This window comes from Nipponia nippon, unplaced genomic scaffold, assembly GCF_047370975.1.
Source record: "Nipponia nippon isolate SJK-2023a ecotype South Korea unplaced genomic scaffold, ASM4737097v1 scaffold_1, whole genome shotgun sequence".
NCBI lineage: Eukaryota > Metazoa > Chordata > Aves > Pelecaniformes > Threskiornithidae > Nipponia > Nipponia nippon.
The window spans coordinates 26,533,945-26,678,123 of NW_028262290.1; the positions used below are offsets into that span (position 1 = coordinate 26,533,945).

At 40.6% G+C, this 144,179-nt stretch overlaps 3 protein-coding genes across 10 annotated transcripts; 1 reads left to right on the top strand and 2 right to left on the bottom strand.

Annotated features, from left to right (window-relative positions):
- Positions 1-14,549: 14,549 nt before the first annotated feature.
- On the bottom strand, positions 14,550-51,822 carry TMEM67 (transmembrane protein 67). 2 transcript variants are annotated; one of them, XM_087750001.1, is made up of 28 exons: positions 51,606-51,822; positions 49,503-49,591; positions 47,948-48,041; positions 46,386-46,485; positions 45,862-45,931; positions 45,672-45,746; positions 43,190-43,252; positions 40,836-40,990; positions 40,608-40,716; positions 38,902-38,988; positions 36,876-36,941; positions 34,520-34,676; positions 34,002-34,125; positions 32,724-32,829; positions 30,097-30,153; positions 29,904-30,002; positions 29,330-29,428; positions 28,872-28,958; positions 28,027-28,126; positions 27,786-27,925; positions 24,528-24,668; positions 23,990-24,070; positions 22,707-22,823; positions 21,566-21,682; positions 21,379-21,483; positions 20,919-21,021; positions 18,227-18,369; positions 14,550-17,780 (listed from the first exon to the last, which is right to left on the bottom strand). In XM_087750001.1, the coding sequence occupies exons 1-28, from the start codon at positions 51,820-51,822 to the stop codon at positions 17,700-17,702; spliced, it is 2,982 nt and encodes a 993-aa protein (XP_087606127.1). In that variant the 3' UTR covers positions 14,550-17,699. The 2 variants fall into 2 exon arrangements, with proteins under 2 accessions (XP_087606127.1, XP_087606133.1); XM_087750007.1 differs by lacking the exon at positions 29,904-30,002 and having other exon boundaries at positions 51,606-51,789.
- A 900-nt stretch (positions 51,823-52,722) lies between these two features.
- Positions 52,723-59,553, top strand: RBM12B (RNA binding motif protein 12B). Of its 6 annotated transcripts, XM_087750040.1 has the most exons (4): positions 52,724-53,084; positions 55,961-56,066; positions 56,193-56,238; positions 56,907-59,553. In XM_087750040.1, the coding sequence occupies exon 4, from the start codon at positions 56,935-56,937 to the stop codon at positions 59,032-59,034; it is 2,100 nt and encodes a 699-aa protein (XP_087606166.1). In that variant the 5' UTR covers positions 52,724-53,084; positions 55,961-56,066; positions 56,193-56,238; positions 56,907-56,934; the 3' UTR covers positions 59,035-59,553. The 6 variants fall into 6 exon arrangements, with proteins under 6 accessions (XP_087606173.1, XP_087606166.1, XP_087606160.1 ...); XM_087750034.1 differs by having other exon boundaries at positions 55,961-56,238; XM_087750014.1 differs by lacking the exon at positions 55,961-56,066.
- Positions 59,554-60,925: 1,372 nt separating this feature from the next.
- Positions 60,926-87,424, bottom strand: CIBAR1 (CBY1 interacting BAR domain containing 1). 2 transcript variants are annotated; one of them, XM_087750065.1, is made up of 8 exons: positions 87,274-87,424; positions 84,992-85,226; positions 82,418-82,486; positions 76,588-76,689; positions 72,812-72,916; positions 71,531-71,644; positions 69,791-69,910; positions 60,926-64,429 (listed from the first exon to the last, which is right to left on the bottom strand). In XM_087750065.1, the coding sequence occupies exons 1-8, from the start codon at positions 87,303-87,305 to the stop codon at positions 64,325-64,327; spliced, it is 882 nt and encodes a 293-aa protein (XP_087606191.1). In that variant the 5' UTR covers positions 87,306-87,424; the 3' UTR covers positions 60,926-64,324. The 2 variants fall into 2 exon arrangements, with proteins under 2 accessions (XP_087606191.1, XP_087606180.1); XM_087750054.1 differs by having other exon boundaries at positions 60,926-64,432.
- Between the last annotated feature and the right edge of the window lie 56,755 nt (positions 87,425-144,179).

Consider the following 144,179-nt stretch of genomic DNA (forward strand, 5'->3'; position numbering starts at 1 on the left):
GAGCTGGGAATAGAGAACTATTCAATTTTTTCTCATTGCGTTAGATACTGCTGGTTCGGTAAGTTGAATCCTGCCCAGAGAGGAGCAGAGGGCTGCCGGGCTGAGGTGAGGGGAGCCGCTGGCTCCTGGGGAGAAGCAAGGGGGAATGAGGGAAGCAGGTCTGCCTCTTCTCTTGGCTCCGCTCTATCATCAAGCTGTGCCTTTTGAGCTTAAAGGTGTGTGTTGCCACGCAATTTATTAAAGAATCAGCATCTCTTCCTTCATACAGTAGTGAGAATAAATATGCTTTATTCTCCTGAGATAGTGGGTGGGAGGGCACATCCGCAGCGCAAGAGGGGGCAGGGCCAACCTTCGTCCGGTGAACATTTTCCTGGGATTTTTTTTCCCAGACAGGAACGAGGCATGTGTGTGCCTTACAGAAGGGATCCACTGGCCATTTCGGACAAACCACCATAAACTGACATGAACAGGGCTTTGTTTTGAACATGATATTCGATGCAACACTGGTAGAACATTAAGGAAAACCAGCATTTACCATGCTTTAATATTAAAATGGAGCTCTCAGAGATGATATGCATGTCACATCTACATAGTGGACGTAATGAAATATGCATTTTGTACCTGTATTGAAATGAATCTTCAGTTTGCTTGCAGCCTGCGACCTGTGATGGCACATGCTTGACTGAGCATTGCTGCTGACGGATCGCTGTGCAAGGATGCCTTACGCTGGGGGCTGAGCCGCTTGGTGAGTCACTGGAGTAGAATGCATGGTGGAAAAGCTTATTTCCCCAGTTACTCAGAGGTAAAATATTTTTGGATCCATGCCTGGTTTGTGCTAGGAATATTAAGGACATTTCTGTTTTTCTGATAAAGTTCAGTTAAGAGAGAGAGAGAGATCGATCATTGCTGCAGTTAGCACTGAATTCTCCCAGCCTACAGCTGAGTTTTCCTTTCCAAATCAGTTTGCACGGCTCTGTCTGAAACACGCCTTGAAACAGTACGGTTGGCTTCTGCATTGAACGCAGAGGACTGCATTTACTCTTTCATCTTTGCTTTATTTTTAATCCTCTGTAGCAAACTAGCATTGAGCCCTCATCTGAAACATGGACCGTAGGAAATCTGTAATTTTTCAAGCCTTGATGGAGTAATTAGAAGATGAAAAGTCATATGATAAAAAAAAAGATTTTAAAGGAATAAATGCATGTTTAGCTCAGTTAAAGCTATCCAAGTTCTTCAAAATAATGAGTGGAATTAAGACCATGTTTTTAATTAAAACCAAAGCAGTGGAAGGAGTGCCCAAGTTTTCCCATAGTGAAAATCTGAGGAGGCTAAGAGTGAAATAGCGCTGGAGCTGGAGGCCGGCTGGTAAAGTGGGGCATGTTCTGTGCTCAGGCATCTGTGCACGGCGCTGATCGGCTCCCGTGACATCTGGATGTGAGCGGCTGAGTGCAGAACTTGCTCTGCCAGCAGCAAACAGAGCAAAAGCAGACGACCAAAGAGGCAGAGGTGAAGGACTGATCAGTTGTGTGTCTCCGAGTTCAGTAAGTCCATGTCCACCAGGGTGGGAAAAGGATGGGCCATTCCCCGAACCAAAGTGTTTGTCTCTCCATTTATTGAATCCTAACCTCTTCTAAACATGTTATTTCTTGTGCCCATTCTGTTTCTGAGGGGGTGGCCGCCTGGCTACAGAGGGCAGCAGGGACATCTGAGCTGCATACGGTTCTGATGGACCAAAAAAAGGCACCACACTGAACTCGATTAGGGTTTCTGCTGTTTCTGCCGTTTCTGCCGGAGGCACAATACTACAACCTTGTTGACAGATGCTTTTAATGCACTAAAGCAACAAGATCTGGTAATCAAGTAATGGTAGGGAAAATAGGGTGATACATCAAGCCTGGATATATTTGACATCAGAAGGCATCTCATAACCGCTGCTGTAGGCACCAGGCCTTAGCGGTGGCAAAGAGAAACCTTTTCTCCCCCTCAAGACCCTCATCTTTCCTCATATTCTCTTGTCAGTTGTTCCCCATGTCACTTACTCCATGTGCTTTCCACGAGCAAAAGAAATGAGATGTATTTGGTGCCTTTCCTCAGATTCTGCCGGGGCTATGGGGCACCTTCTCTGCTCTCAGCTCGGGGTCTGCCACCCTTTGCAGCTGGTGCTCCTTTGCTCACACCTGCATCAGACGATGCTAAACCAGACCTTTGGAAGAACGCGTGGGTGCCTGATATGGTTGCTAATGAGGAATTCAAGCCGGTGATTATAACTAAGCGGACTCTTAACCACAGGTAATCAACCAGGAACAGCAGCAGAAGCACTTTAGAGGGAGGTTATAAGTGTGCGCCTTGTCTCTTTGGGGGCTGGGAAGTGTGTTTGTCAGAGCTAGGTATCTGCAGTTCTGCAAAATGTCCCTGAATGTCACGTTTAGTGTGAGTCCTGCCGACTGGGTTTCTCTGAGCTGCGGGTGCTCTGTGCTGGTAAGGCATCTGAACAGCTCGGTGTGGGTAAGCAAATGAGGGCTGTGGGCTTCTCACCTGGTACGAAAAGCCCTTGGACTGTGCAGAGTAGCCTTTGCTCCCTCCAGCAGTTTTAAAAGACCTGCCCAGCTGGACATCTAGTCTTGCCCTGGGTGGTGGAAGGAAAGGTCTACCCAGAAGAAGAGGCTGTTGTAGCCGCAGCTAAAGCAGTATATCTCCTATTCCGCGCTATCTCTGGATCTCATACAAGCAATTTCACTCTGGCATACATAAGAGAAGCAACACCTATTATTATGCCACCTTGGAAATCATCGGCAAATAGCTCTTATAAACATCAAACACAGGAGAGATAAGCACCTGGGTAAAAAGACAAATTGTGTGCCCTCAATACAGTGAAGCCAGCACTGAGGGAAATATATTTTCCCATAAGAAATCCCATAAGAAAGGGATGGAGAGCTACAAACCCCAAGCACTCTCCTTTCCCAGTGGCGGGAGGACGAGTGGTGGGTTTGTTCCTCACAGACCACAAAGCGTATGTCCAATTTCAGAATGAAGTTTGGATAACTGTATGAGGTTCAACAAGGCTGAGTGCCAGGTCCTGCACTTGGGTCACAACAACCCCATGCAACGCTACAGGCTGGGGGAGGAGTGGCTGGAGAGCTGCCTGGCAGAAAAGGACCTGGGGGTGTTGGTTGACAGGCAGCTGAACATGAGCCAGCAGTGTGCTCAGGTGGCCAAGAGGGCCAATGGCATCCTGGCTTGTATCAGGAATAGTGTGGCCAGCAGGACCAGGGAGGTGGTCGTGCCCCTGTACTCGGCACTGGTGAGGCCGCACCTCGAGTACTGTGTTCAGTTTTGGGCCCCTCACTACCAGAAGGCCATCGAGGTGCTGGATTGTGTCCAGAGGAGGGCAACGAAGCTGGTGAAGGGTCTGGAGCACAAGTCTTATAAGGAGCAGCTGAGGGAGCTGGGCTTGTTTAGCCTGGAGAAGAGGAGGCTGAGGGGAGACCTGATTGCTCTCTACAGCTACCTGAAAGGAGGTTGTAGCGAGGTGGGGGTTCGTCTCTTCTCCCAAGTAACAAGCGATAGGATGAGAGGGAACGGCCTCAAGCTGTGCCAGGGGAAGTTTAGGTTGGATATTAGGAGAAACTTCTTCACCGAAAGGGTAGTCAGGCACTGGAACAGGCTGCCCAGGGAAGTGGTTGAGTCCCCATCCCTGGAGGTATTTAAAAGATGTGTAGGTTGTGGTGCTTGAGGACATGGTTTAGTGTTGGACTTGGCAGTGATAGGTTAATGGTTGGACTCGATGATCTTAAGGGTCTTTTCCAACCTTAACAATTCTATGATTCTATGATAAACATGTGGAGATGTGCGAGACCTGAATGGAAATCCTGGGGTTTAGGTTGGTTGTTTAGGGTTTGGTGTTCCTGTAAACCTCCTTTTTTTCCAGGAATTTCCTTTTGTGTTATCCAGTGCATCCAGACTCCTTGTTCCCCGAGCATGGGCATGGGAACCCTAATGTCCTTGGTGTGAGATGGTATCCTCCAGGATGCCAGACCCTGTCCTGTGCTGCGGGGAGCTAAGCCCTGTTTCTGCTAGGTGTTTCCAGGATTCCCAGCCCTGGAAAATAAAAAGTCTGAACGATTAGGAGCCCCCTGGAGCGGCAGATGCAGGAGTCCTGGGAGGCTGTGCAGCTCAAGAAACCAGCAAGGAATGAGGCAGGTCCTGAAAAAATCCGTTTCTTTTTTTCTCAGAAGTTCATTAAAAGCTGCTCTGCTGGTTCAAAGCGTGCTGATTTCGATCAACTGGCATTTTCTGATGAAAACCTGTTGTTTTGATTGTAAAACTCCCGCCAGCTGTCGGATGTACATTACAGCCTGGTGGAGCCTCAATGGCCAGCGTCAGCCGGGCAAGCGAGCCCTGAGCCCCCGCGCCCGGGCGGCGCGGTCAGGGTCCGTGAGCTGCCTTCAGACGAGGCCAGGACCGGAGCGGAGCAGGGTTACAGGCAGGCAGCTCCTTCTTCACATCTCCCACTGCCAGCTGCTGGAAGGGCCTGGCCCTCCCCTTCTTTGCCTGTTGACGCAATGGAGCTACCGGCGCTCGTGTATCTCCAGAGCAGTTTCTAATTTGTTTATTGACAATGACAAAAGCCCATTTTTACTTCTGTCAGCAGAGATGACGTGGCTGTAAATGAGCAGGCTGCTCTGCCTCCTGCGTTATCAGCAAAATTGCCAGCTAAGCACTCACTCCAGGACCCTTTTGTGGCTGATGCTTGGCACTGATGTATGGGGCAGAGCAGCAAAACAAGTTGCCTATTTACATTTTGCTATGCCGGGGGTGAGAAAAATGTGATTTTAACCACTGAATTGACTGAGTGCATAAACAGGGAATGTATGTGTTTGCAGGTGGGTGTATGGCCCCAGCATGCACTTTCGTGGAAGTATATTTCTTATCATAATTAATCTAAAATAACTGGGGTTTTGGTAATGTCTAGCTATTTTGCCTCAATTCATGCTTTCTGAGTAAATCTCATAAGATGTAGATGGCAGTGATAAGAAGCTGATAGGCTTGGAGTGATTTGCATGTTGTTCCATATAACAATACGTATATATAACATATACATATAACAATACAACAGCTTTAACTCAGACTATTGTAGGCATAACATTACAAAACCAACATTAACGTGAGGTGATTATAGGGAGATTGTTTTTAATTAGCTCCAGACTGTACTTTCTCCATTGGAAACACCAGTTTTGCTGTTTTGTCCCTTTAACCTTCTCACTTGGCATGGAAAGCAGGGAGAGGCCGGAGTGGAGTTACAGGCGGCACAGGAGGACAGAAGAATAAGACGCGCCAAAGACACAGCATGGAGCGGGCTGAAGCAAATATACATAAACAAGTTCATGATAACAAATAAAATACCAATTATTTAAGGTCACTTCCTGGCAGGGGGAAGTTTTTACAGCCAAGTATTTTGCAGCGTTTAATATATTTTTTCATCTGCCATTCTCTGGCCACACAGATAAATATCTGTGTAATCTTTCACATTTACCTCTCTCCCTCTGAGTGCCTCTTCCATGCTTGTTGTTTTGAAGACCCTTTAAGACACATTTTGTGCTTTTGTAGGACACTTTAAAAAGCCAACTTGAGTTCAACGCAGAGGCTGTCACAAGCAGAAGTAGAAGGCTCTTCCGTTGGCTTCTGCCTTGAAATCGGCAGCCAGCAGTGGCAGAGTCTGATATGCAGTCGATGGACGGGGTGAGCGGAGGAGATCACGGTTTTGTTGGCTTTGAAGAAGGCTCAGCACTGAAACCCAGCCGGCAGCGCTGGGGTCGCCGCTGGAAAGGTAGCGTTTGGGCCAGAGCTTGTCCCTGTGCAAGAGCAGGCTGCACAGGGCAGGCTTGGACCAGGGGTCTCCGAGTCCTCAACGGAGATTTGACGGCAAACAGGCGATATAATATTTTGCAAAGTATTTGGGGAGCTCGGGGTGTTTCAGCTGCCATTCTCAGCGGGTGTCCCCAACTCTCTATGCTGTGGTGGCATCAAGCGGGTTAAATTGCCACACCAGTGCTTTCAGCCTTCAGCCCAGGTATTTTTGCAAAACAACAGCAAACATCATCAAGAGGCATTTCTCCTGTGTTCCCAGATGTTTTTAGCCTCCTCCCCCCAGCCCCCTCTATCCCAGGAAACCGAACAAAATCCTGTATCGGTCCTGCATGCAGAATTTCCCCAGGCCAAAGGTGGTCCTGTAGTCGCTTTCTGTCCGAGACAGAGCCTGCCTTTGTCCGACCCGACTTCTGTCAGCAGCCGAGCGTTGGAGTAACCACACAGGCCGGTGGCAGCCAGAGCTGCCTGGCAGCACCCATGCCCGGTGGCAGCCCTGTCCCTGTGGAGAGGCTGCAGGGCTGGCGTCTGTCCTGCTGTGGGACGTGCGGACAGGGGGACACTCGGTGTTTTGCAGCAGGGATGTAATGTTTGGGATAGGCAGGTGCATAAGGTGGGGAAATGTCCTTAGAGAGGATGAAGGAATGGACTTGTGGGCTTAGGAGGGAAGAGGGGTTTGGGGTAACAGCCAAGCAACCCCCAGCGACGTGTCCAAAAGCAGTGTGACAACTCCTTATCCCTGGGGCACTGGGCCAACATGGCAGAGCCTCTCCAGCTCCTCTTCCTGCGGCGGTGAGGAGGAGTTTCCTGCTGAGCAGAGCTCGGCCTGGCAGCAGAGCTGCTGCGGCGCCGTGGGTTTGATCCTAACGCACCACCCCGATGCCAAAAGGGCCGTGTCGGAGGCGGGTGAGCGGCACAGGGGTGTGGGAGCGCTGCTGCGGCTGCGCTGGGAGCAGCAGCCGGAGAGAGGATGGGGTGCCAGAAAGCACCCTTCCTCCCTCAGCCCCCACAGCTCATAGAAGCGTCTTTTGTTCCGCTTTTTTACATGCTCCCAAGGATGCTGGCTGCGGTGAAATCTGCCCTGCCAGCTCTCTGCTGTGTTTTGGGAGTGCAGCCCTCTGACCCAGGAGCCAGCCCAACGCCAGCAGGGCTCCAGCACCAGCTCAGCCCGGGCATGGCCCTTCCAAAATCACTTCTCTGAAGCTGTATCTTGTTTAAACTTGCATGCTCAGGCATAGGCATAAGGGGAATTATCAGCTGTGTTGCTTCATGCTTTTCCAGAGCCCTCCTGTTTCACCTGTGATGGGCTGTTGCAGTCTTCCAGAAGAATTGCTGGGCACAGCTGCTGCCCGGGGAGCGCGGCTGCGGCGAGCCCAGCACAAACTCCTGCGACTGCCAGGAAAGGGCTTCACTGAGAGACCCCCCCTTTTCTCTCCAGGTTATGAAAGAAATTTAAACTTTTCTAACAGGTCACCGCCAAGACAATATTCTTAAGTCAATACTGCTCCGGGACTGAGCAAACAAGGGGGAGGTTGCTTAAAACATTTCTGTTCCAGGTTTGGCTCGAGTACAGCCTTCATTACGTGCATGCTACCCCAGAGAAAAATTACGTTTGATTAACAGCATAGTTCATGGGGAGCAGGCATACCTTCCTCTGCTCTGAAACTAACCCTGAAAATAAATATTTTGGGAGCAAACCATGCAAGAGGCTGTGCTATGAGGCAGCAGGGGGGAATGGGCCACTGGTGGGGTTTCAGCATGTGCTTGATTGCTTTTTTTGAGAAAAGCATTTCCAGGCACCAGCAGCACTGGCCAAAGCCAACAGGGCGATTTCCCCTTTCCTTTAGCTAAAATCAGCCCTTGGCAACAGGGGAGAGAGAGCTGCAGCATCACCAGACTTTGCCCAGAGATGTGAGCTTTGGGGCATTTTTATGATTGTTTACAACCTTCTTTGATACTCTTAAGCAATGCCTTGGGGCCAGGAGGGTAACCGGACCCTGCTGGCTCTTGGGCCAATGGTTACAAGCACACTGGGGTCCAGGGGAGATGACTTTTAAGCTGCCAGCATGGCCACCCCGCTGGGAGCCATCAGGTTTGTTTGCAGAGGTGGTTCGGGGGAGGAAAGTGCACTTTGGGGATACCCAGACCCGCTGTCCCGAGCCCTGCAGGAAAGTGCTCTCTACTCCCCCCCTTGCTGGTGGCATAGGTGCCCCTGCAGAGGGTTTAATTTGCACATGCCAGCGACTCCCAGTGCCCTTACTGGTCCCAGCTGCCTCCCAGGAGGGACTGTCAGGGAAGCAGGGGAGGGGGCAGCTCCCAGGGAGTCTCTGGGAGGGAAAAGGAGCTTTTCTCTTGCAGCAGACAGCCTGTCTTGAGGGATCAGGCTTTGTCCCCGGCCATCCCCAGAGTTTCTGACACTTCTGGGAAAATCCCGCAACAGCCGGCCATGTGGAGCGAGGACTTGGCTTGGCCTGAGGCTCCGAGGGCACGTGCTGGGGGGCTGCCTTCGGTCCCGAGGGGGGACCTGGGCTGAAGCCATGAGCCTGGGGTGGAAGAGGCAAGTCCTTGGGATGCCTCAGGATTGGGTTTTAGGCTTGTCAGTGACAAACCTACCCAGCAGGCTGGGCAGCGTTGTGTTATTGAGATGCATATCCTCTTCTGGCTTCTGTTTTTAAATAAAAATGACATCTTCTCCCAATCAATACGTGTTTCCTTAAACTCTGCTCCAGAGTGCATGTAACTAAGGAAATTTGGCCTGCTAAGATGTCCCATGGAGGGGCAGCTGAGTTTCCCTGTTTCTTAGCAGGCGGTCCAGATGGTTTCGCTGTTTATCAGGAGAGACCACAGATACACCGTCTTCCCCTCAACCCGACACATGCACACGCTTTCTCTTGCTGCTTACCACATCACGGGAGGCTTTTCAATCTGTGCAATTCCTGCTGGTTTCACCCCGAGTGAAAAATTCAGCCTAAATTGCTCTTGAAGCAGATGCTCTCCAGTGTAACCAGCGTTCAGCAGAGAGCAGCTTGACAGGAGCAACTCGTTCAGAAAAGTGTTGTTTCTCATGCAGGGATAAAACCAGGTGCAGAGTCACAAGCCAGAGTGTGAGACACTGGAACAGGTTGCCCAGAGAAGTTGTGGATCCCCCATCCCTGGAAGTGTTCAAGGCCAGGTTGGATGGGGCTTTGAGCAACCTGGTCCAGTGGAAGGTGTCCCTGCCCGTGGCAGGGGGTTGGACATGATGATCTTTGAAGGTCTCTTCCAACCCAAACCATTCTACGGTTCTATGATTGCTTACAAAATAGGAGGGTTGGTGGTTCACTGTGGGTCCCTCGTTCACTCTGGGGGTGGCTGCAGAGACCCCGGGGCTCCCTGGGGGAGCACACCAGGCTGCCTTGGCTGGGCACACACAGGTAGCCAAGCACATGGCCGCACACCCAGGAGGGAGCCCAGGGATCAAACAGGAGTATCAATGGGTCTGGTCTCCAGAAACCAGACCTGCAGGTCCCAGTCACGTATGCACTGTGGGCCTCCTGAGCCTTCGTCACACAGGGAAAAGCTTGAAGGTGGCAACGTCCAGGACTGTAGGCACCTTTCTCGAGAAATGCCATATTTGCTGGGACAAGGGACTCTGTCTGGTGATTCTTGGGTAAAGTCTGAATACAACACCGTGTGAGAAGGTGTCCTCATGTGGTGAGTGTCCCTGCTGCATCAGCTTTGGGTCCCTCACTCTCGTCCCAGCTCCGTGCACGTCAGGCGGGCAGACGGCAGACAGCCAGGGATCGCAGCAGGACCGTGCATTCAGCATTCACATTCGCTGCACGCTCTTCTCACAGCAAAGGGGCTGCAGAGAAGGAGCACATGAGAACGGCCTGCCTTGTATTTCCTGCGCGGTGCAAAAAACCAGCCAAAAGAGCTGGTGGGCCTGCTCCGCCGCCGCACTTCGCTCTGGTGCCTCCGGGCCAGGCTGGGCCCTGCTGCCGCCATTGCCCTGGGCACCTCTTCCCAGGCCGGGCTCCTCCGCGTGTTCCTCTCCTCACCTGGGGCCGCCAGCATCATCCTGGCCCTGCAGGACAGCAAACACTGCCAGGGCTCCTTGCTTACCAACAACCCCCAAGCCGCTTGCCCATTTAGATCCATTTCAGCGCCGTTGCACAGACGGTGTTAGTGGCCAGGGCTTGTTCCCAGCTGCAAGCTGATTTCTAGGGATGTTCATTATGGAGCACGTGCACCCGCAGAGCTGGCTCGCTCTCCTTTGCAGACTCCTATTATACCATCCATGAACTGAGAGACTGACAAGGGGTGTGAAAAGCAGCTAGGATTTTGCACTCCAGCATATACACAGGCACAGAATGTGAAAACATCCACCTCCTCTAATTATACACTGTTTTTTCCAGTACAGCTTTTATAACTACCGGTGGCATGAAAATGACTGGGGGGGGTTAAGCTTCCCGAATTCTCTAACTGCTGCTTTCACCTGCTGCACCCATTTCAAGCTCTCCCAGTTAAAGCAGCTGCAACTGAGCGGTGCTGGAGAGAAAGGGGAAGCTGAGAAAGCCAAAAACCTCAGGAAACAAAAGCCATTCCTCAGAGGGGATCAACTCCTTTCTGTTCATCCATCTAGATATGTTTAAATGCATCTGCTGCTTAATTGCATCTTTAAGAGTCCCAGCCTTTCCCCGGTAATGGTTGCTGAGGCTGCAGCATTGCCCTTGATGACAAATGATGGGGAATCGGGACAGCTGGGTTGGAGGAGCCAAGAGCACCGGGTGGCACCAGCAAGACAGGCTCCATTGCCTCAAGGTCTCTTCTGGCTTGACATCTGGTGAGTGCGGGCAATGAATATTATTATTTCCAAGAAGCGTGTCATCGAAACATCGTTCTGCATTTATTCACGCTGTCAGAAATAAGCCACTGGAGAGCAGTGCCAGCTCTAGACAGCAAAAGAGATATAAGAAATTGGGGTTTCCTGGCAGTATTTGGGGTGAGGAAGCAAAACTTCCCTGCTGACAGCAGCCGACCCTCCGTTACACCAACCTGTGTAGCAGGGGTGTCGCAGCTGCACATCTGCGCCTGCAACCCAAACAGCATGGCTGTAGGGTCCTCCGGTTTCTGTTGCCAGACCAGACGGTCCTGATCCACAGCTCTCTTCCTCGTCACCATGCTCACAAATCCCTGGGACCCATCACAGCATCTCCAGCCTTCAAAGGAATTCAGTGTTTTGCCTTCCAAACAGCATATTGCTGGGCGCTCTGCAAATGCAAAGGCAGGATGCCATCTAAAAGAAATAACATGCAATAAGATCGGCGGTCGTCAGGAATGAGAGCTGCAGCTGTCTGTGCAAATCATGCAGCCATATTCTCTCTCTTTCCTTTTTTTTTTTTTGAGAACTGTAATCATGTCCATGGGGAGGAATTTGTCAGGCTTTGTCTCCATCCCTATGGAGAGGGATGTCTCCCTGTCCCTGCGGGTTTGGGATGCTGCGGGGGGAACCTGGCGTCTCAGCAAGTTCTGCCTGTGTTTGGGTGTCCCATGACACAACTCACCTCTGCACAGCAATCTCGACAGAAAATACTGTCTGCATGTCCTATCATGTGTCTGACCACGCGGTAAGATTTTCCAGTGTTTGTAAAGAGAGCTACTGGATACAAGGCACAGACGAGTGACTCTGGCATTCCCAATGGTGCGGCTCAGATCTTTACATCCACCAAAAAAAAAAAAAAAAAAGAAAAAAGAAAAAAGCAAATGTTGAAAATGAGAAATGCAGCCTTTTCCTTTCCAGGAAAAAGTGCACTTTTTCTCAAACTGTGAAACAAACAGAAACGGATTTCTGGCCGCATGCTTTTAGGAGTAATGAACACCTGAAAAGTCCCTCTCCTGGCATCATCCCTGCTGCGACCTTCCAGTATAATGTAATAAATACTGAGCTTTCAGCACAGCTGTTATTAAATGTAAAGATATCGGCATTAGCTCCTGCACCCCCTTGCCAGGATTTTGGGGGCTGGCTCTCTGCAGGCCCAGGCGAACCTGGACATGGAGAGGTGAGGGCCGGGCCGGTGCCGGTGGGGCAGCAGCCGGGGGCTCTGCCCCAAAGCCAGCTCTTCGATCCATCCTCCAAGAGGCCAAGGAGGGAGGTGCTGGCCCCGACGGTGCCCCAGCAGCTCCACGGTGTGTGGAAAGGATTCAGGGGAAACCACGGGCACGTGAAAGAGCAAAATCCGTTTTGTCCAGCTGGGCTGCCTCTGGCGGGGCACGGATGGGAAGGGATTAGGTCGGGCTCCGGGAGATACCGAGCTGTTTGCTCAGGAGGGAGGTTGGTGCAACCCTTCTTGTGCCAGGGATCAGGCAAAGCCAAAAGCAAATATCTGTTCAGCATTTGCAGGAAGAACTGGAGACTTACGTTTTTGCATGATTTCAAGGGGATTATTTTCCCGCAGTTGTAAACCAGGGTGAAAAGGTCACGGAGACCATGGGGTTACAGGTCAGTTTTTTCATTTCATTTTTTTCCATACTGTGTGAGTCCTTTCTGACACCGTGACGTACGGAGCCGTAAAATGGAAATTCGATAACTGCTGTAATAGCAGGCATTTAATGGAAATAAAAAAAAAAAAAAGAAACCATCTAGATCTGTCTCTTAACTGTGGCGTGTTTTCTAGGCATAACTGCTTTTGTGCTATGACAAATATGTTTCCTTCTCTCTGCTTAGATATAGCCTCTGCTTTTCATACCATAACTGCCACAGGTTGTGAGGAGATTGTCTGGTGTGGGCCCAGCTTTCACAGATTAAAAAAGGAACAGTTCTGAACATTTAAAGGGAAATCCTCAATGTCAGCTAATGCGGTGCTGCCTCCTGATGTCTGCAGAGTCTCCGAGCCTCAGAGCTATTCCACAGGTGAGTTTCGAACATTGATTATTTCCTAATTAACCCCAAGGGCTGCCTCACCTCTCCCCAGCTGCCAGGCTTACAGCTGCTCCTGCTGAGATGGAGGTCACCGGGGAAAACTAAGGGGGTGACAAGTCTCGAGTAGCACCAGTAGGTTGGTAAAGCCACCTGGATCAGAGCGGGATACAGATAGTCAGGGCTCCGCGCCACCAAGGCTTACTGAAGCTCTACCAGGATAAGACGGAAGCGTTCATCTTACAGAGAGACAAATCCATCTCCCGTGGGATTTCCCGGGGAATGTCCCTCAGGCTCTGCGATCCCCAGCCCGAGCTGTGGATCCACGTCCTCCCCACAGGCAGCAGAGCGCAGAACGGCCCACGGGGGCTGGCAGCGGCTCGGCCCTCCTGCCCGCAGGGTGGCATCCGCGGCCCCGCTCCCTTTGGCAGCCAGTGGCGGGCCAGCGAGGGCGGTGGTTTTTTCAAGCCACCTGTGGCAGGTGGCATCTGTCTGCCGTGGCATGGCAAGAGTCACTCGAGGAAGCTGGGAGTGCTGGGGTGGAGATGGTATGTAGCCAACAAAGGAGGCAAAGCTGAAGGAAGGCAGTGCTCAAAGAGCAGTTTGGAGGTGTCTTGGTTTCATTTATTCTTCCTTTTAGACATACACGGAAGTCGGGACTCCACGCGTTTAAACTGATTTCTAATACTGTTTGGATTTTCATTCCCGTCACCAAAGAACCTGTGCTGCTACCCCGAAGCACACCTTGGCACGCAATTCATGGCTACCCAGCTCGGCAGCACTCTGCTGCAAAGGCCACCTGCTCTCAGCTCTGGCCAGCCAGACTGCGCTTCCCTCACTTGCCCAGGGCATCGGGGATAGGCAGCAACGCCTGGGCGCACGGCCCTGCTGCTGCCCGACCCGCGGGCAGGGGCAGGACCTGCAGGTGCTGGGGCGAAGCGGGAGTCTGGGGCAGGCACCACCTGGAGGCACTGGCGTCAGGCACAGGAGTGAGGGACAGGGCATTTGTGCTTGTGGGAAAAGGTACAGAAGAAAAGGGTGTGATACTGGGATCCCGGCTAGAGAAAAGAAGAGATGTAGGGGAAAGCAGCTGTTGCTGAGGGAGACCAGTTTTGAGATGTTTGATAGCCACCTCCTTCCACCATGCCAGTTTGCTCGTGATTTTCATAGGAGTGTACCACAACGCCACGCTCCCCGAGTCACCCACTGCTCATACGCTCCCTTTCTGACTGACAACAAACAGAAAGCCCCATGAGCTTGGCTTGGATGGCATCGCCGTGCTGCTTACGCCGCAGCAATCCCATGGGTGGGATGAAATTTTGAGCCTCGTGTCAGTTGTGCTTCTCACCTCTGGTACAATTTACCTCAATCACACACCTGCCCCTACCATTAAAAAGAATGCTGTAGTAAAATACTAATCAATTAAGTCCTCAATAGTAAATGAAACCTGTGAATTTTAAACATAGTCTTGAAATTACTGTGCCTTGTCTGTATATATGACTTATAATTATTTACAGAATTGACTATTTTGGCATCTAGCCCCTAAGATACTCAGCAACAAGCAACCACCTCATTTCATTAATTGTGATTATCCAAAACCGTATCCCTCCATTGCCACACTGACTGCAAAATCCCTTTCTTACGCTTGTCCTGACAGAGCTTCAGTGGGCTGCAGAGCCACCAGCAGCCTCCTGCCCTTATCTGAAACCTCTCACGTTCATGGAAGGAGTAGCGTGTTTCAGGCTTGGGTCAACTGATTTAACAAGTGCAAAAAAAAACTCTCCAGTCCTTAAAAAATTTTTTATTGCTCAGAGAGACAGATAGGAGAGTTTGAAATGCCATGTGATTAAATAAAACATTTAGAAACTTGAGAGACACTCATCACATGAAAGACACATTGTACCTGCATATTAATTTTTAAAAAAGGAAAAACATTAAGTTGGAAATACAATCACAAGAGCTATTTCTTGAACAAATATCAAGCAACAGAGGAACAAAGAGCAGTCAACCTGTTTCAAGTGCTCACTGGACAGCAAGAATGAAGAAAAGCTTCTATGAATTCCTGGAGCTTTTGACTCCTGTAATTATTTCCTAAATCATGTAGAGTGCCTATGTTAGCTATATTAACATTTTAGATAAATGACCTGGAAAAATAAACCACAACAGAGTAGTGTGTGCACTGAGGAGAAAGACGGGACCAAGCAACTGAACTGTTCTGACAGAACATTTTTAGATTAATTTATCATTTATCTGTAACGAGTTGCCGTTAGCAGTAGTTCTTGCAAATTGCAAGGTCATTAAAGCTTTCACATGCCCTTCTGAGCAGCAGATAATTAAGGGCATATCTAAAGCAAACTCAAAGCATGATTTTTGCATGGAAAGGTGTACCTGGTCAGCAAAAGCATTGAGAATAGGGTAGAGAGTGAGAGCCCACATGCTGAAACGTCTCCATTTCTGCTGGTACCGGACTAACTAAATTAAAACTACACACAGCTGTGTCTACAGATGGCACAATCATTTCACTTGCAGATATTCCTTGGATTAGCCAGGTCTGGTTACTACTTTTTGAGTTATTCTGACTGAAGTCGGTCATAAACCAGACCATTCTGGAGGAGGTATGTTTGAAGTGTGGTTCTGTTCCCTAGAATAACTTCGTGACTATGGACACATCATCAGAATCTGCACAGAGAAGAAGCCTATTACCGTTGACAACGATGCATACTTACATTGCTGGAAAGTGACAGTAAGAAATGTGTATTAGGGCAATTCATTAGGGCCATACTTGCTCACTGATGGATCACAGCAACTTTCTACGCCCCTTTAGTCACATCAGTCCTCTTGAATAAATATGGTCACATGAGAGAGATTGTATTTCCTCTTGTACATTGATATTTCAGTAGGACTTGCAAGATCTGGAAAGTTTAGTTGTTTAGTTAATCTAGGCTTGCATCATGCAAGCCTAACTTTGCCTTGCAAGTGTCCTACTGCAGACCATTTCTCAGAGGGCTCCTTAGCTTAGTTTACAGGTTTGGCACTTGGTACATCACTGACAGGCAATATGACAGAAACCTCACAACTAGTGAAGTCATACAGTCATGGTACTCAGCAGCAATAAGATTTTTGGCTGTTTTAACAGATACAGAACCTAATGGACACTTTAATTACTACATTCACTGTAAAGGTAACAACCTCAGTTTTATTTATACTGGACATTTCACTCTGTTGGAAGTTTTGTATTCACACCTTTTTTGAGGCATAGTGTGCACCAACAAACTAAGAATTGTGCACAGAAGTAGACCGAAGTAAGGAAAGCATGACATGGAAATATCCGTGCTAAACTGTATGTTAGTAAATGGATGTCCTGCTGAAAATCAACTCTTCAGTTATCTACCTTGTTATATAGCCTTAGTGGCAGGCACACATTCTATCAGTTAATAGCAACTATATTGGACGAGCAAGCTACAGAGGTTTTACAACACCAAAAGCAAATGCATTAGAGCAACAGTGACCCCGAGATTTATGTCCATGTTACCATAAGTTTAATATCATTGTATGATACGATATGATATGATATCAACATGAGAACATGTTCCTCTTTGTGAAGCCAAGAAACACCTGAAATGCAATGCTGCTTCAACCCAGGTAAGCATGTCTGCATTCAAAATCTGCTAGGTCCAACTAATCACGTCCTCAGTCTCTGTTTTGGAATAAGCACGCTAACCTTGACTTACATTTTTATGGTGTTTTTGCTGGTGAAAATCCCTTGTTGAATCATCTAAAGACAAGTAACAGCTATAAAACCAGAAAACACTATTCATGTTTAATCATTTACTGAAAAATGTAGTTTTAAAAAAGTAGGGAGACTTTTCAGGGATACAAATGGGAGGTAGAAGCCTCACTTTAAGGTGTTTTGAAGGCCATTCTTAATATCCCTTAATACTTAATAAGTGGCACTTGATTAATTATTAACCTGTCTAAATTCCAAAAATATGATGACAGTAAAATGATTATGGTCTCTGTGTTATATCTAAAGATAATAAAGCCAGAAAATTAGAGAGACAGAGGTACACAAGCATATATAGGCACCTGTGAAAACACTTCTAAAAAGATAAGAATAAGTGCTTCTATTTCACTTGTGCAGAAACAGCACAGAAGAATTACTGTATTTCCCTCCACATCTTGCATCAGATGACAGAAAATCAGGAACGAACACCAAATACCTATAACCTCTCCTCTGCCTGTTTTTCTGCATCACTGTAACACTACTGTATCTCAAACACAAGGAAACTCTGTCATGTATAGTCCACACCCAAGAAAAACAATGACAAACTTCAGGAGAAGAGACAAAAGCATACAATACTATGACACAATAAAGAAAAGTTAAAATTTCAAGTTGGAGTTGCTGTAAATAAGTGATCTTTAAATAGTCCTCTTGAAATATTAATTTAATTCAGAACAAGTCCTGTGCTGTGTAAAACTGGAAATATGTTTGCTAAACATTATAACTCAAAACAAATTGCCAAAAAAAAAGAGAAAAAGATTTAAGGGATTTTCAGAAAACTTAAGAGTCGAGAACCTCTCCTGCCAACTGGAATGCTCAAATTTTTGCCTCAAAGTGAGTAGTCCATATCTTAGCAAAAGCTACTAAACAATTTTTATCTTATTCTAATAATAACAACAGCAAGTTTACTTCTGTCTTATTTTCATGTACGTTTCCTTTTAAAGGCCTATGGCTTAGTGTTCACAAATTAAAAAATACTTGTAAATACATAAAAATAAAGCTTAATAGCACACAATATAAAAAATTATAAATTTCAAAACCATTACATTATTATTATTGAAAAGTGCACTACAATTAATCTGTAGGTCAGAGATGCTTTGATCACGGACATCATTTCCATGATTAACTACTGAACAAAGTTTTTCATCTTCTTAATTAAATGAGAAATCTTTCATCCACCAAGGTTTTGGATGCCAAATTCTTCTGCCCAAGTGTATTACGAATAAACCTAAATATCTAAGAACATTTTAGAAAAAATGTGTTAACAAACAAATACTTAAAACAGTATGTTTCAGTACCTAACATAAAATAATAACTTCATATTATCTTTAAATCATAAATAACATGAGTGAATTAGGTGCTTATCTCCCTTTAGCATTTTTGAAATCTTTTCTGATATCTTTCCACCATGAACTATCATGTGTGATTCATTTTAACTGATATTTGCGTTTTCTATTGAAAGTTATTTGTAGCCTCTTTATTCATGACAGGCATGTGAATAAAATTAATTTCTCACAAGCCTATTTGACAAAAAAATCAAAGAACTATTTTATAAGCTCTCAGTATAATCTTCTGTCACCACAAACTGCTAACTTACTGCTTTAATTATCTAGTTAACTATATAAACTTCCATACTGACCCACTTTTTTAAAATATTACTTTGTTCTTAAATTAAAATTTACCTCTTGTTGCAAATATGTTAGAATAGCAGCTAAAACAAAACTTTGGGAAGCCAGATCCACAATGGAGAAAAACAGGATATCAAAGATAAGCAGTGTTGTCTCATTGCCGTAATACAGAACATCACTGAAAGAGTGTCCTTCATCTACAGAAAGAAAATAATTTTTGAAAAATAAAGTGCAAGTTTGTGGAGTTCATCAGTCCACGCTGAGAAAGCTGATAAGAAAAAGGAAAGTCAGAGCAAGAGCTAGTTACGGCATTCTATGGCATCATAAGAGCTAGTTATGTCATTCTATTTAAGCAAAATAATACAAAACTTTTCACTTATAAATTGGCTTAACACCAATGGAACACAATAGAAAAAGCCCACGTGCCACACGCAACTTTATTCACTCTTGAAATCTCAATCGGATCATTTAAAAAAGGCTGCTTTGAACAAGAAGCAGATGTAACGCCCTTGTCACTGAAATTTTTAGCAAGTGTTAACTCTGGACCCAACTCAACAAAACAATAAAAACATATGCTTAAAGCGTTACTTAGGCGGAGGTTCGGGGCTTAACATTATCTTTGTTCATTGGTTAACAGTTTCCCAGAAAATGCATCCTTTAAGCTTAAAATACCTTTTTCATAGCCAAAGTAGTCTAGACCACTTATCCACTTCTTTATTTTATCAAAAAGCACCACTTTCAAAAGAGAAAAGAACATCTAAAATAAACATTTACAGAAAATAAATTCTTTTCCCTCTTTCTACTTTTTCAGAAAAATGTCTAATGCAAGTTTTATTAGAAACAGCATATTTTCATTACAAATTGTATATGTCCTACTGCCATGAAATCCTGATTTGTATCTAAACTTCTGGGAACCATGGCAGTCTAAACCATCAAACAATATATTTATATCAATGCTTACGATTATAAACTTTGAAACAATGGCAGCCAAAAGACCAAACCTTTGTTGAATACTGCACAATTTGGAGGCATCACATCATGCTTATACACTTAATTCTAACTCAGACATTGCATGCCTGACAATATTTATGGCTGAGTAGACCTGGGGTTTAGAATAGGGTTTTGGAATGACTGATATTGCAAGGTGTGGAATCACAGACTGAGGCTGAAGAAAGTCCTAGTTATAGTTTTAAGGCAGATACTGGCTATCTGGCAACGTTTATTACTAAAGATAGAGCTTCACCATGACAAGGGAGGAGAGCCCCAGCCTTTAATGAACTAGGTGTAGCTCAGACATCTAGACTGAGCAAAAATATCAGACTACAATCATGGCTAGTTTGAAAGCATGTGCTGCATTCCTGATTATATAGCAAGGTTTGAGATTCAAATTAGGCTTCAGCTTTTGCAGTCCTGGTGTCATAGAGCAGGAAAACTCTGCACAGCTCAGTGATGTAATTTGTGGATTGTTATTATAGAAGAATAATGACATGTTTAGAATGTGTTATGGTCATCTGGTAATATCCATGGATTGGATTATGGTTCTGATAAGGTTTAGAGTTTCTGAACAGTGAGGCTGGAGAGCCAAGTACTTGAGGGACTTAAAATGAGGGCTTGTGTCATCTGGGATCACTAGTTAATTTTTAGTTTTCATGCAGGTGATGGCTGTACTTATGGTGAGGGGTAGAATCAGGGTCTGAACTAAGGTTTTTCATAGATAATTTTTGGTGGATTCTGTACAGCTCAGGGACTGAGGAAGCAGACTGGTATCAGGCCTAAGTTCACAGCTCATATTTCATTGCAGTGTGGATACTGGTCCCCAGACCACATCTGATAATAGGAGGAGACCAGGACTCAGGGTTTCAGAACCTTGGAAGTGGAGGCAATGGAGGGCGTAACACTGGATGAGGATTCCAGTGATGCATTATGAATAGGTTAAGGTTTTTAGAGCATTGGTGTTTGACAGCGTCAAGCTTCCAGGGATTCCGTTTTAGGAACCTAGGTTGAAGGTTGAGATATGGTCAAGAACTTTCACTAAATCTATTTTTAACACATGTACTGGTCACTTGGAAATATTTATGGCTAGGTTTAGCATGGGCTTGGGATTCAGGACGATGCATTGGAGAACCCAAGTCTGACCAATTTTGCATAGCTCCAGGGACCAGAATCAGAACTGGTGTCATCCCTGTTTCTGCTGGAAAACTCATTTTTGCTGTAGGTATTGGCAATGCTTAAAAAGCTTCAAAATAAAATATTCAAGAACCCAAATTACTTAGTGGAGCCTCCAAAGATGAGTGGTGGATTAACATCAAGTATTCCACTAAAACGTCCTCACTGTGATCAATATCCTCTTTAAAGAAATTGTCTCTGTACTTTTAGTTGTTTCATAAGAAGTTTGGTTCTATATTGAAAAATAAAAAAAGGATGGAGCTATTTAAATATTGTGGGTCGTCTTTGCATTTACAAAGATCTATATAGCAAATCAAAGGAGCACTTCGTAAACACATGCACGTCTCTACACAGTATCCTTTCAGTTGCCTAAAAGAAAAAACATTGCAGTTGAGTGACAAATTATAAATAGGATTTCTGTAATCTGAAGAACATCCCTTAAATACCTCCCTCACAAGCAGTCATTTAATGACTTCTCCTGCTGTAAAGTCCAGTTTAGAGTGTAAATCCTGGGAAAGAAATCTACACAGAAACCTACATACTTATAATAGTACAAGTACCAAGTCACAAATCTTTTTACCATTGTAAAAAATACTTTTGTCTATTGGTTCCATGAACTCCATGCCAAGAATCCGTTCAAGCAGCAACTTATCTTTAACAATATAATCCATTTCTTTATGAACCTATAAGAAAAGGAAAAACAATACTTCCTGTTTTATGATTTCGAAGAAGTACTTGTTACAAAGTGAAGTACAGCTACTTAGACCTTTATGAATGAAAAAAAGCACTGGTCTATTCCAAGACAAAAATAAGTACATAACAAAAAAGGATTTGTCATTTTTAAGAGCAGGCTGCACTGTTGGACAGTACTCCAATTTTTTTTTTTAATGAAGCACTATTCCAGTTGCCATAAAGTCTTTAACAACAAGTCTTTAAGCACATATGCTTAAAGAGAAATTACAGTCTTTCAGATTTACAATTTTTAGTTTCTACTTACTATAGTTATATTTTCCTTAATATAGTAATGTCAATATACATACGTGATCAATGAAAGAACTGAGAAATTTGTTCATGGTGTTGTATGCCCTTGTGCTTTGTTCAAAAGTATTTGCAGATGAGTCCAAAAGCCTAGCAGGACCACGTTTCTGAAAGATAACATGACCATGACTTCAGCAGAAAAATTACATATTTTAAATAACATTTACAGAACACAAATATCTCACTTACTCTTGTTAGGGTTTCATGAATCCTGTCATAGTGCCGTCGCATTGTTCTTGAAATGGAAATCTGAAATGTCTGGCCATCAGTGTTCGGTAACAAACCTCTCTGACTACACAGATTTTCCTATACAATTAAAGCAATTGTAAATTAACATTATTAATGCCCAAAAGCTTTTCATTTACTCTCTTTCATGTTTACATAGTCCTTAATATCTGTAAATATTTGAATCCACTGCACTCTTGGTTCTATTATAGCAAGATTTTCTTAGGACATGAAATCCTGACCCCTGCTGTCACAAAGACATACTCCTCTTTTCACCTGTGTTCAGTTCATTACCTTCTAATACATCTTTTGACATTCATTCTGAAGCCCTTTCTTTTATGTTTATCATTTATTCTATACTTGTCCTGCTTTTTTCGTGCTTTGGATTCCTTACTTTTTCCATATGTTTTTCAGGTCACATTTAATAAACCTCAAAAACCCCAAGAAAATGGAAAATTCAGCATCTCCATAGGGAAAAAAACCTGCTTTTTCCAAAATTATATTAAAATAAACCATTAGGAAAAAATTACAGGAACACACAAGTCAAAAATATTACTAAAAAGAATCCTCTACGTTTCAATGTTTGAGATTTAATTTTCACATGGTTATGGTTTTTTCTGTCCAGTTATCATTGAAATAGCAATATCCTTTGTCTAAGGTACTGTCTTCCTACTTGTCCCTATAAAGACGCAAGATGTCATGAAATTTAGTGCAAAGTGCTCCAATCTTGTATTAGACATTTTACATTTGCCTGATCTTACAGCCAAGATATAACATATGACAAACTAGAAAAAATACTTACTCAAATTCATTTCTGTAAATAATAGGTTACATCACCAGAGAAGAAGAGATGGAATAAAAGAATTTATTGGAAGACCAGATGTCTCTTTATTAGGAGTTTTCCAGATTTGTCTCTTTATGAAAGCTTCTGGGTATGCATCTTTTTGAATGTGGCCATGAGCTTACCAACAGCTGGTATCTTTTCAGTATCATAACTTGGTGCAATGATGTAATGCACAAGTGCAGATCCATAATGCAAAGGTGTGGGTTTTTTTTTATAAAATAAATATTGAGAGCAGGTGTAAACTTTACTGCTTTTACTTACTGCTTCTCTCTTTAGGTTCATATTCATTTCTTCCATATTGGTATCTGCATGTCCATGCACAGAGCGACCATGGATATAATAACCAAAGCAGCTGTGTGACAAGAGAAACACTGAAATCTAGAAGAGATGGGAGAAGAGAAGAATGCTTTAATTAAACATTATCATTTTATTTTTGAACTTTTGAATTCACAGTGGAGATCAGCAAGACCAGCCCTTCTACAAATACAAAGTAGGCAGGTACCAAAATAAATATTGCAGAAAAATATTTAATAACTCAATTACTGATTAGTTTTATTTATGTTTAACTAAATACACACACCAGCTTCAAGTTTAGTTTATCAACAGCAAGGATCAATACTTAATTCCACAGAGCCAAAAAATTAAAGGAAAGTTATTAGCTTTCATTTTGATTCAAAAGTTATTTCTGTGATATATAACACGTATGCATGTTTCCAGTTGAGCTCCTAGGAGACTGTATTTAATAGAATTTCATTCAGCATGATACAATGCTTATATATCACATAAGAATCAAAAATAACTCACTCTACAATCCATGCACTACATGGGTTTTTCACAGAAGAGGAATAACCAAGGCTGGAAAGGCTGATAAAAGGGGTTCATCTCTATATTTTTAAAAAGTTCTGGCCAAATGAGCTAATCCAACCTGTTCTGACTGCACTCTTCTTTGGTTAAAAAGGAATTCCTGCAGTACAAAGCTTCAAGACCCATATTTAAACTAGAAAAAGGGAAGTAGTTCAGATGTAAGTGAAAAAGCATAAAAAAGGTGATGATTGTCCAGGAGGGACAACCATGAAGTTCAGCGGTTGAGGGACAACACAAGACAGGAGCAGAAACTGAACATAAACGTATTGAATAAAACCAAGACAGCTGTGTCTGTAAGACAAAGGTACTAAAATGCAAACCAGTAGAAAGAATGGCAGCAAATGGTTCCACACCTAATTTCTGTCACAATTTTTTACTTTTTAATTCTGTAGGAGCATGTGTAACCAATTTAACTTTAAAAAAAAACATCCTAAAAATCACACATCTAGAAGAACATATTGATACCTATGATTCCAGAATCTTTTTCCAATTAAAGTTTAACTGAAATCTTCTTGTAGATTGCACCAATAAAATGAGCTGAAAGAAACATTGACTTTGGCTGTTAGCTAGTAATCTCTGATTAAATTAAATGAATAAATATAATTTAATATTCTTAAAACTATCGTGCATATTATTCTATTAAAAATGCCACTGTACAAATGAGACAAAGAAATACTTACATTGCTCATGCAACACAAATCAACAAATTGGCTTATCTTATCTTCAACAAATCTTTCATAAAACACAGAAAAAAATATAATCTGAAATAGATCAACCAAATTTTCTTTTATTAGTTCATCAGATTTGACTTTATTAAGCAATTTACTTCACAGTCTAACACCCACAAATTACAGACTTCTGTGGTGGCCACCATTGCATTGGGCTCTATGAAATGGGATTGACGTCCTTCCTCTAAGAAGCAAATTGTAGCAATGACCTGCTTTTCATTTTCAGCTTGGAGATGCTTCAAAGTTGTGTAAAACAAAACAAAGTAGTTGCATAAATTCACATCTTTGAGAGGATTAAAATTCTGACTACAAAGTAAGATGTCTCATAGCTCAGAAGTTTCATTTTGAGTTCTAAAGGTGTACCATCAAGCAAAACAGTTAAGAATATACCCAGTGCTATGATACGTAGTATGGATGGCCTAGTGATGTATTCTAGCTTCCAAGAACCAGCCTGAAAATGATAATTCAGTATGTCATGTGTTTCACATACCTGTAAGAAGGCAATGGCTAGCCAGAGTGCAGCAGACACACCAAATCTTAAAATGCGGCTCCAAGGAGCTATGTAACTCTCACTGCTTCTTGTAAGACTGGAAGAAGAATCCATTAAAGCCAGGTTTGAAAATCCCACCACCTGAAGAGGTAAGAAGGTCAATATAACAACATGAGGCAATGAACAGTATCAATTATGACCCTGTTGTTTCCATCATAACAGGAAGTAAGAAGAAAAAATTAGGAGAAATGGACCTGGGAATAGTAGCATGTTCACTATGATAGAGCCCAATTGTGTGATTCAGTGTTATTACTGAGAAACATAATTAAAACCATAAACTGTACATATATGTGTTGATACATAAATTCAAAAATGTACGCACCTAAATCTCACAACAAGTCAACACTGATTTTTATTGAGAAATTCCAAAAGATTGTGCTGTTAGACTGCATAGGGATATTATTTCTGCCAAATTCCAGCTTTTTGGTCCTATATATTCCAGTGTTAAAACAAATTTTTTATCTGTTTTGCAACTGCAAGAAACTGGGGTGGTTTTTTTTGTTTTTATTGAACAGAAATGTATTTCCCTCCACTGTCTTCATGGCTGAATCTATTTTAAACAAACAACCTCGAAAAACTTCCCAAATAAAAAAGATGAGAGAAACACTATGTCTTGAAACACTTAAGAGGTGAAAATTTTGTGAACATCATTCAGAACTGAAGCTGCACCAGAAACATATTTGGGGTGGGTTGATGCCCACCAAAGCGGGATGGGGAACAAGAAAAAAAAAAGGAAAACGACTTGTGGGTTAAGATAAAGAGAGTTTAATAAGCAAAGAAAAGGGAAAAATAAGGTGAAAAAACCCTATGACAAGTGATGCAAAGGCAATCACTGCCTCCCTCCCACAAGCAGACCAATGCCCAGTGTCCTGGTTTCAGCTGGGATAGAGTTAATTTTCTTCTTAGTACTGGTATAGTGCTGTGTTTTGGATTGAGGATGAGAATAATGTTGATAACACACTGATGTTTTGGTTGTTGCTGAGCAGAGTTTACACGAGTCAAGGACTTTTCAGCTTCCCATGCTCTGCCAGGTGCACAAGAAGCTAGGAGGGAGCACAGCCAGGACAGCTGACCCAGACTGGCCAAGGGGCTATTCCATACCATATGACATCATGCTCAGTATATGAGCTGGGGGAAGAAGAACGAAAGGGGTTGGGACATTCGGAGTGATGGCGTTTGTCTTCCCAAGTAACCGTTACGCGTGATGGAGCCCTACTTTCCTGGGGATGACTGAACACCTGCCTGCTGATGGGAAGTAGTGAATGAATTCCTTGTTTTGCTCGTGCACACAGCTTTTGCTTTACCTATTAAACTGTCTTTATCTCAACCCATGAGTTTTCTCACTTTTACCCATCCAATTCTCTCCCCCATCCCACTGGTGGGCAGTGAGCGAGCGGCTGTGTGGGGCTCAGTTGCTGGCTGGGGTTAAACCACGACACCCAGCCAGTCCCCAGAAAATCCTTCCCCTCCATTTTTATTGCTGAGCATGATGGTATATGGTATGGAATATCCCTTTGGTCAGCTGGGGTCAGCTGTCCTGGTTGTGTTTTCCTCCCAGCTTCTTGCGCAGCCCCAGCCTACTCACTGGGGGCCTTGATGCTGTGCAAGCACTGTTCAGCAATGGCCAAATCATTGGTGTGTTATCAGCCCTGTTTTAGCCACAAATCCAAAACACAGCACCCTATGGGCTGAAGAAAGTTAACTCCATCCCAGTCAGACCCAGTACAATATTGAAAAGCTCACGTTTGCTGCCAGAGTGCTATTTGCACTAGCCACGTAGTAAACACTGCCACGGTGACCAGTGCCAACCAAGTGGCTGCTTTGGTACCAGACATGAGGGGAGCGAGATGCTTTCCAACTTCCTCCAACTATTACTTTTCCTGGCTTGTTTTCTACTACTGTACAGCCTCGCATCATGATTAATGAGAACTGAACAGTCACTTTATCAAAATTGGTAACCCAAGAAGACAGGTTCTGAGTAATACAGAAGTTCCCCCTTGTAGTGAGCAGCTGATTGCCATATCTACCCCGTGCGTAATACTTCTGGGGAAACGACATTCCAAACTCCAGCATGAGAATGAAAGTTATAAAGATTATCTGAGGTTTTCACAAACACCAGTTTCGGCCTATTTAGGTATCTTTCATGAGTTCCTCCACCATCAGTGGCAAGAAAGGGATTCTACAGAGGGAAATTCATAACAGGAATTATAGAGCAAGATGTTAATCACTCTCTACTAAGAGCAGCCTCTCTCTTCTAGTAATACCAGGAGCCTATGAAGAGGGGCCTGAGGAGACTAGTTAGTTTAGGGAATACGTGCTCTCTTTTCTCCCATTCCTTCCTTGTAACATGGCACAGAAATTGTTCCTGGCCAGTATTTACCAACAGCAAAAATACAGATGAAGTGAGTGAGGAAAGTTAGAGGGTTTTTACTGTATATAATTTAAAAGAAAACCATTAAATTTAAAAACAGAAATATAAAAATGAATAAAAGTATTAAAAATATGTAAAAGAACCTCACATAAACAACTGTATGCCACACGCTTTAAGAATACTTCCCAAAATAAAAGTCCTTCCCAAACTACAGAAGAAACAAACCAAAATGTTTTTGAAAAGCTAACGCACAATTTCTCACACAGCCTTAAGCTGTAACTGAAGGCATACTGCCTTGTCTTATGCCATCAGGAACAGAACTGGCACATTCCATTTCCTGCTTTCTAAAAGGTCACTGTAGCAAATTAGGAGGAAGGAAGCTCAGTTCAGACAAATATGAAATCAGAAATAAAGCTGTAGGCTATGGCAGGAGGGAGCCAGTAGGTAAATAAAGAATTGAGTGTGTACACAGATTTATCAGTCTCTTAAGCCATTTAGGGTAACTCATTACCTTAAAAAAACCAAGCAAAACTAACAAAGGTCTCTAAGGTAATTAAAGTTTGTGGTTTTTTTTTTTTTTTTTTTTTTTTTTTTTTTTATGTCTTCCTTAATGAAATATTGCAATGACCTATATATACATACATATAAATTAAAAAATGCATTAAAATAATTATTTTACTAAGTTACGTGTTTTCAAGTGAACTCAGAGGTCATCCGCTATTACCACAGAGAATGCAGGCATTAAAAACCAGACCCTTATGTTACACTCTGGATGTGAATCATAAAAAAATTAATAACAATAACAAAAATAATTGCAGTAATAATACCTCCAGAAAAAAAAGAACTGCAAGCACTTGAAAGAGGGGATTTATCTTCCTCACTGTCTGAATTTCATTCCATTCATTTGCTATAAAATATGTCCTCCATATGCTCACAGGTGCAGCAGCACTTTTAATAACACCTTCACCTAAAAAGAATACATACAATAAAGCTCTGAAATTTAATACTTGAGAGTAATATCTGAATTTAACCAAAGCTGTTTATACAAACAAGCATAGTTTGCGTTACCTTCAACTGCTTTAAGAACTTTGCCCTTAGGTCTTTCCCAGTCAATAAAGAAAATATCTATAGTAAGCTGTGAAACCAGCAATTGTAAGAATTGCAAAGCCTAAGAAAGAAAAAGGAGAAATATAACAAGTAAGGACAGCAACACCATATAGACAAAGATGAAGCAACAGTCATTGCACATGCCATTCATGAAACATAACAAGTAATATACTTGACTATACTTGAGAGTGCAACTTTGTTACCAACTTTTGATATTTTCTTTTTAAATTTAAAAGCTTGGAGTAATGGTAAGTCATGTGACAATGTCCAAAATAATGAAGAAAATACAGCAAAGTAACAAATTCCAAAAAAATTGACTAAGTATTTTCCTATAACATATTACCCTGTATTATGAATACCAATTCAATATAATACCCATAAGTAATAAAATACTTGTATGTCCCATGAAGACAGAATACCGATCTCTGACTTCTACAAGTATGCTTGAACATAATTATTATTTTAATCTGTCTTCTTTTTAATCAGGAACTGACAGCACTTAGATTCTGCTTTAAAAGAAAGCACTTGCTTTCTTGATATGGTGTTATTTTATTTGGGTTTCTTTACACCTTTATCCTTGAAAGAATAATTTTCCATAGATTATATTCCTTAGACATTTGTTTCCATATAAAGACTCCAAAAAATAAATGTCTATGGAAAAATGACTTAATTCTTCGAATAAAATAATTGTGTACATCTATACACTAATAAAATGAACTGTACAAGATGTTTAAAATCAAGCCTACTGAAAATATACAGAAGCATATCTTGAAACGTCTTTAATGCCTGAGGAAAAAAACATTTACCTTTAAACTAAACGCACATGCTATGTACGTAATAAAATCTTCTTCTTGAGATGGAAGTGGTAAAAGGACAGAGACAAACTTCTGAGCCTGTAATTGAGAAGTTAGATTGAAACAGTGTGGGCAGCATATGTAACAACATACTAAGTGCTTAAGAGTGAATAATGTTTTGCAGAAAAGGTCAATATTTAATGCGCAATCATTTTGAATTTGGAAAATATTTTAAGAGACTATTAAGCAGACTGCAAGTACAATGAATCCCAAGGAAAAGAAACAGGTGAACACAAAAATTTAAGCACACAAACCAGAGTGTGATATAGAACTTGCCTCAATAGTCTGACCAGAAAGGCAAAAAAAAAAAAAAAAGAAATAAAAAAGAAAGAATGAAAATGAATTTTTGTGTAAAAATATATGCAATATTAATAGGTTTTCATAACACCCAAATCTGGAAAAACACTTACTTTGAAGAACACAAGCCAATAAATCCCTGTGCCCACTGTGATGACAAAGAAAACGTTGGCAAGGTCTCCAGCATAAAACAGTAAGAACTTCAAAACAGTCTGCAATTATAAAAACACACTGTAGAGATCTGTAAAACTAATTAAGTAATGCATATGTACACTCATACAAAATGTTATGCAGCTCACACTACAGGAAACTCTAGTACCAAAAAGTAGCCTATACTATGGTCATATATTCATGGTATATTCAATACCTGAAACTTCTACATGCTGGTCTTTGTTCAAAGAAGAATTGATCTGAAAACTAAGGCCACTCAATTGCTCAGAATAGCTCTGTAAATACCTTTATTTTTAGCAAAAATATTACCTAAATGACAACATCAGAATCCAAAAAAAAGGCAAAACCCCTACTTCCTCAAGTGAGCCTAACTCCATGTCACAGTTCTATGCAGCTAGGCTAGAAATTATTTCAGCTACCTTAAGAAACATAATAGTTATATCACAGGGAAAGACGGCAAAGGTCTCCTTAAAGAGAGAAAGACGTGTCCCTTTTTAGGTTACCAGCTGTTTATACCTGCAAGTCAATTACAGAGCTTCCTGTACGCCTCTTCCAGCCTGCAGTCTTGAGAAGGGACCACAACACTGCAAGCCCACCCAACACACCCAACGTGATCTGAAGAGAATGAAAAATTATTTGCAGATATTTTTAAAAACCACAAAATAGAAGTAAATCATTATATTGACAAATTAAGGGCAACACAACTTACATCAGTCTGAATCTGAGCTTCTGACTGATTCATCTCATAATTGACTGAGAAGGAAACCTGAATATTAAGATACAGAAAGTAAATTTGCATAGAAATTCTGAAATGCTACAACCATTATAGACAGTGGTAGTTTTCACACTTTTGGTTGGTGGGAATTCCCATCTAAGGCTATTATACAACATATACCTTCTTTTACTGCATACATTTGACCTGGTGTGCCACAGTGCTAGGCTTAGTACTAGCATATGCTCTGCTACACTTACTGCAGATTTTACCAACAGTAATGCTGGGGATGGATGCCTGCTATCTGCAAGTTACTACCTGTACCTAATTATAATCCTTTCAAACGTGCATAATTTTTTTCCTTCTGAAAGGAGACATCAAAGGTATGATACTTTCCGTTTTGATTAAAAAGTGTTGATTAAAAGTAACTTTAATGTAATTACACCAATAGCAAAATCATAAAGTGAGCTCTCACATAGCTCAGACATCAATTTTTTTTTCCAGCTTGAATTAAATAAAAATTGTCATGCAGTATCAAAATTGCTCCCTCTAGCTTAAATATCTATCTAACCTAAGACCTATTTTGACTTCGGTTTAAAAGATTTGTACAAGGAAAAGAAAACATTTGTCTTGGTTTTATAGCATTCTGGCCTGAATCTTTGTCACTGCAAGACTAAAGTTAATGCAAGTATTATAACGAATAGTATTTTTAATTCAGTTTAAAAAAAAAAAAGGACAAAACCACCCAAAACCAATCCCTCCCTCTCCCCCCTCCTGGCTTCCCAAAACGTTTGTTCCTGTCAGCTCATTCTATCACCTCACTTGCCTTTAAGTCTAAATATGCTCAGTTACTAGAAGCTCAGTGTTTATAGAACTTGGAATGAAATTCATTGCATCTTTTTACTTGCATAAAATTTGTGAAATGCAACAAGACATCCAAAATTGACAAAACCTAAGTAGACCAGGTGTAGATGTAAGGGTGAAACAGAATCACAGAATGCTTTGGGATGGAAGGGACCTTTGAAGGTCATCTAGCCCAACCCCCCTGCAATGGGCAGGGACATCTTCAACTAGATCAGGTTGCTCAGAGCCCCGTCCAGCCTGACCTTGAATGTTTCCAAGGATGGGGCATCTACCACCTGTCTGGGCAACCTGTTCCAGTGTTTCACCACCCTCATCGTGAAAAATTTTTTCCTTGTGTTTAGTCTAAATCTACCCTCCTTTAGTTTAAAACCATTACCCCTTGTCCTGTCGCAGCAGGCCTTGCTAAAAAGACTATCCCCATCTTTCTTGTAGGCCCCCTTTAAGTATTGAATGGCTGGAATAAAGTCTCCCCGCAGCCTTCTCTTCTCCAGGCTGAACAACCCCAGCTCTTTCAGCCTTTCCTCATAGCAGAGGTGTTCCAGCCCTCTGATCATCTGGACCCTCTCCAACAGGTCCATGTCCTTCCTGTGCTGAGGACCCCAGAGCTGGATGCAGTGCTCCAGGCAGGGTCTCAGCAGAGCAGAGTACAGGGGCAGAATCACCTCCCTCGACCTGCTGGCCATGCTTCTTTTGATGCAGCCCAGGATACGTATAGTATATAGTATAACATAAACTAGAGAAACTGAAAACAATTGTTGCTGCCACCGCCATTTGAATGAATTATTTTCTAAAAACAGTGCTGTTTCTGTGGTTAAATAAAGACATCATTTAGGCAGGGAAGAAGTGTCTGACTAATTTTTCTATCTTTCTAATTCCCTGTCTCTTCTTTCCTTTCATGCAGCTAATATGGAACGCAAGGAATGGTTCTAGCACCAGAAATTTCTAGCTAGACGTCTATCCGTACTGGAAGCCTGAACTGTTGAAGGCTGACAAGCAGAAACTGTTAATACTATAATTTTTTTAATAGCAGAATGATTATTCTACTATATTAAGCTCAACATTTCCACTTTTTAAAGCAGTGTGATCTAACAAGCAAACAAGGCACAGGAATAGGACATCTGAGCTGCTGCCCGTCGTGGCAGGCAAAAGGGCAAGCAGGAAACGCCCCTTCTGCATCTGCTGCAGCAGAACGTGGTGTCTTTCACTAGACGAAGATCCCCCAAACTGGTCTCCAGCCCCTTTGGCTACAGATTTTTGGATTATTTTACTTTAATTCTTAGAGATGTGCTGTAAAATAATACACAGCAGACAAAACACTAAAGGGTGTTTTAGATACGTTACCGATATTTTAACTTAAACTACAGGTGACCTGAAATGTCTGTGTCATAACAACCTCCTCTTAATTTCTTGCGTAAGTTGCTGCTTTCGGTGCATTGCATGGAGTACTCTTCCTGTTATTTTCTGTGCGTATAATTTTATTTGAACTGTAGCCTAATTTAGCATTATACAACCAATTGTAAAATTCTAAGTATTTTAAGTTAAAAGAGACTCAAGATAAATTAGAAAGAAAATACTTGTAACTGCTTTGTTTTAAAAGCTTTACGTTTTAGCGAAAACTTGCAGCTTCAAAACTGAGCAGAACTAGAAACTGCTTATTAGATTTTTACAACCCCCTCAAAATGTTCACTCAGCTGGAATCCCCATAGAACTAAAAGTATGATTAACAAATCAGTTCAATTAAGACAGCACAAAGATCTCACCATCACACTCTGGGTTTCAGGGTTTTGGATAAGCACATCTGTGTAAGCAATAGTAAGCAGAGGAGGGTAGATAGTTCCTCTCTGAGTATGGGATACCAGACGAATACTGCAGAAATACAAACAGAGTATTATTTTTAATACAGAAAATGGATGAGTTGCTTGGAAAGTATTGATTGAAACTTGTACTAATAAGAAAATACTAAATGAACAGAACAACCTGATCAATAAAATGTGAGTTTCAAACCCAATGACATGGCAATTCACATTTTAAAAGTGACCAGTGTACAAAGGCACGTACACAAATACATAAAAATAAAAAGCTGGGAAGGATTGCTTATTTGTAAGAAAATGCCTGAATCAATCTTTACCTACTGCTTACATTATGATAGCTGCAATTGAAGTCAATTCCAAAAGGTAACTTTTCTCAAAACATTACAGAATGACCTTTTCTATATTTATTTTGAATTGCTGGCATTATCCTTATTTCCAAGGGGGGTGGAGGGGAGTTCTTCTAACATACATAAGGTAATCCTTATTTTTTGAAATAATGTAATATGTAGTTCTTAGCAAATGGAGTTAGTACATTAACTTAATCTTCAAGAAGACTTGTATGGATCAGTACTCAGTGCTACTCAGCAATCTTTTTAAATAATAAGTTGTGAACAAGAGCTGAAGGAAAAGGGAGATGTCAAATTTTAGACAGTCATTTCAGAGGAAGACATTACATAAAGAAGGAGAAAAAAAGGCTCTTCCAAAACATATTCCAGTTGAGATGAACTATCAGTAATGACCGTAACAGGTAGTCTCACAATTTCAATTAAATGACTACAAGCCTATTCTGGATTGTACAACAGAATAAGCAACAGTTTGTAAAAATACTGCAAAAAAGAATATGGAGTATGAAATAGCATCCTTGTATAGTCAGTAACATACACATTGAAAAAGAATTAACAGAGGAGTTTTTAGGCCTTTCCAGATGACACCTTTTTCTAAGAGGTGACTGAATGACTGCTAACTTGCATTATGCATACATAGTCTGATCCATCTTACCTGGAAAGTAATCACAGTACTTTTAACCCCCACAAGTCAATGTTATGTTTTCTCGCTCACTGATCAGAACAACCTATGGAAACTCTTGCTATTTCCAAGTCTGCTATGGAAAAAGCAGCACAGGACATAACAACGTAATAAAACAACTTTCTTTTAAGACAACAAAATGCAGACTGCACAAAACTAGCTTTATTTTCTATGGACGATATATTATATGCAATTAATCACCTTATTGTTATTTTGCTAGCAATTCGAATTACTCTTGGTAGTTTTCCCAAGTCATTCTCTTTTCCACTTAGCGTATCCACCAAAAAAAATCGGCGAGTCAAAAGCCAGTTGTTCATATTACTGCCTTTGAAAAAACATGAGAATCACATAATATTTAAAAAACTAATTCAACACACAAAAAGAATGAAATCTAGTAGAAAGGATACATATAGCTATGTGATACATATAACTGTATTCAGGATGCAAAATTATTTATTTTCAACTTAAAAAAATACATAATTAAATTAGAGTACTTTACTTGTACATATTATTGATTGGGCTGGTGTATGCAACCAAAGCTTGCATTTAACACTATCAGAACTTGCCCACAAAATATTAAATTCTTAAAACAGAAACAAGCTATGGTGGGTTGTGGCATCTTTAAAAACAGCTCAGTAACAGTAATTAATACAAATTCTTTCTATTTGAAGTTATTCAGGTTATTTAAAGTCACAGAAATGTTACTATGACAGTCTTACCTTGATTAACAAACATTTCACTGTATTGAAGATTCAAGTTTAAAACTGGCACAGCCCAAAGATATTGTTGTCCATTGTCACCATTATACTCAAGGAATAGGTCATAAAAGATTGGATTAGCAAAATCCAATAAAAGCTTGGAAACTGAAATTTTGCACTACAAGAAAAAAATGTTAAAATAAACAGATCACTTTAGCCATTCAATGATGTTATCAAGTTGTGGATTTTTCCCCTACAAAATTATTGTGGAATCTATCCCATTTCTTCGCAAAAGACAAGGCATTCCAGCTATTTGCAAGCAATTACAAAGTACTAATGATTTTATATAAACCTCTTGGAAATGACTGCAATTGACTAGAATGACTGATGTGGAGAATGAAGCTCTGCTAACATTTTTCAACAGATTAGGAAAAAAAATCTCAGCAAATTTCACAGACATAAAATTTAAAAAAGCATAAACACTAAAGTCAAGAAACATAAACGCTGAAGTTGTGGAGTACTGCGTCTGGTTCTGGGCTTGCCATACAAGAGAGAAATGGAGCTACTTGATATAGTCCAGCGCAGGCCTCTGAGATGATGAAGGGACTAGAGCATCTCTCTTATGAGGAAAGGCTGAGAGAGCTAGGACTGTTTTGCCTAGTGATGAGAAGGCTCAGGGGGGATCTTATCAATGTGTAGAAATATCTGAAGGGAGGGTGTACAAGACAGAGCCAGGCTCTTTTCAGTGGTGCCCAGTGACAGGACCAGAGGCAATGAGCACAAACCGAAATAGGAGGTTCCCTCTGAGCATCAGGAAACACTTTTTCACTGTGAGGGTGACCAAGCACTGGCACAGGTTGCCCAGAGAGGTTGTGGAGTCTTGTTGCTTGGAGATATTCAAAAGCTGTCTGGACACAGTCCTAGGCAACCTGCTCTAGGTGGCCCTGCTTGAGTAGGGGATTGGACAAGATGACCTCCAGAGGACCCTGCCTACCTCAATCACTCTGTGATTGTGTGAAGAAATTAAATGTGAAAGTAGCTAGTTTTTTGCATATGTGAACAACCATGAGGTCTTTAAATACTCATATAACATGACCACCATGTTTTCTCCAAAGCTGTAGGAAAAAAAAAGTGATGCATACAATCCATGAAAATAATTACATTAAAAAATACTCGGTAAGTTAATATTTATTGGTATTTGTATTTAAACCCAGTAATATTAACTGTTGTTAATACTTAACAACAGGTTCTACAGACTCAATATATCAAATACATAAGATTTTTAAAAGTACAAAAAAAAGAATAACCATACTCGACCACTTCAATGATCCTAAATAGGAAATAAGTTTCCATTCTACTGACATATGGATTAAACAACATTAAACAATATGGAAGAGTAAAAATATTTAACAAAGATTTGTCAAAATTCTTTGGTAAACACTTTAGATTTCAAGGACTAAAGCTTTGACAGCTATTACACTACAAGACTTTCATACCATCCAAATAGCAGCCAGAGTTTATATATTTTTACACTGCAACACATAATGTGGGGAATGGTTTTGAATGGACACGAGTTAATAAATAATATTAATTGATATATAGGTATTAGATGCTGCGCACACATATGGAGTTCTATAAAAATAAAGACGTTACATCTCCACCTCCTCACCAAAGAGACTACCACCTCCCCATTTAACACATAAGTGACAAAAAATAATGAAGCTTTTTTGCTGGCAGAACCATGTCTGTGGCTGACTGAATTTAGCATCTAAGTATACACAAGCTCAAGTGCTCTATCCCCTCTCCCTTTCCTGGTGTTTAGTAAGGTGTGAAAACTCCAATAGTTTTTCCCCATAGTTAAGAGAGCTAAAGAATCTCTTTCCTCTGATGAGTCCTCTGTTTGATTAAAACTTGCCTTTAATCTCTGTATTGAATTCACTGAAATCAGGGAATACATTAAAGAGTTAATGGGGACAACATACAGGCATGGCATGATTGCATATGCCTTCTTTCCCTATGAAACCTGTCCAAAAGTGGAGGCAGGAAAATTAGAAGTTACAATGCAAAGTATATGGCTGTCAGAATCCAGGCATTATGTTCTCCTACTGATAAGTCAGCAGCCTCACTAATGCAAATGCCAGTTCAATTTATTTTGATTATCCTATGTAGTAAACAAGTTTTGTTATGTATAGTTAAATAATTTTTAAAAATACATTTATTTCGCTCAATAATAAATTAAGCAACAGTTTCACAAGAGAGAAGTCCATGTTGCAGCTTATGAGTAAACTCCAGAGGTCCTTCAATATGCACTGAATTACTGATGACGTGTAAAGCTACTTAATTCAAAATTCAGAATAACATTTTTTCTTTTACTTACGCTTTGTTGGTAAGTTGTTCCAAATGTATAGGCTGCATTCAATTTAGTTTGGGTATCAGGACAAAGCTGAACAAAACATAATTATAATTAGGTTAATTCAAAGGTATTGTTTTCTCACATGAAATATTCACAGGTACTCCAAGCAGTTTATGTATTCACAGTTCTCACAAGAGATATTTTGTTCTATTTTTAAGAAGAGAGGGATTGATTTTGAAGAGTAAACACGATTATTTATTGTATTAATATTGGTGTTCTTAAAACGCTGTTTTAGCTTATTCATACTTGCATAGTATTTTTCAGTTCCATCACTGAAGTTGAAATCCGTGGACAGCGGCATCCAAACAGGTAAGAATAATCTTTCTCGGGATTCAATGCACTGTGCTGCCTCAAGCTTTATTAGTGGCTTCTGCTACATCCAAGCATCCCATGAGAACAGAACTCCACATTCATATTGCCCCCTTTCTCTTAAGCTAGCATTCTCAGAGGATCAAAGTTATCATGGCAAGTAACAGATTTTTTTTTTCCTTTTTCAATGTAACTTTTACATTTAAGAACAAGTTGTTCTAAGCAGAACCCAGAAAAATGGGCCAAATTCTAACTAAATGAGCATGGCACTTAGTGGAGGGCACAGCCATTTTCCCAAAATGAAAATCAAGTCTAAATTTACATAAAACACAATTCTATTAGTGTGCAACTGGAATTCTGGGAATTGCTAAAACTATGCATTGAGGTTGCTTTAGCACTGCGATGTATTGTCATCATACACAATCTATGACATTAAAAGAGGCTTTGAATGGAAAAAATATTCCTTTCCCATTGATTTTTAATAGCTACTAAAAGCTCTGCATTTCGGAAATTAATGTGTCCCAATAAACCTCAAAATCTATGTCGGAATATCTCATTTTCTATGCACAGTAATTGGCTTGGTAACCTGTTTTCTCAGACACTAGTTTTCCTTAAAATTTGAGAGGCAGATGCAAGACAGTTCATCCTGAGACAATAACAAAAGAAATAGCCGTCACTATTTAAATTCTGAATGTCAGCTGCTCTTCTGTAGATACTGGAGCATTTGAAGTGATGTGCTCCAAGAGTGACATGAAGAGCCTAGAAAAGGGGACAGACAATTCCCAATTGTTCTTGCTATTGTTGCCAGCCTAGGGAATTGCTGAGAGTGCCTAGATCACCACTGGACTGCTAAACAAATTCTACTCCGTTTCGCAGCTGCCAATTTCTGCTGTTAGGCTAATTACTCAATTATGCTTTCCACTTGCTTCTTCCTTGCGTTTTTCACACCCTATACAGCATGGTACTGCTGAAGTAGAATGTGCACATGCCACTGAAATCTGAGGGTAGAGTGTCCCAGGGTACTCTAGCCAGTGTTCCCCAATTCTATGTAAAGTCTCCCAGCAAGTTTTTATAACTTTCTGTTATGAAAAAGCCAGGCAGTTGCTGGCCAGAGTGTATATTTTATATTAAAACCAGAAGAAATAAACAAAAAATCCCAAGAAAACTGAAAGAACATGCAGTGGTAGATCAGTTTTCCTACCTCTCTTGATAGTGACATAATCACTGATTTGCTTGGCATCCCCATAATGTGTGAAAACAGGTGACAGCATCCAATAGGGACATACTCCCAGAATTTTCTATAGATGTATGTGGACTGAGAGCTAAAGAACATACTTTTCTCACCAAGAAAAAGAGGGCTAATTGATTATGTACATGGGTAACTGTATGCTGAATGGAAAAAAGAGATGGTTCTAAAAGACTAGTGCTGTTTTTCAGAGCTTTCCAATATTCCAAATCTATATTGGTCCAATGGATGACGGCAATGTTGCTGAATTTATACTTTTGATTTTGTAGAGATCACCGTGACCAAGAATCAAGGGCTATTTGCCCTAATTAGCTCCATGGTTATCTCATGAACTGTCACTACTGTAGTAACCAAACTCTTGGCTTTTGTCTTAATTTGGCTAAAGGCAATCAGAACGTTATGGTATCAACAAAAGATAATTAAAATTGAATGTACCTGTAAGATGCCTCCTTCCAAATTTTGCCACTTAAGAAAGTTTCCTGCTGCATCAAATGAGGCTGCAATAAATTGCAGCTTTACATCCTGATGACGAAAAAAGATAAAGAAACAATGAAACTGCCATAAAGTGGACATACACATTTCAGGGACTGCTGTCTCATCGTTTGGTGCTTCCCTAAAACTTTCAGCTAAATGCTTCATTTTTTCCCTTTGATTTTATGTTTTTAATCTTGGTTTTGGTAGTTTACTTTTTTTAAAAAACATACTTTACAATTCTACAGCTTCATTGGTGACAGGGAAAAAGTTCCAAAGGAACTTCTATACAGGTAGACATGCCCTAAATTAATCAGAAATCTATGCAGATTTCTACTGTATTCCAGGTTGGGATCTTGAGGGCTTCCAGGACCTTCAGTGTTGGAAAGAATAATGAGTATTTTAGTTGTTAAAACAGAAGCTGCATTGCAACATTGTTGAATTTAAAACACAACCTTTTAGAATATGGCTGAAAAAAACTATTATTTTATTTCTGAGTCAATAAGAAAACTTAAGATAAGTTTGGCAGTATAACTGACAAACAGGTAATCACTAGCATTACTTACTTCCTGTGATTAGCTTAACCTGAATAAACTAGTCCAGTTATTCTAATTTTACAATGAATCTGTAAAATTAAATGCTTTACTCTTCAATTTACTGTTTGATTCCTTCTTAGAACTGTGGCAGTTAACAAGCTACTTAAGGAGTCTATCCCTCCCAGGGATGGATCCCTGGCTTTGTTAACATTGAAATGATCATTTTTCCTCACCTCTTTTTTTTTTTTCTAATTCACTGTAGAAACAGGAAAAGGCTGGAGTAACAGACTGAATCCACTGCTGATACAACTCAACTTGAAGAGATTTGTAACAGAGATATTAAGGTTGGTATAAATGAAGTATGGATAGAAATGTGTGTGTAAGCACCAGAAGCAACAGAAGGGTTAAAAACTGCATAGCAATAATGAAGAACACTGTTCCCAGCAATAAAGCTGAGAAATGGGTTCTGATAAAACCATGGCACAGACAACTTGTCAGCAAAAGATCCCGCATCTTGGCACCAGGAGAATGGCAACAAAGTTACAATACATCACATATACTCCTCTTTTTCCAATGAGCTCACCAGGAAAACTGACAAAAGGATGCATGTATTTCAAACAAGGGAAAAAGATAAAGATCAGCTTTGCTTCAGATTTATGGAGACTGAAAGAAACAAGACTCTGAAGCAAAGGACAATGCCAAAACACCTATTAACTCCTATGGGGCATAAAAGATTTGTCTAGTTACTAGTTCATCACTGCCAATCCAGAATAACCTTGGGGACATAATGAGAATTTAATAGCTGGCATCTGTTGTTCCTTGTGTCACACACAATTGATCCTGGTCAAACCACTCAGGCAAGCACATCTTGGCCTTATGAGAACGTGGGTGTGAGAGCATAAGCAAATTAAATATGTGAGCAAGTGAGCGTAAGTCAGTAAAATCATCTTACCTAGAGATTTTTTACATAAATATCACCTTCCTGTTCCATAAGATCTCACACTGAGTTTTGTTACACTAACTACCCAAAAATTATCTTTAGGGGAGCCACATCTGCAATGAATCTAAACCTCTTTATGTGATTATGTCCTCTTCCAAATGTCTGTTTCCCCATGTCTACTACCCAACACCTACCTTATCTGTTCCTTTAAAACTGAAGATTGTAGGGAAATGATTTGCCTCAAGCACTTGGGATGCTAATCCTGGTTGATCACCGTAATATAGCCATGGAAGATTATGCCTCCTGAAAACAGTTACAATGTTTTCTCTAAAGAAACATAACGTTTTGCATCAAAGAACATTTAGAATAATAATTTCCATAAAACACTATTAAAGACTGAAGTTATAGAACAGGCAACTTACCAGAAGGCTACTGAATGAACAATGCCTAGCCTTGCTGTATTGACATAAATATACTGAAATAAACCACAGGCATCAGTACTTGAAGAACTCAATGAATTCATGTTCATTACACACATATTTCCAAGAGCTTGGCATGCTGTTAGATTGGAGTACAACTGCAGTGGAGAAACACAAGAACACAGAATAGTATTTCTTTACCCTTCCTTTTGGTGAGGCAGTCATAAAATTAATGTTATCTTTAATAAGACAGTCCTAAACCCTCATTTTTATTTCAAAGTGATTTCATTTTGTCAACACCTAATATTTTCTTCCAGCTTTTCAGGTTCCAGATTTTTATAGGTCTGCAGATGGCAGCATGAAATCAATGCTCTCGCTTTTTCGGTTGTGACAGAAATGTCAAAATCTGCATTTAGAAAACCAAGTAAGAATCAAAATGTTTAACATCACTTAGGCTGTATGACAAAGATGACTCCATCAAAGACCTAAGACTGACAACTATAGTTGCATGTATCGTAAATATCTCCTTTTCAGTTTTAGTACTTTTTTTATTCTGCTGTTCCTAAACTATTTATACCATTGTTCAATTTTGGTAAACAAACCACTGCCATGTGATAGACAGAAGTGATGCCTGGCATCTGCGTGCAGTGATCACTGCACTAGCATTAACTTGCCAACACCTATTGCCTTTGTGTGCGTCAGATCGGGAGTTGCAGGTTATACTCAGGCAGCACCTCCGAAGAGCTGAGCAGGCTGAGGCAGACAAACAGGATAAACTTATGTAAGTGATGAGGATAGTCTCAGTTTGTGAAAAAGAATGGGGTAAGTAGGAGAATACATCTCAGAGCTGTGTGTATGAGATGGTGATGGGAGCAGCCACAAAGGTGGTCTGGGAAAATACTGAACAGAAGTCTGCTGAAATACTGACAGAGGGAATGCCTGCCAGCGTGGGAACTAGGTCTGGGAATCAGAAACGTCCTTGAGAAGGGCAGCTGGGTACCTAAACACCAGAGACATCCTGAGATACCATTGATAAGCACAAAACCAAGGAGCTGTGGTGCTGTCCTACACCCCCTTATGTCTCTGCGATACAAAAATGACTTTTTTTTAAACCAAAATGGAGAATGAATCTGTCCCTGTCTGTCTGTCAGTCAGTCTGTCTGTCAGTCTGTCTCTCTCTCACACACACACAGAGAACTCCCCCTGCACAAACTTTTCTATGAGCTCTCCTAGGCAAGTTATCAGACCATTGCTGGGGATGTCTGGCTGACTCCAGACTCCGCAACATGGATCATCTTCGAAGTGAGACTTCGTCCGTCGTCAATTTCGAGGCCCCACTCCTGAAAGCTGTTTGGTGAGCACTGTATTGGTACTGTTTTGAATAATATATCTACATAGGCATGCATATAGGTAATTGACCATAAGTGTACGTGCTGCTTTATTAGTGATAATTTTGTAGTAACTTGTAATATTGAAATATATGCTTGCTGCTACTATTTATTGCTGCTACCATTGTAATACATATATACGTGCTTTATTAATCATAAGTATACTCACTTTACTAGTAGTAATTTGTAGTAATTGGTAATAAAGAAATGTAGGAAATAAAGATTCCGTGTGCCTGTGTATTACAGAATTCTGCAAACCCACTGTTGTGATCTTTATACACCTGTAAGCCAGGTAACCCTTCAGGTCGTGACAGATTGGGAGAAAAGGTAGGGCCTGAGAAGTTAAAATCTGATTTTGAGGAGAGGAATACGGAAGGGAAATGAGGATGTGTGATAACAGGGTTGGGAAAAAGGAGGCAGAGGCACATCCCCTTCACAAGTGTGTGTGATTCTGTTGCCGCAGCCACTCTTCCCCCCATGGCTGCTGCCACCCAGACCAATATAATGGTAAATAACACTTGCATACATAAATCAAAGAAAAGCTAAAAAGGATGGTTCTATGGTTATCCTTCTCCATCGCAAAACAGAATGATTACCTGAAAGCCAAATAAGAGGTAAAGACCAGCTGCCAATCAATACCGAGTATGTGAGAAGTTAATTTTCTGAGTGATCACTTGCTGGATATACACAATAACAGTTCACATACCTACTGACTACTGCAGGATTTTTTGTTTACCACCATTCACCTTGTGAAGATTCCAACCCTGGAGACTTGCATTAACATCGACTAGCACTCAATATCCTTTCTAAACATTCTGTATATATATTTCTTTCTTAACTACTGTCATCTCAAAATAGGATTCTTTAAAAATAAGCAAGGTAACTTCCAAAAACTAAAGTCCCATGCTTTTATACAGAGTATCGCTTCTATATAAAAAAAAGCAAACGGCAAGCATTAATGAAACTCACCCAGCAGGCAGAGGCTGAGGATTGCAGGTTTTTCAGAAACCATGCCGATGTCAGTGTTATACCCTGTAAATAAGAAACTGCTTCACTATCTTTGTTCAGAACAATTTAACCACAATGTAACCATCTGGAGAACTTTGTCAGCTAAAAGATGCTACTTATTTTAAGAGCTTTCTGTCCTTTGTAAATGTCTAAATCAAACCAGCTCAGTTGAAAACACAACCATAATTCAATAATTTGTTTCACTTCACTAAATTAGACAAAATGTACAGAACAAGAGCAGAAGTATTTAACTTCTGAATATGGATTCTGTGACAAAGGAGTTTACTGCACAAGGGAAGTACTAATGATTTCAAGGGTAAGGTGTTGACTGCATGGTAAATTTAGCTCAGTATCATATTTGCCAAATTAATTATTTCACAACCTGCTTTCTACAACTACTCATATTTGGACTAAACATAGCTTTCGTACATATTGTAAGCAACTGAAAAGACATGTTTTCAATAAAATATTATTTAGTAGGCTGCATTTTCAGAAATCAAGACCAATATTTGCTGTCAGGAAAACTGAATACTGCTTTTTGCTTTCTTTCAAGCAATAGCCTTTAACTTTAATTCATGGGACAAGGTGACCCGCCTAGTGGATGAGGGAAAGGCTGTGGATGTTGTCTACCTGGACTTTAGTAAAGCCTTTGACGCTGTTTCCCTCAGCATTGTCCCAGAGAAACTGGCTGCTCATGGCTTGGATGAGCATACTCTTCGCTGGGTTAAAAACTGGCTGCATGGCCGGGCCCAGAGAGTTGTGGTGAATGGAGTCAAATCCAGTTGGCGGCCGGTCACGAGTGGTGTTCCCCAGGGCTCAGTATTCGGGCCAGTTCTGTTTAATATCTTTATCAAAGATCTGGATGAGGGGATTGAGTGCACCCTCAGTAAGTTTGCAGACGACACCAAGTTGGGTGGGAACATAGATCTGCTGGAGGGTAGGAAGGCCCTACAGAGGGACCTGTACAGGCTGGACCGATGGGCCGGGGCCAACTGTATGAGATTCAACAAGGCTCAGTGCTGGGTCCTGCACTTGGGTCACAACAACCCCATGCAACGCTACAGGCTGGGGGAGGAGTGGCTGGAGAGCTGCCTGGCGGAAAAGGACCTGGGGGTGTTGGTGGACAGCCACCTGAACATGAGCCAGCAGTGTGCTCAGGTGGCCAAGAAGGCCAATGGCATCCTGGCTTGTATCAGGAATAGTGTGGCCAGCAGGACCAGGGAGGCGATCATGCCCCTGTACTCGGCACTGGTGAGGCCGCATCTCAAGTACTGTGTTCAGTTTTGGGCCCCTCACTACAAGAAGAATATCGAGGTGCTGGATTGTGTCCAGAGAAGGGCAACGAAGCTGGTAAAGGATCTAGAGAACAGGTCACACAAGGAGCGGCTGAGGGAGCTGAGGTTGTTTAGTTTGGAGGAGGCTGAGGGGAGACCTTATTGCTCTCTACAGCTACCTGAAAGGAGGTTGTAGCGAGGTGGGGGTCGGTCTCTTCTCCCTAGTAACAAGTGATAGGACAAGAGGAAACAGCCTCAAGTTGTGCGAGGGGAAGTTTAGGTTGGATATTAGGAGAAACTTCTTCACCGAAAGGGTAGTCAGGCACTGGAACAGGCTGCCCAGGGAAGTGGTTGAGTCCCCATCCTTGGAGGTATTTAAAGATGTGTCTATGTGTTGCTTAGGGACGTGGTTTAGTGGTGGACTTGGCAGTGCTAGGTTAACAGTTGGACTTGATCTTAAAGGTCTTTTCCAACCTAAACGATTCTATGATTTAAGAACAAGCTACATTTATTGGCCACATAGCATTTCCTGAATTCAGAACTACATGGGAAATGGTCCTGACTTCAAGCAGATTTCACAACTAATACAAGTTCATTAGCTAAAACAATGAAAACATCTTCATTCTTCTCAACAGAACACATTTTCAGTCATTAGCCAGTTCAAGGAGTTCAACAATTTCATACACAATCTCAAATTGTATAGGTGTCTGTTTTCTTCTATCAGCTCTAACCATGTGACAACTAGAAGTGTCCTTTCAATCTCTTTCAAATATTTTATATGAATACCAGTTTTACATAGTAAAAAGAAAACTAAATTTTAAAAGCCCAGAGTCTCTCATAAACCCTTCAGCATGTTTTTGTGATGAGTGTGTTTTAAATACATACAATTAATACAACAGACCACATACTACTTGTTTTGATACTAAATTCATGTAAATTACTTCCCTTTTTTCAGTTTCCAAGAGGGCATGAATTTTCTTAAACATATTCCGTTAGAACAATGCTTGCCCTGTCTACATGTCTACACTCTATCTTCATGCAAATTACCTTGCAATCACTGTGATCACACAACAAACCACCACCTTTGTTTCTCAGGAATGGAATTTAAAAGACTTACTGAAAGTAAATAATGAGATAGCTTGAAAATGTTCTAGAATAAACACACTTACTAGCTCTCCAAAACGAACAGTTGCAACTCCCTTTGGGGGTAAGCTGTCACTAGCACTGAAACACAATCCCCCAGTCTGAAAAAAAAAAAACCAAACAAAAAAACCGAAATAAAAAAATGGAAATTTATACATTTGTCAACACAACTTTTCTTCTTCTGAGCTTCAATACAATAAGCATTCTTCTACTTACTAAAACGTTCGGGCTGTTGCAGTCACAAGACTTGCTTACATTGATGAATGTTTGTTCACATCTTACACACCTGGATCACAAACATGAAGAATGCACTTAAAATGTAGTTAAGTATGAGATTTAGTACTTATTCAAAGCTGATTACAAAGCATGCCTGATAACACTGTCAGCATCTTCACCAGTTTGAACTGAAATCCAATCCATTCCTGATTTGTTTCTACTGTCAGTGAAGTAGAAAAGAAATTAAATAGTTAATTATCAAAATAAGAATTCCATTTCTGCTTCCAATCCAAAGCCCACTTGTAGTGACAGTAAAGCAAAACAAACAATCAAACCAAGCTGCTGGTCATATAGGGACTTCAGTGAACACAAAACGTATTGAGCTGGATATGGGGTTGAGGATTTCCAATTCACTGCTTTTAAAACTGTCATCCCAAAGATACAGACTGTTCCTCAAGAATATTCCATTTAAACAGAACATGACACATTCAAATTTATCATCACAAAAGGAAAAGAATACTCACCTATTTCCTGACGCATCTGAAGCAGAGAATGATTGCTCACTTCCATTACAATGTATGCACAATGCTTCATTAAGCAAAATGCCATTGATACTTCTTTCCACTAAGTGGAAAAGAAAAGCAACTGTTATAAAACTGCATGATGCACAGTATGTCACGCAGGTTAAGAAAAGTGTGAAAAAATAAAGTGACTACACAGATCTAAAATAAATGCAAACATTTTATTTAAAAAAAAATCAAGAGCACAACTTGCAAATAACATCCACTATAAATGCACATTCATATATGTATATGTGCACTGTTTATAGGTATGCACATGAGTCTAGTTTTAATGAGAAATGCAATATTTCATGTCCAGTTTTGCTGTTCCTTTGTTATTTATTCTGAACCAAATTTCAAACCAAGACTTCACTGCAAAGCTAAAACTCAAAATATCACGTTTACAAATTACTAGAAAATTATTTTTCATTTTCATCTGAAATGATACATGCGAATGTCACAAATTCACATTTTCAAAACTACACCTCCCAGCAATGAAATAATTTGGCAAGAGATTTCAAGTCTAATTGTAAAAAAAAAAAGAGATACAAAGAGAATCAAAAGAATTACAATACTAATGTTCTTTCTGCATGTTAAATTACAGAATCAGCTTTGCTCTCAATATTTTACCATAAAGGCTTGCAGTGTGTTTTGTATCTCCCATAAAGTTTAAAGGAGATGATTTGGTATTCACCTTTTTACAGATTCCTTTTTAAATTAATGATCTGGAAGACAGTGATTCTCCAGTATACTCTGTTAGAAATGTAACCAAAGTGGACATTAGTAATACTAATTCAAAGAATTACAGGCACACGGAAAGTCCTTTACATCCTGTGTCTTTGAAAATAAGGAAGACTAGGGCTCCCAAGAGCTTTTTTGTTTTACACCCTTGATGAAATTTATACTCTGCTCTTAGTTTTTTACTATGCAAGATAAGCAAAAACATAGTTAACACAGACACTAAAGTTAATATTAAAATTAATTTTCTGTGTCTACTGAAATTCATCTGCAACTATTACAGAGCATCAAGTAAGAGGCACAGATATAGGGAAGCATGTCACAAGAAATCACAGATATAGGCGTGTGTCTCAGGGAGGTATGAAATCCACTGATATTAACACATAGTAGTTTCCTTGGCTTGCTCAGGCTATTCTGTTCCACCTACTTATAGAAGTATAATGCCTGTACTGTGAAGTACCTACACATTATATCCTTCAAAACATTTTAATGTTTTTTCTTAGTCTATATTGACATTGTTTTTATCCCAATTTTAATGCCTTCACCCAGTGTCAACCAGCTTAAAGGAAGTGATACACCAGTATTCATTTTCTGAATGTTTGCATAATAGTTCTTATTGCAATGAACAACGGTACAGACTTATCTGCTGTCTTTCAGGAACGAGGCTTAAGATCAAGAGGAATGTTGAATTTTTACATTAGATATGTAAACATATGTTAAATTTAATTTCTCAAACTCAAACATCTCAAATAAGCACTAATATCTCATAACTTGCATACATTTCTTACCTAATATTTCATTATTGAGGCATTTACATTTTCCTTCTGAAGTTAGGCCTTTAGGACAAGTAATACAACTCCACCCATCCTGAGTAACTCCGCTCTAAAATAAAATGTAAAACTATTATAATTTTTAAAAATATAGACATCACCAGATATTTGTGAAGAATGCCTGATCCAGATGTTATTTACTAGAAAATGTGTTCAGATACAACAACAACGATAACATTCATGAAGCTTTTAAAGATAAAAAAGTCTAAACAATCTAGCAAAAGTAATTTCTATGCATAGACTGAAAAAAGTGTTCTTAAGTTTTTCTGAACCCATTAGCTAACACACTTTAGTGAAGATAAGAGTTCATTAAAAATGGAAGGTATAAAAAAAGATATAGAGGTTCTACACCGAAAAAAAAATGGCTAAACATAACTGCATAAATAGACATACGTGCATATAAATATATAGAAGTTATGGAAATGGAGGCGTCTTAAGTCAAGCAGCTTATATAACCGCATGGAATTTTGCACGTACCCAAACAGTTCACATCCACACTTATGTCCCAAAGTAGCTGCACTACTAATCAAAACCAATGAGGAAAATGAAGATAACTGCTCATCCTCAGGTGATACAGATGTTATTCCCTTCTCCACTATCATCGTTTTATCTTTGCATAATCCTTGCCATAGGATCAAAGATGTATACCACCATTACAGGAAAGAGAAAGAAACAGCAGAAGGATCAAAACGCCAATGGATATTTGTCAATGTCTTTGTCTAACGCAGCAAGAAGATGGAAAGAAGAAAGAAATTACTTACATTACCCATTAGCCATTAAACACCTAACTCATGCAACTAAGCCGGTCTCCTGAGAGTTCTTCTACAGTTATTGGAGAGAAAGAAGTATTCAGGAAGGCTCTTACCCGGAAAAGTTGTTTTTGCTGGAGAAAAATTATTTCTCTATTTACTATAGTGGGAAAAAGCTGGTTAAGCTTGGTGCCTCTGGCTCAATGGTGTGAATATGACCCAAATTTATAGCTTAATTTGTCAATAAAGGTAGAAAGAACTGACCAAACTACAAAGATATATATAATTAAAGTAACATACCAGCAGCAGCTCATTTTGAAGTAAAAAGGTAAAATACCAGGGACTATGAAAATACAGCCTAAATATTATAATAATAGGATTTATATAAATAATCAAATAAGATACCTCTGAGCTGAAACACATCTTTGGCATTCTATAAAACAGTGGTCTCCAGGCAAGGATAACATAACATGAAGCAGAAAAGAAAAGCAGTGGAAGGAAATGAAACATTTAAATTTAAAATACTCTTACTTTGTCTGTGAGGTGAAATTTATCATAAAAAAAATGCTTGCAAAACAACAGTAATAAACACTTCTAAAGAGAAAAAAAATTACTACCTCTAAGTATGGTCTTAAAAATTCCCAAGCAAGGACTATTATGCAAAATAATTTTAAATTAATGAAAAATAACTTGCAGTCAGCAGGAAATTTAAAATTTAAAAAAGCATTATTATTATGGCAAAGTATGAAAAGTTCAACACTTACCGTATTTTCTGGGCATTTTTCACAAATAATGGAGGACCCACCATTACTAGAAACCATCCTGTATCCTGGCTGACATACACACGAACTACCTGAAAAAAAAAATAAAAATGCACTTTTAGTCTATATAAAACTGTTTTGGTTTTTTTCACAGAATACTAAGAACAACTGCTATTGTTCTCAAGAGATCAATTTTTTAGACAGACAAATAAAACACCTGAGTGAGATGTGCATGAAAACCACCTTGCTTTCTGAAAAAAAAAGTTCAGGTTACAGTTTGTACAAAGACGTTTTAGGGAAATGTTACTAGGCTGACTGATATACCAGGGGTGAACAGGAACGCAGACCTTGTGGGTTTTTTTAAACTATATCAGTTGGTCTAATAACAGATATAATCTCTCCCTCTAAACCTTGCCACACTGCCTTTCTTAGCCCATCCTCTCTACACCACCAGCATTATATGTTTGTATACAGTTTTTATCCTTTGAATAGGAAGTCAGTCCTAAAAACAGAATATGTTTATATGCAAAGGTTTTTCAAACTACAACTGTAGTTTGTAAAGCTATTTTAAACTCAAAGCTTTTAAAATTGTGCATGGGGATCAAGATTTATATTGAATGGTTTCCAGTGAATAACAGAACATACTTAACATTTAGTATGAAATTAAAGTAAACACTACTTTCATGGCACATCATAGTGCACATCTGCTAGGGCTCGACAACTGTTTTTTCAGAAACTTTTTCAGTCCCACTATCATGGACTTCTCTCTGTATTTTTAAGCACATACTACAAAACAAAATTGATTCTATGTACTAATAAACTGTATTTATTATTATTTAAGCTTATTGAACTGTGCATGCAAAAATCATATAAAATTCTGTGAAAAGTTTTATAACCTTAAAGTACATCCTCATGAGACCAGTTTGACAGAAACAACATTAGTCAAAATGATCAACCGCTCATAAAGAAGAAAAAGCCCAATAGGATTAGATCAATGAAGAGATTTGAGTCGTGACATTCACTGCGACAATACCTAAATTTTTGGACATGTTGCCTGAAAGCAGAATCCACAGTGACGAGCTAGCCATGGCGTGCATGGGCAGACTTGTGCAATCCCAAGTGGAATTCAGACAAGATGCAAACAGCAGACTGAGTGGCAGCTACCTATGCTGCTCCAGTCAGATGCTGCAGAAAAAATTAAATCCTTGACCTCTCCCTGGAATTTATCTCTCCTTGAAGCCCTTGCGTTAGAGGAAGATTCAAGCCTAAAAGGGAGTTATGGATCTAGACACCCACATTATCAGGGGGTCTGAAAACTTACAGTGCATTTTGTCTGCAAGTAAACTTTTACTCTTCTAAGATACCATGATGGTGGAGGAAGAGGCGACCAGCTTTTACACAGCAGTTGTGAACACAGACATCCGGATCACTGCATCTGACTGAGGTACCAGCTCCGAAGAGAGATGCTGTTGGGTCTTAGTCTCAAATTTGTTTCTGTACACACAATACTGAACTCCCACTTCTCTTGGACTGTGTATTTATAAAAGATGGACACTATCACACCACCTTATCTCCTAAAAAAAGTGAACTACCATCTGTATTTTTCATTCAGTACTGCCAAGGCGTGTTGTGTATGCTCCAAGTTCCCGCGTGGGTCTTGGATTAGCATGCGCCCAGCCTGAAGATCTCAAATACTGAACATCTCAGGCATCCAAGTTTTGACGAGGAGTTTCAAGTTACGAAAGTGTTTGAGAAGAGAAATTCAGGGCCCTATGGAACTTGACTGATGAAAATGTGAATACCGATAACCATCCACGTGCCCGAGAAAAGAACGATTATAAGGAAAGGCCCACAGACGTGTCCCTGGGATGCACCTCTGAACAGAGGCATCGCAGCGGCGCTGTGGCCACTTATGTCTTGGCGGGATCCCGGCCCTTTTCGCTGCCTTTCCAGCCGTTTTACCGCCAAAACCCGAGCCCAGCTTTTGCATCTCCCGATGCTGGGGACGGAATTCAGCGCGGAGCTGCCTGAGCTCCGCCGGCCCCGCGCGGCCCCCGGGCCCGGGCATCCCCGCCTCCCCCCGCGCCGCAGGGCCGGGTGGCTCACCGCCGGCGCTCCGTCGCTGGTGGGCCCCGCAGGGCCCGCAGGCCAGCCGGGAGATGTCGAAGTAGCGGCCGTCGCCGCAGTCGGCGGGCCGCTGCAGCGGGAAGGAGAAGCCGCGGGCGGGCGGCAGCACCGCCACCACCGCCAGGAGCAGCGCGGCGGCGGCCGGGCGCCCCGGCGTCGCCATGGCTACCCGCGGCCTCCGACGGCGCGCCCTCATTGGTCAATCGCCTCTCCTACGGCAAGCGCCGGGGGCCCGCCCCGGGAGGCAAAGCGTTCGCGGGGCGGCGGGGAACCGGGCGGGGAGGGCGGGAGCAGCGGCGCGAAGCCAGGGGGGGTTGGTCTGGCGTGTTGTGGACCGGGGAGCTGGGGGAGACCAGCGGGAAGAACAGGCAAGAGAAGGCAGAGGCCTGGTCTGCGCCGTCTTGCCACCTCCTCTCCCAAACTGTTACGCAAGGCGCAATACAAACGTAATACGCGTGTGTTGTTTCACCCCGGGGGGGGAGCGGCAACAGGGCAAACACGACGCCTACACGAACGGAGGGATGCCCAGCCGAACTCACCCCCTCTTGCCTTCTCACCTGCCGGGATGCTCTTGTTTGCATTCCCTCAAACGTTACCGAAGCTTTGCAGGGCACTTCATGCCCTGGATATTAATTATTCCTTACTGCCTCTTTCCTGCGTGCTAATTGCTTAACTAGTATGATTCTCTGCTTGGGAGCCTATATGCTTATCGCACCACATGCTTCATTACGCTTCGGATTTCTTCTGGGTTCGACAAGTTCTTAAAGGCCGAGTTACTAGGTGAATCTACCAGAAATAACCCAGATTTTTGTCTACCAAAACCGGAGCCGGCAAGTACAGAATAAGCCTAAAAATACAGGGGAGAACACGTAGAAGACAGGGAGGGGCAGGCGGGACGAACGCTAGGCTAAAACCATCACCCGCCCCCCTCCCTCCTCCTCCTCCTCCCCCCCCCGCTCCGTCCCTGCCCGCCTCTCCTCCCCTCCCACAACCCGGGCTTGCGCCCGCAGCCGCGGGGAGAGCAGCGGCGGGTGCCAGCCCCCTCCCGGCCGCCGGGCAGCCACAGGCTCCGGGGTCCCCCGGCCCCGCCTTCCTCCCTGCCCCTCTTGCCCGGCTGGGCAACCACGGGCACGAACGGAAACGAGGGTGACGACAAGGCTTAACGCGCCGCAGTGACGCTGCCCCCCGCGCAAACCCCGGTTGCACGCGGACGGCGGGGATCGCCGCGAGGACCGCGGCGCACGCGCAGCGCCGGCGCCCCTCACCCCGCGCGCGCCCGTCAGGCGAGGGGGGGCCGGAAGGGCTCGTGCGGGCTCGGCCCCGGGGTCGCGCAGGCGCGGTTCAGCCTCGCCTCGAGCGTGGGGGGGGGGGCGCGGCGGGGGACGCCATCTTGGTGGTGCCGTGCCGGAGCTGCGGCGAGCGGGGCTCGGCGCCGAGCCTGTCCTAGTGGCGTGTCCGGTGGGTGGATGGCGTGAGGGAGGGCGCCCGGCTTCCCGGGGCGCTGCGTGTAACCAAGGGCGCGGGGCTGGCGCCGTGAGCCGGTTCTCGGCAGCCCAGCACTGGCGGAACCGGTGCGCGGCCGTTCCCCGGGCCGCGGCCTCCTCATGCCGCCTGGCTCCCCGTCACCCTTCCCTCCCCGGTGCTTTCCTTCAGCCCTGTCCCGGTACCGCGGGGAGGCCGGGCTTCTCCGCGGGGCCGGATCACAAGCGGCCTCTGGCGGGCCGGAGCGCGTTCGGCGCGGGGCGGCCTCCCCCTCACCCCGCTCCCCGTCCCGCCGCCGCTGGCGGCCCTGGGCTTCGGCCCGCTCGCCCCTGCCGGGCTTTTGTGCTGCGCCGTCTGCGGCCGGGGCGGTGCAGGGGCCGGGGCGGTGCAGGGGCCGGGGCGGTGCAGGGGCCGGGGCGGGCCGGCTCCCCGGCGGCGCTGCTGGCGGCGGGCCGCCTCGCTGCCTTCTCCAGCCCGCGGCGCTCGGAAGCGGCCCCGTGCTCAAGCCGGCCGCGCAGCGGGCCCAGCGGCACAGCTCGCTCGCATCTTCCTGCAGCGGTGTGAAAACTGTCATTAGCAACAGCTTCCTTCGACTGTTAAGGCTTATTTTGAAGATTAGAGTAAGAAATCGTCCTCTGATCTGCTCTCATATTGGCCCAGTTTTATAGTTGGGGTATTTCCATGGGTGTTCTTTCCAGCTTACATGCTCACTGCATGCAGACTATGTAATCTCTCAACCGTGTGGTAAAAATACTAGTCTAGTGCAAGCTTAGTTTCCTACAATGTTTGCAAGGTTTGTTTGGTTTTTTTTTTTAGTGAAGTTTTAATGGTATTTGGAATTTTTTGAGGCTGTGGAAATATAGGTGTAGTACCGTTTTCTAGTTAACTCAGTTCAAATATGAAATTTCTTAAAACGGCGTGCATGCTTCTCTGCTTTTAAATTGGTGGCATGAAGTTGTCAATCTATATTTATTATCTAAATCCTTGTTCTCTGAAGTCCTTGCTCAGTTAATGAATTGCAGTTTTGTGTGGCACTTTCATCCCAAAGTCAGTCTTTTGGTCATTCACTTTAAATTGTTGGATGGCTTGTCTGCACTTTCTGCCAATGCTCAATTGTCAGTAAAAGCTTATGATCTGAACTTGAATTTCTGTTTGTGGACTTCTTAAATATCACATTATGATCTGGAATCATTATGTCTAGTTTTCACCACTGAAAGTTGTATGTTGTATCCATGGTACATCGTGGAGAACTTGCCGTTTATCACCGAAGAAATACTGAGGAGATGTGTTCTGAATGCTGTTTAAAAATTGGGATAAGAATGCAGTTGTGAAATTCAGAAATACTACCGATTAAATACATCATGAAGTAGCAGGGCAGCGGATTTGATTTTTCAAGACACGAAGGTCCTATAAGAAAATTCTGCCCTTGAATTCTCCTTGCTTTTTGGCATTGCCGTCACATCTGTTGAGAAGATACGTTAAAGTGTACTGGGTCTGGCTGGGATGGAGCTGGATGGTTCTTCATAGCAGCCCATACGGTTCTGTGTTTTGGATTTGTGGCTAAAAGAGGGTTGACAATACATCAGTGTTTTGGCTATGGCTGAACAGCGCTTGCACAGTGTCAAGGCTTTCTCTTTTCCCCCCACTCTGCCACCCCAGCCAATACACTGGGAGTAGGCAAGAAGCTGGGAGGGGACACAGCCGGGACAGCTGACCCAAACTGACCAAAAGGATATTCCATGCCATGTAACATCATGCTCAGCAACAAAACCTGAGGCAGAGGAAGAAGAAGGTTTTTGTTTGATCTTTTTGGTCTTTGGGGGGGGATTTTTTTTTTTTTATTGGCTTCCAAGGTGGTTGTTGTTCGGAGGCAGGCTGGGCATCAGTCAGCCTGTGGGAGGTGGTGAGTGATTTCCTTTGTTTCACTTTTTTCTCTTTCCTTCACTGATTAAATTGTCTTTATCTTGACCCACAAGTTTTCTTGACTTTGCTCGTCCTGTTTTCCCCATCCTGTGGGGATGAGGAGTGAACAACCAGCTGTGTGGGTGCTTGGCTGCTGGCCAGGGTCGACCCACCACAAAAACACAGACAGCAGATGGTCTTCAGTGCAGTTAGTAAATAGGCAGTTGTTTGCAGTTTGTTGTGTTTACAAAGTGCTGATGTAGAAGTGACATAGAATCCGTTAGTTAAAGAATTTGGGCTTTGTTGTTCTTTGGCTATGCTCAGGTGGAGTGATAGTTATTGTGATCAATAAGTAACTTGGCATCAGGATCTATGCTTTATATTTGTTATTGAGCAAGAGGTTTGCACAAGGGATATTCTCAAACGCTTGTCATTGGAGCAATGGGCTCTTGTTTTTTTTTAAAGGGAGTAGTCATTTGCTAGGGAAGCTTGTGTTTGTTCTGAGAGTACTGTGTAATGTATTGTGTGATGTTAGATAATGTTGAAAATCAGGATACATTCAAGTCTGTATTGAAGTGATTCTTGTTATGTTTGAAAGGCATTAAGCATATAGGGAAAATACTGAAGTTTGGTTTGTAAATTGAAGTACTCAGTGAAGTTTCTCCTTGTTGGATATTTTTGTTCTTTCATTTGATTGTCTTCACTGTGTACACTAAGCGCAGTGCTGGACTGGTGAGTAGCATATTCTTGTTGCGAACTTTGAAAGCAGGTGGATTTCAGAAGAATGGACACATATTGTAATCTTGAGATGGACTTACACATCTTTCAAGGACTCAAAGAATTGAATTGAGAGTTTTTCCTTCGATTTACTGTCAGTCTGTTTCATTTCAACAGTTCAGTGTGGCACAACTGATGACCAAGTAATCTCATCGTGTTTTCATCATTTGCAGAAGTCAAGTTAAATTTTGAATTTCTTTTGCCTCTAAAATGGAAACACAAAGATGCAGTGCATAGCATCGTGGAACATGGAAGGAGTTCTTCGTAGTATCCCGAATTGTGCGTTCATTTTATGCTTGGCTCTAGTATTAGCCACTGCTATGGATGAACTGCAGCAGTGTAGCACAGTATGTAAACTGAAGTACAGGTATCAGCCATTAATTATGTTTCATTTTCTTTCCACAGTTAAGTTGATTTTACAGAATTTATCAGGTCTTCAAAGCAGAAACAGGTAAGCTGCCAAAAGCTTAACACTTCTCACTGAGTATTGTCACAAGTGGCTGCTGCTGTTAATACTCTGACTACGTGAAAGAGACAACATTTTTGAATGCTGAGAAAACATACGTTATTGATCAGAGCTGATCACTGGGTAGAGCAACTTGTCAAAGCAGTGAAGTCATCACTGTTGGTGAATTACTTCATTTTCTAGTGACATAGTTATCCTTTTTCTTTTCTCCTTTTATCATCTAGTATTTTCTGTGTAATGATCACAAGTGTCCTGTTCAAAAGTAAACAGGATTTTTTTTGTTGTTGTTTTTTTGTTCCTTAGGACTGGGCAGAGATTTCTGGCATACAGTAATTATGCTGTGAAAGACTTTAGGTGTTCTTTAGGTATCGTGGATGGTGAGGAGTGACTTAGGTGGATTTTGTTGCCCTTAGGATAGGGAGTACTGATAGACTTGTGCACATGTGCCGGCGGAGTAGCTAACTGTTCTGACTAATCGATTTTCAGGGAATCTTGTTTTAATCTTGTTCTTGTGAACTTGTGGGTTTTTTGATACCTTCTCTCTTGATTGAGACAAGGACATTCATTAAAAAGGCTCTAGCTTCTTAAGTGTTAAGATACTGTAATAGCTGAGTACTAAAGACGTGCTATCATGTGTACCTTTTTGTCTGCAGGTGATTTTTGCTGTGGGTTGAGCTCAGCATGGCTGTAGTCATCCGTTTACAGGGGCTTCCTGTTGTTGCGGGTCCTGCAGATATTCGTCGTTTCTTCTTGGGATTGAATATTCCTGATGGAGGTGTGCATATTATTGGAGGAGAGATTGGGGAGGCTTTTATTATATTTGCAACAGATGAAGATGCACGGCGTGCCATGAGCTGTTCAGGAGGGTTTATCAAGGACTCGCGCATAGAGCTCTTTCTCAGCAGCAAGGCAGAAATGCAGAATACCATAGAAATGAGCCGGAAGCGATTTGATCGTGGGGGACGAGAAACTATGTCTGGCTCTAGAAGAACAGGTACTAATGGTTCTGGTGCATCAGGTGTTGGAGACATTCCGCATTTAGTCACGGCTTTTCCAAAAGGAATAAGTAAACCTGGTTATGGTCCACCAAATCATCCGGAGCCTGGTTTCCATACCAATGGCACAAGACGTGGTGATATAGGTATGCCTAAATCAAGCTATCAGTCGAGAAAGGATTCTCATCCATTTAACCCAGATGATCTTTACTTATTTCTGCGTGGTATACCTTACTCTGCAACAGAAGATGAAGTACGTGCTTTCCTTTCTGGGATACATGTGGATGGAGTGATTCTGATAAAGCATCGCAATGGTTTAAACAATGGTGATTGCTTGGTAAAATTTGCTACGCCTGGTGATGCCTTAGAAGGACTTAAACGTCATAGACAATACATGGGTCAGAGGTTTATAGAAATAAGCCCATCTACAGAGGAGCGGTGGATTGAATATGGTGGGAGGGTTGACATGCCAAATGAAATGGATCGCTTTTTGTGCGAAGACCGTTCTCCAAGAAGTTCAGGCTACATGCATTCGAGGAAACATTCTCATTCGAGATCACCAAGGAGGCAAAGAACACGTTCTCGTTCACCTCCCAGCCAGGAATATTACATACACTTAAGAAATCTATCTACTAATCTGGAGAAGAGAGATTTGAGAGCTTTTTTCCCTGATCTGGATATATGCAGCAAACAAATCAAGCTTCTAACGGATAAGCATCAGAGGAGGACTAGAGATGCCTTTGTGATGTTAAGGAGTGAAAGAGATTATCAGGCTGCTTTGGAATGCCATAGAAAGGTTCTTCTCAATCGTCCCGTTTACATTTTTCCAATTTCAAGGAAGTCAATGTTGAAAATAATTGATTCTTGTGAGAGGAAAAGATCACAGGACAGAGATCATCCTGGACAGGCCATACCAGAAAAAAGTTATCGGGAAGGTCATTCTGGCCCTAAGATGTGTGTTTACGTAAGGAATTTTCCATTTGATGTGTCAAAAATTGAAGTGCAAAAGTTCTTTGCGAGATTTGATATTGATGAAGATGATATTTACTTGCTCTATGATGAGAAAGGAGTTGGGCTGGGAGAAGCATTAGTGAAGTTTAAATCTGAAGAACAAGCCATGAAAGCAGAAAACTTAAATCGTCGAAGGTTCTTGGGAACAGAGGTATTAATAAGACTTATATCTGAAGAGCAGATGCAGAAGTTTGGTGTAACTGTACCATTGTCTGCACCAAATGAAATGCAGAGTCATTCACATCCATATGACAGAGGTGAGCTTTCGCGTCCAGTTGGTTCACCATCTCGGCCACCGCAAGGGCCACCCATGCATTCATTTGGTCCCCCTGGGAACTTCAGGCATCCTTCTGAATATAGGCACCCCCCTGAGGACTTCATGTGCCCTCCTAAGGATTTTAGAGGTCCGCCGCCCCTCATGGATTTTGGTGGTGACAGTGAACCTTTTGGCAGAATGGAGTTTGGGAATAATAAAATGGGAAGTTTTCCTGAAGGAAGATTTATGCCGGATCCAAATTTCAGTGGTGGTTCTGAACGCGTTGTTCCTATTCGATTGAAAAATTTACCTTTTAAAGCTACTCCTAATGAGATTCTGGATTTTTTCTATGGTTACAGAGTCATACCAGAGTCAGTTTCTGTACAGTATAATGAACAAGGATTACCTTCGGGTGATGCCATCGTTGCTATGACAAACTATGAGGAAGCTATGGCTGCTATTAATGAACTGAATGATAGGCCAATTGGTCCACGGAAAGTTAAGTTGAGCTTGCTGTAAAGGAGGAAAAGATGCTCTAGAATAAAACATTCTAGGTTTGACAGTATTGACAGTTATTTTCACTTTTTTAATTACTGGAAGATGCAGAAGAAACTGTTTCCATCAACGGTTGTAAATAATATCTAGTTCAGTTGTTTAGCTCTTGGTTGAAATATCTGTATGGTTAAGATATGAGAACTGTATTGTGCCTACTTCTTGTGGCAGAGAAGAGCCCAGAAATTCTGGAGGACTTTGAAAGTCTTACATCAAGGTATAAAGGCATGGAGTTGTAATGCTTTGGGGTTTTTTTTAGTTTGCTTTAATTCCATGTCTCATGACTTTGCATCAAATGAAAATGTAAGTGCTGATGGATCGACCACACAAACGGTTCAAATAGAAGAACTTCGGTGCTACTGCATTAGTAGATAATGCTTCTTACTGAGGTTAGCTTAATAAAATTAAGAAATAACTGATTTTTTTTTTTTTGTGTAAACTGTTCAGGTTTTGTTCAGTTTCATGTGGTTGCAGGCATTCCTATTAAAAGAAGAAAAAAGCTTCCTGTTCACATTAGCTGGCTTTGCAACTTTTTCTTTAAATAAAAAAAAAATTGCCATTAAATGTCTGTCTTATATTTAAAACTTGTAGAGTTAATGATCTCAACTGTTATGTTCAGCATACATGGGTCTTGGTGAGAATGATGCTGGCTGCTTCCTCTGGAAGGAGTGAACTTACTACAGTTTGTCAACACAGCAATGAATACATAGATAACAAGGACTGCAAAATCTGTATTAATCAGTTGGATAGGCTTTCTTGTTCTCCTCCCTCACTGTAGTACCTTGAGGCAGAAAATGAACCTCGGAATTAGATCAAGAATTCTGACTTCAGCCTGAGCTTTCGGAGTGGTCTTTGGTTTATCTCCACGTGATTGTAAAATATGAATATTAACTTGCTAATGATGTCTGGATGCATTCCAGGTCAATCTCTGATTAGTTTTAACTAACATCTGTCACTGGCAACCAAGCTGACAACCAACTACGTTATTTTCTTCTGTAAGAAAATAAATGCTTATGTCAGTATTTAGAATGCTTTGATTGGTTTGGTACCAGCATATTTAAATTTTAGGAAGAAATAAAAGCTAGACTGTTTGAGGAAAAACTGCATCTTCAACATTCAGGCTTAGTAGGAAACTTTGGTTGTGTGGATAAAGACTTTGCACCGTTGTTGACATTGCAACTATACAAGATAGGACTTGGAGTACTAAAGAATTTTATGAAGTTTTAGACCCCTCTCAAACTAAGACAACAAAGTTGCAACTTGATGATGAAAACTTGTTTTAACCTTTCCTTGGGCCATACCAAAAAATCATAGATTCATAGAGTAGTTGAGGTTGGAAGGGACCCGAAGCTCTCTAGTCCAACCCCCTTCTCAAACCAGCGTCAACTAGAACAGGTTATTCAAGGCCTTGTCTGTTGGATTTTGAGTATCTCTAAGGATAGAGACTTGACAGCCTCTCTGGGCAGCCTGCTCCAGTGACTCATCACCCTCACTGGTGGTCAAACCTTAATTACTTTGTTTATGTAAAGTCATCACCATTATTAAACTTCCATGTAAACTCTTTTTAAGTAGAAGCAAACAAAATCAAGAGAATTTTTTTTTTGTTCTATAATTTTTAAAAGGCCAGTGTAGCTTCATTTCTTCTGCATATTATTTGTCCTCTCTTTTAAGTGCTAGGAAAAAAGCATTTTGAATGAGAATGATAATGCCAAGTCTGTATAGGTAGATTCCTCTGAGCAAAGAAACTTAAGTGTGGCCAAATTTTCAAATTCTGAACGCTTACTTTTTTTGCTGTCTGATAGGAATTAGTTTCAGAAGCGTACTGTTCTGAATCCTCTGAATTTAAATGGAATTAAAATTTAAAAAATCCACAACAAATCGGTGCTTTTATTTCATAGTTACTATAAAAAGAGATCAAGGAGCCAGAAGACTTGCAGGGAAAATAAAGATATATTACAAGAATCCCCAAAATAAACGTGTCTGTCCTAATCATGCTGTTGAAAACTTCACTGTGATTATTTTTATAAGCTAACATAATCTTTACTAGTAAATCTTGCCTCTTTATTATCAGCTGTTTTGTAAATGTGAATGCAAGTAACTTTTCCAGTTAATCAGCTTTAGATGATTTGCTAAAGTTCTTCTAGCTACTACACAACAGGAGATTTCAAACACTGAAAATAAATTGTTAAATTTTTTACCATGCTTCTTGAGTAGTGTTGGTACACACACGTGAATTCTTGTAATTAAAAAAAGGATTTGGAGGCAGGGAGGATAGGGGAATTTAGTAGGTATTTTGCTGGTTAAGTGTGAGATTATCTTTCAGAAAAAGCATTATCTGTTCTCAAGAAAGTTTGAGTAATTGCTGATAAGTTACCATTCATTTTTGGGATGGTATACTTTTTGCCCCCCTAGTAAATGCATAAAAAGAGTCACAAAGCTTATAATGGCAGAGGTCATAATTAAGGCATTTCAAAATGGTTTTTTTTTTGCCCTGTAGCTACTTTGTCTTTAATTTAAAGCCAGATGAGAGTTTATGACTACTCTAGGTTACTCTATGAAATGTCTGACTGATAGGCCAAAAACGTGGTTTTTTTAAAGGTCTATAAAGACAAAAACTGTACTTCAAAGTATGCATACATGATCTGAAGCAGAGGGAAATTAGGAAAGGATGCCAGTACATCAGTTAAATAATGAGAAGGTTAACAGGACAGTTGATTCTCAGTTTATAGCTGTTATCTTGCTAGTATGTTTTGGTTGGTGTTTTGGGTTCCTTCCACCCCCAATTGGGATGTGTATGTGTATATATAGGCATGATATTCTGATTCTGCCTGAAGAAGTGGTACAGGTGCGTGGTGTCGTGACAGAATTTCCTGATAATAAGGGTTTTATAACTTTAGATATTTAATGGTTTGGTGGCATTGTACTTTCAGTTTAAAGGATGCATCAGAGACAGTCTGTAATTACATGGCTTGAATTACTGCTCTACCTTTTTAAGTACCATCCATATAGTAAAAGAATAACACAGGAAATGCTGCAGTTTGTGGTGTTGATATAGAATATAGCTAGTTTCCTTAGTTATGCTTACTCTGAGGTAGCTTTTGCTACCATTGTCCAAAAATTATGATTTAAAGGAGAACAGTCTCTGTCATCAAAAACAAGTAATAGTCACCACGTACAGAAGGAGCTTGAGGCATTCAGGAAAGCCATAACATATGACAATCTGATGAGTACAAGACGATAATCCTTAGTCCCAAAAGGATGGGCCAGCATGTTCAATAGAGTGGCAAAATACTCTTAGCAGAATGGATACAAGCCTGCATCATCTACATGTCAGTAGTCCAAAACAGATATGAACAAGTGGAGTACTGTCAGTCTTGCAGTCAGCATTTAACACCATGAGAAAAATCTGCAGAAGTATCTCTAGGTAATATTTAATTCTGTAATTACATTTTAAATTCTTCTTCTGGCTTTAAAATACATGAAAATCAGTGACTTTATAGTTTCAAGGTCACACAATTTCTGTCCAATATGCAAACTGAAGACATCATATATGCAGGACAAACTTGCCCAACACCGTATTTCTCCCTTTCCATATGTTTTTCAGTAATTCCTAAAGGCAACTTTTTTGTGAGCTAGGGGAGGAGAAGGAATTTGAAGCTGCTGAGGATAAAAAAATTCTCTTTCTGTACTCTAGCTACTAATTTTTTGGTGCGAATTAAGCACTGATTCCTTTTTTATTCAGAATTTCTCTTTCAAGGCATAGTACAGAAATAATTGCAATTTGCGTATCTGTATTATATGAAAACCTGGTGTAGTCATGAGGTTAACCATCTGTTTTGGATTACATGACTTCACTGAATATGAAATGGTAAAGTGGTGATCATCATAATTCTGATGTTGTGATACAAATATTTATTGAAGTGCCCTACTCGCTGAAATAGATGGGAATTAGTTACCTAGGTACTTTTTAAGTTTAGGTCATTAGTATTCTACTCCTTGTCAACAGTAGTTCAATGTCAATAGTATGTAATTCTGGTGTAAAACTTTTTCTAGGTTTAAAACAGAACGCTATATTGTGACATTTTCACTGATATTTTCATCACACTAATTTTTGGCAAAACCTGTTTTTTCACCTGTCAAAACAAGTATGCGTTGCATACTTTGCATCCGTGGACAAAGGAGGCATCAATATTAAAAATACACTTCCTGGTTTATTTCCTTAACTGAAAGACTATTTGGTTATAACTTAAGATTGTTTTCCCAGTTACAAGTTTAAATTCTAGATCTATACATGTGTTCTTTCCACATTTAGCAGATACTAAAGCTGGAGATAAACAGTATGACAGCAGCTTTCTGGCAGACGGTTGTATGCTATTCAAAAATGAACATGCATAACCATCTCCAAACAGGATAAGAAATTACACTCAAAATGTGTAATTTCTTGTACGTTTGATGGAATTGGTAACTGAATCAACCAGTTAAACACATGAAACTTGAACTATATATATCATGTCAACTAATATAATAAATATCAACTATATAAAATATCAACTAGTTTTATTATGAAGGCACTTTTATTTAAAAGCAAAGCAGCATTAAAAGTAGATACTGGGCTAGGTCCTTATTTGTTAATGTTCATTCTGCATGTGCAAAGGAATCAAGTCATCTTAGTCAAGCCTGAGGAAAATGAGAATGAGAAAACAATACACCTCACCCTGCCTCCTGCCATCCAAGGTGGGTAACAAAATGAAATGTAACAGGATTGTTGCTGTCATCAGTTTCTTGAGTACTACAGTTACTTTAGGATGTATAAAACCAATTATGACAGGTACAGCTAGAGGACTTAGTAAATCCAAGAGGTGTGTACCTAGAGAATAAGGTAACGTATTGGCAAAGTAACAAGCAAACCTGTATGTTCATAACTGCTTGTCAGCTTAGTGCAGTTTTTGGACACTGTTCATCATGTAAGTTTAAGCAAATGTGACTGCAGTATAACATCTATGCAAATATAATACACGATTCTGTTTAAATATTTCATTTTCTAGCTACTGAAATTGTCCATTTTCAGCAGATTCTGTTCCATTCTTTGAAACTGATCATTTGTTTGGCCCTCTGCTATTAGTGCCAATTCTTGCTCCTGTTGGAATTTTAAAAATACAGCCTCAGTGAAGTTTTTGATTAACACACAAAAACCTTTATGTAAAGGGCAATCTTTTTTCCCTCAATCAAAAAAAAAAAGACTCTTAGAACAGTTTTGTTATCTCACTTCCTTAGTAGCATCAAATTCCTCCTCTTCCTCTTCCTCATCTTCATCTTCCTCCTCCTCTTCTTCTTCATCTTTTCTTAGCATACTGCTGGAAATCTGCTAAAACAAAAACCCAACAAAAGTAAGTCAAGTGTTAGCTCTCCAGAAAGAAAAAGAATTCTCTGTTGGCATTTCCAGTCTAAGTACTTGTAGCTTTTTCGTTCAGGGGGAGGGGAGTTGTTGTTTATCCCTTAACCCTTCAACTTCTAGTAACATGCACAATGCCAACAGAAGGATACATAGCACAGAACATAAATGCAGTAATGATTTTTAAAAGCTAAAAAAGTCCTCATAGTACTGAGAACTATTATAGGGTAGGGAAAACTATGCATCGATTGAATTAATGTTAAAAATCAACAGGATGCAAGTCATTTTTTTCTGGGTTGGTTGTTAAGACAGCAGGCTGAAGATGAGTATTAAGGCATAATCTTATCTTGAGGACATCAAACCTCTTCAGTTAAATGAAAAACTCGACACTATTGTGCTGTAGGCTGTGTTTGAGAATAAATTAGACAAACTTTACTAGATGAGTCTTCATTCATATATGATCTTCTTTCCCTACCCATCAGCGCTTGCCCTTCAGAATGATACCGTAGTCCTTTTTTGGTTCATCAAATGTTAAAAACAAGTGCCAGCTGCCAAGCTTTCATCTGATCTGACAGATTCTGCCATCTATACTTTTTTCTAATGAGGGCTCAATTTAATTCCTACTGAAGATAGATTCTTCACAGAAGATGCAACATTTACAATTTAAAGTAGAATATATGTTTTTTTTCTTTCCCCATGAGAAAAGGAACATTAAACTCAAAGATAGTTATCCAAGTCATCTGGAATGCTTTTGAAAAATGGTTTTATGTGCAGCAGTTCTCTAGGGGCATCTGCAGCTCTAATTTTGGTTTTATTTTCTGAGTTTTCTCATGTACAGTGATATAATAAAAGCTCAGTATTGAAGACAAAACTTGCTTTAAAAAAAAAAAAACCCTTAAATGCTGGTTATTACATTGACTTCTGAGATTTCATAATTCATACAGCTATGTATATAACAGAAGTGTTTTGTGTGTGTATAAAGCAAAGTGCAGTCATTGAACTAATGAAAGCATGTGCTGGTTTTGGCTGGGATAGAGTTGATTTTCTTCATAGAAGCTAGTATAGGGCTATGTTTTAGATTTGTGCTGGAAACAGTGTTGATAATACAGGGATGTTTTCCTTACTGCTGAGCAGTGCTTACACAGGGTCAAGGCCTTTTCTGGTTCTCACACTGCCCCACCAGCGAGTAGGCTGGGGGTGCACAAGAAGTTGGGAGTGGACACAGCTTGGACAGCTGACCCCAACTGACCAAAGGGCTATTCCATACCATATGACATCATGCTCAGCATACGAAGCTGGGGGAAGAAAAAGGAAGGGGGGCACGTTCGGAGTGATAGTGTTCAAGAGCCCTGCTTTCCTGGAAATGGCTGAACACCTGCCTGTGATGGGAAGCAGTGAATGAATTCCTTGCTTTGCTTTGCTTGCGTGCGCAGCTTTTGCTTTACCTATTTAACTGTCTTTATCTCAACCCATGAGTTTTCTCACTTTTACCCTTCTGATTCTCTCCCCCATCCCGCTGGGCGGGAGGAGTGAGTGAGTCGCTGTGTGGGGCTTAGTTGCTGGCTGGGGTTAAACCATGACAATGCAGAAAAATCCTTAGTCTTGTTGATATTCACAAAGTACATAATTTAGCTTGAAGCAAATGCTTGCTTACTAATCTCTGAACATAACAGAAAATGGAATTAATCATTGGATGAAACTGGGTTAACTTCAGTCTAAATGCCTAAAACAGCAATCTTTCATTCTGTGAAAGAAGAAAAAGACAATGACACTGATTCGTAATTGGAGATTAAGGAGTGCTGCAGATTGAGCCTGTTAAGGTAGCTTCATTTCAATGGATAGACTTAATTTTCCAAGTTTTTTTCTAGTTAAGAGCATCTGAAATTCTTAAGCAGAACTGCAATCATATTACTGAATAAAAGCTCCTCCTTCCCCTTTCCTGAAATAAGAGCCGCTATTTTGGCTTTAAGGCTTTTTTCTGGTCACTACTCAAGTACCTCTGACCATGCTGTAATTAACTAAATAGTAAATTAAATATCACTGGTGGCAGTGAGGTGGTGGTAAGATGGCTAACCTAAGAACCAAACTGCATCAGAGTAAGGAAAGTGAGAAAGGAAATTAGGCAGTTTAAATCTGTGTTATTTTGCCATAAAGCTAGAACATACCAGTACTTGAAAATTTAATTTTTGATTGTATAATGCTGAAGAAATAATTTAATTTAAAAAATTTAATGGAATCTGATAATTTGTTGTTCATCATAAACAATTTTATGTGAAGATGAATTCTCCAAGTTTGCACGCAGGCGATGACTGTCCGTGCTTAAGCTGTTACGCTGCATGTTCACTGCATGTGCTACTATAAAAAGCATGGCAGTTGTCTCCTCGTGTCTTACACAGCTGGCAGCGTTGGAACACCTGGATGCAGACATTTTCAGCCATAGTTAAAATGATACTTTGCTGTCTTAGAGGGCAGGTGCAAAACAGTTGGCTAACATTAAATGCACGTGGATAAAACTTGTGTAAAGTTTGATTTAAAATATCTGGAAAAGGTCATTCTCTTCTGCTATAGTTCTGTCTAAAATATAGCATACCAACCTGAATCAGTAAAGTGAAATGCTGAAGATAAATTGCCAAGTAAAGTGCAAAATGAAGGGATTTACAAAGGATTGTTATGAAAACTTAAACAGCCTTTTCAGAACTTGTGTAAAACTAAGTATCTGCAATAGTCATGTTTAAAAGAAGCCCTGAACCCCTGAAGGGGTTTTCTCATAATCGGGAGCCATCCTATGAGAAACAGCTTTCCTGGTGCACAGAAATTTTCTCTCCTGATCATATTAATTGCATAGAAATGAAAAAATGCAAGTCATCTTGTACTGTCAGTGCAGCTTGGGACATTAATTCTTTCTAACCGGACTGCCCATTGCTCCTTTCCTTGTGCTATTATAGTACTGTCTGCTAAATGAAGTCTGGCAGGTAGGATGGAGAAACTAGCATCTCAATTGCTTCAGCTAGTCCGGGCGCAAGTTGAAAACAACTACGAAAGTCAAGGGGGCAAAGAGTTGAGGGACAAAAGCATTACGATGGACACAAAAATATCAGTGGCCTCTGCAAGTTCCTGCTTTTGATAATTTAGCATACAGTACTCCTTCCAGAATACTCACTCCAGGAGTAAGTGACAGGACACACTTAGATTATCATTAGACATCACATTAAGGCACCAGAACTTTAAAAGGAGGTAGCTCTTTGTGAAAAAATGAATCAAGCTCAAGGAGTACTTTTTTAATATGGAAATAATACAGAAAGGTAGTCCACAGAACCAGAAATAAATTCAAGGATGGTATGTGCTAAATCCTCTGAAAGACAAGTATTGTGTCACTGGTAGTTTATCCCATCTGGAATGCAGTGACTTCCCACCCCCCACCTACAGGTTAGTGTTTTTGTGTGCGTGTGTGTCCGTCCCTAATAGTGTTAGTCTGTGTGATTCTGCGAACTGCTTACCATATTATTTATACTGCTTTAAACTGAAAATTCCAAAGTACTGCATTATGGTTATTGAAGGATTATTATGTAGCATGGAACCTTTGGGAGTGAGAGATCCACAGAAAGGTAAACCAAGTCACCTGAAGTTTTTTCTGAACACAGCATTTTTTGCTAGCGAGATGTTCGGTGGGTTCCAGAGATCAGAGCCCTTAATGTAATTCAAGGTCCTGATCCTGATGCAACATACTATTTGCAGAATCAGAAAGGGCAGCGTGGGGGATGTGCAGAACAAGATGCCAGCCTTTTCTTTACTGCCTTATAGTAGCTGCATTAGTAGCGTGTTCCACCCCCATTTTTCTGCCGTGTGATCCTCCTCTGCAGATACCCTGCATAGCCCAGTAAGATGACATTATTTTGAAATGCATTGCAGTTTCCCTCTAGGTCTAGATGACCTCCCATTCTCCTCAGACATTCCAGTGAGAGGTTATGAGAACATTAACATCTGAAGTTACAGCTAAAAGAGAGGTCTAGAAGAGTAAGGTAAACCTGCAAGTTAGTCAAAATGGAGTTCCAACTCCGTCTGAGAGAAATCACAGTGTACATACAGTCAGTTTTCTGTTGTTTTGGGTTTTTCTGTTTGGGTTTTGGTTTTTTGGTTTTTTTTTGTTTTGTTTTGGTTTTTTTTTAAAAAAAAAAAGAGAGTCCAAAACATAGCTAGCTGTGGCACCTCAAAGTAATTACAGATACTTCTACCCTTGGTACAGTTTCACAGCACTGCAGGAAGTTCTCAAGGAAGATGGCAAAAGATTTTTGACAGCTTCCCCTGGTCTTCAAGAAATGAATGGGTGAACATTTTCTGAAGTAGCTTGAACATGAAATTTGCTCGTTTGATTAAGGACAGGCAACTTATTCAAAATCAAGGCGGGTCTTCATGCAGTGAATCACTGGGTTCTTTTATCTTTTCAGATGGCACGACTCATACATTCAACAACAGAATAACTCAACTGTAATAACTGATCCTTTCTGTGTTGACAGCAGAGAAGGGGTAATGGTGTGTATGAAGTCAAGAAAACTTTTTAGTATTACAATATCAATGCATGATTCTATCCAAAGAAGAAAAGTAGGATGCGTACATTTTAAATTTGGCCACCTTTGTCTTTAACTGGAACATGGGTAAGAATCATCTTAGTTACATAATTAAGGCTTCAATAAAGAAAAAAATAATTTAGCCATTTTGCAATGTCTGCAAGTTTACTTCTGCAAACAAGTGTCACAGATTTTTGCAAGGTAGCTGGTCCAAAAGCAGTGGCACTTTCTCCATCTGTTTCACTTATTTTTATCACCCTCTTTTTCCTCACCTGCTCTGAATTTTCAGAGTATAAAAGGAAAGGTCTGTTGGTCCTGGGTTTGCTCTGCTGCTAGGAGGTATCACTAGTCTGAGTTAGGATCTGGTAGAGAATCCACACTCTAGGATCTGGATACTGAGACTAAGAATATGCAAGTGTTATTTGAAGAATGTCACTTCTGTTTCCAATAAGGTCCTAGATCTTTTCTCTGCAAGATACCCCAGTTTGTTGATGAAAGAAATAGTATTGCTGGAAATGGCATTTTTCAAAAGTAAACAATGCAGCTTTAAAAGCTGATTTTGTTTTTTCCTCAAATAAAAATGATAGTTAGAAGCTGCATTATCAAAAGCTTAATATGATCTTTATGTCCTTGGAAGTCTCTTTACCTTTGTAACTGTCCTGAACTGGGTAAAGATAGTGGATCCATGTACATGTACATTAGCTAAGGCTCTACTTAAGGCATTCTTTTAGTACAGTGATCTTAGCATTTCATTTTTCTTTCTTACCTGTACTGTCCTCAATGAAGATTTTAAGGAGCCAGTTCTTTGCAGGGGAGACTTTGAATTTGCACGAACTATGTCTAAGCGAGACTGATAGTCTGGTGGATAAAGTGAGCTCCGAAAAACCTGTTCAAATGAAGAAAGCTGTGATTTGGGTGCCATGATACAGCTCGCAAGCTAACAGTCACCAACACTGAAGCCAACAAAAATGCAGCATTGGACAATTAAACCTGCTCTAGAGATGTGCACCAACTGTGGTTTGGATTGATCACTTTTAGCTGAAACAACATCCTTGCTCAACCTGAGACATATCAACACACTTATGTGGTCCAAGTAAACATTCTTCAGAGATCTGAGGGTATTTACAAATGGAAAACTGCAATGGTTTCCCACCAACATATGTAGCTGAGTTTCAGGCTAACCTAGAGGTATGAACCCCAGCAACTCCCTTCAGGCTCTCCATTTCTTGGAGAGATGAACTCTTAGCCCCTTCACAAACAAATACTTGCTGCATCAGAGAAATTTTTCCCAAAATGTTCAGGAGACGTGGAGCTCAAGAAAAATTTGGGAAAACCCTTAGAATATAGGGGAGACTGTAATATCCATTATATTTACAAGTTCTTTCCAATAGCCAAAAAGAGTAAATTATAAGACTAACAGCCCGATACTAAAAACAATAAAGCTATTTGTGCAAGACTTTAAAGTCAAGGAGATGGTAGAATTATGGTCAGTCGATATTTTTATGGAAAGTAAATATTGTCCAATTAACAGGAAACTTAAAATGAGATTAGAAATTCAGTTGTGAAAGTATCGACTTAAAGGATATTTTCAAATTGGTGCCACATGACATTTTAACTGTGAAACTAGAATAGTACAAAACTGCCACGGTGTAGTTTAAATGAAGTAAAAATACCAAGTAGTCTCAAACGTGACTGTAACTGAAGAATCATGATTTTGTATGTCTTGCACTAACTGAATACTGCCATCCTTGGTCCTGAGCTATGTCATGGAAAAAATAAAATTAGGACTGATAAGATTTACAAAAAGACTGAATATGATCCAACTTTCTTGATAAGTTGAACACATACACACAACATGTATTTCAATGATAGTAAGTTTAAAGGCCCAACATCCAGAAGAACTGCAAGAATGAATAAAGGACTGAAAAACGTGTCTTGGGAAAGAGAGACTGTAATTCAGAGAACAGAAAGGGCGACTTGAAAGGAAGCTGTAACTGCCACAAGGCACAAAAAGCAATTTGGTAACAAATGCCTCTTAATTCTAGAACAGCATAATAAAAAACTGAAAGATGAAAACAAGGAAACAAAACTCAGAATAGAAAGGAGAGAGAGATTTTTAATGAAGTAATCAGTCTTTAGAACATCTTATCAGAGCAGTGTAAGATTTTCTCTTACTGTGCATCTTTACAGCGAGATTCACTGCAGAGGACTATGATTAGCTGAGCCTGGAGTAGCAGTTAATTTAGGAAAAGTCTCTTATCTGTATTTTGTGGGAAAGATTAGATTGCCACTGCAGCAGTTCTCTGTTTTGAAAAATCTCTCAGTTTATAAACCTGTATGCTCTAGCTGGAGAAGTGCAAAAAAGGGCTCGGTATACATATGAAGTTTGTTCTGGGAACCTGAAACATATGTTGCATTTCCTACCTGGGACATGTATAGCCCCAAAGTGTGAAAGCTGTTTTTGTGTAGTAAGTAAATTGAAAAGCAAAATCTTAATCACTCTTACCTCTAAATCTTCGTTTTCATCAATATTTTGGATATTTTGGTAGGCAGCAGTATATATCTCTAAAGCTTTCCCATGGAATAACATTTCAATAGTTATAAATTCAGAAAATATGTTCTAAAAGCAAATGAAAACAAAGGTTTTCTTAATGCAGTAAAGTACATTACCACTTCAAATACAAGAAATTACTGAATTCTGTACTTGGTATTTATATGATACAAATAACTGCATGATATCTAGTACATCAGCTCTAGTAGTCAGACCTGAATTTTAGCAATTAAACATAAATGCTGGCTGAGCTGTCACTTATGCAGTTGTCATTTCATACTAAATTCTAAGTAAACACTTGAAAAGGAAAGAGGAGAATCATTAGGAATAAATAAAGTGTTACGTTGAAAACTCACTTGATATTCCCTGATATGTATTCGCAAGATATAGTCGGTGGATTTTTGCTTTATTGATGGCAATCTTTTTTAACAGGTTGGGGATAATTTATTTGTAAATTCTATACATATCTATAATTTACAGATATTTATTTTATATAATAAAATATTCTTTATACGTAAAACACTTAATGATGACATTTTCAGAACTCACACAATTTTTTTCCATATTACTCGTAACATCAAGTAGTGGTTGGTTTGGTTGGGTTTTTCAACCATCTTTCATTCTTTCCTATTTAGTCTTTTTTTTTTTTTAAATAAAAAAGTATCTCACTTCAGCAATTTTATAATTAAATTCATGATCACATAATGCAAGTGCTTTTCAGTCAACTATAGTCTTTGGGACTTAAGCCACTTAAATGTTTGACATTAAGAGAGACATGAAAGCTTTGATTACTTGCAGTGACTGAATACTTTGTGCTTTCTGCATCAGTAAAACTTTTAACTGCAGTAACCTACACAAATTTCAGCATGGATAAATATATTATTTACTTATCACTATTTCTGTTAATTTTGCTGATATTAATCCACATAGATCATTCCACTAACAAACACAGCTACCAGCAAAGTAGAATACAGCAGCTGTTGGAAGGTGCAGATGCTAAACAATTGGATATAGGAAAATTCTGAATTCAATAAACTGTAAGAATAATGAACTGATTTTTTAATTGCAAAGTTCATGATATTTGCATTATGAAATATTCATGAATACCACAAGATTTGTATTTATGTAGGCTTAAGTTAGTACTAAATGTTGCTAATCTTGCCGAAGACTAACTATAGTCATTTTATTATGCAAGATGAAATGTGATGTCATATACTGAAATGTGAGCATACATACTTTTATGTCCTTTATTTTCTGTTTCTCAAAATTATCAATGGTTTCCTCTAACTGGCGAGTTGTTCGAGTTGCATCCAATGAAGCTCTCTGCAATTCACTTTCAGCCTGGTAAAGTAACACAAAGGTGAAATTAGTCCTGTATTTGATACAAAGATATTTGCTCTAATTGCCACGAAAACATTTAAGTCTGGGTTTTCAAAATATTACACATCTGTGTTACTGTATTTGTAAATTTGTTTGTAGCTTAATGGACAAATAAAGATGCCTTCTACACCATTGTGACTTTGATCTGAAACATGAAAAATGACTAGCTCTAGCCAGTCAGGAAAGTCTCACTGCCCTAATCCATTTTCTGTAATAATCATCCGCTAATTCCACTGAGCCAGCGCTGATGACACAGTGACTGGGTTCAGGGAATTAACCCAGTACAAGGGTTTACCCTTCAGAAAAGTTTTTTTTTTTTTAAGCTGGTGTAAAGGAGAGGGCAGGAGTGCACAGACCAGAATGCTGGATGAGTTGAAAAGATCACCCTTTATTTTCAAGTGCAGATCAACCTGCTGGGTCTAGAACAAATCTTTTCCAATGTCATGTGCTGAACCTCATCTTACTAAGTTTTTATAAATTATTTAAATAGACAATAAAGCAGCAGCTGGAACTAATGCACTTCTCCCATAAGTACCTCAATCAGCAGACTAGAGTTAATACCATTTTTAGATCCAAAAGCATTTCAGGTATTTTATATTTTTAGTATTTTTATACTATTAAAACATTTTATAAAAATCATCTTCAACAGGGCACTGGGAAGGGGACACACCAACCGATCCCTAATGCATAAACACAGTTTTTCTTATTTTGTTACTACAAAAAACATTTTAGATATGTATTTTAATTAGCTGTAAGTATGAACTGTATAAAAGTGCACACTACTATTTAAATAAAGATATTGAAGCTATTCTGCTTAAGTCTGAGAACTGTGTACTATTACAAAATAATGATGTAAAGATGTAAGAGCTTGCTCCTGAAGACTGCAAAATTTGGGTCTGAACTTATTTTCCACACATTACTGGTCAAACATCATAGACTAGTCAAGACAGTACTTATTTACAGGCTCTGTCAGTGAGTATCATCAGGCAATCTATCCTGTCCTGCGATTTGGAAATAGTATATGGATCAAGTAATTGTATCTTACAATCAAGTCGTAGGATTCTTCCCATTTCTACACCACTGCAACTTAACTTTTTTTTAAAAACGGAAATAGACACCACAGGCCCGGTTTCCATGATGTAGTTTTTAGTGTTATATGTATATGGAAACCTAAGGCATAAGGCATGCTCTGTCACTTCTTGTTTGATTAAAATCTGGTAACCTTATATTACAGGATTATCAATTTGAAACAATCTCCTTACAAAAATGGTTTAAAGTCATTGACACAATTCTGCCATTACTGGGCAAACAAAATTGGTAATGATCTTTAGTAGTACGTAAGGTCACATGTTCATCTCCCTTTCTTGATTTTGCCCAAAACACAGGCAGGAAACAGAGTACGAAAAGACATTTTGTGTATTCTCAATTATTACAATCAGTCACTATCTGTAAATGAAGGCAGCTGTTATGCATAAGCAGCCATTACACTACAAATACAGTATGTTAGTTCTATGATAATCAAATATATCTTCTCAATCCTTTAAACAGACTGGCCAGATTTTGTGCACAGATGCGTTGGGAAAGGAATTTTGTTTGTTGTAGAGTGACACGTCTAAACTTGCAGAACCCGCGTAGTTTGCACAACAGCAGTTTGATATTTTCTCTTATGAAACACACACCTGTGACTGGAAATATTAGTTAAGGAAAAAATGGCAAAATAACAATATTCATAAAAGTATCTGTTTTCACTTCTACTTTTAATATATTGTGAAGTATTTACCTCAGATATTTCAAAACTTCTGTATACTTGGAGGGTGCTATTATTATGTTGCCTGAAGCTTACTGCTGTAAGACATTACTTACAGTTTATTATAGCTTTGCTACAATTCAAGTATCCAGGCCAGAATATTTCAGGACATCTGTTTGTCTTGGACTGAGGGTTTGGTTATTTATTTATTTATTTATTTAAAAAAAAAAAAAAAAAAAAAAAAATCAGACCACCTAGGTAGGCCATTTCAGAAAAAGAAAAACCTATTTTTATTTAAAAAAAAAAATCTGGTAAGGTTTTCTTTTCAAAACTGTACTACCCCCACATTTTATAAGATGGACTTGAAATCTGCGAGTGAGCATAGATCCTTTGCTATCTGTGGCCAGAGTCATTAGCTGCTGAAACATCACAGTTGCTCAAGAATAAGAGAACCACTGCTGGAGCCTAACAGCTATGCTAACGAACATGGTGAAGCCTCTCTCAGACTTAAAAGCTGACCTGCATACATCCTCAAAAGCAAACGAACATATTCCTGGTCCCAATACTTTTTATGCATTTTATGTTGATCATTTTAAAATGCAAATGTGTAGCATTTGGTGCCTTTGGCCATATGCAAAACCAGACTGTACTGAGATTTAATAACTCTTCAGGCAAAGTCTTAACTACAGAAAACACAGGTGTTACAAGAAGCTAAGCCACAGAAGGGTATTTGGGAGTAGCTTAGCAAAGAGACAAGAAGAAACAAGCTAGGTGCCAGCCATATATGCATGAAATCAACTGGGAATTAGCGTAAGAGGGAGAAAAATGGGACCAATCTCCCTTTAGGGAGAATAGCTTACTGTTATCATTTACTCCCTTAATTCTGATGGAAGAGAACTCTGCATCACAGCTCAAGTTCTAACCCTATGGCTGACATCTGTGTGTCTTTGTTACATGAGGAACTCTAATTAGTCATCACTTGATTTAACTGACTTGATGAATATTAAATGGGAATTCTTTGGCAGAGACAAAAATAAAATGTAGTTCTCCTGGGTGGCATTTGACCATCACAATTATTTTCGCTCTTTCTGCAGTCCCATGCCCCAGTCACTGGAAAGATCCTAATTTCTGAAATTAAGTTGATGAAATCCTACAAAGAATAGGACTGCTTCACTCCTGAGTCCAATGCTAAAGCGCAAGAAAAAAATAAACAGAACATCATCACGAATTTAAACGCTGTATCATAATACATAGGCATAAAGGAACTCAAGTAGGATTGCCTTGATCCCCTTTATTTTGGCATCTCCTAGATTCTGCTTGCTTCAGAATTTGAAAATTCAATGAGATTTTAATGGAAATCCTGTGGAGGCTTCATTCTTCCCTCTGTGATACAGAATAGTACACTGGGGAGGGTCACTGGTCTTTTGAAAGGAAGAGCAATCTGGTTGAGTATTCTACTAACAGAATAACAACTTTTCCTTTCACGCTTCATCTCACAGCTGGAGGAAACTCTTACCCCATCTAGGTACGAGAAAGCACAACAACTACCAAAATGAGAGGGAGAAAAACAATAAAACAAAAAAATCCACAGAAGTAAAAAAGGAGTTGTCTGATGACACTTCTTTTCAAAAACCTCCAATCTACGCCTACCTCTCTTGCATAAACACATCAAATACTTTGTAGTTTCTTTTCAATCAAAAAGGGAGTGAGTAACAAATATACAGCATATAACATGAGCTGTAACTCCTCATAAAGTTTGAGATTCAGCATCAACATAGGAAAAAGTCCCTCTAAAGAGCATTCTTCTCTTATTTTCTAAACACAATAGTTTAATTCCCAAGAAATTTTAAGAATATTTCTTATAGCCACTAGAAATACAGGATACAATAATGTGTCGATCTGATGGATTCCGCTGACGTGTCTTTTCCAGTTGAGATAATTGCTTGGCTTCTCGGTTCTTTGCCGTTAAAGTTGCTTTAAGATCATCCTGAAAATAGAATGTTTTAGACATGTATGAAATAGATCTAGGATAATACAAAATGCATTTTTCTTCATACATGCATTGCTTAGAAAACATGAACAAAACTTCTGCTGTAAACAAAACCAGATTTTACTGATCTTACCCTGTTAAATGATCCCCTGAAACAGAAGTCAGTGGGGACCAAGAGTTTAGCACCTTGCACAACTCTCTGTAGCACACGCTATAATTTAAAACATGGGGAAAAAAAGAAAAAGGTATTTTACAGCTTTTCATGAAAAGTACAGTAGATCACCAAATGCTGAGATCCCCAAAGCAGTAAGAAGACAGGCCCATTCCAGGCTTAGCAATGGAATAAAGGTGGCACTTGGAAATAAAAAGTGGCATCAAATAAATCAGTAAGAAAAAAACAAAACAGGCAGCAGTCAGTGCCAATCAGAAGTTATGAAGAACATAGAACTGCTACACAGACTTTAAGGTACCATAGGAAATCCATGGCTGAAAGGGTTAAACGGCATATTTATATATGCCTTTACTAAGGTGTTTAAATTCATTTGGAACAAAATACATCCTAGTAGTGATGTAGCTGGAGAAGATGAAACTTGCTGATCTAGAAAAGGCAGAAACTGTTGATAAATATTTTTGCTCCTCATTTCCAAAGGAGAAGTAGGATGTACTTCTAGGAAGATCCGCGACAATTTAAGAATGTTTACATACCATTCTCGAATTCTTGTTCATGCTATAAAACTGTGTTTTACAAATAGTTTGGCATACATGGAATCTAAAATTGCCAGTCAGATATGTATCATTCCATTGACCCTGGTATGGGAAATTACATTAATTTTGATGGCTCTAGTTTAAAGGAGCAGTACCTTAGAACAAGCAGAAATACAGCCCAAAGGAATTAGGTCTAACAAAATCTGAGGCAGGAGTTGGGCATGCATTTCAAACCATCATTTCCTCTAAAAAGAGCAGTTCCCATTTATCTACCACTTCAGAACAGAGTGGATTAAAGCTATGAAAAACTGTAATCTCAAGAAGCTGTCTGTGCTCCTTCCCTGGATTTCAGAATTTTAACATGGTTGTATGTCTCCTTCACCCAGAAAGACATGCAACCAAGAATGCCCCTCTTACAAAAAGTTCTGCGATCCTGTGACAAGATCAGTAGTCAATGACAAGCGCAAGTGTGCCAAGTTTCAGAGTGCCGTGTTTCTTCAATAATGAGTCAGTACACGAGGTCAGGATCAAAACACGCAGTTTCTTCCTTGTTTCTATCCTCACTGTCTGTTTGTATGTCCTTGTGTTTACAACTGTCATTTTGCTTCATCTTTAGGGACACAGAGCTGGTTTCTGATAATAAAAAGAACTGCATCTTCAGCCCATCAAACCTGATTTTGCTGCTGTTCTTTCAAAAGGGCATTTACAGCACCTTTAAGGCCACCTGAAAGACTTCTGGAAAGGGCTTTCTCCTTTATGAAAACCATGTGGCTGCAAGAAAAGCAATAACAGAAAAAAAATCTTTTATTGCTTTACACTTTAAATTTTAAAGGCAGAGAAAGAGAAGAGAAAAAGATATTTATTTTTGCCATAGAACAAAGCAGTTTTGTATCTAATGGTCACAGCTGCATGCTTAGTGTTATTTAATGACTGGGCCCCGTTAACAGCACTGACTTTCTAGGCCCATTTAAAACAGTCAATCAGATTTAACACTGGGGCTGAAAGGGTTCTGACTTTCACGCAAAGTATACTTGAGAATGCTAACGGAACTGCTAGAGTTACCATTATAAAATGCAGTATTTTCTTTCTAGGACATAGTGACTCTGGAAGTCCCTAGAAGGGACTGCACTGTTCCCTTCTCTACCTTTGCTCTCTGTAGCAACAACAGCTATCAAACATACTTCTCTGCTAGCCAAAGCCTGACAAAGATTTGGTGGCTATAGTAGTGGGGCTATATACCAGTTTTGGATGTACAAAGATAGGGCACAGTTACATACACATTTTGTCTAGGATGTTGAAAAACTGAAAAAGGTGCAGAAAGAAACATAAAAAAATTCAAAAGCTGGGGAAATCCCATTATGGTGAAAGAATTAAGGTCTACATTATTAGCTAACTGAAAAGAATGAAAAATGCGTTTTATTAGCATCTAAATACCTTCATCCAGAAAAAAAGAGAGCATCACAGAGCTCTTTAGTCTCGGTGGAACATGTAATAAGAACCAAAGATTAGGGGAAGTCTTTCATTTAAAACAAAACACCACCATCAACTAACCACTAACTACCACAAACAGTCCTACATACCCCTCCAGTGTCTTCGGCCCAAGATTTGATATGGTTTTGGAAAATATGCTTTAATTACACCCAAGGAGAAATGGAATGGAATGCAATAGGCAGTGAGATAAAGGACAGGTACAGAGAACATAAAATTATTCTTAGTCCCTCTGGCTTTAAACTATGAATTCAAGTCACACAAGAACTCTGGTCAGCCAACTAAGTTCAAACCATACAGAAGTACAGCTACAGTCCATCCACCAGACAATGAGCTGGCAGATCCTCATCACTGTACTGTTACCTGCTGTGGTCACTGAAGTTATTAAAGCAAGCCAATCCTTTCTTCTGCAGGTGGATCACCTTGGTTTTATGATGTCCTGTTTCATATGAAGAAAAGGAACCAGGAACAGAGTTGCCAAAAAGCAGAAAAGTGAAGATTGAGATATAGAGCAATGAAACAGAAAGAAATCCTAAAATCCTACATTTAAGCTGCATTACAGGACAAGAATATTATGCCAGCTTCCACTGAAGTTGCCAAATCCTGCCCCACAGAGCTACTCTGCATAGTAAACCAGGACATGTGAATGAAACAATTTTATTGCATTAGCAGTTAAAGGAGAACACTAGTCTGATTGACCTGGGCCTCTTTAAAGCATTTAGTATCACAGGACATTGATATCTACCCCGTGGAAACAGCAACAGTTCTTTTTGGATATAGCACAAAAATAGTTTGTGCACGCCCTTGAACAGATCCACTAAGTAGCAGTGAGAACACCCCCTTTATAAAAAGTGCTACAATGACATATTCTGCCTGATTTTACTTAATTAGCTAATGTAGTTACAGGTAAAGAGGTCCTACAACTAGCACCCTGTGCTAGCTGTACGCGAGTGACGAAACTTCCTTTTTCACTAAAAATGTCCCAGTGCTTAAAGATGATAACTGAAGACCAGACAGCTGAAGTTTTAACCAAGGCTTATGGTAACGGGCAGGGGGGAAAAAAAAAAATTAAATAGCCTACATCTTTACTGAAGCCTCTCTTAGTTCAAAGGTACATTGATAAAATAGTTAATCCCATCTAGAGTTTAAGAATGCTCTTGTACTCCTCACTATAGCCAATATAAATATTATGTAATGCTTTCTGGCATTCTGAAAGGCAAAGAAAGACAACAGGGAATGCCATTCACTGTTGCAAGGGATGACCTGGCTTCTTCACTTGCTTCTGTCCTCAGCATTTACTGGCTATCAGTGGCCATGCACCTCAAAACAGTATCTTCAATGCTTCAGAAGCCCCAAGCACTGCTGTAGAGCTGTGTTGTCTCCTCAGCAACGCTACTGCCACAAACACATGAACCTTGTCTTCCACCCTCAACATTTATAACCTATAGAATACTCAGTCAGTTCTAGGTCTCACAAACTGGGTTTCAGAGTGACTATTAAGACACTGAATTCTAGGATACAGGCTCTATAGTCTACAACTTTGCTAAGGTCTACCAGACATAGTACCACTCAAGTGCAGGATGCATTTCCTTCATAATAGTTTCTCTAACAACCAAGTCAGGTAGCTGTGCAGTTAAGTTCCAAACACTGCACTTGGTTCTTCACCGTATGGAAGATACAAAACCAAAAACATATGAAAAAATGCTAGTTTGAGATGCAATGCCACAATGTACTCAAATTAACCATGATGAACAAGCTGTAAGATTTTTGTACGTAAAATACCATCAAATAATGATCATTTTACCTTTTGACTTATACAGATTATGATACAGATATATAAATCAATTATAGATTTGAGTTTACAGGATGAAGGTATCCTGTATGTAATATAGAAGTACTATGAAGAACTACTGTCATCCTATAAACTAGTATCTGCTTACTAAAATTTACTTGCTCAAGCTTATCCCTCCTGGAGGAAAGAAATTTACAGATATTTTGTGGAAATATTTCAAACCCCTATATACACACTGTTTCCAGAATATAGTGAATGAAGAAACCTCAGTTTTTCGTGTATCTTCAGGACATCCTGATGACTTTGCAGGACAGAGAGGGATTCAGGCCATTACCTATTTATCAGTTTCAAAAAGTGTCTTCTATGTTATGAACTTCAACACAGAACACAATCGTAAGTTAGAAAAGCTGTTAAAGGCAGCCAAGAGATGACTAAAAGCCAGAAGCATTACATGTTGTGGTGGGTTGACCCTGGTACCCACCAAAGCCGCTCGATCACTCCCCTCCTCAGCTGGACAGTGGAGAAAATATAACAAAAGGCTCATGGGTCGAGATAAGGACAGGGAGAGATCACTCAGCAATTTATTGTCATGGGCAAAAGAGACTTGACTTGGGGAAATCACTTTAATTTATTGCCAATAAAATCAGAGTAGGATGAGAAATAAAACCAAATCTTAAAAACACCTTCCCCCCACCCCTCCCTTCTTCCCAGGCTTAACTTCACTCCCAATTTTCTCTACCTTCTCCCCCAAGCAGCGCAGGGAGACGGAGAATGGGGGCTGTGGTCAGGTCAGTTCATCACACGTCGCCTTTGCTGCTCCTTCCTCCTCAGGGGAAGGACTCCTCACACTCTTCCCCTGTTCCAGGGTGGGGTCCCTCCCACAGGAGGCCAGGAGCCTGCTCCAGCACAGGCTTCCCACAGGGTCACAGCCTCCTTCAGGCATCCACATGCAGCCCATGGAGGACCCTGTGCTAGAGCAGGTGGATATCTGCTCCACCGTGGACCTCCATGGGCTGCAGGGGGACAGCCTGCCCCACCATGGTCTTCTCCACTGGCTGTAGAGGAATCTCTGCTCTGGCGCCTGGAGCACCTCCTCCCTCTCCTTCTTCACTGACCTTGGTGTCTGCAGAGTTGTTCCTCTCTCATATTCTCACTCCTCTCTCCGGTTGCATTTGCACAGTTTTTTTTTCCCCCCCCTCTTCTTAAATACATTATCCCAGAGGCGCTACCACCGTCACCGACTGGCTTGGCCTTGGCCAGCAGCGGGTCCATCTTGGAGCCCGCTGGCATTGGTTCCATTAGACACAGGGGAAGCTACTAGCAGCTTCTCACAGAAGCCACCCCCGTACGCCCCCACTACCAAAACCTTGCCACGGAAACCCAATACACATGTAATTCACCTTTTGGAACTCTGAATAATAATAATAATGAAAAGAATGCCATTATTTACAAAGAAAAACGTCCTGGATTTGCACTACCTAGGAAGTTTCACACTATTCACAATGCCTTTTTTTAGCATTTGCTTGTGCTCCAAGAGTCTGATTATCCTTGTCTTCACATCAAAGCTTTTTTCTCCAACATATATATAGCTTCAATTCAGATGTATTACTATATAATTTAATTAGACTGATTACTGCAATATGAAAAATCAGAACCACTCCCCCCTGTAAAGTAGAAGTTTTCAACTGATTGGCCATAACACCAAAACGTACATTGTGAGAAAACTGACGTTTAACTTACCCTTTTAAGTTTCACTATGGTCCCATAACTTTTCAGAGGTTCAACAACCTTGGCTTCAAGCCTGTCAACCTACAAAAGAAACCACAAGGTCATAAAAATCATCCGTGTCTATGGTGTACAGAAACAGGAAACCATTCACTAGTGACTCATATTACTAGGAATTTAGTCCATATATGCTGAAAATATAGTGTAATGAACATATTTTAAAAATATTTCAAAAAACAGAGTCAATTAAATTAACCAGTAAATCATTTGTATTTTGAGGACCGCAAGCTGATTTCTAGTGGAATTCCTTTTTCTTCATTGACAATACATCAGGATATATAAAACATGGAGATTCTAACAACTGAGTACTAAATACACCAAACGCTGTCTCTTGGAGATCTGTAGCCTTCTATCTAAAGTTAAAGATCAATGTATTTGCTCTACACTTGTTGATAAATTATCATAGAATCATAAAATGGTTTGCTTGAGGGACCTTGAAGATCATCTGGTTCCAACCCCCCCCTGCCATGGGGCAAGAGACACCTTCCACTAGATCAGGTTGCTCAAAGCCCCATCCAGCCTGGCCTTGAACACTTCCAGGGATGGGGCATCCACAACTTCTCTGGGCAACCTGTTCCAATGCCTCACCACCCTCATAGTGAAGAATTTCTTCCTTATATCTAACCTAAATCTACCCTCTTTCAGTTTAAAGCCATTACCCCTTGTCCTATCACTACGTGCCCTTGTAAAAAGTCCATCTCCAGCTTTCTTGCAGGCCCCCTTCAGGTACTGGAAGGCTGCTAGAAGGTCTCCCCGGAGCTTTCTCTTCTCCAGGCTGAACAACCCCAACTCTCTCAGCCTGTCCCCATAGGAGAGGTGCTCCAGCCTCATCATCTTTGTGGCCCTTCTCTGGACTTGTTCCAACAGGTCCGTTACGGACTAAGCCGTCTTTGCTGTCAAACATACTGTACAAAATGCAACACTTCTGTTCTTAAAAATAATGGAAACACTATCGTAGGTACTGAAAATATTAAATATACCAACAACAGATTGTGCAAAATGCATGAATGCTCTCACAGATGAGTGCATGTGAATTTTTGTTTCAGTTCTCCTAGTCAGAAAAACAGCTACATATGGTCAGACAGGTAATAGGATAAGACCTGCCTGCTTGTCAAAATTGACAGTACTGCTCAAGCAGCCCCAGCATAAGCTGTTGATGACTTTGGACCAGTGAGTCATCTGGCTCATTGCTGTTATGTCCAAATTAGGACGAGGTGCATACCTCTACTAGGAAGGGACAGACATTACGCTCTACTCTAAACTGGCAGTCACCAGTCAGCCAAAATCTATGCCAAATGAGCAAACATTTCTCCTTTAGTACACTCTATCAGTGCACTGTCAAACAATTTCACCTAAACTACCAATGGAATGGAATGGAACGGAATAGGGCAGTAAGGCTCTAAATGAAGCACGTGATAAGAACCTATGTGTGGGTTAGCTGGAGCCAGATGCATAAGAGCTTATGGAAAAAATTAAAAATTGCCCTATCCACACCCTTGGATTTCTTATTACTTCTTAAAAATCTGCCCATAAATACATTGTTAAAGATCCATGCGTATTTCTTGTTTTTCAAACCTGCTATTTAGTAGACTAGATACCTCATGGATTAACTTCTTTTAAAAGGTTTTCTTTTTCTACTTCATTAATATAGAAAGACAACTTGCAATGCTTTTTCTATTAAAAGAAAAAGTCCTATCTGAAAACATCAAGAATGTCAACTACTTTAGTCTCTTTTTAAAATTACAATGGTTCTTCACTTTTCAAAACTATAAATAGGAATTTTCTATGCCCTACTGAAAGAATAGAGACGTACTCCAAAAACTAGTTTGAGTACATGTGGATGAATTTATTTTTTCTTAAATCTTAGCATTTGGAATTCTGGATCATGTTACAGTTTGACTTTTGACTGGCCCTGCACACGTATGCGTAAGCGGCATAAACACCTTTCTTTATACTCTCACTTACCTAGCAGAAATGTGACTACACTGTCACACGTGGTCCAAATCAAGTTTGTACTTTTAGTGTTGAACTACAGACTTATGAAATCTACAGTGGTTCCCGACAGCACCTCAGAGGGGCTGACAGTGCCCAGAGAAGGATTCCAGTTAGTATTCTCTTCCATACTGCTTCTGATAACAGACTTGGCAAAAGGAAAATGACTGATTTTACCTCAGCCGCTGCTAGACAACTCAAGTCACAAAACTAAAAGAACACTTTATTAACCATAAATCATAATCCAAAGTCTAAGACCAACGAAAGACTTGCTCTGTCTCAAATTCTGTGAGTGCTCATACAGATAGTTTCACTGACTTCAACAGGACTAATCACAGGCAGTTTTCACTAAAGTTATTAGCAAAGTAAATAACGAACGCTTTTGCAGCCTATCCTGCTCTGCCACTAATAAATTTAAAACTGTTTTCTCCTATGTTTCTCTCATGATTGCAGAGTATATCTTTTCCCTTTTAATCACAGATAAGTAACCGAAAAGTTCAGATGGCAAACACAACATGTAGAGCTTTAATTTTGTACCTCTGCCTGGCGATAATCCTGAAGTCTGGAAAATTCATCTGCAAAGTTTTTCAGTCCAACTTTTAAGTTTGGTGTCTCTGTGGCTGCATATGCATATACTTCATTTACTAGAAGATCTGCTTTGTCTCGTAGTCTGGCAGTTTTGCGTACATATGCAGCAAATATCTGGCACAATTCACCAAAATGTTTTTCCACATTTGAAACAGCATCTTGTATTTGTCTAGTTTGATTGTCCCTGGATACCAAAGAAAAATAAGTGAAAAACTAAGAAGGGGACAAATGTTTACAACACATACAGAAGAAAAACTATATAATTACACTATTAATAATTTATACATGATTTGGACATCTCATTTCAGTACAAAATGGAAATCTACTCTTAAAAAGAGAATGTCATAACAGTCTGATGTAATACGTGCCTATTTATGAATGAATAACAAACAAACAAAGCAAGTAGGACTTATATTTAAAAATAAAGATCTAATAGAGGAAAACCCAAATCACAAAAATCAGCTCAGAAGTTTTTCCTCCTGTGGTTAAGCAAAAGCTCACTATTACTGTTGGTATTAATTACTAACACAGTGGTAACACCTGCAGGTCTCAAACAAGACTGGGTCACAGAGCTTCCTGCAAGAGTCTGCAATCTAAACAGATAAGTCAATGGCTGGAGAAATGAGGCAGTATAGAGCAAATCTGTAAAGATATAGAATGTTCTTTAAATTGTGAACAGGTACCAAACTGCTCCCGGTCAGCACTACAGAGGATAAATACCCCTGAGAATTAGAGAAGACAAGTGAATGGACACAAGTACAGAGGTGAAAACTCTAAAAAACACAGAAAGGACATTCATCACACCAACAAATTATTTTCTTTTAAATGACATTAATTTAATTCATTTTTTATTCAAACCAAATGCCTGTATGTTTCATTATTAATGATGATCTAGATAAGTAATTCTGAATTTTTAATTCATATATTTCACTTGATATTTTGCTTTCCTATTCCCACATCATTTGATGGTCTCGCTTTAGTTATGCTTGAGTGATACTATTAAACCAAATCAGTGTCAGTGAATTCATGCCAGTTGTTGTTGATCTGACCGAATCAACTACAGGACAATTTAGCTAACAGTGACTGCCAGATACTGAATCCTAAGAAGCCTCCGTGGTCTACATGAGGCGATTCATGTGAAGCGCTGGAATTCTCAGCAAAAGAATTCACTCGTACCACTGTCTTGGTGAGGGACAGAAACAAGAACTTCCCCCATATCCTTAAGCTACCCCAGCTCCAAATGCTGACCAATATTTAAATATTGACTTAATATCACAACACATGAAAATCAGAAAAATTGGAAGAAATTTAATATGTTAAGACCAAACAACAATGCAGTCAATTCAAATGAAGAACACCTTCCTTCAGGAACTCTTCAGGAAAAATATTTCAGGCCCAAGTTCTGCTACAGGCAAAAAAACAGTTGTGTTGCATCATGGCAAGCAGTCTAGAAGACTGTTCAAAAGAGATTTTGTTCAAAGAAAAAAAAATTCCAAGTAAGTTGTTCGGTCCTCCAGGATATGCTTGAGCATAGAACCATTTGAATAGGAAAGGTTTCATCCAGTGAGTAGGAAAGTAGGAGTCTCATTAAGTATTAATAAAGTTGTTTTTCAAAATTAATACTATCTGATAAAATCTTCAGTAAAAGGTACCTCTTTCCTATTTTATTGGAAGGTCTTCATGTCAGAAAGTGTTCCTTTCCCAGGGGGGAGCCTTAAGCACTTTTCCTCACCCACTTTACGATTTTGATCTCACAGTACTCCCATGCAAATAATATTTAATTTTGGGACATGAAACACTACATTTCCTTAAATGGGGGTGTGAAAAGTTGTTTTTTTTTTTTTCCCGTCCTAATCACTTGTGACCGCTTAGAGGTGGCCACAAAATTATCAGCGAGAGGCCCGATGAAGTTGGCAAGTCCCCACTTCACCTCTGCATAGCACACTAAGCCTCGAAAAGTTTCGCGGCCTTTGCCTGAGGAAAACAGAGGCGGATCCCCCACCCCGAGGGAGGCTGGCTGCCGTAAGGGGGACCGGGCCCGCATCGCCTCAGACCCCCACGCCTGACTGAAACGGGGCCTCCTCCCGTGCCCGGCAAGGCCAGGCGACGCAGCCAGCCCCCCCCCGCAAGCCCCCAGGAGCAGCCCTCCGGGGGACGGGCACTGACCCGCAACAGGCACCGAGGCGGCGGCGGCACCCCGGGGCCTCCCCTGCCCCTCCTCGCCCCGTTACCTGGCGTCCAGCCCGCGGCCCAGCAGCATCATGGCGGCGGCAGCGCCCCGGCGGGAAGGAGGGCGGCGCTCCGCGTGCGCTCGGTTTCCATGGTCACCGCCCGCCGCCCGCCCTCCCTGGGCCCCGCCCCGCCCCGCCCCGCCGGCAGTTGTTGGTGGGGGGGGGGGGCTCCGCCCTCTCCTGCCCCGGAGGGGCCCCTGAGGGGAGGCCGCCGTGTTCCCCTGGCCGCCGTCGGGACGGGCGGGCCGCTGGGGAGCGGCTCTCGGCCCCGGAACACCCGGTCCCTTTCGGTGGCTGGAGGGCGGTTGGGCCCCGAGCCCGCCGAAGGGCAGGGGCTGAGGCCTCCCGTTTCCGAGCTGGCTGTCCCCGGGAGAAGTGCAGCGCCAAGGCCCATCCCGGAGCAGGAGCAGAAAGCGGGAAGGCTCAAGCCTGTCTCATAAAAAAACAAACAAACACCCCCCCCCCCAAAAAAAAAAAAAAAACAACCAACAAAAACAAAACAGAAACCTCAATTTTTTGGTAGATACTCTTTTTTTGCACATCAGGCTTGGCAAGTGAGAAGCAGTACCAGGGGAAGCGGCCCACCGGTCTGAGGGAGAGCTGCTGAGGTTGGGCGGCCATGGGGAAAAATCCTGTGGAGCATCAGGAAAGGTCTTCAAAAAAAGGGAAAAAACACCACTTAAAAAAAAAAAACAAACAACAAATCCTCTCTCTGTAAAGATAACGTATTGGGAGTGTGTCTTAGGGGCTGTGTGGGCATCATCCTGTCTCAGCGCTGCAGAAAAAGGCTGCTGGCAAAGTCCCAGCAGGTGTTGTGCACGACATGCAGAAAAGGCTCTTAAAGGAGAGAAGGCAGGAATTGTGCTGTTGTCCAATACAAACCCACTCAAAAATACAGCAATGCACAAGAGCTAAGTACTTAGACAAGTGTTAGCATGAACGAGAAAATTTTATAGGCCTGCCTGAGCATGTGAATAGAAGCTGATTTAGTTAAGATTTGGTTTTCAACTTTTCATCATTTTTTTCTGTTAAAAGTACATTATTTAGATCCCTTAAGCTGAAGTTTTAATTCACCTAAAGCAAACTACTCTTCAAATAATGAGGATCTATTTAGAATCTATTTAGCGGTTTGCACCAACTAAGCTAAAACGAAGTGGTGCCATTTTTCCTTAAGGAAGGTTTGTGAAATCAGTGGTAAAACTCACCCGAAAGGTTTGCAGCCCTTAAGGACTTGGCAGACTAATACATCTAATCCCAAAATGTCCTTCAGAGGATGCAGGAGTGAGAGGTGAGCTGTTACCTGTAGGTCCTAACTTCCTTCGACTGCAGGCTTGAGATGAGAGGTGGTAATGTTTATTGTTAAATCAACCCACTATTAATAATCTAATAAATCAGTTAAATGACCTAGCTAATAATGGCATCACTATTACTAATGTGCAATTCTGTAATTCCTCACATTGTAGCAAGATCTGAGTTTATCACTCTTAAGTCTTATTCATTACACACAACTACCACTGAATTACAGCTCTATGACCCGTCTCTCTACCACGTCACACCGCTTGTTATTGGGGTGCAATATGATCTGTCTGTGGACGGATTTTTTGGGGGGAATTCCCCCCCCCCCCCCAAATCACCCAGATTCCCCTTCAGTTATCTAGTTCATACTGTCTGCATATCGCTTACCTTGCATGCTTTCTAAGACATACCATTCCATTTTAGTCCTCATTCCTCTACCCAGCTCCAATTAAGTCTAGGTACTTTATCCCATATGCAAACAACTGACATACCAGAGCAAGGCTTATCCTGTTAAATGTTTTTTTTTTATTGTTTTTGTGCTTACATAACATCATGCTCTTACATGCTTAATTACAAATCACTGCCCTTGACATGTTCTTTGGACAATCCTCCTGGTCTCCTGCAGTGGTCTTGTCTCTTCATGAGGCCCTGTACTCCAGCAGGACCTCTAGCTCACAAGTTGTAGCCCATTTCTGTAGCATTAAGCGCTCTGAAAATTGAAAACGTCTATTCTGCTACTTAGAGCATGTTCAGACATGGTCACCCAGGAAAGCTCAAGCAAACCAAGTATCAGAATACCCAGAAATTCTTAATAAACAGCAGAATAGTGTTGTATGAGGTGCTATATAAACATCATAAGAAGAAATGCAAAGCTATTTGCTTCAAATTACAGGCCAATGAGCAACAGAGACTGACACTTAATGAGAGGGTAAAAGACTTTGAAAATAAGGAAAAGTTACTTGTAATTAAATCAAAGAGGTAGTTGTCACTGGAACAAGACACAAAAGAGGAATGACAGCTCATCTTCAGTTATTGCAAACTAAATCTGCTTCAGTCCTGAAGTATAGGACTTGGCATAGATATTAAAAAACTTAATTTGTATATGCTGATTTTGCACATGACTTAATAGTTCTTAGTATGATGCTGCAGATGATAGTCCTGGAATGTATGGTCCACCAGCTCCAGTTGCATATAGAAAGTTGAAAATAGTGTCATGAGGGCCTGTTGAAATTTTGAGTCATCAGAGAGTGCACAAGAGCACAAGCTGCATAAATCATGGAGTGGAAAAATATTTTTGTACTATGATTTAGAAATAATTACGGAGAATGATGTTGGAAGTAATGCCAAATTTCCTGCTCATTACCTCTAAGTAAGTTTCCAGAATAACATACTAAAGATGATGACATGTTATAAATGCCAAATTCTGAAGATAAGAAAGCTCTGAAATATCCAATAGGCAGTGTTTTCCAATATTCCTCCAGGAACAGAGTCCTCCTGACTTAAATGAACTTGAGTAAAGTCTCTGTACTGTTGTATTGAACAACAGTATAAAACTCCAGCAGTTTTCAGCAGCGGTGAAGAATGGCCTGTCATTGCTGGGTAGAAAAAACAGGGTATGCATGAGTCTGTGGAAACCTCAAGAACGCGAATTGGGATAGAATTTCTTTTGTAATACTTAGGGAACACTTTAGCCATTGGTAAGGTAGAGCCATTCTTCTGGGTTGGAATTTCACATTTTGTCAATGAGTTTGTCCTAGATATATGGGTAAAGTACCAACAGAATATTCAGTCACTTTCATTTAAGGTAACTGATGTTAATTTATATGGTATAGTAATTACAAACTGATCCATACTGGTCCAGAGGTTCATCCGTGCACTACAGTTTATGTGGTTAAGTCTCTGTATGTAATTGATACCTCTTATTCCTCGCTCTGTGTTTTCTCAAGAACAAGAGGCAGCTTGTGGGAACTGCCCTTCCCTGATGCCCAAGTCTCCAATACCAATTAGAAATCAGTTAGTTTGTTAGAGAAAAAATTGACAACATAATTAGAAAAACAGTAAAACATTGTTTCCTCAGGCTAATGCCCGTTGGCCAGTATAACCTTCTGTCATCCGTTTTGTCAGTATTGGTTAGAGTGTGGAAGCCTCTTGATGATTTATGCATTTGCCTGTTGTGTTCTCAGTTCTTTAAAAGAGCTTTGGCCACTGTCAGAGGTAGGATGCTGGGCTAGCGGGATCTTTGATCTTGTCCAGTACAGACACTCATGCTTTTATGGTGTTATGTTTTTTACAAACTAAGAGGAGTTCTTTTGTTTGCTTCCTTGCTTACCTTTGGGTAAGTGTTTCTGCTCCTGTGCTTCTCTTTATGCAAACTGAGTTCAAAGGCGAAATGCAAAATATGTCTGCGACATGCTGCTATACAAGTTTTTTTGATGTCTCTTGTTTTCAGTGATCTGTCAGAAAGTAAGGTTTTGTCTCAGTCTTACTGCCACTTTTTTATACCACGTACACTTTCAGACTTGTTTCTCCCAGATTCTCATTTATGTAGTAGGGCCCTGTCTCCTTGAGTTGTTTCCCCAGTCTAGCTGATCCACATTTTTTCTGGTTTATCATTAAGACCTAGTGCTCAGATATCGACAAATGAAGATGTTCAGTGTTGACACTGTTTTATGATGTTTGATACTCTATTTAAGGTGATCATGTTTGCTGTGATGCAGGCCGTGATCTCAGTTATGTGTAGTGAGTACTGATTCATATGCCAGGGAAGGTGCTGGAAAACGTCTGTTTCCTGGATCTGCGGTCTAGGTGATGCTGAATGTTCTTATTCGTTAGCGTCAACAAATGGTGCTCCAGTTATTGTTGGTAGCACTGTAGAAATCCTAGCTGAGGCTGTCAAAGTGCTTTACTGAAGCCTGTTCAAGGTTCCTGAGCCATGTAGGCACACCGTGAATATTGTTGAAGAGGAAGAGCTTATGCCAATCTGCTTGTGTTGCTGGAAAGGCAGGGCAGAGGGGACTCTTGGAAGGAGACTATTATTGCACCTCTCCATGGGAATCTTTAGTAAGAAGCAAAAGATTTGTTTGAAATTAGGGTACAGATGGTGAGGAAAAGAAGCTTTGGAGAGTGGGCCTGCTACTAGTTCTGCAGCACCGTCCCTCCTTCCTTCAGTGGCAGTAGCATTGAAGCAGCCCGCTCAGCTTTCCGCGGCTCTGAGTGATGAAGGTAGGCAGTGAAGCCAGGCTGTTTTGCCATTCCCCTCAGGCTACTGCCAGAAGCAATCTAATCTGCCTTTTGCTTTCAGATAACTGTGATAATACACATATTAATTAAATAGACACTTGTATTATTAACATAGTACGTAATTTTAATTAGTAGTTATTTTCCAGATATATTTTATTATTGAAATGAGTATGAGTTAACAAGAACAAGCAAGTCAGAATTATTCTTTTTCAATTTCCTATTTATTAAAATACAAAACTGGTGGCAAGTGACTTTGCTGCCTGAGAAGCAGATCGGAGAGTAGAGAGTTCTTCGTTGCCCTATTCAGCAGGTAGGGAATTTCTCCTAAATCCTTCACAACTGAAGTGAGTGAGGTTGGAAGGGCAGTGAGATGGATGGAGCTCATGTGTTTGGACCAGGCATCTGCAACACGTACCAGGTGCAATACCTTTGATGGAAGTTTCTTCATGTCTTCTATGCCAGACTCATACTGTAGTCGTGGCAGGATTCCTGAAGGATGTCTATACTGCTCTTCAAGAATGAGATTGTAGACAGGGCATGTTTCTAAATTGCTGCTCATATAAGTAACTGCTTCCCAGAGGTCCCAACACCAAGTGTCAGGGGTTGTCTTATGCCCTCACTGTAATTACTAGCTGAGAACTGGTAGTAGAGCAGGCTGGCTGCATCTGTACCGTATGCCTGGATGTCTCTTGCGGCGCCAGAGTGGCTGAAATAATGCAAAGGCATGAAATAGCTCTCCCGAGTGTTTTTATAGCATGGAACTGAGACTATATATGTCCTGGAACGTGGTTTATGAGATGTTTGAGGGGCAAAATTTGCTGCAATAATGCTGAAGGATGGTAGAGAATGGAGGGAGTCAGTCGCACAGCGGACGCAGCAAACGTGGTGCAGTTTCAACCAACTGACTTTTGTGATTATTCCCTGGAGTAAATTGTTCCCAACACTGCCTGTAGTTTGTCTGAGAGAGAACAATTTGGAACTGCCAAGAGTAGGGGAGTGATGAAACTATTAAGCAATACTTGGTTTTGTCTCATGGCCCTGTAACATTTAGCAGTCTGGATATACCCAAATAATCAGTTGTACTCAGAGGGTCTCTTCCAGGTGTACCCAGGGGCTCCCTTGCAGGTTTGCTGTCTACATGAACTGCAGATCTGGTCTTTTGGGCAACCCTGGATTTGCTCTCAGAAGAAAGTGTTTTATAAGACTTCAAAAGGAAGTTGATATTGGTTTCATTTAAGTCGGTGACAGTTCTGTCGTTAGCAGTAGGAATCAAATTTTATCCTTAGTGAATTGTTTTCCTCTTTTTACAATAGTAGGATTCTGTTCCCAACAAACTGCTGTACCAGGAATATTTTCTGCAGCTGAAGTGACAGCCTAAAGTGAAGTCATGCTGAAGATACTGGTATGTGATAAAAGCTACCACTTGGTGGCATCCACTCCATGCTTTATTTAGCTGAAAACTCCACAGCCAGCAAGCTGAGAAAACTTTCCGAGTTCCTGGCTCGACATTCTTTAAGGGTATTTAAAATAGTTAACCTTACACTAGTCCTGGTTGGTATACTCAGGGCTTGACATGTGCATGACCTACCTTCTGCTTGTGTTTTAGTGTGGGAGTATACACATTTACTGACCTTGCAGTTGACTCAAATAATCAAAGTGATTAAACTCTGTCTTTGTCCTGTTCTTTGAAAGGCTGTACAACTGTTTTTTATTCACGGAAAACCTGTTTAAACTCTTGGACCCTTGGTCTTGACCTTGCTGTGTACCTCAGTTTAAAACGAGCCTTGATTTTAGATAAGTCAATTAAAAGCAAAAAATAGCATAGATCTGGTTAGGAGGAGAGTGTACTTGAAATGAGTTCTTGAATTTTTCATCTGCACTTTTCAAAGGAAAAATATTCAGGCTCATTCTGGAAAGTGTGTAACATAAATTAAGGTTTATTAGGAGATGTAAACAGCTACGGATTCGCTCTACCTAACTTTTGACATTTGAATGAGAACTCAGAAATATATTTCACCAACAAAAATCTTAATTTGGAGGTCCCTATCTGTCTCTAAAATGATATATGGCACAACAATCTCATTCAGTTTGACTCTCATAAGTACCTAACTTCAGATTTACAGGTGCAAGCCCATCCTCCTTGTATTTGTTGTCAAAGTACTGTGAAAAGAAGCAAGACAATATTTTTAAAAATGGCTGGTAGTGCTGCTTAGTGCAGTTATCCTTAAGTAGGCAGCTTTTCTGATAGTATTGGTCTGATGTAAGGAGAATCAAGAACTTTTGGGTTGGTCTGCAAGTCACTTTGGGGAACATAATGTAGTAATGAGCATGGTGTGAGATCTAAATAAATGCCATTTGGCAGTTTGTGGAATGGTATTAGAACAATATTTCTACTTTTGAATGTTTCACCCATAAAATCCACTTGTGATGGTAGTGAAATTAAAAAAAAAACTAAGAAAACTGTATACTCATAATCTAATTGCATTATATGATGATAATTGAATGGTAGATGACATTTGAATCTTATTCGTTGCTTTGACACCTAGATTCTTGTACTCCTGCTTGGAGCTGAGATTAGAAGGTTTGAGGGTTGTCTTTTTTTTTTTTTTAATTTAAAGGAAATTTCAGCAGCCATTCCTAGGTCATTGGAGAGTTGGTGGATACTATACACTTCCCAGCACTTTTTAGACTTCTTTTTCCTACTAATAAAACCAAAATAAAATTGAACAAAAATGTCTGAAAACTTGATAAGCAAATAGTCATTATGAATAAATGAGATTGCTACTACTTTTGGAGGCAATAAAAAAATTTAACTATTAAAACATTACACATAATTGAAACTTGCTGACTTATTTTGTGATTTTTTCAGCATAACCTGATGAATCTCCCATTCCTCTCTGTGGCCTGTGTCAGTGTGGTGAGGGTTGTGCTTTAAAAAATGCAGTCATGATCCTCTTTTGCTAATGATCCTCTTTTTTGCACTTTTATTAAACAGGGTAAAGAAATAATCTGAGTTAATTTCTTCTTGGAAGTTAACGCTGATAATCCCAGGAGCAATACATGACACCATTCCACGTTTCCACCAGAATAATCAGTCATGTTATCAAATGACTGTGAATTCAGAGAACAGTTCATAATTCTCAGTACCTCGTTGTTCATCACATCTCTCTAGTCCTTTGACATTTGCTCGGCATTGTTGTTATATACATTTAAAAAATTACAACTAGGAACAGGCCTGCATTGAAGAAAACCCAAGTATATGCATCAGTCTGCTTCTAGAGGGCAGCAAATGACTGTGTTTTAACCACGAGAGAAAATACAACATTCGCATACGGTTCTGCCAGCAAACCAAAGGCACAATCCAGCATCTTGTAGTTAATGGCAAACTTCCCATTTTCTTTGATGGGAACAGAATCAGGCCCCTGTTGCTTTCCTTGCTATCTTAGGTGGATAAGTAGTGTGCATAAAATACATTGGACTCCTGTTATCAGTCGTCATTGTTTTAAACAGAGGATGCAAACACTATAGTTTTTATTAACATTCTGAGACTACAATTCATCTGATATAAAAAAGTACATGACATAATTGTAATAGTGTTTATCTAAATATTCATTGGGTTTTTTAATGTGTTTTGTTTTGTGATATTTAAAGAAATGTGAATAATTTTTTTCTCTGCACACACATGGTAGAGAATAGTGGGGGATGCCCCCTCTTTTGGAAAAAAACCTACTGATAAATTCACAAGTGTTGCTTAATGCAATCAAAAGAAAGAAAGATGGTAAGTAAAAGTTTTATTTTAAATGTAATTCACTTTTATTTATGCATAGGTTTTTCTATAGCACTCTGTACCATAGCACTGGTATATTCACATGTAAACTTATACCAGCAGTGTAATATAACTGGTGATAAATTGCCTAAACATCTCATAACCGTTATATTTTTCTTGGTCCGTGGTCTGTATCTATAGAAGTTATTCTAATTTTGTAGCCCCTGTGGTACCTTCAGCTAGACTTCCTCTTCTTTTTCTCTCAGAAAAAATACACAATTTCTTCTCAAAATTACATTAGTTGAATTTGTACAGGGCTAGAGGAATGGGAACTGATCAGGTAGCAGCTTCTTTAGAGAGTGTGTCTTAACTCTTTATCTCTTTGGCCCTTTGCTTAGGAAGAACTTAAGTTTTGTGCTCCACATACCTAGGGAACAATCTGGCTGCAGATATAAGCTGATGAAATTGTAGAAGTTCTCTAATGTATGATTTATTCCTCATGGCTGCCTATGAATGCAGAAAACTGAAAACAGCCACAGCTTGGTGCATTCTGATAATGCAGAATCTGCGTTGTTGGCTGGGAACATGGCTTGTATATCCTCTGGCCTGGAGGGTATTTGTACCAAGTATCAGAGTACCAGAAATAACAGTCGGTGTAACAGAATCAGGCGCTGAGTGTCATAATTTCAATGCTATGCAGGTCAAGAAATGGATTGTTCAAATACAGGCTGAGGAACTCTCTTTTAGCTGAGAAGCATCCCAGAGCATTAGATCAGATGCCTCTGGTTGAGGGAGAGCCCCTGTGGATGATGTTCACAGCACCCTTGCCAGTGGTGGCCTTTCCTGAAGGAGTCCATTCCTTTGGTGGTGCTCTGAGTCCAGAGCTGCTGGGAGGAGGACGCGAGCTGTACACGATGGCTCTTCTGGAGTCTAATGAAGCCTACAGCTATTTGCTTTGTCTCAGAGATAGCCCTCACCTCTTTCACCAGTGAACAATTCCAGTGGCAACCCTGGTGCAAATCAGATCTCATTTCAATCGCATTTTTTAAAATTGTATTGGAACTAGCTTTTCCAGGTCTGCATTGGTGTTACTCTGTTTTCAGTGCTGGTCCTGGTTATCTCTGAAACCATTTACAGTTCTGATTCAATTTTCTAATACAGACAAGTCTAAAGGGCGACTCTCACCATAGTTTCAATTTTTCTTTTCAATAGTTATGAATAAAACATAACGTAAGGGGGAAAAAAAAAGCTTTTGTTGTCTACTTCTGAAGTGTACAAAGGGAACATCGAATATTCTGTGTGACTTAGTGCCTGAAAAAATCACAGCAAGGCTTCTAGAAGAGTCAAGAGGTGAAACACTTTAGCTAGATATGATATCTTTGAGATGTCTCAAACAGGGAAATACTGTTGAATTTTGCACCCATAAAAAGAGAATTTTTGTTCTTCTCCAAGGTTTATGTTTAGTTTTTGGCAGTCTAGAAATGATGATGTTTGCAGTGGCATAGTTGTTTCTCGGAATAATTATTCATTACTCATTTCAGAAATATTTGCACAGACACTGGCCCACAGCATGCTGTAGTTTAGGCTACTAAGTGTATTACTTCTTGGCTGCTGACGTCTTCAGCATATGGTGCTTTATTTTGTTGGCCACAGGAATGTTCTATAGTCTTGCAGTAGCATTGAGTGTGTGTGGTTCTACTCTGAAATGTGATGATTTTAAAATGATAGTAACTAATTCAACAAATAAGTTCCTTGTGCTACTCAAATCATAACTGACTACTAACAAAAATAAATTTCTCTCTCTATCTGCCCTTCTCTTAGCAGGGCAAAACCAGCAGACTCAGTGCCTGTGCTGGTACATGAAATGCGTTTGGTGTATTCAGGGATCAATATACTGCCCTATGGCAGCTCTTCCCTTATTAAGGAGCTGCCTCTTGGGATGTCTACCTCTACCCACCTGAGTTTTTTATACAGTTATTATTTGTTAAACTATCAATGAAGTTTTGAATAGGTCTCAGTAAACAAACTTAATCTTTTATTCACATTTCAGCAATGACATCAACATGAATCAATAGGGATAATTTAAAAATCTGGGAATTGCTGTCACTTTTTTCTCATGCTATAGAGAGACAATTATGCTGAGGTAGGGGTTTTTTTTTTGTTTTGTTTTGTCTTTCTTTCATTCAGTTTACAAGATTTTATTGACAGCCCTTTTTAACTAGCCATACTTTCATTTTGATACAGGAGAAGACAAGTGAGTAAGCCAGCTTGACAGGCACAAGCTCAAACACAAAGCAACTGGGAAGTTAAGGACCGAGATAACCAAGGAAAATTTGAGACTGAATTCAGAGGTGTCAATACCTTCCCAGTTTATAGCTATATCAGGACATAACTATGCTGTGGGCACAAGAGACAGCTTTGCTGTGTGCTGCCGTTGGAGCTGGAAGTGCAGCGAGGGATGCAGAGGACGGCGCTGGCTCCGAGAGCCAGCCTGGTGAAATGTGTGCTGGCTGTGGCAGCTGACGGATGTGAGCTGGTGTCTCTGCACAGCAGCGCATCGGGCATGAGGCAGCTCACCTGGAGGTCTCCGCAACAGCCTCCTTTCTTTGGGCAGGAGATAGCTTCATTTTCTTATGGAGAAATGGTTATGATCCGTTTCCAGGTTATTGCACAAAACTGAAAACAATCAGGAAGTCGGTCCTTCTACTTTAATAGAACTGGCCATCCTTACAAGTCAATAAAAAAAACCCTCCTCAGATTGACAGGGGTGGAATAAGTGAAATTAGGCTTTATTGCGCTTTGAATTTCCTAAAAAATCCATCCAATGTCTCACTCGGAGCACATGTGAAGGCAGTCTTGCTGTACTATAACATGAACTGCGATAAACTCATCCCAGTTTGTCCATGATGTGCAAACTATCCATGTGTATATGCTGGAGTTTCATGCACAAACACACATATAAAACTTTAAAAAAATAACTTCCAATTCAAGTAGAAACTTACTAAAAATAGATATTTTTGCTTAATTACATTGAAAATAACTTTATTTTATACAGTCTACAAGTTTTCGTTTCAAATTCTCCTAGAGACACTGCTATCAGATGAAGAAATCATGCTACACTATCTTTTTCTACAGGTTCCTTACTTTAACAGACTCTGATTTGTTATGTGAGTAAGCTAAAAGTTGACTCAGTCAAACAAACCTTTAAAAAAGCAGCACTAAGCAGTGGAACTGTTGCTTAAACCTTGTTTTCAGTGATGAAGGCAGCCCAAAGAAACCAAACCTTTGGCAAAAACTAAACTCAAAGCTAAGAAGAAAATTCCATACCCTAAAAATAATGTAATAAAAGATTTTCCTTGTGTCTCTAGCTAAGGTTGCAGTAAAGTTGACACAAAAAAGATAAACAGTTGTTCATTTTTGCCCTTTAAAAGACTGTATTAACCCTGGCCTCTCTGCTTTTTTTAACAGGTAGAGAACAGACACTCAAGAGAAATACCCCTGGAAAGGTATGCTAATGGCTGTGTGAATAGGGAGAAGACATGTTTACTGCAGAGGTTCAGCTACCACTTGCTGTAAGGCTTGGAAGTGTGGTGCCAAGGGTTGTTTTGGCTGGGCCTGGCCATCTCAAGGTGGAGCTCTTCCCAGAGAGTTTGTCATCCCGGCTGCACAGCCGCCAGCTAGGGAGCACCTGGTCCTGCCACCTTCTTGCTGTGATGCCGAACACGCAACCCTTATGCTTTCTAGGGGGAAAGGAGAAATGAGCTGCTTGGTTCAGTGAAGACAGTAATGGAGCCTGTCACTTCAGCCTTGCTGTAGCTTATGCAGAAGTTTCTCAGTTAATTGTAATGGACTGCCAGATGCAAGGCAAAATCAGGTCTTAAAAGTTTGAGCATGGCTTCAGATAACATGCATGGAACTTTTCCTTGTTAAGGGCTATAAAAATAAAATCACGAGGTTATTGCTTAAGAGTCAACAGAAAATGCACAGTGGTACTTAAGGTCACCTGCAGAGCTTGATGACAAATTAGTGTTGTTTTCTAAGATTATCTTAGCTAAAATGATAAATCTTGGTACAGCAGATACTCAGTGTGTTAACAGTATATATAACCTTTTCTCAATTGAGGAAACGAAGACTTTTGAATTAGGCGTGTTTTTCATTTTGGACTCAAATCATGGAAATATAAAAATGTTTCCCATAATTGTTTTTAACTACACAGTTTAAAGCAGAATCATCCACCATATGCATGATTATTTTCAAGACATTAATAATACCCTGTTAGTAGTGTCTCCAACTCTAAGAGATATACTGCAGCTTTGAACTTTGATAATGTATCATCATGATAGTGTATCATTTGTAACAGATAATGCTGAAGTAAAGTGTATACAGACTAATGGAAAATTGGAATGTTATTTGTTTTCAACTAATTGCTTAGTTCATGTACTACGTAATACATGAATACATGTGATAGCTACATTATTATTTATTCTTGAGGCTGTGTAATTTAAGTTTTTGTATACTGCACTGTGTCTGTCAAAGAGTTCAAGAGTTGTAAGGGAGATTTAACTTTGTCAGCCTTGAAGATGAGGAAATAATAAAGCATGTCCCCACAAGGTGGTTAATTCTATATTGCACAGTTGAAAGAAACTTAAAATATTTTGTAGCTCATATAAATTACTGCTAGGTATGGACTGCACAACTGCAATTTCATATTCTTCCAGGAAAACGAAAATAAGGAAAACGCAGAGATATTTCCAGTGACAGTTTACTACTCATATTTCTTTCAAAATGTGCTAAAAGATTTCTATGGATACACTTGTAAAATTAAAACTGTTTGGTTTTGTGTGTGCTGAAGCTTAAGACATAACTCGTTAATTGAACAGTGAATTACAACAAAAAGCTTGTAACAATTTTTGGCCGTAGGCATTCCTACGTAAAGCACACTTCATGGAAAAAGAGAAAAAAATGGAAAGTGATGGTGAAAAAAATGCTGATATTTTAGTACATTATAAGCATGGTTGGAAAAATAGTGGGTTCTGAGAGATTCAGTTGAGTGTGTGCGCTTGTTTTGGGAGTTGGAAAGTCCTTTCTTATCTCTGGTATGGCAACAGGAGGATATGTTTCTAGTGCAAACATACTTGGACAGTTTACAGAAATCTGCTAAAGACTGATTCTGCTGAAGCTGAACTTCAGTTAAGTTAATTTTGATCATATACATAAGAATTGGTTAGAAAACCAAAAGAGTGAAATACATTATAACTGTTAAGTATCATTTAAATAATAAATTGATGCTTGTGGCAATTTAACCTTATATTTGATAGTAACAGGAATGCATACTTAACAGGAAAATGCACGATATACTAAAAATAAATCCTATTTTTCTAAAATGTTCTTTAGAATGAAGCATTGTTCCTTATTTTTTAAATGACATACTACTATTTCTTTTTTTGACCATCTCTGCTCACAAGTTCTTTATTTTCCCTTTTTAAAAATTCAAGAACTTTTATTGGGGTAACACCAAATAAAAATACAGAGGATACTTCCCAGAATAATTAAATGATAGTAAATGACACTTGATGTACTATGTCTTTTCTTCTGCTAGAGAAAATGTAAATGGAACTAGACAGGATTTTTTCTTCTATCAACCTTGTGCTCTCTGAGTAGGAGCTTGAAGTCCCATTGATATTTTTACTCAGGTTTTGAATTACACTAATTGCCTGTTTCATCAATATGCTTAGTTTGTTAGGGGTGTTGTATTTTATTTTCAAATGGCAGCTATATGACCACTTGCTGATATTTGTCTTTGTGGATGGAAAGCAACTTCCATGACCACAGGGAAAGTGAAATGAGATGCTGATGAGTTTGGCTGTACAGGAGCAAGGGGCTTGGATGGGGAAGAGAGGTTAAAAAGTCTTGGTTGGATGTAGAGAGTTTAAAAAGTCTTGGTTGGATGTAGAGGTCTGGAGGCATCAGAGAGCTCCAGGAGGTAGCGTGCTCCTCAGTGAGCCATGTTCTGTGCATGGCTGGGGAGCTTCTGATGGGATCCCACCAGTTGCCCTTCTGCCAAGGAGTCACCTGATACTCCTTTTCTACTTCTGCTCCAGACCCAAATGGTCATTAGATTTCTGAGAAGGATTGTTGAGAAGCCTCCCATGGCTGCAGCCCCAGCTGGCCAGGGAGTGGAGTGGGAGAGCTGCCTCCAGCAGCTTGTGAGGACTCCTCTTGGTTCCCATGAGGTCCCTAGCTAGGCCTGAGAGTTTTACACCTGCTGAGCGTTGGCTTTGTGCATATGTGTCTTTTCAGAGGAAAGGCATGCCTGTGAATATTTACCTCCCTACTTATGAGTTGTCTGGGCTGGCAAGGCAGCCCACTAGCTCTTGAAGGCAAGACCTAGAGGGCAGCCAGCCGGCTTTGCATCAGCTGAGTGCAGTACAGGGAAGGCATGCAGGGTAGCAAAAGAAGGCTGATGGTTGAAATGACACCTGAAAGCAGTCGGGGAAATACATCCAACTCTTGAGAATGCTTCTGAAGGCAACAGGGCAAAGGATAACTTTGAAATTGAAAACTGAGGTTTTGCTCTTTATTGAGTTTCTGGTGTATGACTAATGTCGGTCACAGTTTTGTAGCAGTGGGAAGGTATGACTAGAGACCCCACACCCCACATGAGAGGTCGGTGATCCTACTGAGGCACCCAGACCCTGTGAGATGCAGTCTCTCTAGCAGACGTTTAAGTTTGCAGGAAACTCTTACGGCTTTTATGAGATGCAGGTGGAGCAGCAAGCCTGGTTGCTACTAGTGGCAGAATCAGGCCTTTATGTGGTTAATAATATGCTATGTGCAGCTTTAGTAATCAGTTGAGAGAAATTTTGGCTTCTTTTGAAAAATCAAAGTGATCATTCACTTACACTGAGCTGACACCAGAAATGAGTCAGAAGGGATCTTGATCTGAAAGCTTCCCTGTAGGGCACGTTCATGCGTCCTCAAGCTTTTCTCCTCTTTCCCTGTGAGGGCCTGCCCTCATCCGGTTCATAACACTTTGACTTTCTGCCTGATGTTGGTAACTTTTGAAAAGTTGCCGAGAGGCAGAATTATCTGATTCACAGGAACCTCTGCGCATTCTCAAAAAAAAAAAAAAAATTATATTTCTCAGTAAGAAGGATTTTTTTGAAAATTTTTAGTAGAGTGATCATCATTTCCTGCTGAAGCCATAGGGAAAGTTAATTTAAGCACTTTGTATAATCATGATTTGTTGTCCTATCTGGAATCTTTTATCGAAATGGATGAATGGAGCAATACCAAATAAACAAAAATTTGAAGATGGGGATTTCCAAAGTGGATTGATCTTGTTATGTTCCCACTTTATAAGCTTTAACTGATATGCTAGGCCAATATTTGCCTTCCCACATTTTCCTTAGGACTGCTGTATGTACTAAAAAACCTGGGCAGAGGGCTGAAAAAATTATGAAGCAGTTTTGCAGTGGAAATAATTTTGCTGCAATGACTTCTAACAAGAAGGAAAGGCACTGAAATAGGAGAGCAAAATAAATCAAATAAACTGCTGGTTTCTCCCAGAAGCTCCAGAGCGTTACTTCTTGTAACATCATCAGGAGCTGTAAGGAACAAAATTTACATTTAAAGGCCCTCCTTGGTTTCCAGAATAAGTGCTGTGGCATGAGGAGAGGGGTAGTGCAAACTTTATGCTCCTCTCCATACTTGACCTGTGAAATATTTGAGTGAAAAATGAACTTTGCAGACAATATGAAAATAATAAAGGGAAAGCAGGACTTCACCTTTATTTTTGGCACGTATCAAGTCTCTAGTTTGATAACTGCTAGAACCAGGTCCTTGCTTCTTCCTCTGTAAGTGGCCTCTCATCTTCCTAAGAAATCACATTCTGCAGTTCACCATCTCATTTTCCACTTGGAGGGAAGATTTTAAGTCATCTCACTGTGTGAGAGCCTTTCTCTTCATGATGTCCTGGTCGTCAGTATATGTGAGGAGATGTCAGATTCTCTCCCGAGGGTGGGCAGGCTTACCGCTCCTGTCCTTTCACAAGAGGATACTTTCCAAAACTGGTTTTCTGCATGTGTGTGCATGTGCCTTCTCTCTGAACTCTCTCAACAGCTATTTGAAAGCAGTTAAACAAAGTTCTCCAGCTGAGACCAAACAGGTCTGTTGCTGAACAGAATTCCTCTACCACAGCATCGCTTTTAGGGAGAGAGAGAGAGAGGAGCAAGTTCAGGGCAGATATAGACAGCGGCAACCTGGCAGATTGACAAAATCCATAGTCCTTAAGCTAAAAATATCCATCTTGTTTTGAATCTTTTGTACCTTCTTGTAATCTTCCAAGGGAGATTTTTTTCCCTCACTATCTAATTTCTGGAATTTTAGAGACTTTTTTTTTTTTTTTCTTAATGTTTGCTGAGGCCTCTTTACAAGACCAGTACCCACAGCAGAAACTTCTGTTTGGTTATTAAACTTGTTATGACAGAGAAATCGGTCAAGGTGCTAGGCTGTCCCTGGCTGAGGAAGGTGGTTGCTCTCAGGAACTGTTCAAGTAAATCTGCACGATCTTGAAGAGAGAGGGCAATTTTTAATAAGTCACTGCACATTAAATCCTCCTGTAGCAACGCACTACCCCCTTCCTTCTGGTTCTGGTCTTCAATTTCTGATGTAAATTTATTCATGGCCATTTGTGTTGGTGTTTTGCTTTGATTTATATAGCTCTTTCCAGCGCTGATGTTACCCCTTTTATATCCCTAGAGAGTAATCATATCTCAGCTGAGACTTTGTTTTGCTGGGTTAATAATCGGAGCTTTTTGACTCTTTTTATTTTCTTTCCCAATTGTTCTTTTAGACTATCCCAGCATCTTTTCCAATTTTCATGAAAATGGGTACCAAGCTGATGCATAGCATTCCAAATCAGGATTTACCATTGGCAGTAGTGCCAATGGCAGTAGTGCCAATCCTCTTTTTGCATTATCCGATTAATCCTAAATTGCATGATTTGTCATACCAAAATCACGTCCAGGGTTGACACCTTTGATTAGGATCAACCATACAATCAGTTAAAAAACCCTCATTTTTTTTTCTCTCCTTCTGGTATTAGTAAACTAACTGGTAACAAAAATTCTTGTTACTAGCCCCAAAGTGCAGTAATTCACACTTCATACTATGCCTGCTATTCTCATTCCTGCTATATCAGGCCTGAAGGACGCTTAAGATTATCATGGGCAATTCACAATAAAAAAGAAGACATGTTCATTGTCGTGAGGAATTTGTAAACTTATTCAAAACATGACACTATTTGATGGTATCAAGGCTGAGGTAGATCAATAAACTCACAGTATAGCTGAGAAAGTCTAATAGATAGCATGATGGGATTAATAAGTTTTTGTTTAATGACTAAAACAAATAATTTTATTTATTTATTGGATTGATGTGCAGCAGCAAAAATAGCTGACAATGTTGGAAATCATCAGAAAGGGTATTCGGAATAAGGCAGGGAGTGTTATTTTGTCACTATGTAATACCTTGTAGCATCCGCATCTTGGGTTCTGAATGCCATTCTGGTGTCTGCATATCAAGGACAGTGGAGAAGGTACAAAGACGACAGCTAAGATGATTAAGAGGATGGAGTAGTAGCCTTATGAGGAGAAACTATAAAGGCTGAGACTCTTCAAACAGGAGACAAGAAAGCTGTGGCAGTATGATTAAGCTTTAGGAAACTGTGAACATGTTGGATAAGATGAATGCAGAACTGCTTTTTAACAAATTCTTCAGTATTAGAAATACAGGGAGCTTGGTGAAGCCAATAGGAGGCTGGTTTAAAACAGATGAAACAATACATTTTTACTTCAAAGACAGGAAACTGCTGGATTTACTTGCTACAGAGGTCTGTGAAGACAGTATCAGCAGGTTCAAAATAGATTAGGCAAATTTGTGGACATCAGGTCCAATTAGATTGGAGCCTACTCAGAGCCACATCCAGTTGAATTTTGAACAACTGCGAAGATGGAAGACCGTAACCTCTCAGGGCAACCTGGTCCAGTGTTTGACTGCCCTTCTAGTGAAAGAGGCTTTCCTAATCTTTAATGGGAATACTGTATATTCCAGCTTGTGTCTGTTGCCTCTGGTCGCATCGCCATTCACCTCTGGGAAGAGAGTGGCTCCATCTTCTCTCTACTGTTCTATCAGGTAGCTGATGATAGTAGTAAGATGCCCCACTGAGCCACCTTTTCTCCAGGTAGAACAAAGCCAGGTTTCTGTCCTCTCCTCATACATCTTATTCTCCAGCCCCTGACCATACTGATGGCCCTTCACTGGCCTTTCTGCAGTATGTCCATGTTTTCCATTGTTTATTGCAATGAAATATGTTAATTTGAAGCCATAGTATTTTGAACTGATGTCTTCTTTTTCGTATTTGTTGTTTCAATGAGTTTTTAAATCTAGAGAGACAGTAATATCATACTTATTCCCATCACTGAAGTATATGACATCTGGTCACTGATATTGCTGATTCTACAATTTGGGTTTTCAACTTGAGAGCGCTGTAACTCCCCAAATATTCGAAGTGACAATTGCAAAAATATTCTTCTTCCACCTTCTAGAAATAATGTCATAAACATTGTCAAAATTCATTAAGTTTAAAGGGCAGCAAGGTCTAATCTCTGCATAAGGGATGGGATGAAAGCCACATGCTCCAGAATTTTAATGAGAATTCCTCAGTTGACTTAAGATGGCTGTTCCAGTGATGCAGAAGTTCCAGGTATTATCTGCATCCCCTGTACAGACTTTTCTATTTTTACCTCTCAGGCAGAAATCCATTGTGTAGCTTGAACAATGAAGCTGCTGATACTTCTGGGATTAAGGCTGTTATAATGATGGTCCAGTCAGTCCACTGAAGTCAGCAGAGAAAAAGCATTTAATTGTCCCATCTAAGAGCAAAATGTCATTCCCAAGGTGCATATCTGTACTGTACATACCTAAAAGAATGTAGCTACTTGCAGGTTTTCCTCCCCCCAAAACCAGCAAAAAAAGTCAGATATCTGCTATGTATTGATTTACTCCACTGCTCCCAGACTGAATTGGGTAATAGCTTGCCATTAGCTTGCAGTTCATCATCTGGTGGCATCTAATCAATAGATCAAGTGGTAGTTGCAGTTAATCTTATTTCTACATATCAATGTACAGATCTGCACAGAGTTTCATTTGTTTCTCTTCAGCCTCTTCAAGAATGATCCAAGAATTCCCATTCTTGATGACAGGATGGATCCAAAAACCTGCTGCGTACCCTCCCTCCCCTTCTGTGATTTCCCTGTAACCACATCCAGACTTCGGCAATTCACATTCAGTTCAAATTTAATCTTAATTCAAACTCAGTCTTCTCTTTCTTCCATCCCTTCCTTTTTTTTTCACATTTCAGACATACCATCAGCTTTTTCTGTACCTGACTGGCACATTAGGGAATTTCTGCACCTGCTTCTCATCAGCTGCCACCTGGGTTCCTCTGCCCAGCTCTTTTGTGGATCCCCCTTTCCAGTCCTCTCTCTGATGGTTTCCCACAAACCTCTGCTTGAGCAGTATTTTGTCCTTCCTTTCATGAAAACAGCAGGCTTTCTCATATAAGCATTTTTGTTCTGGACTGCTATTTGGCATTCCTGACTTTCTCATTAAGCTACCTGTACAAGACTTAATCCATCTCATACGGTTCAATAATTTGGTTTATTTTTCTAATGCTATGTATAAACTGATCGGTGCATGTGGTACAGCAGTACCCCTGCAGTCATAGTCCCCTGAAGGTTCAGGTCACAGGTAGATCTGACTCACAGATTGTGGCTTTCACTCCAGGGAAAACGGGATGTCAGGGTGAAGGAGCTTGCTCTTTGCCCAAGTCCAGGGTGTGTGCTCGCTCTTTGCCCAAGTCCAAATTTCTGGAGTGCGCATTCCAGCCCGAGGAGGCTGGAAGCGCCTCAAGGTGCCCCAGCTTGGACACAGCCTAAAAGACCAGAACACCCATGGATTTTTTTTTTTTTTTTGTTACTTATCTGTATTTGGACCCAAGTCAGACAAAATAGAAGGAAAACACAAGGCTGCATTTGTGTTACCTGCTTTGCAAGTCACTGCTTTTAGTAACGATACATTCAGATGTATTACACAAAGCAAAGAAATAATGTTTCTAGAAGTAACTGTCTGGACTCTCATTGAGAATACCAATAGAAATAGAAACAAATCAAAATCAAAACAAAGACATATCTGATCTAATTTGACATTTACAAATCATGAACTTCAGATTTGTGTTTGACAGGTCTGTATTGATCCAGCAGGAAAAAAAAGCCTTTCACTGTGGAGCAACTGAGATAAAAAGTATTAGAAGAAAACATGTGAGTCACAGAAAATGACATTTGGACCCATAAATGAGCAGTGTGGGCAAATTAACTGAGGACACACAGCACAAGTTTTGAAATGACAGCAACAAAAAAAGATGAGATGAGAGGGATGCAGTGAAAAGAAGGAACTGAACGGCAATGATTGTGCTTGCTTTGGAACGGGCTGCTAGCTAGTGGGAAAAATAATGGATGCAGCTGGATAAATTACTGAGTTTTGGATGAATTTTGCAGCTGGGATGGTGACATAAACCACTTGATACCAGGACTCTTTTCCTTGATTTATAACCTGGTCACCCATCCATCTCCAAACATCACTTTCTCTATAGCGTACACTTCTGGAATTGTGCCCCTCAAAACTGGGGAAGTCATTGGAACAATAAAGAAAAATATAGAGTTCTTTCAAGAACTAATAGTTTTGTTATCTTGTGTGAGTCAGCTTGTGTGGGAGTTGAAGAGCTTTGTAGCACATTTGTTAACTCTGTGCAGCTAGTGAAGTTTAGTGTTTAAATGAATGCCTGTGAAAGTTGTCTCATCCAACTAAATCAATTTATTTTAAGTCTTTGCAACAAATCTGTTCTTACAATCTCTTTGGTATTGGGTTAAATTCCTCAGTGTAAAATGAATTGCTTATCAGATTTTGCACATTATGAAAGCTGTATCCTCAATGTTTCCAGGCTTGAGTCTATTAATTGGTGGAATTTAAAGATGAATACAGATGGTAAGCCTATTAATAAATGATGGGTAGGGAAGTACACACCGATTCTTAGAAAAATATTATATGTGGAGTGTACTGTGTAGTTTAAGATAAGACTGATTTTCATCCCCAAGGAATTTTTATATATACTTGCAAATTAGACCTAATATATGTATGTAAAAGAAAAGGACAACTCTGCAGCAGGATGAAGTTGCTCACTTTTAGTGTAAAATAGAAATGGTCTCATTAAGACAGAATATTAAACAAAAGAGAGAGTAAGCATCTCTTGGCTGAGGATAAGGAGAAAATATTTAAATCAAATGCAACGTCTCTCTATCCAGTGTAACACACGTACTTTCAGAGCTTGGCACAGATGTGCATGTGCTTTGTGAGGGTTTACAGGCTGGGGCAGAGGCAGTGCAACATTTTATGAGAATACCACGAGTGCCAGGACCACCGACCCACCGTGTGATGCTGCTGCAGTCCTTGCTGGTTGTGACCTTGCCCCAGCTGGGGTGCGTGTGGCTGTCAGAAGCTGATGGCAAAATGGCACTTCAAGAAGCCTACTTTGGAGTAGGGTATGTATGTGTAGGCCAGGGAAAGTAAAAAGCCACTCTGTTACCGAGGTGGTGCAGAGAAGATGACATCACATGCTGAACTCTGAACGTCTTTTGGAGGTCTATGTTACAAAGAAAGAAGGACGAGCTCAGATCAGTTGCTTTTCAGTTGGTGGGGATGTAGGAGTGTGGAGATCTTGCAGGACAGTCCTGTAAAAGAGTTTAAACAGAAGGCTTAATCACCCAATTCTCACCTTCTTATTTCAGCAAGCTTGCTTCCAATATGTGCAGAGCCTCCTGGCTGCTGGCGTGTACACCACAGCCTCAAGGGAAGAGTGCCTTGTGGATAACCTCGGGTAGGATCTGACCCATGTTGCTCTCCACGCAATACTGGGGACTCTAAGAGACACGCAGTGACTTTTACTTCTGTGATGCAGACAACAACGGCTTGAGTTCAGCTGCTTAAAAAGAAGCCTTTCCTTACTGAAATGTCCTGCAGAAGTTAATCTGGGAGTTGAAATGAATAAATTCAAGCTAGTCAAATAGGAGTTCTATAAAAGTGATTCTAAAACCCACAAAATTTAATAGGCAGTGATATTACCAGTGAAAAAATCTACCGGATTGGCTAAACTGTCTGTAGACCATGCTCTATTTAACTGCACCACTGTTATTCTAGTAGGAAAAAACTGCAGATGGACATAAACACTAATCTGTTATGATTAATAGATGGTTGTATCCTAGCCTGTCCCAAGTATATTTCTAGTATTTCATTTAGGCTGGGAAATGATATCTGCTCCTTTAATTGCAGTCTCTCTTCTGGAACTGCTGTTGTCTGAACTAACTTCAGCAGGCTTTGTCTTAACCTGATGGTCAAAGATGTTTTTAGCTGAGCACAGAGTGAAGTTACAGCTTTGTAAACAGCTTAACTAATGACTATACTTACTTCAATTGGCCGGCAGACAGTGTGTTATGTTGTGTGTCAGTCTAATTCATTTCTGAGAAACTGGTGGAAGTTGCTATTTTAATTATCAATCCTTTTACTCACTAAGCACCCTGCTAACTTCCCAGGCTTATGCTGTTGCCCTTAGGTGATAAGGATTTAAGATAAAGTGGCCAGATATGGCTGTACAATGTTATCATTCACATTTTTATAAGCATTTAGAATATGGTAGGCACCTTACTAGGCACCTTACAAAACAAGAACCTGTCCTTGTCCTAAGAGCTGCATTCGGGATGACACAGATGTCCATCATATGCTAGAAAGCTAGATAACAGGGAATGCATGAGAAGAAAGAAAAGGATAATAACATGGCGACATGGGTATGCACCGAGGTACAGACAGCAATGCGGCTTCTTTTCATTACCTCTCTTGCCCTAGACTTCTCAAAGGAAAAATAATGGAATTGAACTTTTGGTGTTGACTTGAGTAGGAGGGAGCTGATGGATTGAGAGAATGTTGGAGGAAGAACACCCTTCATGCTATGAAATTACAGAAAAGCAGATAAATATAAGTTAAAGTTGCATATGTACTGCTTTCAATCCTGAATGCCAATGTGCAAATTTCACTGTATATTATAAATGTAGAACAAAGTTCTTACAACACTTAAGTTACCGAGCTCCCATTGGCATAACTGCAGTCTAAATTTTACTCATTTTCTTCACTGGTTTAAAACCTCTTGATCAAATCCAAATCACCTTTTTAAGACTCTGGGATAATCCTTCCGGAATACCTTCAGTAGTTCAGGGCTTTAGTTTGTGCTGCTTTATGATCAGTCTTTTGTATTTCCTGTACCTAATTATGCATTTTAATGAAGCTTGCCTCTATAACTTTCATCTCCCAAAGAGATGATAATTTTCACTTAGAATAATTTTAGAATTCTTTTAGATGATTAGTATTCTTTAGAATATATAATTTTTCTACTCTGGCAGTCGGAAAGATCATACTAGCAATTTATGCCTGGTTTAGCCTCAAAACCTACAGGAGTTTAACCAAGCCAATTTTAAGTCACACTGTTAGATAATCTATTTGCAAATATCCTTTTATATTGACTAAATTTGGGGTTGGATTGATAGATATCGGTACAAACAAAGAAGATGAAAGCTAGGTTTAAGTGGATATGACAGCATCCGCAATACACATTTGCAGTGATTCCCCTGTATCAGTTTCTACATCAGTTTAAGTTTTACTGCTGAAACGTGCTTCAAGACCTTCAGTTTTTTTTTATTTTATGCACAGAAGCTAACCTTTTAGCCCCGTGCCAGCAGTAGATCTGGTTTGTATGGATGTCACCACCCGTGGTCTCCATTGGCTGAGGTGGATGGTCCCAAGGTACCAGTGGCAAAAAGGTCAGGGCAGCGAGCAGGCGGTGGGGAAGATGTGGCGGTGGCTGGGTGTGATGGGCTGCTTATTTGTACAGGCAGAGAAAAGGCTGGAAATTACTGAGTGAAAACACAGTCAAGCAAGCTTAAAGAGCCTCCCATGAATTTTTGACTTAGAGCTGTCAGTGTTGCCAACTATTTTTAATGCTTGCCTCGTGGGCACAGCTAGAAGTATGAGTTTGATAGCAGGCACAGGTGGTGCCGTGGCCTATCCCATATTGTCCTAGGTCATGGGGGCAGAGGAGGCTATTACTGCCTGGAGTCCTCTCCAGCTAGGTGGGGAGCTGGAAGTGGGGGTGATTGCAACGAGCATTGAGTAATTGAGAGCTGCGACTGCGTTTGTTTATTGGGGAGGGCTGGAACAGCTGGAAGTGCTGACACAGACCCTTTGTAATCCTGCTGGGATCGTCATCCCTTAAATGGATTTTCATAATTGGGAGAGTATGAATAACATAAATAAAAGGTGGTGATTTACCTTGCTTTTCTTCTTGTTGTTTCCTGGAGTTTTATAGTATAGTTGTGTGCAGTCTCTGTTGGTAGGTGGTGGGTAGTCTGCTCGTATGAAATATTAATAATTGGTCCTAAATTATTGTTTTGTTGAAAATAATCTTCTCTAATGAAAGTGCAGAGGATGAGTGTTATTCATTGGACTTTTTTTGTGTGTTTCTATGAAGGTATTTTTATTTTGCTTGCTTAAGGAAATGAGACTTATGTAGTAACAGGCATATAGGTTTGTGTGCGCCTCCGTATGTATTATGTTTGTGAAGGCATATGAATACATGTGCCTTAGTGCCTTAATGCTTGTCTGCCCAATTAATTTTTCAGTTTAGTTACTGATTTCTACCAAATTTAATAAAGGGATAGAAGTCTTACAGTCACTATGTTCTTATACCTTCTGTAAAAAAAATAGAAACCATTCTAGAGGAAAGAAACCCTCTTAGGGACCTCACCAAAGGGGAGGCTACTGTCCTTAAAAGACATGAAAAAATCCCCAGGGAAGTTTTCCCACTTGAGATATATAAATCAGTAGGGGGTCATTAGCTCCACTGCAGAGAGAACCACTTGTTTACTCTATTTGGTTAACTTCTGTCCCTTCTTCAAGTCAGGAGATAATTTATTTGCTAATTGTAATGCCAACTTTAAAGGGACCATTGAGGAAGTGAAGAGATATTTTTTTTGCTTGTGGACGATGTATAAATGTGAGTATAAATGGGAAATCTACTTTTTTCCCTTCAGAATTGTAGCTGAATTAACAGGATTTGTATTAATATAATTTATTATGAGGGGGGATAAAACAACTTGTGTAAATATTAGGAGCTACCTGGTGTCTCTGTCTCCTCTCAAAAGTGAACATAAAAATAGAGGGAGAAGGGATACAAGATGAGTGTCAGTGTTGTTCTCAATTGCCAAAGAAGACATTCAGAGTAACTCAGAAACCATGCTGGGGTGCCTGAGAGGAAAATTTCAGAAGACCAGAGGAGATCTGAACGAGATCTGAACTGTGGAAAGGAGAACTCCTAAAACTATGTCACTGTCCCACTACCCTCCTGCTACTGATCACTGGTAATGGGAGAGGATGCAGGCTAAGCGTAAATATCAGCTAGGAAATATGATTGCTTTGGAGAAGACATACCTGAGCCATCTCTAGTTGTACTTAACTTTAGTTAGATATAATATATATAGGGACTATATATAACAAACATCTGCTGAGAAGCACTCAGCTTCTGACTCAGAGAAGTCACCTGCTTCACCAGAAGCTATTGAATCTTATTAATGGGGTGCAGCATCTCAGCCCTTCCAGTTCCTTTCTAGCACAGCTGCCATTGCAAAAGATTTCATGTTACAGGAATGGGAGTCATTTGGGAGCTTTGAACTGCAAAGGAAGATCTCAGAGAAAGTGGAAACAATCTGGGACTTACCAGGGTGGATGTATAATATTTACAGATGGAGGATGGCGTGAAGGCTTGAAGGAGGTCCGATATTAGCTCAAGTTACTCAGGACCACATCCAGCCAAGTTTTGAACAACTCCAAAGATGGAGGATCCACAACCTCTTGGGACAACCTGGTCCAGTATTTAACTGCCCTTGTAGTGGAAAATGTTTTCTTTATTTGTAATGGGAATTTTGTGTGTTCCAGCTTGTGTCTGTTACCTCTAGTTGCATCACTGTTCACCTCTGTATCCTCCCATTAGGTAGCTGAAAATAGCAGTAAGATGCTCCACTGAGCCTTCTTTTCTTTAGGTATCCTCTCCTCATACGTCTTGTGCTCCAGCCATGACCATATTGATGCTCCTTCACTGGCCTTGCTGCAGTAAGTCCATGTTTTTCTTTTACTGGGAACCCCTACTGCACTCGGTCCTTCAGATGTGATCTCACTAGTGCCAAACAGAGGAAGAATCACTTGACTCAACCTCCTGGCTACGCTCCTGCTAGAACAGACTAGCATGTGTTGGCCACCTCTGCTGCAAGGCCATGCTGCTGATGGTGTTCTGCTCACCAGGACACCTAGGTCCTTTTTGGCAAAGCTGCTTTTTTCCAGTTTTTTCTCAGCTTGTACTGTTGCATGGGATTGTTTCATCTCCTTTGGAAGATTTGGCATTTGGCTTCTTTGAACTTCATAAGATTCCTGCCAGCTCTTTTCTCAAACCTGTCCAAGTCTCTCTGCATGGCAGCTCTACTTGCAGCACATCAACCACTCCACTCAGTTTGATCTCATCAGTGAATTTACTGAGAGCGTCTTCTAGGTCTTTAATAAATACACCAAATGATATTGGCCCCAGTATCAATCCCTGAGGCATGCCACTAGTAACCAGCTGCTGGTTAGGCTTTGTGCCACTGATCACAACCCTTCGAGCCTGGCAGTCCAGACAATTTTCTGTCCGTCATCCACTTATCCAGCCAATATGTCACCGACTTAGCTGTAGAAGACCATGACAAAGGCCTTGCTAAAGTCAATGTATAAATTATCCTACTGCTTTCTCCTTGCCCAGTGTGCCAGTCGTTTCATCATATAAAGCTATCACATTAGTCAGGCAGAATTTGCCTGTGGTAAATCCATGCCGGCTGTTCCTAGTCGTGTTCTTGTTCTGCATGTTTTTGAACACGTGTTTACATATTTGAATTGTTTCCTTGTGTTGTCTGGAGCACATACTAATTAAAGACTTTTTTTCCGTAATTAAATGGGATGTGGTGAATCATTCTACAGAGGCATTAGCACAAACAACAAGAAACCTTTAAGTATATAAGGAACAGCAAACCTATAAAGGAAGTGATGGCTTTTACCAGCTTTCGAAGAATTAAACAAATGGTTATGACAGATAAACAGGCTGCCAAAAACCTGAATAATTTCTTTGTATAGGTCCTCCCTTCAGAAGATGTCAGGGAGTTAGTTCACTACATTGATCTTACTCGTGTCAAATAAAGATGGAATACTCTCAGGGGACAATTTTTCAAAGGAAGAGGTAAAAAAACTCCAGGACTGTGTGAGAGAACACCCAGGAATTGCAAAGATGCCCAGTAATGAGGATATCGGTTAAAGCTTCCAGCACTGACACATGACTGGGATTGAAACTGCCACTGGTTAAGATCGCCACACAAATGAAGAGAATAGTAGCAAATTTGGGGATGATTCTAGGAAAGTCAATAAAACTTATATTAGATGAACTGGATGAAATGCTAGCTAGAAATAGTTATAAAGCATCCAGATGACATGATGTGATAGAACATGAATGATGCTTATGTAAAGGAAAATCTTGCATCTGTAAAGCAGGAATCCTCTAAATACTTTGACAGAAAAACAGATAAACGGAATTCATAGCCACAATTTGCCTGGATTTTAAAAGTTATTGATATCTATTGAAGTATTGATGAAGTAAAGAATTATTAGTGATGAGTGTGACTAGATTTAAACAATTAAAAGCTAAATTTAAATTATTCTATAATTTATTTTAGGTCAGTAGGCTGTAGGCCATGTAGCCTGTAGCCGGCATAAACAACAGCTAACATAATTCATGGTTGAACCTTCCTCCCCCTCTCCTAATGAAGAAGAGTAGCTATTGCCATTGTGTTATCTAAGACTCTCTAAGCAAAACAGAAGGAGATCAGGAAAGCCAAAAAAAGCCTCTTGGAAAGATAAAGAGAAGAATGCAACAGCTGAGGGAGGAAAAGTGACTGCTGAGGTAAGCGGAGGCATTACCAGCTTGAACGAAGAACTGGAAAAAAATTATAAAAGGTGACCAGAACAGAGAACTTGTGAATGCTTTGAACTTGTGAATGCTTTGAACTTAAAGGAGTTGAATCCGCATGATCTCTGCTGTAGACCATCTCCAGATTCTCAAGACTCACAGGGCATCTGCACAACAGACTGGTGAGATTTTATTAACAGAGGCTACATATCACTGCTTAGCTCTGCATAGTTGTGTATGTTCCAGTAAAGCTTGTCTGTTAGAGGATGGACTTTTTTATCTCAGCTGTTGACTGCCCACTACCCACATTTATCACCTTGGCAACGGATTTGGCATTTCTGGGTGGGCTTGAAGCTTAAGTGAACTGAGAGAGATAACCTTCCAGGACTAGAAGTTTGAAGGACCGCTCTTTCCTTCTCTGAATGTAAGGAAGGTGCAAGTGCTAAGATAACTTTGTTTTGAAATAGGAGCAGTTATCTCCTCATACATTACTATACAAGAGATTGGAGATAACTGGAAGTTAGGAATTCATGCTTCAAATGTATATCCCTCCCGTCTTGTCACCCGTGGCATATCAGGAGGCATAGCTGTGGCATACCTGGTGATGCATCTGTTGTCAGGAAAGGCTAATGAGGGTCATGCATCAAACTCTGGGCTAACCAGTGGTCACTGTCTCTGCTGAACATAGGGGTTGCAACAGAAGGTCAGGATCTGTCTCTGTCTCTGTCTCTGTCTCTGTCTTTGATTTGGTAATGGATGAAGCAAAAGCAATGGAAGATCATGAGTGCTTCCTACCCAAACCAAAACCCCAGAAACCACTCTTTTTGGATGGGACTGTTAAAGTGACAGAGCCAAAAAAGCAGAGGGTACATTGGTTGGTTTGTAGGCGAGCCAGATTACTACGGAGGAGGAGCACCTCACATGGGGCACGTGATGGTGAGTGTAAGTATTGGCAAAATGATCAAGGGAGAGTTGCTGTCACTTTATGCTGAGGCTGTCAGGTGGCAGCATTAAAGACACACTGGTGGATCAGCCACTGCCAAGACCCTGTTTCAGATTATGTAGTGAGGAACCCGCTCTTGGTCTGGGGAAAAAGGGCAAGCAGAGAGTACACCTCCTTTAGCTTCAGCATGCAAGGCCAAAAAGTCTCTAAGGCATGGCCTGATCCGCCACCTCAAGTAAGAAGGACAGAGAGCTTAGACAAGATAGTATTGCAAGCACAAGATCTAACTCTCTCTGATTTAGTGGAAGAAGGGGAAAGTTTGAGATGGAAAGTGGTAGGGCGTCACAAGTCTATAGACTTATATAAAAGCTGGACAGTGCCTGAACACGCACAGATGAGGTTGACAGCATGAGCTCATCCTCAGGGAAATTCAGGAATAAACAAAGCCTTGACAAGATTAGAGAGTGATGCATGATGGTCTAAGATAAGAGAAGATGTAGAGATGTCTGTTAGGAATAGTATAACTTACAAGACCAGCAGTCCACATACAAAAGTAATAAACTCACTAGAGGATTTCTGGACTATGGGAGCAGGTTGAGAAATGGACCCTTCTTATCCCAAACTTATGATGGTTTCACCAATTGACAGAAGTATTTCCAACTTACAGCAAGAGAGCCAGCACAGCTGCTCGGGTGCTGATAGGACAGATGTTTCTCTGACAGAAACTGGCTATGACTTGGGCCTGTATGTCACACGAAAAATTATAAATGATTGCATCTGGCGTTACAGTTTGCACAAAGGCTTCACATTGCTGGACATCCCCAGGGAGGACTGCTGAACGCTGAAGAGAAGTTGTAAAGCAGCAAGGGAAAGCCTGAGATATGAATCTCCCAATAATCCTAATGCTGGAATGAAGAACTGCTGCATCTCCTGGAATAGAAGAGACTTGAGGATGCTCCATTTGCGATTAGGAGCGTGGCTGCCAAATAAATTACAACCATATGGTCCAACAGACAGATGGATTCAAGGCATGTTAAAGACAGTGTCAGCTATACACCACCAGGTAGCCAGGCATACATTAGAAGCAAATGTTCAAAAGATGGATAAAGTAGCATGCTTGTTGCACCTGGTAGAATGAAATATTGGAGACTAACAGAGAGCCAAAGGAAAAAAACACATGCTGAGACTTCAGAGGATGGGACCTCTTAGAAATATCAAGTAGGCCAGCCTGACCAGCTAAAAGTGAGAAGGGGAAGAAAGACCAGAAAAAAATGTTCAATTTTTCAAATTTAAATGCATGGAAAAGATATTAAGGAAGCTGAGGATTTGACTTTTATTTTGCAGAAAAATGACAATGGAGCCTGAGTGGGACTGAGAAAATGGTAAACCTCACAGCATCTCTGGCCTTGTTTGAGTACAAGTACTTTCAAATTTGTGGTTTCAGGGTTTCCTTTAGTTGCTGGTAGATGTATAGCACCGAGTATAGGATGCACCTGACTAAACTTACACGTCTGTGAGAAGTTTAGAGGGAAAGGTAATAGTTCCCAGTTGAAAAGACACTCTGGCAAAGGAGTCAGTCCAGTGCATATTTAAATAAAAGACAGATAAAAGTGGCACAGATTGGCCAAAGTATGAAACCCACATGAAAAAATATTAGAAATATGAAAATAAAACAAAAAAAAGCTTAAACTTGTCCAATGTTCAACACTCAGGATACATGACAGATCTTTTCTGTCTACCCTAGACACAGGATAGTTGACTTGGCTTCACAACTGCTTCATATATGAAGTCTGGCTGATCCTACTTGCTGGCCATGGCATTGAGAGGAGCAGAACTGGGGAACTGAGGCAAGTCAGTAGCATGAATGCTGGAGCCTGTGCCAGTTAGCTGGAGGTTGCAGTGTTCTACAAGACCTCTGAGTCCTCCTAACTGAACAATAGCCAAGCTATAGTACTGGAACAGTAGTTGGTAGGAGATGTGTTGCCTGTCTGGAATAAAACAAATGAAAAGATCAAGTGTTACTGAAAGTATTAGAAATTAAAAAAAAAAAGCTCCCTTGTTCTTGGTTGCATACGGCACTTGCAGCAGATGCACTGAGATGGAGACAGAGTCCTCCCCACTGAGATCAGAAGGATTGTGTTGGATTCAGCTATGGATAAAGAGTGGCAAGTACAGACTTGATGGAAACTATTCACTTTTATCCGGGATCAAGTCCTCAGTTAAGTGATTGCCTGGTGTGTCATTTCAAGATCACTCTGCAGAAGTATAAGAAAACAGCATTAGCTTATGTATGAAAAGGATATGTGTGTTTCAGAACAATGTGTGAATATGATTTAATTAATGACATTTCCAATCAAACTGTGTTTACTGACTCCAGTGTAGCTGTTACTGGATGCTGTCTTTTTTTGTATAAACCACCTGTGTTTTCTGGTTGATTACTCATTAAATACTGTACCCGGTATCAAAATATAACCCCAAACACAACTGGTACAAAATTGTCTCATGTAAAAGAAATATTAGAACATGCAAATTTTCAATAACTATTAGAAATGCTATGGAACCATCCAGAATGGCCTTGATAATTGTATATCACAGTGGCAGATACTGGAATGAATTGAAAGAAGGAAGAGTGGTGAGGTTTTTTTTGCGTGGTCACGCACAGCTGCTGGAATCTTAAATGCATCATTGTAGGATCTCATTGTGGTCCTACGAACAGTGCTAATAGTGCTAATAATGGTAATAATGTGTCTACTGATGTAAAAATTGCTCATTACTGGTTGAGGCAAGCAAAGGACCAAAGTGACAGCCTGTTGCACGGATCAAGACTGGATAGGTGCTTTCTGTCTTAGTCAAAGACAAGGCCTCTGTCTTGGACACCAAGAAGTGTGCATTCCATTGCTGGCCACCACCCAGTAAGCCTTAAATGTCACAGACACGTGCCATACCAGGCCTTGATGTTGATAATTGTCTCATTTATTACAAGAGGGACATCAGGGAAGGTGTGACAAACAGGTGGCAGCTGACATGGGCTATAGTTACCATAATAACTTTTTCTTGAGCATTTTTCTCTTGCAAAGTCAAGCATAGGTGCTGGCATGTGCTGTTATGTGACACAGGGAACAGAACGGGAAATCTGGGGAAAATGTCCTTAGAAAGATAGAGAAAGTAATGGAACAGCTGAGAGAGGAAAAATAACTGCTGAAGTGAGCCTCAAAGAAAGAACCGGGAAGAAAGTTAAAAGGTGTCCAGAAGAAAGAAGCAGTGAACACTTTAACCTTAAAGGAGCTGAATCCACATGGGTCCCTGCAGGTGACCATTGCCAGGCCCCCAAGACCCAGGATGTTTGAGTAAGAGACTGATGAGATGTACTACAAAACAGTGCTTGACTTTGTATAGTTGTGGATGTCTCTTGTGAAATTAATCTGTCTCTATCTCAGCTCAGGTGTGAAGTGCCTGCTATGCAGATTTGCCACTTTAGCAACAAGGGCTAATTTTGCTCACAAAACCACCTGAGTCTCTGGAAAAACACAAAGTCAAAACAAAGTAAGTAATATCAGCTGCATCAGCTCTGCTAACTTTTGTGAGATGAAGAGGATATTGAAAGTAGCATGATTTTTCAGCACGGAATGTGTTCATTTCAACTGATGTACTGGGAATGGACAGTTTACACTAATAAAGTACTTGTTAACTTATTGGATGCACAGTTATTGCACTCACTTGTATTTAATTGTTTTCTGTCTGCTATCAGTGTTACAGTCTCTGATTTACTCATGGGGTTATGTCCCTTCTCAAATACATTTGATATTATATGCATTACTATGTATTTTTCTTTAACTCATTAACTTTCTGTTTTGCCTTTTAGACCAATTTCTTCCTGGGATTGTTCCAGCATGGGTTTTCTGCAAGTTTCATCTTTGAAAGGTAATTTAAGGCTTTCATAGTGAAAGTTCAGTTTCATTGCTTAAAAAAGGCCTTGTTATATAAGAACAAAAAATGACTGATATGCTAACCTTTTTTTTTTTTTCCCCACTTTGGTTATTAAACAAGTCTTCTGGGGGTTATATAAGTTCAGAGATTCTTGAACTTCTGCCAGAACTGTGGTACACTTCCAGTGGGTATATATAACTCTTTAATGCCTAGAATGCAGCTGGATATGTTGGGTTTACACATACCCAGAGTCTAATGCACGTTGTCTGCTCCAAAACCGATTCGCTCTTTTGCCATAACTCTTACTTAGATTGTTATACAATAAAGAGCCAGGTGCCAACAATCTTAGCAACGATGCCCCAGCTAAATCTGCTTTAGATGAAAGTGCACCTGCCAGAAGTATTTCCCAGGACATGCAATCATTTAGTCTACAAATTCAAATAATTCTTATTCTCTTGGTTAAATTACACCTAGAAGTCTAGTCAGATACATAAAGAAAACTTGGTAGATGTGCCAAAAAATGAATAAGTTGGAGTCTGATTACAGATACAGATTTTACAGCCCTGGAGCTCCATGAATTCCAGTGGAGTTACTTCAAATTTATACCATTTAGGCATGAAAAGGCTTGGAATTGCTTGTAAGAATTTTCTATTATTCTCTGGAAAAATATTTACAAAGGTGCATTCTCCTGCAATTTTATTGAATCATGTGCAGTAGTAATGGGCATGTGGCTTCTGTGCCTGCCCTGAACCCTAGTTTTCAGATTTTGAGGCTGGATAACTTTCTAACCATGGACTGCTTCAAAGCTCACCGAGTGAAAGGCTGTGTGCACTGCAGGGGGAATTTACTGCCTTTAATGGACGCAGAATTTACCCACTGAGATCGCTGTGTAACCACGCAGGGTACCAAGTCACCAAAGGCAGTCTACCTTTTGTTAGAGCTTTTGTTGAATAATTACAACTTAGGCCTGGAATACAGCATTCAAAGCCTAAATGCTTCTTTCTGTAAACTGCTGTAAATCAAACGTTATTCCTCAGAAATCACCCTCTTGAAGAGCCTGTTTACTTCCACTGAATGTAATAGGAGTTAACCTGAATTTAGGTGGTGAAAGTACACATTGTGTTAAAATCGGCTGGGAGAGTAGATGCCTTACAGAATTAAGGAGTACAGAGAACTTTGCAGATCTGTTCTCATCCAGATTCTGGATGACTGAAGGTTGTTATTGTCACATAGCCATGAAACATTAGATCATCTTATGTCATTTCCTGCACAGGCTTATTCTAACCAGAGTTGTCTAATTAGGACTCCTGCTGGGATGTCCAGGAGAAGGGAAGGACTGGCTAGCAGACAGACTGGTTTAACTTCTCAAGCCTTATTTCCATCATGATGTCTGTGATTAAAAGTATATTTGTAGACTGCTATGGGGAACCCTCCTCTGCCTTTGCCCACACTGTAGAAGGCGGCTGTGCCCCTCTCACAGGGCAGTCCTTTTCTATCTGAATTTGATGGTTTTGCTTTTCGGCTGAAAGCCAGTTTTATGCTGTGTGCACAGTAGGTGATAATAGGTCTTCCTGAATAGTCTTAAGTTGTCTAATGGCATAATTAGGAATTTTAAATTCAGGGATTATCCCAGTTCAAACTTCAGATAATTTTAACATTTCATTTTCCAAACCATTACAGAGTCTTCAAAAGTCTCTGCTTGCTTTATTACAAAGTAAAACTTCTGTGTCAGGGTGAAGTTACGACATATTTTCAGAAGCTGTGAACATAGCTTTTGAATAAGGGAGAACATAGGTATAATAGTAAATGTTTCCATGATCATAAACAACTAATTAAAATAAATAAATAAATGGGTTTAGTCACATACTTTTAAGTAAGTGTAGTGTTGGTTGCTGTGATAGCTAGCAGTGGCTGTGCTCTAATACATGCAGACTCTTCTGCTGAGGAGTCAGACCAGTCCAGCTTCTAATTAGTTTTATCCCATGTTCTTCTTTGCTTCCAACATCTGCTTGAGTGAAACACAACTGTTGATTTTCATCTTCAGACAAAAGAGTGAAAAGTAATTAGTCCAATAGTTCCTACCCCATGGCTCAGGGACTCCAGGCCATGTTTAGTATCTCTGATACATGGAAATGAATTGAATGGTGAAAACTGTGGACACCCTCATGGTCTGTGAAAAGCTGTGAGGGGTGACCGTGCTCTGTGGATCCCAAAACACAGAAGCTACTGCACTAGCTCGTGTCTGTACAGCATTGGTGAGTGATTCCTCCTTTCAGCTATACTCTGTGACCCATCTGATGGACTAACTTTATGGCCAGAGGAGAGCCTGGGGTGTGTTCCTTCACCTGGGACTGAGCACCTTGCTTTGCCCCAGCAGCACAGAAAGCCTGGCCCTCACCTGAGGCAGCGTTAGTGTTAGAGGTGTAGGATTAGAGCATATCTGATTTCGGGCCAACCTCTCCCCCTCCCAGAGATGGGATCATGGGGGCTCTGTGAAGGAGGAGGCTCTGCTATGCTGGGGTCGCCCTTGACTAAGAGATGTTCCCTTAGGTCTTAGGCCAGCAAATATAAAATCTGAGTGGCCCAAAGTGTCTTTTAACAGAGCTGGAACTGAGAGTGGGGTAAAAATAGATCCAGGGTCAGGGGGTCAAACATGATTTCTTTGCAGCAGCTTTTCCTCATCTGTACCCATCAGATCCTGGGCACAGCTGAGAATATAAAAAGCTATAAACTTTTTAATGCTGGTAATATTGCCTGTTCTTTTGGCACTTAGTTTCCCTCTTGGAGGAAAGCCAGCTCATCTTTTGATTTTTTTTTTTTTTTTTTTTTTGTGTTACAGATATTCCTGAGTTGCTACATACTTCAGGTCAGGCTTTGTGATTTGTGTTAAAGTGGTGTAACTGAGAGTAAATCTATTAATTTATTTCAATGTAGCAAATAAGAATCGGAACCCTTACTGCTATAGCTGAATCAGTAAACAGAGGTTAATAAATTGTGCCACTCTGTAGATTTGTTCTGCAGACAGGAACCCAGGAAAAATTTAAAGGTACTTGCATGACATTAAGTACGAGTGAATTCAATGTAATTTTAAACTTGCAGTCTTTGAGGTAACAGTGTGGAAGAAAACAGATACTACAGGGTTTTTTTTATTGTAATTCTGAAGCTGGGGACTTGAAACCATTTTTGAGTGACTAAGTTTTGCTGTGAAAACCAACAGGTATCAATTGCAGATTAGGGTGATTTTGAAAAACAAGCTTAGCAACTGCACAAAGGTTATATCTGAAAGAGTTATAAAAAATACATCATTTATAGGAGACCAGAAGTGAATCACCACAAAGGTGAGAAAGAAAATGAGTAAACCAGGAATGAAAAAGGGTATAGTTTGTCTGGAAGGTAAGTGTTGAGTGGTCTAGGCATCTGCACAGTGCAGATGGGACTGATGTGCTTTAAGCTATAGTACATATTGAGAAATATTTAAGATACGAAGGTTGCTGCTATATAATTTTTTTCTGGGAGTACTGTTAGAAAATGAAAATTCACAGCTGGATTGGAGAGAGAAGTAGATTTGTTTAGAGAGATAGATATATGATGATGGTGGGCTGCAAATTGTCTTGGTAAGGGAAAAGCTGGGAGGAGAGCTTACCGAGTGGCACAGTGTTGCAGGAGAGACTAATAATTGGAAGGGTGTCAGTGACCAAGAGTTAAAGAATGAAGCTAAAAACTATATAACTTTTTGGCAAAAACTGTAGTGCCACCAATCCAGATCTAAGCCTGGGAGATTTCAGCACTGTAGATCAGAACAACATGCCTTCCACTAATGGGAGCAATGTAGAATTCACCCATTTCTTGTTGCCTGAGCCCGAACACCAAACAGGTGACTTGCAGTGATTTTTGTTACTGGCTGTTACAGTTGGTACAGGATTTAGATGGTGGTTCTGGTGCACACGATGAGTTCTGATAAGGGTCATATGTAAAAGAGAAGTGATGGGGGCAAGCAACTGGGTACTATTATACAAACAACCATTTTCCCTCATAAAATAAAGCTGATATGAGTGTGATCTATTCAACTGATGACACAATCTGAGTCTTGTTGTACAATTTGACTTAGAGAGCAGAAAAGGAAGCAGAAATCATACAGGAAGAGAAAAAAATAAAGGGGAAGGAGCATGAACAATTCAGGATGTGGGTCTAGCATTTTTACTGCAAGATGAAGCATATGAAATGTCAGTCTGGCTTTTTGAAGTGTTTCAGAGACTCCCAGAAGTTACAGAAAGGCAGGGTTTTGATTAAGGTAATGGGATTCATGATGGTGTGGTTGTTGGGAAGCATTGCTGACTTTGCTTAAGTGAAGAATAGATAGAGAGGATATATATAAGAGCTAAAAGAGATCAATACTCAGGCAGTGACATAGGAGGGGTATTTGGCTTTCAAAATTTGTTAGGATTGTCCAGCTTTTCCAAATGCTATCTGTGACAAAAAGGAAAACAAGGTGGAAAAATGTTTTATAGCCAGTTTTATACAGATACCAGACTCTTATTAGTAACATCACTGGAACTAGAAGCATCTGTTTGGAATGTGAAATACATTTGGAATGACAGAGTTGTGTTTTATTAAGATGTCAGCTAGAAGGTAGAATTATTACTGAGGGTTAGGAAGAGGAAAGTCAAAACAAAGGGAAGGAAAGGTGGCAATTCTACATCAATATGGCTGAATGAAATTGCAATAGGGCATTATTTAAATGAAAAAAACCCAAAGAACCCACAGGTCACATTCTAACCTTGGCTTACTTCAGAATTCTGTTATGAAAACCAGAATTTGGTCTTGTCTTTGAGCTACTGTTTTTAATTCCAGTCCATAGGCAAGCAAACAAAAGAATTTAAGTTAATGACTCACTTGTCCAAAGTAGAACACAGCTGCAACAACTAACTTAAATGCAGACAAAAAAGGGACTTTGTTATGCAGGAACATATTTCTTTGCTACTAATAACTTAAGTATATGACAAGGTGTCACTATCAAAAACTGCTAAGAGAATTAGGAAGTTATGGATCTGTTTCTGTATACAAATCTGTCTCTTTGGCTATCACCATGCTTTAGGACAGTCTGGACAAAATGGAAACCATTTGGCTCCCAAACATTATGTGACCCAGTAGGAAACATGGAAACAGAAAAGGCAAATGCTTTCATGCAGTAGTTTTACACCCTAGCTCTCTCTATCATTCTTTGGCAGTTGCAGGGATAGAATTCCTGCTGTTTGGACAGTAAAATACATTTGTAATGACAGAGACATGTTCTATTAAGGCATCAGCTAGGAGGTGGAACCTGCCTGGACTTCCATCCCTGTCTTGTCTAGGAAACATATAGCAGGTTGGATGGAAAACACCTAGGGACTGGACTTGAGCCACAGGCTGCTAGTTGGACTTTGGGGACTGGATTATTGAGAACGGCAAGTGAAGTGAAGAGCATAGATAAGTTCAGGAGATTGCTTGATGGGACAGAGGAAAGTTAAATCTCATGGTGAAGGTGTGCCGATGGTGAACAAATACAGAGCATGAGATATTGTGAAGATACCTGGAGTTCTTACGATTAGAAAGACAACATCTCCTGAAACATTCTCACTTAGATTAGATGTATAGTAGCTGTGGTGTGTGCAGCTTGAGAATGCACCAGAAGAATTACTTTTCTGCTTCATAAGCTCATTCCTTTATTGTTTGCTAACCTGTTGTCATCATTACAGGCTCCAGCCCTGGCCTCTCATTAATCACAGTCAGAGAATTTTGTAGTTCTCACATCAGGAGAGGAAGCCAGGTTTTTAGTTGCCAGTGATCTTCTCTTGTTCTTAAATATTGTTGTTAGTTTTGTGGGGAAAAACAAAATTCTCTTTCTGCTCCTCTATCCTTGACCAAACATTACTTCCAATGGAGTGCAGATACCATCAGTGATAATGTTTGAATCTAAGTGGGCAAAGAAACCACAACAATTGTGTTTTTCAAATTTCTTTTGTAAACGAGAGAAAAATACATGCTTGCAAAACAGACAAGTACAAAAATGCTAAAAAATCTTCAATGATGAGACAAGGAAACATAGAGAACTATGTACATTATGCTCCCAGCTGCTCTGAAAGTCCTGGATGATGAAACGTACTTCAGGTTAGTCTAGATTTTCACCAGTGCAAGAAATAGCAAAATCTAGCACATTTTCAAAATCCTTTGCCTGCCTTATGAGATTTGAAGAGAAAAATGCTCCATTGTCAGGTCTTAGAAAATCCTGATCATGCAGAACTCTGCAAACAGAGCTGGAGCTTAGAGCATGACAGGTGCAGATTTATGCATCGAATAATATTGAGACCTTAGATTTAGTTTTTGCTGTTGCTTGAATTAAATAATATTAACAGATTGTATAATTATGTGTATTGTAATTTTTCTTTAAATTATTTTAAACTAAACTGAGATGTACCTAGCATTTCAAAGCAACAGTATTAAGAACCAGTTTAAATAAAAACAGAAAATAAAATTAAAAAAACCCAGAAAATAAAATAAAACATGTATTTTTCTTGAAAGGTCTGCATCTTTTAAGCTCATATCTGTAACTTTCCTAGAAAGATTTTTGCAAAACCAATGGTAAATTTAGGATATTCCATCTTATAAGAGGTCAGTTCTTTCAGTTGCGTGACTCTTCCTCCAAAAACTTTTAAAAGTTTCACAATGAACTCAATCAAGAGGCTTTTCTATTGAAATCTAATGCTTTCTGTCACATATTTTGCCTGAAGATGAGGACTTGGCCAACCGTACCCAGAGGCAGGGCAGCAGAAGACATGTGCAGTGACTGTAAGTGGAAGCGAGTGACCGGTGACTGCCCCAGCATGGGACGGGAAGGAGGGCTCAGCTCAGGCTGAGGCACGCTCGCAGGGTTGTCCTGTTATTCCCTGAAGATGTCCTTTCTGACCCCCCTTCTCTTCTTTTTCCTGGGGCGAGAGGCCCCAGCAGGCAGGTGCAAGGGCAGGCGAAGATGGCAGAACCAGAGGCAGGGGCTGAAATGGGGCTGTCTGTGCTCTCCTGGCAGCAATTGGGGACGGAGCAAAAGCCTTGTCTTGCATCTGCTGTTGAAGCGGGACTGCTTTTGGGTGCACCCTCGCACACGCCGAGGCAGAAAGAAATGCCCTCACGTGCAGACAAGGATGGCAGGGAGCTCTCCTGCCGTGGTCTGGCAATCCGCACAAGCAATGGCAATTTGTCTGCTCTCCAGACATTTATGTATTGAGTGGGGAGGAGGGCTGAGCACTTGCAGGACAGCAAAGCAGAGAAATTAATAGGAGGCTCAGAGAATTAATGATGTCATGTGGAACTATTCCTTATTTAGTTACCAGATGAAAGGTGGCTCAATCAATTGAACAGCCATCAAACCGTCCAGTGGCTGACTGGCCTCAGTGAAAGCAGTTTTTGTGAAATCCAGTTTTGAGTGTAGAGACATCGCTTCCATTAAGATAATTTACCCAGTTCGTGCAGACTGTTGTCCCTCTCAAGAATCAGACTAATAATGAAATAGCGTCAATGACTTTTCTACCCAGGCATCATCTCATTAGTTCAGTTTTTGGACGTAAGGTCTTTCTAAAAATTATGGGACCACCTATATTTTAATGCAATAAATTTATTCCAGAAAAGAGAGATGGGGATTTGCAGGTGCGCATCATGTGTACGTGTTAGTGAGAGAAAGGAGGACGGGTCTTCATGTAGGTGTCCGTGCAATGCAGCAAACCTCTCATGTTGGTGGAATCAAATGACATCTAGTGTTGTGCAGTGTAAATGAGCTTTTTTTTTCATACGTAATTATTTAAATGGGATTTTTTTGGAAGTCAAACCAACAGGCTGCGTGAGTGCAGGCTGAACAGGGGATGTGAGGCGCAGGCGGCAGCTGCAGCTGTACTACTGTTGTTGCTCAGCCTTTCACCTTGCATGTGCTTACCGTATTGTAAAGGTAATTGTAAAATAATAACAATTTCTTCCCTCTCTCTTTCTTCCTCTGTAAAGTACTGAGTGACAAAGTAGTGCTTGAAGAACAGGCATTTTTGTGGTTGAGGAGCAAGAAAGGAAGACTGATAAAAGTGAGAAAACTCATGGGTTGAGATGAAGACAGTTTTGATAATTAAAAAAAATGAAAGGAGGAAACAACAAAGAGAAAGGGAAAAAAAACCAAGAAAAACAAGTGATGCAAAACAAAACAATTTCTCACCAACAACTGACTGGTGCCCTGAGCAATGGCAGCCCCCACCAACCTCCACCCCCCCAGTTTTATTGCTGAGCACAATGTCATACAGTATGGGATATCCCTTTGGTCAATCGGGGTCAGCTGTCCCGGCTGTGTCCCCTCCCAGCTTCTTGTGCACCCCCAGCCTACTTGCTGGCGGCATGGTGTGAGAAGCAGAAAAGGCCTTGACTCTGTGTAAGCACTGCTCAGCAGTAACTGAAACATCCCTGTGTTATCAACACTCTTTTCATTACAAATCCAGAACATAGCCCCATACCAGCTACTGTGAAGAAAATTGACTCTATCCCAGCCAAAACCAGTACAAATTGTTAGGGATGCTGAACCACTGCGTTGGCTCCAATCAGCGTTCCTGTGTTCAAGGAATAGGCTTGAATCTCTGGTGCTGCTGTCGTATAGGAGAAAAAATGACTCAGTGCTTGCTCTGACACGTGTCCTGATCCTTCAGCCAGGGCTTCCATAAACCCCCCCCCCCAAGCCGGGGAAATTTTTTGATGTATACAGGCAGGGGGAGGGGAGCAAGTGTAATTAGAAGGAAAAAAAAAAAAAAAAAAGCTGAAGGAGAACTAATTACTGCAGTCATTTTTTTCTGGCTTTGTTAATGAGGAAATGGAATTGGGAAACAGAGATACTGTATATGAAACACTTTGACAGTTTAAAAACTGTTAGCCGCATCTAGTGAGACTGCTTAATTTTTAGTACTAATAGCAGAGCCATTCCCAGAACAACAGTTCTCTGAGCTGCAGTGGTACTCTGGGGATGACGCTGCTATTTGTGACAATATTACTCCTCTTCTTCTTTTCTTTTTTTTTTTTTTTTAAAGCCTCATCTCTCCCCACTTATTGTGGTACTTGTTGTGTGTGATGAGAACAAGGGAGGTTTGCACATTTGGAGCAGCTCCTGCGTGTCTCAGCACATCTTATCTGGCTCTGCCGAGGATCAGAGGAACAGGCAGCTGCCTTCCTCATCCCCCCTTCTGCGGATACTTCAGCAGTTGCCAACTTTCACCCAGCTTCAAAGACAGGTGAGGGGCAGGTCACTGATGACTCTTCATGCAATGAAAAACACCTAACAAAGAAATGTGTATAAATGACCATCCTTTCCCAGGATTTTACACAATGTTCAGTACAATAGTTGATAAGATCAGGTGAAAGTCACACACTTGTAAAGGGCAGCACATCGCTCTGTAGCATTGACCTTTTTGCTGCAATACAGGTTTTCTTAGCAACTTGGTTGGAGAAAACCATGTATCTGCTTCTTACCCTGAAAGAAACAAAAATTAAGAGACAGAAGAGTTGGTACATTATTTTCCTTTTATCATTATACTTTCTTATCAAAAGTAATCCCAGTTTCTATCTTATAATACAGTATCTATTTCCATTTTTTCATACAGGCATCTTTGCATGGATCCATTTGTAAACACTGCTTGGGAATGCCAAGCTCACATTGAAGGCAATGGGGTTTGAGATGTATAGGATCAAGCCCACTCAACTGTTTCGTAGATTTACTGATTTACATGAAAACTCACATGCATTTGTTCATGTGTTCAGACACTCCCTTTTTTTGTACAAAAATAAATTGTTTCTTAGGCACATATTTTATCTTTTCTCATAAATCTACAGCTGTTGAAATCCAGGCTGCATCCTAATGTGGTCCTTACTACCTCATTTTTCCTCTGGAATGGAGGTTGTGTTGTACAGACTAATATGTATATAAGTATCCAGAGCAGAAGAAAGCCCAGAATTTTCCATTCTCTCACATTTACTTGCTACAATTGAGTATTTGCCCCAAAGGGTGTTGTACTGGCCAGCTTCCATTATAGATGTGAACACTTGACTCTGCTCCACAAAGGGCCAAGTTCAGAACAGGTATTAACTCCAGTTTGTCTGTAAGGCTTGGGAAGAAGGTGATTTCTTGCTTTACTACAGATATGTGGATTTGCTTTCAGTGTAAAAATATGCAGTGGCACAAATATCTCTTGAGCTGTGCTTTCTGCAACAGATCAGAATTTGACCTAGTGTGCAAACACAATTTTCACAAATTTGAGACTGAAAGGGAAATCCTGGACTACTATGTGCAGTCCCCTCTTCTCAGATGAAAACAGGTTATAGAATTTCTTCATCAAGCTCCAGTTTACCCCAATGATGTATTTTTTTGCCACACTGTAATATTAGCAGGCTGTTTGAGATCCTACTCCTCCAAAGGCTCAAAACCTTCTTCTAAATCCAGTCTTACATATTCAGGAACAATTTATACCCATTTATTCTCCTACCAGCATTTTCCTTTAGCTTAAATAGCTCTTTCTTCTCTGTGTGTTTACCTCCCCCCAACGTATTTATAGGCAGCAATCATAACCCCCATTGTTTATCACATCTCTATTTACTATTTTAATTAGAAATAGCAGCCCTGATTTCTTCTTTTTTCATTTCTTTATAAAATAAAAGATTGATTATCAGATATTTGATGCCACCAATTTTCTTTCTTTTTTTTGTGTTAATTTTAAATGACATCAATTTATTTAACTTGCTGCTCATACTGAAAAAGAATGTTATGCCTAATTGGCTGCATTTTCGTAGCTACACAAAGGGGACATTGCATAAAGGCAAAGCAATTGGATTCTCTGTCAAAACAAATTAGAAAGTATATTTTTGGTTCTTATTAGGGTAACAAAAATACTTGGTTCCTCTGCAAGCTGCATAATCATTTGACCTATTTATGACCTCAGGTGCACTTGGTTCACCTCCAAAGACCAAATGAAGTGATAACTGTAGCTAGTCAATAATCCAGGATTTAGCTGGCCCAGGAGACATTAGTATTAGTGTCCTATGGGTGATGTCTAAATTAGATGGCAGTCAGGTATGTGTACACTAGAGTGGTCATTAGAGTGGGCAGATGTGCTCAACTAATGGCTTACAGTGGGGATTGCTGCAGGGGGAATTCCTTGAGAAAAAAGTGAGTTAATATGAGACAATAGGCTATACAAAAGGGTGCTTTTCTGTGAGCTGTGATGAATATTTTCAACATACAGACTTGTTACGATTACTTGATGGAAAAAATATGTGAATTATTAATTTAACATGAAAGGTGAAACTAATCTGGGTACATAAACACTGGCCAGTAATACCATTCAAAGTAAGCTTTTCATTCTAAATATGTAAAAACACTTGACTAAACCAGGAATGCAACATAGAGCCCTATGCACAACAGAATAAAGCTCTACACATGTAAGCAAAAAATGTCGATGATCTCATTACAGCATTGAGAGCTAACCAGCATTACTCCCAGATCACAAAGAAAACTAAGTGCACAAGTGACCTATGTACCAGCATCTATGCAAATCTCGGGCAGATGCAGAGATTTATAAACACTTTACACACCCCTGAGGAAATACCCGTTTTATATCACTGGTGGAGCAGATGTATTTTCCTCTGTGAAATGTGCATAGAATCTAATCAGAACAAAGTGTTTAATGTATTCAAAACAAGCACATACCATCCCTTAACTTTACTAGTAAACTGGAATAGAGAGCAATGTCATATCTGAACTAATTAGAAGTTTTATTGTACGCTATGACTATACATTTGCATGAGCGCATTAGCAGAATCTTGTGCCATTCCAACTGCACTGCAAATTCTTACCCAGGCAAAAATAACTTTTATTCTGATCATAATTGGCAGTGTGATGAAAAAGCTGCCAATGAGAGATATGATTCCTTGAAAATTTTCATGTAGATTTCCAGTATTTCCTCCTGCCCCCCAAACCTTTTAACTTTGTGGATATGGAAGAAAGAAAAGCAAGAAAGCTCTGGGCAAAAGTCAGTCCCAAACAAAGCCTTCTAGAGCGCTCAGCCTAGTCCTGCATCTGTACATTTTGCAACAGGAAAGTGAGTATTATGCTGCAAAATTTGAACTCGTAGGCTCTTAACTGTTTTGATGTCATACCGTCAGAATAAAAGAACGTGGTGCAGTTAATGTGTGTGTGATCCTACGCAGTATAAAATGAGTTGTATATTTGAAGTGTCAAGGCATTTGAATGTATCTTGTGCCATGGTCATGGACAATTGTGTAAGGATCCATGAATAAAACATTTTTAGTACATAAACAGAGTAGAAACATAGGAAAAAAGGAACAAAACGTGCAGGAATGAATCAAGAAGGAAATTCATCCTTTAATCTTTTTCAGACTTTGGATCATAGCACTCCAAGTAAAGCAGAATTACTCATAGTAATGTCCAGAGTAATACATAATTTACAACCTATGCACTGCAAAGATTTTAATCCTCATTCTTTTTGCGAGCCCTGCAGATGGAGAAATTATTGTTAGCCTTTTTAAGCCTTTGATACTTCAGTGAGGAGATCCCAAAAGGGATGCTTTCGTGTCCATAGATTTAAATGCAGGATTAGCAAGATGTTAGTGTTGAATTCAGGACAATGAAAGCCAGCCTCACAAAGCAAACAAATCACTCATCCTGCTTCTGGCATCAGCTGGCAATAACGTTGCAAGGAACACTGCTTGTTCCAAGGAACTTGTAGCTCACATAGCGACACAGATATTTGTGAGTCTAGTGGAAGCCTAGGAGAAGGGAAGATACAATTCGGAAATTATTTAGGTAGCTGAGTTATTGAGGGGTTAAATATAATACAATTATTTCAACATGCCAGATGATATGGCAGCCAATTTTGAGATGTGACTTTTTAATGATAAATGAGTTCCTGAGATTATTCAGGATGTTATTGCGGAATGCTAGTGAGACAGGTTTTGGTGCGCGTTAACTGAAAACCCAAGATCTATCAGAAGGAGGGTACTAAGGAGATCATTTATACTGACTAATAAAAATGAAATGTTCTGGTTCTAGAACTGATTCTTATAAATATCATTTTGCAACTAGTGAAGTGATACAAAGGACGTCTAAAATAAAGAATATCTTTCAAGGCTGTTGCTCAGAACAACGAGGCCCTTCTGAAAGCGCAGACCTTTCTGTTTGTGAATTAAAAATTAAGCTTTATTTTGCTGATGGGGCTTTATTTGGATGATCATCTGGAGGTGCAGTAACTACGAGCTAGATTTTCTGCTGGTTCATAGGTTGGCATGGGTCCAGTGAGTGAGCGGAGCTACAGTGAGCTCCACAGCTGAGAATCGTCATCCGACACTGTATCCGACTGAGTTTAAATGGTTTTAAAGTTTTAAGAGCTTATGATTCTCCAGACTTTTTTCATGGATTTAATGCAGCCTTGTGAAATGTAACTCCCTGGACACAAGCATTAGTTTAGTGCTGTAGAATCGTAACTGATGGTAAAGCAGGGAAGGGTTAATGAGTTGATTAGATTTGTTGAGGGTATTTGCCATCTTTGAGAAATTCCAGGATCCGGAAGAATAGCTAAGTTGGTTTGGGGAATACAAAGAGGGAATCTGACTGTTTCCCACTTGAGGGAAATTATGAAGAATTTTGTTGAGAAAGAATAGAAATATTTTATTTAAAAAATTGGAAATATTGGTGTGACCATAGTTGGGTACAGTTCTATTAAAAGGCTTGGTGACTCCGTACAGGTAAGAAGCCAGTTTTGAAAGACTCTTGAGGTCTGTGCATTTACATGGACTGTTTTTCTACGTTTTCTGATGGTGAAACTTTCCATTGAGGACTTCTGACTGGTCTCAAAATGGACATAGCACTAAGGATAGTCAAAGAAACTGGACTGGTGGCACAGAGTCCTCATGTGCAGAGCCCCTGTGGTGAAGAGGTGGAAGAGAAAACTGATAATGGATTGGAAGAAAGAAAAACTGGCAGAGGCAAGATGAGAGTTTTGAGAAATCAGAATTTCTAATACAGGGGGAGATGTAGTTTTAAAGCTTGAGCATGGACAGAGAAACATTATTCATTTTCACCTTCTTCTCCCTTTAAAATGACATTTTTTGGCAGTTAAATTTTGTGTATTTCCAAAAGCCCACTAGTCTGTATTTTACCTGATCTATTATTTGACTGGAGAAACAATGCTGACTGAACATTTGCCTACCTTAGCAGTAAGAACAAGGTCAACCTTACATGCTGCTGTTTCTCCTGGAAATAGTCTTATTTTAGGACCCCCACATGCTGCTGTTTCTCCTGGAAATAGTCTTATTTTAGCACCAATCATTTCTAAGTTGCAGCAACATTTTAATATCACTCTTCCTGAAAACCCTTCAGATTCCTTGCACCTGTGTGACAAACAGGAGAGAGACAGCGCCCGAGAGAAAAGCACAAGGGGAATAGTTGGGGCTGAGTGGGTGAGGGTGCTGCTCCGCTATGGTCTCTTGGAGATGGAGAGAGCTGTGGCAGAGGTGCAGGATGCCAGAGGGCTCCTTTCCCCAGCCGGGCTGGCCGGTGGTAGCCGAGGGGCAGTGGTGATGCTGATCCTCCCCTTCCCCTTCTATGGGTTGGAGGTGATGGACACATCAAATGGCAAGAAGGAGAAGCACAGAAATAAAAGGAGCATGGCAGAAAGAAGACGCAAGCATGCCAAAAAAGGCAGGATCCTGGTGGAGCTGGAGGTGAGAGGGGAAGCCCCTGTCTGCGAGCTCCTTGGAAGTCTTCCTTGGCCTGCAAGACCTCTGCAGATGAAAGGAGTCTGCTGCTCTGGGCTGGATGCAACAAAAACTTGTCATTTTTTTTTCCTTCTGGGAAAAATGAGAGAGATGTATGTATGTACCTGTGAAATGTGTTTAGGGCACTGTGCCTGGCTGGGAGGAGCTCACCTCTGTCTGCCTGCGGTGCCAGGCTGCTGGCTGAGAGCCTCAACCAGGGGGCTGCCTCTCCCATGCTGGTTCAAGGAGTATTTAATGCTTCTGAATATTCAGCTTTTTTATAGAGATTGAAACATCTTCGGTGAGGCAAGCAGAGACTCAGTCCCTGGGGCCACTCCTGGGGCATGAAAATTTCAGCTCTAAGGCTCTTTTAAGTGCTTGTCTTTCTTCTGAGTCAGGCAGAGCAGGTCTGGAAGCTGGGGCTTTGCACAATTCCAGGTGTCCCTGTTACAAGCACAGAGACAGCATCCTTTTTCTCAGTTTGTCCAGAAATTATATCCTGCTGCTGAAAAGGATTTGCTGGCAGAAGTCTTGTTGAGACTCAGATAAACCCCATGAAAAGCTTTTATGTAGATAAAATAGTGTTTTCCGACTGTTTTGCTGGAAAACTTCCAGTTAATCCCTATTTTGTAGCAATGCATCCTGTATTGGAGACTTGCAGGCTGTGGGTTTGTACACATGAAGCAATAGCAAAGACTGGATTCAGAGCCTATGAAAACTGATGAGGATTTTCCCTTCAACACATCTTCCCCTCGATGGGTCTTTCCACGTACTCAGGCAGCACCGGCTTGGTGGGAACCCAGACATTCCCAGTTGCTCTTCAAAATCTCCTTTGCATAACACACATAGTTTACTTGGAATGAGTCAATTAAATTAGCAGTTTGTCTCAACTAACTGTCTTTTAAACTCCTCAACTGTCTATGCAATCCCTAGGGCAGCTTCATAGAGACTGATCACACTGGACAGGAGATAGAGAGGTTGGGGTGATGGGCAGCCCATGCCGAAACAGAGCGCCTAGCTCAACTTGTCAGCATTTTCAGCCTTGAGGATGACTATTATTGCTGCAAGTGCAGCAGCTCCTGTGGGAAGAGTTTTCTTCTTACATTATCCACTGGACGCTCTTAAAATTAAAATTCCTTCTCCAGGGAGACTATAACAACCCACAAGGATACTGGGGAGGAGAAACACTATAAAGAAATGCAATTTCCCTGAGAGGAACTATTTTACTAATGCACACTCCTTTTTCCCTTCCATGGCTGCAGCCTGGACTCGCTGTGCCGGTACCGGAGGCCACTGACCATGGGGTTGCAGGGTCCGAGGCTGTGCTTGACCGCACTGACCAAGGGGGGCTCAGCCAGGAGCTCGGCAGCCACCAGCTCTCTCTCCAGCTGGCTTTCCATACAGCGCAAACTTTGGCACACTTCGGCCTCTACAGGCATTGCTGTCTGCTTTGACACCAAATGAGATGCAAACATAGTGTTTGGAGTACAGGCATAGCTTTACTGCCTGCTTTGGCCCTGGCTTTGCATTAAGAACAGGAATGAAGGAATCAAGCTCTCTGACTTGGGCTTGAATTTCTGATCTAACACCAGCTTCTTCTCTGTTTCTCTTGTAATTACTCTCACTGAGAGGTGCTGGAATTGTTGAGAGGGTCTTGGAGGGGATAACAGTGTGCTATGCCTTTTGCCCAAAGCACAAGGGGAAAAAACCCTTCTGTGTTGGCATTTCTGGAAATATTATCCGAATAATACTTTTATTCGTGTTTGGACACAAATGATCTTTTGAAGCTTAGAACATACAAGGCTACAGCTACTTATTTTCTTTGGCGGCTGTGAACAAAGAATGACAGGGTGACTAAAGAGAGGGCATTTGGAGCTGAATGCAGTCCTGGGACCTCCAGGAGCGTGTTGGTACCGAGAGCTTGTCCCATGGTGGTTCTATGGCTTTTATCTGTTTTCAGCACAATTACAGTGGATTTGCAGGGACCTTGAAAATTCCCCTTTAGGCTTGATTTGGGAAGCCCCCTGATTGCAGAATTGATTTCTGCCTTTCTAAAAATTCTTGCTGATCATCCCATTAGTTGAAGTGGGTGGAGAACATGAAATGAGAAGCTACAGCAAACTAGGCAAGCCATGTTTATTTTTCACACCCTCTGATGGCTCATTCTGCACCAGAGCACCCTCTGTATGCACACAGCCTTTATGCTGGCCAGTTACAATCTTAAACATGACAGTAATAATTCAGGCCACAGCCTAACAAAGCATCTATAAACATTCATATCTTCTGGCACGTGAGCAGCCCCTGTGAACATCAGGAGTTTTATTACCCTTGCAGGTTTTGTGAATAAGAGATTTTCCATGTGTCTCGGCAGTTATGATCAATCAAAGAAAGGAATCAGAGAAGTGAAAACCAGTTTTGAAATGGTTTTTGTTTTTCCAAGTGGGTAAAAGATACATGTATCCATTCAATTTTGATGCTTTGAAACTATTAGGAATCAATATAAAATATTAGATATATTTATATTCAATATATTTATTTACATGCTTTAAACATAAACCTAAAGGGAGTGTTTTGATCAATATTTCCATATGAATTTCATTAGTCATGGAAACCAATTAGTTTTCCTAGCAGTATCTGTAATACAGATGCTATCCACTGGGAACTTTGGTGGAACTTAGCTCATTTGTCATAGGTCACTAGACGCCCATGAGAACAGCAATATCCTTCAGGACCACTACTGGCCCTAAGTGGCAAGGTCATGATGAAAGGTCCCACCTCCTGCTTTGTCCTGTCTTTGCCTTGTGAAGAGGAATGAAGGAATAAAGATTCAAACCTCTGGATTTGGCAGTCTCTGGAAATGTCCTGTTTTCCCATTATGAAGGGCTGTAAATAGAACACAATTTGCTAAGACAAAAGGATATTGGATGTAAATATACTTTCAGCCAGAGTTTCCTCACAAACCTGGTTTCTTGGAAATGATGATTGACTGACTACCTTGCTTATTTTCTGTAGTGCTATTTGAGCTTCTTTTTTAGCAATTGTATGTTTTTATTTGAACTACAAGTAATTTCTTGCCAATTATGCTGATGAAGTGTGAAGCTCATTCACAATTCCTTTTTCAGATTCCAGTTCAGTGCACAATAATGTTTAAACTACCTACGGCTGGATTGTCAAGGTAGAAGTAGGTTATTTGCTGCTGACATGATTTGACCTACATTAGAAGGAGGAAAGGATAATCTCTCCTCTCTTTGTCGGTTCCATAATCTGTATCTACAAAAATGTGCGGTCCAACATCAAGGAAAGAATTTGATATCTCAGGCCAAACAGTGTCATAGTACCTCCAGTTAACTAATACTGAAGTGATTTCACTGCAGATGTAAGAGAAAATAATTTAGCCTAGCGTTGGCAAAAACATGGTTTAATTTGAACTTTGTGCGTGCACATGTGTCCTGCAGAGGGACTGGTTCAAAAGAAATAGGTGAAGACTAGGCAGCAGCCTGAAGGATAGGGAATTCTCTTGGGGTGGTAGCAGCCACAGTTTGAATACTGCAGACTAGAAAAAGACTCAAACACAAGTCTCTTGCTATTCAAGTGCTTTAACCATGCCTAAGGTGACTGGTGTTGGCACTTTTTACCTCAGCATGTTTTTCAGTGAATGTGGTCAGGGCTGGTGCATCCAGGGACAGACCCAGGGCTGCTGCTGTGCATTGGCTGTGGTCTGTTTGCCTCTTGTACCGTCTCTCCGAATTGCAGCAGTGCTTAACCAGGATGTGGGAATGAGTCTGTGCAGACCTTGAGCTTCTGAGTGAGAGCAAGTGTCTGTGTTTAGCGGTCTGGGTAATGGTATAGTTCAAAAAGTTGTTTTTTTTTTTAAAGTGTGGCCAGGGCTGGAGAGCGCTGGAAAGCAAGTCTTTTTAATCACACTCCCAGGCTTACGGCTGCCTGGGTCCCAAGCTTAGCTGAGAATTTTATCTTTTATATCTACACTCTACAACTGAAAGTTATTGTACTTGGCTTTGTGTAGGTGTGTTTTTGGACTGGATTACATTTCCATTATGAACTGTCTGAGAATAACCCTCTGATAAAAAGCTGTTCTCACTACCAGCAAAGTTACTCCGGATGGACACTGGTGTGACTGAGGTAAAAATTTATCCTTTGGGCATTTAGTAGCAGACTTGTTTTGCAGAAAGTCAGTTTGTACTCTGGAAGCTCAGCAGCTGATGTAGAGGGGGTGCTTTAGCAATCAGTTTTTTGTGGCTAGTACCTAGCCAGTTACTTAGCCAGACTTAGCACTAATAAAGCCATGTGAAACAGTTTTTACTGAAGTTCAAGTTACAGTGATCTTACTTTGAATAGTATTTAACTCCAAAGACAAGCCCGCTGCAAGCAGTCAGGCTGTTTGCAGACTAAGGCAATCCTCAGCATCAGTGTGAGAAATTTGGCCTATCCTATCACACTGAATGTTATTCTGAGACAGGAATAATTCAGGAAGAAAAGAAATAGAACTCCTAAAATTGCAGTACCACTTTCTCAGTCATATAACTGTATCTCATATGTTTTTTGTGGACTTTCACCTGGCAAATGAAGCTGCCTGATCTGCGAAGGGGTTAATCAGTTTGGTTTACTTAAAAATTCTTTGCCATGATGAAAACATTTTAGCACCTAAGAGGAGAGATTGTGGGTGAAAAACTGAAGATACATGATTTATCACTCCCCTCACAAATAAAATTTATTCATTGCATCCACCAGCCATCACACAGATGGTCAGAAAATTGGCTTTGTGTAGGGATGTGGATTCAGGCATGAATATTAATATGAGACAGATGTAAACGCATATTAATATGCATTTGCTTTGCATGGACTGACATTACAATATTTTCATTAAAGAAACCGCATTTGAAATGGAAAGTATAGGTCACCTTTTAAAGGCATAAAATAGTGGGGTACAATGTATTTACACTTTCCTGGAATGACAGAAACAACTGAATAAATATTTTTTTTTAAAAAAAGAAGAGTGTGTGACATTTCTTGTAGCAAAATATGTTGGATGCAACATAATAATTAATAAATCAGGAAGACATCTCTCAGTTTGTTGTTAAAACACATTTCCTCCTTTTTGCCTGCCTTGTTACACCAGCAGTAATGCACGCCATAACATTTGGGTGATAGATACAGGGCTCCAGACTGGCATACAGTGAAGTTAAACAAAGTTAGGTAGACTTACTAAACTTATCCTGTTTCAAAAAGGCACCGTTCAATATGTTGTTGTTTTTCCAATGGCAGCAATGCATAAAACCTGTAAGATTTATGAAGATACAGTACTTCATGTGAGCTTTTTTTTGTAGGGGACAGCATTTATGTTTGCAGCAGTGTTCACATCTGTGCATGGTTAGTATTTGCTCATGATAACATCATGCATTTGCCCAAAGAGAAACACGGTGTCATTATATATGTCATATTATAAAAGACAATTTCACAGGTATTTGCTAAGCATTTTTCGCAAAGGCTCTGTAGTAGAAATATCATTTCAAGAGGGAAATGGGATCAATTCTGTTCTTATATAAAACATTCAGGTGCTTTCTAGCTGGTAGCCATAATGCTTGAGTGTCTGAATAAATAGTTTTATAATAATTATAAATATTCCACAAGGAGAGGTTGTTGAAGTTAAGATGAAAGGTGTCAGCAGGCTGTCCGGTGTCTTGTCAAATCCCATGCATCTTTTGAATGTAACTATGGGGTTATGAATCTGTGGAAGCACCTGGGCTGGCTTCTGCTTTCATTGCAAAGCAGGTAGGTAGCCCTCTGCATCCTGCACGTGCAGGTGTGAACTCAGGGAGCTGACTCACTCCTCTGCAACTGTGTAATTTAAAGATGGCACAAGTGCTGGTGTAAGCAAAACAGAGCATTTTGTCCATGTCCAGTCCCTGTGGCTAGCAATGAAAAACCCCATGTATAAGGTGGAGATAATAATTACACTGCTGTAAATTGCTTTGAGTGACGAAACCCACAGTATACTATCGGCCAGAGCCACGCTGCTTGCTGCCATGTGCAGGACGTGGCACAGAAGTGGTAGCCCAATGGGCTCCTTGTGTGCTTCCCTACTGTGAGGCTACTTGGCGCGGGGCGGAGGAGCCCTGTGCTCTGCTCTGTACGTGGGATGTGCTCCTGGGCAGGGAAGGAGCTTGGGAAAGGTGCTGTAGAGGCAGCTGTGACATCTTCGTGTCACCTGCAGATTACCCTACACAGGAGGCATTTTTGGCTAGCTTTTTAGAGCAACCAACCAGGATGGTTGGTACGATACCAGGGAAGGATCTAATGCACCAGTGTATTTTGGAAGCCTCTATGAAAACGGTAGCCTGATAGCTCTTCATGCTGCCAGATGCCAATGGAGCCTTTCTGTATTTCTTGCAGCAGATGCTGGGTAAATAAATGTGGACTCTGTGACCTTTGCTCCAGCCCTCCCAGGTGCTTGAAAGACTCTGAGGCTCCTCTGCATGTGTGTGTGCGTGCGAATGTCAGTTTAATGATGGAAGGGGAGAAGGAAAGTTTATATTTGCTTTACTTTTTTTTTTTTTTGCCTTTTCAGCTTCCTAAGTTTCAGAAAGTTTCACACAGAAGACTGCTCTGTAGCTCCTGAGAGCATGCTGCCCTTGTTTTCCCTGTGGCTGACTTGCTCCAGCTCAGCTGTCAGTCAAACGGAGCATCTCCAGAATGGTAATGCAGAGGGGACCCAGCTCCCGGCTCATTATACGCCTCTGTCAATACAATAGAAGAGATCTCATTCACATAACATATTTTGTATCACAGGTAACTTCCTCAAATTCCCAGTAATAAATCTTCCTAATTCAATATTCTGTGGTCTGATTCATCTGGCAAGCCAGCGGAGGTTTCAGCAAATCTGCCAGCTCCCTGCAACACTTTTCTCTCATGACTTCCCCCTCCAGCCCCACATCCGATGTGCCTCTTCTCTCTCTCTTCATTTCTCTCCTCTCCCCAAAATCCCAGAGAATCAGTATCCTTATTCAGCAAGTTTCTGCAGAAACTATTTTCAATGGAAAAATATAGATTAAAGTCAGTCAGGATTGTTTTCTGTCTGCATTGGATTTGTGAGGACAGATGGCTTCCAACGTCTAGAGCTCAATCCAAGTTAAAACTGGAGGGGAAAGTTGTTTGATTCTTTGCAGGAATTACTGTCTAAACAAAGCCTGACTTCAACAGATTTCTATGCAAAACCCTTTGATTCCCATTTTCCATCTGTGAGAAATTTGGGATGTTATTGTTGGATTTGTATCTTTCCTTTGATAAACATATTAAAATGTGGTTCAAAATAACTTTTTATCTTCTAAAAGATATAATGTGAATGAAATCCCCTCTGACTCCTGTGGGTTTGGAAGCAGTTTTCCTGCTTTTGTTACATTTACATGAGGTTTCCGTAATTCTTTACTTGTGGCTCTGCCCATGTTGCTAGTGCAGAGTTTGCATTTGGCTCAGAAAGCAGCCATAAAATGGACTCCGGTACCTGGAGATATTAATATTTCCCTCTCCTTGACATTTTATCCAATTTTTGCCTTTGATTGCTACCTCCACCAAGAGTGAATGCGGAGCCTTGGCAGGCGGCTGTTGGGAGGGATGCTGAATACCACACTTCTGAGGTCAGGCTTGAGACCGTTCTCACGATCCTTTTGCTTTCTCAGCGTAGGACTTTGCTCCCAGACAGCGAGAGCTCAGAGCTTTCAATTTTTAATCATCTTCTTTATTTGTGTCTTCTCTTGTCGAGCAACCCATAACTGCAAAAACAGACATCACAGTTGTCAGGAGCTTATGGTCCATATGGTGATCATAGAATCATAGAATCATTTAGGTTAGAAAAGACCTTCAAGATCATCAAGTCCAACCGTTAACCTAGGACTGCCAAGTCCACCACTAAACCATGTCCTTAAGCACTACGTCTACACATCTTTTAAATATCTCCAGGGTTGGGGACTCAACCACTTCCCTGGGCAGCCTGTTCCAATGCTTGACCACCCTTTTAGTGAAGAAGTTTTTCCTAATATCCAACCTAAACCTCCCCTGGCGCAACTTGAGGCCATTTCCTCTCGTCTTATCACCTGTACTAAGGAGAAGAGACCAACCCCCACCTTGCTACAACCTCCTTTCAGGTAGTTGTAGAGATTGATAATGTCTCCCCTCAGTCTCCTCTTCTCCAAACTAAACAACCCCAGCTCCCTCAGCTGCTCCTCGTAAGACTTGTGCTCTAGACTCTTCACCAGCTTCATGGCCCTCCTCTGGACATGCTCCAGCACCTCGATGTCCTTCTTGTAGTGAGGGGCCCAAAACTGAACACAGTACTCGAGGTGCAGCCTCACCAGTGCTGAGTACAGGGGCACGATCACCTCCCTGGTCCTGCTGGCCACACTAGTCCTGATACAAGCCAGGATGCTATTGGCCTTTTTGGCCACCTGGGCACTCTGCTGGCTCATGTTCAGCTGGCTGTCGACCAATACCCCCAGTCATAGTCTAAAAGTTACACCTTTTTTCCAGTGCAGCTTGGATATCTTAAGATGGTTACAGACAAAATAAGCAACACCTCTTCAACTCTGATCTACTCAGACTTAATCTGTGGTCAGTTGTTCCCAGTTCTTTCCCTGTGAAAACGTCCCACTTTTTAACCTTCTCTTTACTGGTGTTATTACCAGTAATCATCTTTGTTACCAGTA

What these genes read in the sequence shown, in the direction of transcription:
- TMEM67 (XM_087750001.1), bottom strand. Translation starts at nt 51,822, where the DNA reads ATGAGGGCGCGCCGTCGGAGGCCGCGGGTAGCCATGGCGACGCCGGGG. An exon ending in TGGAAGGAGGCATCTTACAG is followed by an intron (nt 36,942 to 38,901) that starts GTACATTCAATT and finishes TGTTTTGTTCAG; the next exon opens with CTTTGTCCTGATACCCAAAC. An exon ending in TAGCCATTGCCTTCTTACAG is followed by an intron (nt 24,071 to 24,527) that starts GTATGTGAAACA and finishes GATCTATTTCAG; the next exon opens with ATTATATTTTTTTCTGTGTT.
- CIBAR1 (XM_087750054.1), bottom strand. Translation starts at nt 87,305, where the DNA reads ATGATGCTGCTGGGCCGCGGGCTGGACGCCAG. An exon ending in AGGATTATCGCCAGGCAGAG is followed by an intron (nt 82,487 to 84,991) that starts GTACAAAATTAA and finishes TTTCTTTTGTAG; the next exon opens with GTTGACAGGCTTGAAGCCAA. An exon ending in CTTCATTGAGGACAGTACAG is followed by an intron (nt 64,433 to 69,790) that starts GTAAGAAAGAAA and finishes TTTTTGTTTTAG; the next exon opens with CAGATTTCCAGCAGTATGCT.
- RBM12B (XM_087750047.1), top strand. Translation starts at nt 56,935, where the DNA reads ATGGCTGTAGTCATCCGTTTACAGGGGCTTCCTGTTGTTGCGGGTCCT.